Source organism: Eupeodes corollae, chromosome 1, assembly GCF_945859685.1.
Source record: "Eupeodes corollae chromosome 1, idEupCoro1.1, whole genome shotgun sequence".
Classification (NCBI taxonomy): Eukaryota; Metazoa; Arthropoda; class Insecta; order Diptera; family Syrphidae; genus Eupeodes; species Eupeodes corollae.
The window spans coordinates 42,186,865-42,331,043 of record NC_079147.1 but is presented as its reverse complement, the minus strand read 5'-3'; the positions used below and the strand labels follow the sequence as shown (position 1 = coordinate 42,331,043).

Sequence of the window (144,179 nt, the reverse complement as noted above, 5' to 3'; positions counted from 1 at the left end):
TTTTGGACTGTTGTGCTCAGACCTTTGAGAATGAGAACGTACGTAAAAACGCACGCACAGACATCTCTCTAAAAATGTTTTATTTTGACTCTATGGACCTGAAACGTGGAGAAATGTCAAAATTTCCAATTCCACAAATCGTACCCATTATAATAGCTCCCTATTTGAAGTTAATAATCGTGGGAATTTTCTTAATCTATTTTCTTTAGCGTCTTTTAATACTACCACATTTCATTCTATTCTTATTCGCAGTTTATTTACGATTGTTTTAATACTTAATATTAACTTTTCGAGAGTATGTTTTATCATTTTTAAAAAAATTCTTTTATTTACTTATTTCTGATTATTATTTTTTTATTTTCTACGTAGAACAATGAAAAGCTTTCATTAACCAAGTTTAAGGAAATCGACTTATGCAGTGACCATTGGTAAATCAGCTTTAATAAGGTTTCCTGTATTTTTATTTAATTATTGTTTATTTTGACCTAAATTTTATTGATTGCGTTCAGCCAAGTGCTTTTAAAATAAAAATAAAGGCTTATCTTGACCTATATTCAAATTAAAAGAACGTACATACATCAATTTTGTTCGTTTAGAGTTTACGGCTAGTCATCAACTAATCAATTAATAAAAAAAAACATTAATTTCTTTATTTCGTTTTCCTTAAAATAAAAGTCACCTCTAAGTTTTATTAATTTTCATAATGGATATTTGATGTAAACAAATTTTAAGCGTAATAATAAGTATTTTGGAAGATTATATAACTAATCTAAAAAAATATCTGAAAGGTTCCTGAAATACCTTTTTTCTTTTTTATAAAAGGATACTTCTTTATGGGAAAAATTTAATTAAATTAATTTTAGCAATAAAAAAAAGAGTCAATTACAAAATGCGTTGTCGTCATTTGTATAAAGGTAAAAAACTAACAATTAATTAGTTACTAGGGATGAATGTAGTCTTTTGTATCTAGGAAAATTTATAGGTTGGCAAAAAATGTAAGAGTTTATAGTTTTTCCTTAATATTGGTAAAAGAACTATGCATAAAAGTATTTAGTGAACAATAGTAAAAGACTTAGGGGTGATAGGATAGGATGGCTAAAATACAGTCAGAAAGTCAAAGTAAAAAAATTTTCAATTTTGCAAATCCAGCACATTTAGTTAATAATGTTAAGTTAAACTTGGAACCCCTGTTACATTTTTTTTGTGAATTTAGAAGAAAAAGAATCTAAATAAATTTTTGATCAGTAAGGCTATTTTTGGAGCGGTTGATAAGCTGTTCAATTTTTACCAATAAAACCCTGCAAAAATACTATATTGGAAGTTGATTTAAATGTGTGATAATTCGCAAGAACAACAAGAACCAAAAGTAGTCAAACAGATATCGAATGTTGAAGAGTGTTTTTTAAAAGTTAAGTGTTTATTAATAAATATAATAAATAATAAATTATAGTCTAATCTTTTTTTTACAAAACCATGTTGCTGTTCGCAAATGATATTTTTCATAAATATGCTAAACTTTCACAAACAACTTGTTCAAATACTTTAGGAATGCTTGAAAGCTTTTCAATGGGCCTGTAGTTGCTTATATCCGATTTGTTACCTTTCTTGAAAATTGGTGTTAGAAATGACTTCTTCCATATGCTGAGAAATTTGCCTGTTTTTAGAGAAAGTTTGAATAAGAACGTAACAGGTTCAACTAAAGCATTACTACACTTTTTAGTACTATTGGGAGAATACCATCGGGATCGGCTGAGCAGTCATCATTCAACGCGGATATAAGATTAAGGACCGTACTCTGTAGCACAGGTATGTGATTAAAGCTAGTTTGGGAAAAGGAGTGGAGATTATAAAAATATACTTCATCAACTTCTTCAGGGCTATTAACAAAAGACTCACGGAAATTTGTTGCGAAAGCGTTACAGATATCAACAGTTTTATCTAGCGAAAGGTTCTTGTAAGTAAAGTTAACGGGAAAACCATCTGATTTTTTATTTGAGTTTACAAAATTCCAACATTTTTTAGGATTCTCTTTCAAAGAGATGCCCATATCAGTAACATAACAAGCATATACAAAATTAGAAAGAGACTTAAATTGGTTAAAGAGTTCAACATAAAAAGAGAAGTCGATTGGAGACAGAGTTTTGAGATACGTTTTCCATGCCTTATTTCTTTTGTTACGCAGTAAACGCAATTCTTTCGTGTACCAACGATGGCTAAAGTTTTTATGGGTACATTTTTTCAAAATAAAATTTAAGGATCTTATAAAAAGTTGATACTGCTTCGTAAATGTTAAAGAATGCTAGAGTATCGGCAATTTCTTCACACAACTGCTGGGGGGTGATATTTGTCAACATTAGTAATTCCTGATCTAGATTCTAGAAAAAGAGTACTAATAGCGTCAGAAGAAAAGACTAAATCGAGAATTCGATTTTTTGAGTTTTTAATACAGCTTGTTTGCTGTAAGTAAGTAAGAAGCACTTTATCGAGAAGAGATAAATGAGAACTATGAGAACACCTCCACCTAAATCCTTTGAATTACCAACATGACGATCATTTCTGTAAACTTCGAAATCTTGACTGAAAAGTTCTGTGTCGGAGAAGCTTGAATTAAGCCACGTTGTGTGGAAATGATTGGGAGTTAAGAAAAATGTCAGCAGTCTTGCTACGAAGTCACATTACGTTTTGGTAGAAGAGCGCAAGCCTATTGAGTTTTTTGACTTGGTTTTCAAAGGAACACCCTGTTTTTGACTTTGAGTAAATTCTTCGACTAGAGTCGCTGCGGGCCATATATTTGGCTTGCAAATAGAATCAAAGTAAGTGGGATTCGTTATTAATTTAAAAGAGGAAACAAAGCTATTTGGTTTACTGATCTTAGTACACTTTATGGATGAGCTGGATGGTATGCTCTTGGTAGATACTAAGTGGGAGTTATATCTTCTGGCGTTGTAACTGGGTCCAGACGAGATATAAAAATTGGTTTTGGTTTCCAGACAGCTTTGATAGGGATGAAGTTGTTTATTACAGCTCCTGTAACGGAGTCATCAATCTAATATTTTTGCGACTCACCAAAGATTTAGAAAAATTAAATGGCTACCCTACCACTAGGTTTACTGACGGTTCAAAAATGGATTGTGGAGTTGGGTCGGGAATTTTCTCCTATTCCATAAATGTCTCCAAATCGTTTGACTACCTCATATTGCTATCTCATATTGAACTATCCATCCTAAATATAAACCTCCATATTACTCTTATTTGGGTTCCGCTTTCTTTGTAAATGCTCTGCCCTGGCCAGTTCAAGAATGTCAACTTTTTGAAGTTCATTAAAGATCTTCATGAGCTTTTTAAAACGGAAATCAAAGACCTAATTTCCCATTTGAAAGAACCGAAATGGCCCAGCGTAGCTAATTTGTCTCAATAAATCCTTTATGTAATATTATCTTTTACAAAACGTATAGGTCTTACGAAATTATGCTATCAAAACAGCGTTTGGCACGGCTTACTTAGAAGTGTTGATTGTGATTAACCTTTCTACCTACCTTGAAGACATACTTTTAAAGCTGATATTTTAAAATCTATAGGAAAGTTTTTTTTAAAAAAAACACGTACAATTCAAAAAATGCATAAAATCTTTGTTTAAATCGATATCGGTCCATAGAGTTTAAAATTTGTTTCAAGCAAATGTTGACCTTGACCGAGCCTCAAATGGTCCATCCGCTTAGTTTAATTTTGGCATACTCTTTCCAAAATTTCGGCCAGTATATCTCACGAATAAATGCTTCAATGTTGTCTCCCAATGCGTCAATTGAAACGGGCTTGTCAGACATGAGCTTTAACATAGCCCCACAAATAATAGTTTTAGGTCGTTAAATCGCGCGTTCTAGGCGGCCAATTGACCGGTCCCGAACGTGAAATAAAATGTTCACCGAACTCGCCTCACAATAAGTTCATTGTTTCGCGTGCTGTGGCGCCATCTCAAACTCTTTCATTTTGGGCAAAAAACAGTTTTATCATCTCACGGTAGCGCTCACCATTCACAGTTACGTCATTACGATTCGCATCATCTTTAAAGAAGTACGGTCCAATAATGCCACCAACGCCAACCCATAAATCCTATCAAACTGTGACTATTTCTGGATGCATTGGTAGCTCTTTGCAATGCTTCTGGATGATATTCATTCCAAATCGACAACTCTGCTTATTTACGTTCCTATTGAGCCAAAAATGAGCTTCGTCGCTGAACACAATTTTTCGGTAAAAAAGTGGATTTTCGGGCAATTTTCCAAGAGCCCGTTCACCAAAAATTGTACGTCGCAGTAGTTCGTCCGTCTTCAATTCTTGCACCCTGCTGTATTTTTAAAGGCATCGAACCTAAATCCTTCCTCAAAATTTTCCACCTTGTTAAGAAACAAAGGCCCAATTGCTGCAAACGGCGACGAATCGATCGATGGGATATTTTTTTCAGTCTATTGTGGTTAAATGTCCAATTATATAAATATGATGCGAAGCAAAGTCACAACAGCCCGAATAGCCGCTTCAGTGGGTCAATTGAACTGACCATAAAATGGAAGAAGCAAGCGGTGAACTTTCTTAACAGAGCACGCATTCTGATAATAAAATTTAATAATTTGCAAGCTTTGTTCGTTTGTAAGACGATTCATGGTTAAATTATAGAATAAGTTGAATAGTTTGACAGTGAAATAAAACACACAAAAATATTCGTTTGGAGATTTTTTAACCCCCCTAAATTTTCTTTCATTATACATTTTATTAAAGAATACGCATGAGAGCGTTTAGTTGAATCTTAAATTTTTCACACGAAAAACCTTCATGCGAACGAAATGAACATTTTCAACTCCCTTGAAAGTTGAACAAATATTTAAATTAACTTTAAGGAGGAACCAACTTCCCTCCAACAAAAACCATCTGAACACATATCCGTATCCGCTTCCACCTACACACATCTGATGCAACCTACGAGTATAATTTCAAATAAATCCGTTCTTAGTATGCTAATGTTGTTAAGAATAACTCGCCTCCATGCAGCAATAAATAACTTTTTATTGTCTTTTAATGGATTATAAAGGTTCTTAATATGCTTAAATCCAACATTATCATATCAGGTATCACACCTTGCTGTTATAACATTAAGAGGCTTTCCATTCCCATTAGAAACATAAGGAGGTAAATAATGTTTGAAGTTTCCTTTAAGAAAATATGTTAAGTAATATGTGATTTTTCCACAAAAGTAAGTTCGAGTTTTTAAACCATAAAAATAATAATTGTTTTTATTATACACTTTATGTGTTTGCACTTAAGACATTTTGTTTAAACCAAATGAAATCGATATTCAGGGACAGTCTACACCTGGGATCAACCGACATGAACAAATGGCAAACTTCAACTAATAATAAAAAACGTTGCAACCAAATTCGGAGGGTTTGACATACAAGTCGGAATCTAAAAATACAAGTTTTATCCAGCAAAACACCTTTTAAAAAGAAGCTCTGACTAGAACTACATGTTAAACTTCCAGTTATTCAAACACAACTATGTTAGAAGTATACAGGACTTTTAAAAAACCTGATTGGAAAGCTACAGATTTCCAAGTTCCAATGTGTGCGGTGTGCCACTGTGCCTATCTGAAAACGGGTGGTATAGTTTTTTCTTTGAGCTCCTTCAAGCTACAAACCAAAGGACCTGCACTTTATTTATTTTGATAACAGAGTTCCATGTGTTTACAAACGATTTCGCCGTGGAATATTTAAGCTTTTTAGCCTACTGATTGTCGAATTGAGAAGCTTTCAGCGGTTTGTGATGTGAGTGTAAATTTGATTTTCACAGGAATTTTAATAACTTAAAGCCGTTTTGGTATTTAATTTCGAAATATTTTTAATTAATAAAAAATGTTAGGTGTTTTTCTTGTAATTTTGAAATTGAATTGAGCTTTAATTTAAATTATATGTCATGCAATAACATTCATTTTTAAAGAGCCACGATAAAACCATTAACAAAACCAAATGTAAACAGAGCCGCATAGTAAAACTTTCATTGATACGTTATACCATAGTATTGAATCATAATTTTGTTGTTCCCTAAGACCAACAAAATCGAGTGCAAAGACATTGTTTGGTGACGATGCATTATGAGTGGCATAGAATGTATATTATTATATTGCTCCAGAATGCAAAGTTATGAGTAGGGCAACCAAAAATATGTTCGAACATATTTTTTGTTAATATCACTATAAACACGAGACTGAGATAGAAATGCGTTTCATTGAAATCTTCGTCTCTTAAACGTCATCTTTTAGGGCATACTTTTGCATATTTGACTGAAAATGCATATTTTTGCATTAAGCTCTTAAAGTCGCGCTACAGTCTGGAGCGAACCTGGGCCTCAACTAACATGCGTCTCCAGCCAGCTCGGTCCCTAGCTAGCTGTCACCAGTTTCGCACACCAAGTTGGTTGGAGTCTTCACCCACCTGAGTGCGCCACCTGAGTCGCGGTCTTCCTCTACTGCTCCGCCGTCAATCATGATTGGATTTAAAGGATTTCCAGGCTGGAGCGTTACATGACCGAGCCATCTAAGCCGTTGGACTTTAATTCTGCTAACTAGGTCAGTATCGCTGTACAGCCCGCACGTACAGTTCGTCGTTATATCTTCTCCTCCATTCTCCTTCTATGCGTACGGAACCAAAAATCACCCGAAGAATTTTTCTCTCTAATCATCCTAAGACGCTCTCATCTTTCTTTGACAGGGTCCAGGCCTCAGCGCCATAAATGAGAACCGGGATGATGACTGTCTTAGTGATATTGATTTTAGATGCTCGAGAGAGGACTTTACTTCTCAATTACCTTCTAAGTCCAAAGAAGCAGCGACTTGCAAGAATTATTCTTTGCTTGATTTCAGCGCTGGTGTCGTTGTCTGTGTTAATAGCGGTGCCTAGGTAGACAAAGTCCTTAACTACCTTAAAGTTATAGCTGTCCATGGTGACGTTTTGTCCAAGACGTCGTTGTTCAATGTCCTTTTTTGATGACAGCATATACTTGGTCTTGGCCCTCATTGACCACTAAACCCATCTTCTTCGCTTCCATCGCATTGCAATGCTCAAAAACGCCTCACTGACATCACGCTTTGATCTTCCAATTATGTCAATATCATTCTCGTATCCGAGTAATTTGATGGGCCTTTGGAAGATTGTGCCTCTAGTGTTGACGGTTGAGTTTTGCACAATTCTTTCCAGAACGATGTTGAAGAAGTCGAATGACAATGCATGGCCTTGTCTAAAACCTTTTTTGACATCAAATGCATCGGTAAGATCTTTTCCGACCTTGATAGAGCAGCGTGCATTTTCCATCATCATTCTGCACAAACGGATAAGTTTGTGGGATTCCAAAACTAGACACTGCTCGGTAGAGCTCTTCCCTTTAGATGATGTCATACGCGGCTTTAAAATCGATGAAGAGATTCGATTTGAAGTTCCTGGTTTTTTTTCCAAGATCTGCCGTAGTGTGAATATTTGGTCGATGGTACTCAATGTTAAGGAGACTGATGCCTCTGTAGTTGGCGCAATTTAGAGGGTCTCCTTTCTTATGTATCGGGCACACTATGCTGAGATTCCACTCATCAGGCATGCTTTCTTCCGACCAAATTTTGCAGATGAGTTGGTGCATGCTCCCTACCAAGTCATCGCCTGCTGCTTTGAATAGTTCGGCGGTGATGCCGTCAGCTCCAGCAGCTTTGTTTGACTTAAGTTTAGATATAGCTATCTTCACTTCGTCAAGGTCGGGTAGGCGGAATAGTTGATCTGCGTCGCCGAGGTTGAGTGGTTCTATCTCCCTTACAGCGGAATTCGGTTCGTCATCGCCGTTATATAATTTGGAGAAGTGATCTTTAAATATTCTCAGCATCGACTGCGGTTCAACTACGATGTTCCCCTGATCATCTTTACAGGCTTCGGTTCGTGGCTGGTACCCTTGGGAGGTTTTTTTTACCTTTTGGTAAAATTTACGAACCTGATTCCTGTTATGACATCCCTCTATCTCCTCGATCGCGCGCTTCTCATGCTCTCTTTTTTTCCGTCTAAGAAGCCGGTGTTCCTCTCTCCTCTTCTGCTCGTACAGCTCGTGGCAACTGCTACCCTTGTAGCAGTTGCCGTAGTATATATCGCAATCCTTTAGTTTGAGTTTTTTCCCGTTCCATCCCATCGCACTTCTTGGATAGGTATAAAATCTACCTTGCAGCAGTTAAGGATTTCCGCTTGTTGTTCGGCTGCACGTGGTCTGTTAATTGACTTTACTTTCCACGTACAGATCCGAAGTTCGTTGTCCTTATTTTTATTTGGGTGGGTTCCCCCCCCCCCTCGCTCGTTTACTGCCCCAAACAACTTTCCACTGGGGTTGGAAACCAATCTCCAGTTAAAGTGCAAGGCACCCGATGTTCACCGTGGGGAGGTGAGTGTAAGAGTTGGGAGGTGAGTGTAAGAGTTGATAGACAGAGTTGGGCTTTGAGAAAGCACATGTCTACCATTTGAACATAACAGATATTGTTAAAAATTCACAATAAAAGTATTCGTTCTTTTTTGATAAAAATATACCGAGCACAAAATTCCTTCAGAAACAACCTTTCGCTTAAAATATGAACACAACTTGTACAAAAAACAATCGATGCAATCAAAAATAAAATAAAAAATCGATTTTTATGGGTTTCAATGAACGAGACAACAGACGCAGCAAACAGATATTTGCAAATATTATCATTGGAATTTTGGATCCAGGTGAGAGACGATCGCTTAAGAAACATTTGTATTAAATGTATCTCAAACGAAAATGATACATCACTCAACCATCATTTTAATAAAGACTTGATCTAACTTTTTTCATCAGATGTTGCTTTGTTTATTTCAAAAGCGGCACGAGCTATTCAAATTTTCTACCAAAAAAAAAATTGCATGTTACATGCCTCGCACATGGTCTTCACCGAGTATATGAAAAAATTAGAAGTGAATATGCTGACATTGACCGCTTTATAGCTTAAAAGCTTCATCAAGGACTGGAACTTCCTCCACAACAAATCATGGCTCGAAGCAGTGAACTACTACGCCAAGCATTTTTAAAAGATTTTTCAAATTTGTATGTTTTTTTTTGGCATAAAGCTATTGGTTGCTGGTAACATCAATTTCAAAAATTGAGTGACGTGGTTTATCACTCAATACCATGGCACAAATTATAAATATAGAACATGGAATAGAAAAAAAATGCTGGCTTCAAAAAACTTAAACAAATTGCAATAGCTTTGTCAGGAGAAAAATCCATAGCAGTTGAAAAATATACAATTGCTAAAGTTTTAGCATTCAAATACGCTCCGATCACTTCTGTTACTTTGAAGGGAGCTTTTCCATGTATAAAAGTATTTTTCGATCAAACAGACAAAGCTTAATTTTCAAAAATTTGAGTGAAATGTTATTTACTGCAACAAAAATTTGCCATAAATTTTCTTACTGACATTAAAAAATGTCTTTTATTCTAAAATGAATTTGATATGTTAACTTTGTTTTTGTGCGAAGTGGAACTATTCGCCATTAAACAAATTTGTTGAATATTTTATGTAACTTCAAAAAGTTGGATTGAAGCTGAGTTTTGATTTTTCTTTTTTTGATGTTCTCATTAATTAATTTCCTAAAGCAAATAATGCTTCTTATAAACATCTTTTACAGTTATTGAGAATATTTTGAGGGCATATATTTGATTATTTATAACTTGCAAATCTTCGGGTTAAAATCTAGTTATTTCAACTGCGGCTCTCTAGCCACTGCTTGAAGCGAGCTGCTCTTTATAAAGCAATATAAAGCGTGCTACACAATATAGCTTAGGCATAATACCACATATACCAACTGACTAATCTTTAAGGCACCTTATCGATAGAAAGAATGAATGTAAAATTCCTTTTGTTATGCTCCTGGGTTGGATCTTTTAACTGCTGAGGTATTGAGATAAATGCCTTCAATAGAATCCACGACGCTTTAATTTATAGAACTGTAATATCTTTATTTGTTGCCACGGTTTTCATTCATTAAAGTCATTTTTAACAAATTGATTGAAATGCCTGCCTCAGCTTTTTACGGTAGCACGGATTCGAGGGGACCAATTTTCAAAGGCCCTGTAGGGCATTGGTCGATTGTGCTTTATTTGCATAGACCTCCGACTTCGAGAAAACAATATCGGGGTCAATTCGCATGGCCTTCGTGGCCAATTCATATCAAACCTGGAGAGAGAGAAATTAGTTATCATCGTTGTGTAGCGCTCGCTGTTAACGGTGGTCATCTCACTAACGTCGTTATAAAAAAAGGACGGACCAACAGAAAGAAAGGGAGAGAACATGAGAAACCTGCGGTCGAAGACCTTGAGAGGTTCAAAAGCAAAAATTAAGTTCGAAAGTTTTATGAGCATATGAAACGAAATTTACAAGAACATTAACCACGAACCGAAGGCTGCAAAGACGAAAGTGGTAAGATCGTAGAAGGACCATCAGTCTGTATAACGTCATTGACGAACCAAATTTCGCTATTAGGCAGGATGATCCATTCAATATATACGACGAAAGCCAACAATCCCGTATTCTCGACTTAGACGAATTAAAAATTGCTATATCTAAACTGAAGTTTAACAAAGCCGCTGGAGCAGATGGCTTGAATGTTGATGTCTTCAAAGCAGCTGGCGATAAGTTGGTTAGGATCTGTAAAATATGGTCGGAAGAAAGCATGCCCGATGGATGGAACCTTATTGTTGTTTGCCCGATCCTGAAAAAAGAAGACCTTTTAAACTGCACCAATTATAGAGGTCAGTCTACTTAACTTCACCTGCAAAATCTTCTCTGCCGTAATATGTGAATATCTAAAACCCATCGTCAACAACCTGATAGGTTTTTATAAGTGAGGTTTTAGACCGGGAAAGTCCACAAATCAAATCAAATATTTACGTTACGGATCCTAAAAAAACCCAATAACATCGAATCGACAGCCACCATCTTTTCATCGATTGCAAAGCCGCATATGACCGAATCTACAGCTGTATAGAGCCATGTCTCGTTTGTTATCCCTGCTAACTTCGTCCGCTTGTGCAGGATGACCATGGAGAATTCCCGGTGCTCCATAAAGATTGTAAGCAACTAAACAGAACCTTTCGATCTCAGAAAAGGCTTTAGACAAGTTTGGACGAGTTGAGTGGTGGAGAAGACGGAACGACGGGCTCTTAGGCAGAAGGGTTAAAGTCCAACGACTTAGATGGATGGGTCACCTAAAGATCATGGAAAATAATTCGGCTCGAAAAGTCTTCGAATCCACACCCACAGGACAGCGCAGTAGAGGAAGACCGCGAATCAGGTGGCGCGCATAAGTATAAAGTGACCTCATCCAAAGTGGAGTGAGACAACTGAAGACAAATAGCTAGAAGTTGAGACCCTAGTTCACTCCGAGCTGTAGCGTCACCTTGAGTAACTAGGTAAGTAAGTTACAAACATTGCCCCAGAAAAAAATGTTTATTTATATTTTTCCGGGACTACAGGTCATAAAAAAAAAGATGTTTATTTGTAAATCCCTTTCACTTAAAAAACAATTTTACGAAATAATAATTCAAAATAATAAAGGTTCTTAAGACTTTTTTTTATTATTAACAAGTATTTCAGATTCATTTTGTGAGTTTGACGAGAAATAAAAATTGTTCTGAGAATGTTCGGAAGAACAAATACATACAATTTATTGTTACCTTATATTTTTATATTTAATTTTTATTAATACCTATTTAGGCACAAGAAAAAAAGTGCGAGCTAACAATGTCAATGTTAAAATTTGTCTCCCCACAAAAATGAACCTAAAACTTTGTTTCAAAGATGAATTGATTTAAAAGAAATATTTAAAATATTTGTATAAAATAAAGAAACTTACATGACAGTGATTCTTAACATAGCTTTGACTTTGTCAAAACATAAATTCTCCACAAAACTCTTTTTGAGATAGTTCTCTAAATTATGCTAACAAATCATAAGTCAAATAGTGTAAAGTGTTAGCCTGGGGGCGCACAAATGAGAAGCATATTTTAAAAGATCAATACAAATTTTCTTCCTTCTCAAATCGGGTTAAAAAAGCATATTTCCAAAATTCTTCTTCATAGTCATAAATTAATAATATGCCTTTGTGTTTTAAGTATTTTTGATTGAATTTCTTTAAGAGTTAAAAAGAACTGTGGTATAAAATGTAGTGGGTGTTTAAATATTTATGCAAATTCCTTACCACATTTTGAATTCTATTATATTTTTATTTTATACATGCGCGTGCAATTCTCAATGTTGAAAAATAACTTTCTTTTTCTTTAATCAAGTTTTCTTGTGAAATACAAAAGTTTCATTTATCAAAATATGAAAAGGAGAAAGGCACAAGAGCAACTTATAAGCACACAAAAATATCTATAAACATATCGGTACCACAATAAGCTATAAGCTTTTCGGAAAGTCTAAGATATGTACATCATCAGTACATTGACTGATACATTTAAATAAGAAATCTATAGATGTGATAAAAAACAAATAAGTTCAATAAAATTTATTCGTCAAAAAAAGAAACTAAATCACTTACGAACGAACCGATATAATGTTTTGAAATTGAATAAAATCTATATTTATGAACAAATGTACCTTTTTTTATATTTTTATGCATTTATAACTAATTTTCATGCTTAGAGTATATAAGTTGAGAGAAAAAACATAAATCCCTGCCAAGTTCTTGATAAAAAACAATAAAAGGACGTTCAACTTGTTCTTGACATTTTGCTTACACGAAGACCATAAAGACGAAGTTGATTTTCTTCAGCTATCGCCTCAATAATCTAATTTGTTTACCTTCTTTATATTGTTGGGAGAATAAATTTCTCAAAAATAAAAGAAAAACGAAAAAGCTGAACAAAATATGAAATCTGTGCAGGACAAGATATATTCTGATGATGTCCTGTCCAAGATGATGAAAAAAAATAACCTAAGAAGTGGTGATGGGTGCTTGGTCATGGTGTCTTGTTGAAATTTCACTTTCAAGAATTGTGTATAGTTTAGTTGTCCTGTGTCCTTGATGCCTTGTTGAAAAAAATATGATAACTTTTTTGTGTTTTTTTTAGGTTTGAGACTTGTAAATCATTGGTTTATAGAATAAAAAGAACAACAAGAACAGGCGTCAAAAGCAGTTGTGTTTCTTCTTGTTTTTATTATAAGTATAGTTTGATTTATTTATTACAAATTTGTTCTTTTAAAGTTATTTTCACGATGTTGAATTAAGAAGATAGAAAAAAAAGAACAAGCAATCAATAAGTTAATTCAAAGTTCAAGACTTTAAGAGGCAAACATAAGACGTTTATTGAGGTGGTTCGATATTGGCAAATAATAGATTATGGGTTCAATCTCATTGGCTTCTTTCTAAAAATATTTTCTTGGAACAAAAGTTGGTGTTGATTTTCTTAGACGATTATAAAAAAGCGACCCACACTGATAACTTCCTTTCCCGTCTGTCGATTTGTCTTGGTAAAAAGTTTTTGGGTTTTCGTGTTTTTTTTTAAGTTATCAGTTAAATGATTCAAACAAATCTAAAAATTAATAACAATATTTTGCATTTAATAAAAGCAAGCTTTAACGGAAATAACAGGAGGGTTGATATCCAAAAAAGCAGTTTTTTTAAAGTTCAACGTGCTCAGATCTACGTTACAGAAGACATATCCCGGACCAGAAACTGTTTAAACGCAAGCAGAGGAATTAATAATTGTTAATTGGTTGAAAGTGTGTCAAGAAAAAGGATTTCCAAACGAAAGGAGGAACTTTTTTATGCTGTGCAGGAGTTCCTGAAACGAAATGAAAGAAAAACTCCATTTCGAAGCGATTCAATGCTTGGAAGAGGGTGGTTCAGATCCTTTTTAAGACGTCATCCTTCTGCGACCTTCAGAACAGTTGATCCTGTTTCATCGGCTAGCGCAAATGTGTCTGTGACTCATTTATTGCATTGGTTTGACTCTATACAGGACTACCTAATCAAAAACAATTTATTTTTAATGCTTGAAAACCCTAGTAAAGATGAAACAAATTGTCTACTCTGTCCGAGAGCTAAATCTGTTCTATCGGCAAAGGGAGCTAGTTATATTTAAGTAAAGGGTGATTTTTTTGAGGTTAGGATTTTCATGCATTAGTATTTGACAGATCACGCGGGATTTCAGACATGGTGTCAAAGAGAAAGATGCTCAGTATGCTTTGACATTTCATCATGAATAGACTTACTAACGAGCAACGCTTGCAAATCATTGAATTTTATTACCAAAATCAGTGTTCGGTTCGAAATGTGTTTCGCGCTTTACGTCCGATTTATGGTCTACATAATCGACCAAGTGAGCAAACAATTAATGCGATTGTGACCAAGTTTCGCACTCAGTTTACTTTATTGGACATTAAACCAACCACACGAATGCGTACAGTGCGTACAGAAGAGAATAATGCTTCTGTTTCTGAGAGTGTTGCTGAAGACCGTGAAATGTCGATTCGTCACCGTTTGCAGCAATTGGGTTTGTGTTATTCGACCACATGAAAGATTTTAAAAAAAGATCTTGGTGTAAAACCGTATAAAATACAGCTCGTGCAAGAACTGAAGCCGAACGATCTGCCACAACGTCGAATTTTCAGTGAATGGGCCCTAGAAAAGTTGGCAGAAAATCCGCTTTTTTATCGACAAATTTTGTTCAGCGATGAGGCTCATTTCTGGTTGAATGGCTACCTAAATAAGCAAAATTGCCGCATTTGGAGTGAAGAGCAACCCGAAGCCGTTCAAGAACTGCCCATGCATCCCGAAAAATGCACTGTTTGGTGTGGTTTGTACGCTGGTGGAATCATTGGACCGTATTTTTTCAAAGATGCTGTTGGACGCAACGTTACGGTGAATGGCGATCGTTCAATGCTAACAAACTTTTTGTTGCCAAAAATGGAAGAACTGAACTTGGTTGACATGTGGTTTCAACAAGATGGCGCTACATGCCACACAGCTCGCGATTCTATGGCCATTTTGAGGGAAAACTTCGGAGAACAATTCATCTCAAGGAATGGACCGGTAAGTTGGCCACCAATATCATGCGATTTGACGCTTTTAGACTATTTTTTGTGGGGCTACGTCAAGTCCAAAGTCTACACAAATAAGCCAGCAACTATTCCAGCTTTGGAAGACAACATTTCCGAAGAAATTCGGGCTATTCCGGCCGAAATGCTCGAAAAAGTTAGCCAAAATTGGACTTTCCGAATGGACCACCTAAGATGCAGCCGCGGTCAACATTTAAATGAACTTATCTTCAAAAAGTAAATGTCATGGACCAATCTAACGTTTCAAATAAAGAATCGATGAGATTTTGCAAATTTAATGCGTTTTTTTTTTTTAAAAAAAGTTCTCAAGCTCTTAAAAAATCACTGTTTATATATATATAAGTCGAAGAGGTGCGAAGGCAAACTTAACAGTTATGTTTTCTTTCAACGCTTTAGGATCAATGTGTCTTCCGATGATAATTTATCCTTTTAAGAGAATAAAAGATTAAATTCGGCAAACCATTCCCGAAACTTGGGGACACGGCATTAGTGATAACGGTGGGATGACAAAGCAAACCTTTTATGAATATATTTCTAAAGTTAATTCAGGAAAAAGTAGAACTCCCTGTTATATTTTTTGTTGATGGGCACAGTACACATTTAACACTGCAGGTAAGCCAGTTATGTGTCCAACTTGGAATTGTCCTCATTGCACTTTACCTCAACTCAACTCACATCTTACAACCAGCTGATTTTGCAGCCTTTACGCCACTCAAAAATTCATGGTACAATGCAGTGGCCGACTGGCGGAGGAAAAAATCCTGGTGTAAATCTTACCAAACAAATGTTTGCTCCACTGTTAATCAAGAACAGTCTGTACAAGTTCATACGGACGAATTTGAAAGTATTTGCGAAATAATTGGCAAAGAAAAGGTTGTTCAACTCGAAAAATTCAATTTGGATCACGAGAACAGCGAAGATTTTTCAAAGATGCATTCACTTCACACTTTTTTAAAATGAACGTTTTCAAACTAGTCGAAGAAAAAAAAATATTTTTAAATAGCGGAGTACAAACTGATCCTCAAAGCTCGGACTTACCAGAATTGGGGGACATTAGCGCAATCAAAGAATTTTTGATTGCTGAAGACAAAATCGACGTTTTAAATGTTAATGCTTGAAATTCAAAATAAAAGAAAATAATCCTGTTCTTATAGAAATAACCGATTAGACTGGAATGAAACACCATTACGCAAAGATATAAAACCGCAAAAAGCTAATAAGAGTTTTGTTATAACCAACTACACATGGATCGAACTGGAAAAAAGGTGGAAACAGAGGATTGAAAAAGAAAAGGAAGTAAGGAAAGCCCCTATGCCCGAAAAAAAATAAAAAAAAAATGAAAATAAAAAAAATTCCGTAAAAAAACATTTCCCTCAAAAACTGTGACTTCTGGTGCTTTGGCATCTTCCATCTCTTTACCCCCCCTGTTTTTACTTGCGACATATAGGAACTATATGGCAAGTTTTGCATTCGTGCAAAATTTCGAACTCGAGATTTTTATAAAACATGATATTACGATGGTAGAGAAGTCGAAAAAAGTGGTCCCGCGATTCCGTCCGGTCGATTTTGTCTGTCTGTCCACGCTCCTACAGCCTAAACCATTGGGTAGATTGAGTTCAAACTTGGAAGTTAAGGTTTTGAGCAGATTCGCGTTAGGCGTTTTTTTCATTTTTTTTTAAGATCAAAACTAACAGTGGCCACCATACAATTTTTTTGGTCAAAAAACGAAAATTCGAATTTTCTCAAAAACAAACCGATAGATTTTCTTTAAATTTTCTCAAAAATTTTATTTTTTAACTTGGCTTCTTTCAATAAGAACAACAAATTTTTGTATTGCTCAGGAAAGGTACCGGTCATAGAACCGTTATTTTGTTTTTTAATTTTTTCAGAAACTTATAAAGAGATTTTAATAATTTTTTTCTGAATAAGCTCTTATATTGCTTTAATCAAATTTAATTAAATTAATGATTATCAAAAGTGCACTTTTTTATTGTTTGGATTTTTAAAAAAATATTGAATTTTATTTTTTCAAAATTCCATATCTCAAAAACGGGTCAACATTTTTTTACGAAATTCAAATATGTAGCGTATATTTTTAATATCTAAACAACTGCATACCAAAAATATTTTTAGAACAAAATTGAAAAACTTTATACATAAAAAATTAATTTAAAAAAAACCGATCTAACGATTTTCATAAAAAAAATTTGAAAAATCAAATGTTTTTTTATTTATAAAATGGCATTTAAATTTTTAAAGACAAACTTATTTTTCGGGCGAAATTTTGAATCTTAAAACAGTTTTTTTTTAATATTTTAACTGTGCATGAGCCCGAAAGATCGCATTATTTTGACAAAATTGTAATTACATTCCTAGCTTTTATCTAAATAAGTGCATTTGGTACATATTTATGTATTTTTATAACTAAAATTATTGTAAATACCAACGATGGCCGCCCATGTAGCGCAACTGTATCGGATTAGCGAATATGATATATTTAATCAACAATCTACTTTAAAGTGTCTATCGAGTAGTATTATCTTGGTAACTTTGTATATGTGATTTTAAAATAGTATTCTCTACGAATAAGGTTGTTTCACACATGATTTACTTTCCTTCGCCTGTATTAACTTAGTACAAGTTAAAGAAACGGGCCAGAAGGAGTATTTGTATTTTCTATTAGAATCACTTTTTCAACGCATACACATTGTACCTATTTATAAAGGTATTACGTACAACTTCTACAACTACTGCTTACGTGTCACTTCATAACTAAAATCCCAAACGCACAAAAGCCTGACTGTAAACAAAACATGAATAGCAATTTCTTGTACCTGTTCGTATGCTTGTTATTTTTTTAAACTTTAACAAAATAAATGAACTGAACGTATAAACTTCATGTTTGCGCTGAAAACTTGTAGTAAAGAAGGAATGTAGTATATATCTTTTAGCTACCAATAACATTCCTTCATTATCATCATAAACATGTCCTTGTCTATCTATCTGCATAAAGCTAAGCACGCCAATGAACTATTCTTTATTCGTTTTAGACATCTACCTGGTCCCTAACTACACAACCAATAGGCGATCACTTTACAATTTAAACATTCATGGTCTGCCTCTTTTTATCTTCAGATGATTTATTTTCGATCCTGGTTCTTCTAATATGAAATTACAATAAAACTATCAAAAGGAAAAAAGCTTTGAAGGAACAAGTTGAATCTACATGAATCGCATCGTAGCTTTATACATAATAGAAACCATTTTTCATATACAAAGATCGTACCCAAGTAAAAGCAGACTTATGAATTAAAATTAAATAAAAACAAATATCGGTAAAAGATCCTAAACAGCTGACGTAAGCATGCAAAAGTGTCTTTCATCCCCTTATTAGATACAATATTTAGCCATTTTGTTTTAATTTTTCCGTTTTTTATATAAAGTGCATTGATATAAAAAACAAAAACAAATTCATCAACCTTCATATGGAAGCTCTTTATGTGAACACATATACAAGGATAGACTCAAATATTAAGGAAATTGTGTAGACTTTTCGGGTCGAAAATTAATTATATCCCTTATTCTGCTGACTGCTCATAGAAATGGAAATAATATTTTTCTCTCGCTCCCGCTGAATTTCTCCACTTTCGATACTAACGCCACGCCAACGACTCGACATCTGGTACTGGTCGCCCTAAAAGTTTCTTCTCATGAGACTACTATGGTTTTCATATACAAAGATCGTGCGTTTTTTTGACAAATTAAATGCATTTATGTCTTTGAAGACAAACTTATTTTACAGGTATATTTCTAAATCTTATATAAGTACTTTTTTAAAAGACTTTTTGCATACAGAAGCAAGTTCGTGCGACCCAGTCGTGCATTTTATTTTTTTTTAATGTTGATGTCTTTAAATAGTAACATAAGTTTTTAGTTAACTTATTACTTCCGATATGAAGTTATTGTAATCGGTCAAATTTGTCGAACTGATAAAGATAACATTTCTTGTACTTAGGATCTAAATAATTAAATTTATACATTGGTACGTTGATACGATAAGGATACCTTTTTACTTCGACTATATCTCAAATTACATAATTGCTAATTATATTTCTGAATTTCAACACGGGTTTTATAAAGGTCGATCAACGTGCACAAATTTAGTTGAGTTTACCCATTTTTGTTCATCTGTTATGGAATCCTGTGCACAGGTTGATGTGTGCTACACAGATTTTGTAAAAGCGTTTAGCAGAACTAACTTGAATATTTTGTTGGCAAAACTTAAAGCTTATGGTTTTGATGGCTCAGTTTTAAAATGGTTTGAATCTTATTTATTAGGAAGAAAACAGATTGTCTACATAGGCAACTATCGTTCTAAGGAAATCTTAGCTTTGTCGGTTGTACCAGAAGCAAGCCATTTGGGTCCTTCTTTGTTTTTATTGTACATTAATGATCTTGTAAGTGTTTTTCGTAATTGTCATGTTCTTATATTTGCTGATGACATACAAATCTTCAAAGAAATAAAATCTATTAACGATTGTTTTGCCTTCCAAAATGAACTTAATAGATTTCATGATTGATGTATTACTAACGACCTTGTGCTTAATTATGACAAATGTGCTGTAATGACATATAATCGCATTTTGCATCCAATTTTGTCGGATTATTTAATGAATGACATTGAACTATTAAGGGTATTTGGAATAAAAGATCTTGGTGTAGTTTTTGATTCCAAACTTTGTTTTGAGCGCCATGTTGACTGCATAGTTTCAAAAGCTAATTCCCTTTTAGGATTTATTAAAAGAAATTCCTCTGGTTTTAAAGATCCTTATACGGTGAAGTCTCTTTATTGTTCCTTAGTCCGACCGGTCCTTGAGTATTGCAGCATTGTTTGGTTTCCAACTACAGTACAAAAAAGTTAACAGAATTGAAAGAGTGCAGAAATGTTTTTTGAGATTTGCTTTGAGAAATTTTGTTTTACCTGTTAACGTCTCTTTAAACTATACTTCTAAATGTTTGTTGTTGGGTTTTCAAACTCTTGAAAAGCGAAGGAAGGTTTTTAGTGTTATTTTTATACGTGATATTTTATGTTTTTCGATCAAATGTGATAATTTACTCTTTTTAATGAATGTTTATGCAACGTCAAGATCATTAAGATCAAGAGAATTGTTGTATGCGGAGCGCCACTCTACCTTGTATGGTCAGCGGGAGCCTATTTGTCGTAGTATCAATCTGTTTAATATTGCCAATGAAGATGTTGATATATTTTGCATGTCCAGAGAAACTTTAAAAAATGCTCTCAAATATGTTGCTTTTTAACTTAATTATTTATTTCTGCTTATATGTACATACATTATATTTATAATTTATTTTACTTTGTTCTAGTTTTATTTTTTCAAATCTGTTGATATTTTCATATCGCAAATAAATAAATAAATAAAAAACAAAAAAAACCTAAAAGATATCGACCCCAATAATAAACGTTGTTTTATAAATAATATATCATTAAAAGATACATACATTACTCTTAAATAAATGGAATGGGTGGTTTTCACCTCAAAATACACTTAATAGTAAATAATGATACATTTTTTGAGTCTGAAGTTTAAAATGAATAATTAAATAAATCATACAAAATTTACTTGAATCATTTTGATTCAACAACAATATCTGTGATCTCATTCTCTTCTTAAGTGAGTTCAACTGAAGTTATGTACATTCACTTTAAAACTATGTAGATACTTATGGTTGCATATTCTCCATGAATAATTTTAGATGAACCTAGAAAAAAATCACTTTACAAAAAAGAACATACCTTTAATATTTGTTTGTTCTCATATTTTTCAAACAAAACTATTTTAATAAAATTTTATGATAATTTACATAAACAAAAACATATTCGAAACAAGAAAACAAAATGGTTACTATTATAATATTAAACAACATGTGATATGTGAAGCCAAAAGATATGCAGACTCACATAATAACCAAATGTCCATATCAAAGGCAATTTTAATAAATTTTTATCTTCACTGCTGCGAGACATATGAAGAAAAATCTATTTTCATTTTCAAAACCAAGAAAAAGATTATTTAATAATTCGTTCAACTTTGGAGGTACCTATCCAAAGATTAGGTTAGGTAGGTACATAATTTAAAATAAGGACAAACTTTTGTCTATTTTTCTGTGTCCTTTTATAAGGAATATACAAAAAGTTGGTTCAGGTATCAGTTTTGCAATGAATATAAAGTTAACATTAAATTGGTATCATACAGTTGAGACTTTATATTTTTTGAAAAAGTTCTTTTTAATGAGATCTTGTCTGATAACACGACTTTGTAATGAATTTCTACAATCTGTTTAATGTAAGTTGATAAATAATGAATAAATAATGAGCCATTTGTATAAAGAACATGATCGGGTCGCATGGCTTTGCTGTGAAAACTAAGATTTTTCAGGAGTTTTATTCATGGTTATACTGGTTTTCAATTAGGGGTTTCATTTTATGATTAAAAATGTTTCTTAAGAGAAATGATCGATAACTTCAGGAATTATAAAGAACTAGCTGACCAGGCCACGCGTTGCTTCAGCTAACGTTTTTTTTTCAAATTACATTGTTGTAAACTATGCAAAGTGAACAGAGGGATAACATCAGACATTGAAACCACCATTATGTTAAACATATAATACAATTTGTTAAAAAAACATGAAGAGAAAGATGCCTGTGCGTACGTTCTCCATGTTTTTTCGTCGGCCATAGCTCAAGAACCAGTCGTCGCATGGTTAAAATAGTGTCGTATGTTACAATTTGCTACTTTTCAGGAGACGTATTTAAAGTTCAAAAATTATTTCTCGGAAACCATTTTAAAATAAAATGGCTTATGCACAAAACATCTGCCGACCAAAAAACATTAAAATAAATACACGATTCTAATAATGAAATAAATGAGTGTTCATTTTCCCCAAAATGCCGTTGTCATATGTGACCATTTATCCAGAACAGCTTGTTACACATACGACAATAAATAAAAAAAAATGTTTCGTTATTAGTATATAACATACGACAATATAGAAACATTCCAATTATTTATTTAAAAACAGAAACAAACCCAGATTTATTTTTACTTATTTATTTTTCGGTATAAAAATATTTGCTTTTATTTTCAATAAAATTAAAATAGACAAAAGTAAAACTTAAAAATTCAATTCTAAAAAATAAGCAATAAATCCATATTCGATTAATTAAAAAATACTTTTGGTGTCTAAACTTAAATATATCCGTAAGTTTAAAAAAATCACATTAACTAAAACATACAAAATTCGTAAAATAAAAACAAATCACATTATTTAATTCACAGTTCATTTGATTTTTTAATTATTAAGTTAATTAACATTCTAGCAGGAACACAAAGAGACTTTAAAAGATCAAAGTTTTAGTAATTGATTTTTAGAATAGCACGGCCTTTGCTGGAGCTAAACGTAGCTCATTTTGCCATAAATTATCATCGTTTGGCTTTTGAAAACGTCCGGTCCTTTTTGTCAAATCATAATAAGTGTAATTCACTTCTTTAAATGAAGTCTTACATCCTATTTTATAAGTATTCCCTTCGTTGTAAGTAAGAGTTTTGACTTTAAAAAACACTTAAAAGCCAGGTCATATATCAAAACGGCGGTTATTTCATCAAGATTTTGAAAGTCTTTATCGCGCTCAGCCTTGGTGAATCTCTTTTCTTCCAAGTGTTTTTCATAAATCTGAATTTCGGTATCCAACCATGTTTCTTTATTAGCCCTATAAAGACTACACTTGTCGCATAAGTCTTTTTTTGGGGAACGGAAAGAAAGGTAAAATTCTGTGTTGAATATCTTACGATAAACATCGATGGAAACCGGATTGTTTACATTAATTTTGTAGAACTCATACATCCTCTGTAAGTTTAGATGTGCTTCTAAGTATTTTCTGTAACTTGTGGAACGGCAATAATGGGAGTTCACAACTGAGAAGCTCGAAATGTGTTCCTTCACTTCAAGTACACGTTCGTCCTCTGTAGCCCTTCTACCACGCTTATTCTGAGGTTTAGTTGGCTCAATATTTACATACATACATACATTGTTCTTTCTGATATACTCAGTGTGTTTAAAAAATATTTCTTGCATACTTGTATGACCTCATGTTTACTTTAAAATAGAAGTGAAAACTTGCATTTTTTGTGGATTTTCTTCGTGCTTGATATTTTGTCGTCTTTGTTTCACTTCATATTTTCTTATATAATTTGCATTAAATATTTGTTTGTCATCTGACTTCAGACTCCAAAAATACCTATGAAAGACTTCCATCTGCGCATCGGTAATATTTCGGGTACAACACAACTTTAAAGCGCAATTAATATACCTAAATAGTTGTTACAGCCCTAATTTCGAGCAAGAAAAGTCTAATTACCAGGTCACAATCCGAAGATTTCCACAATAATTCTTAGATTCTATAAACTTTAAATGTGACAATTCTGCCTACTTACGTAGCCTTCTAGTTTAAAATGAGTCTCTACACTGAAATCATCACTGATAGAAACCTAGAACTTCTGATGCATTTCAAGGACCCAAGTTTTTTTTGTAAAATACGTGTTAGAATGTTTTTGTGGAATACCTAATTCCATAGATGGACGATTAATGAACAAACCTGCGAGCGTATCCAACACTACAGACAGCAATATTCTCAATTTCTATTAAACGACGCTCACGGTTTTGATTCCTCACATCACTAACTTGTCAAATTTTTGCACTGGTTTTAATATTGCTGGCTCATCCCCAAAGGTGCTTCATGAAGACCTAAAATTACTTAAGTCTTGCGAAAAAAATGTCCCCATTTTCGTAGTGAATTCTAACAAATTCCTTGCTTTCTTAAAACGTTTGTTTTTCATTTTTAGTACTGGTGCAGCTTTGCATGTCAAATGCCAATAGATAACACCTTAAAAAGTGACAGCTTCCCAAATAGCAGACTAATCAAAGTTACACCTAGAATAGCTTTTATTATCGTTCAATAATAATTTAGGACTGTGTAGTTTCATGTCATAAAATAAATTATACATTTATTTTGCATTTCATAACATTGAGAACCTAGTTTCAAAAACTATATTTCCACTCAATATGTTCTATAGAAGATTAAAGTTGAGCGAACAGTCTCTAAAAAAATGTAAAAATTCAAAGAGCGTTTAAATCGTCAGAACTGCATTATTGAGTTTCTTCAAGACAAGTTTTATAAAAAAAACTGGAAGGAGTTTCGAATTTTAAGTTTTAAGTTTTTCTAAAATTTGGTATGTCAATCAACTATCTTTTTTACTGCTATATTGAAATATTAAATCAATCGATTCAACATAATTTCGTACAAAATCAAATAAAGGCTCACAACTAATGTTTTTAGAATTTCTAGAAAAAAAGTGATATACAAAAAAAATTGTGTTGTGCAACAGTATATTGAGAACTACTGCCTAGTGACTTAGAACTCTCAACAATTGCTGTGTGCGAGTACCGTTGTTAGGAATAGAAAGGACTTACAGTTTTAAGTTGAATCCAAATGGCTAATTTAAGAAAGCACTTTTCATGACCAGAATTACTCTTGGATAATTTGTCAATTCATTCATTTTTATTTATTCATTCTTAAACCAATCTCAAAGCAAGTCAAAATTCATAAAACTAGCCTAATTAACCATAACTTACAAGTAACTAACTGGTGCCATACGGACACTCTAGGTTAAACTATAACACTTAATACTAATGCCTTTCGACCCTAAGATCTATTTAACATCAATTCAACTTTGTTTAATTTTGTATTTATTAGAAAATTAAAAAAACTTATGTTAATATACTTTTTTATTTTTACTTCAAAATGCTTAAAATTTAATATAAAACTTTAAACTAACTTAAACTACCTATTCTACCTTTAAACTACTAGAACAACCACAGCAGCAAATCGAACTATCTAAATTTTTTTGTTTTTTCATATTTTGTTGTCCTTTTTTTTCTTATTCCATTTTTTTTTGTGCCAATATGCCTAATCTACTTAAAACTAAATCCTAAAACTATTAAACAAGTATGTAAGCCGGCCAAGGCTTAAAACCATATCCCGACTACCCACTATCAAGTGTCGATTGAAGCCATCAGTTCGGTCCCGTTCGGACACAACCCTACTGAACCGAAGGAGTTCCGCTCCGCCTTGACATCCCCAAAGCACAGAAGTCTCCTATTCACGGTTCGTCGTCTGACGTAGTGGATCAGCTGAGCTGCAATCTATCCTGTATCAGACGGCATGTATCTATAAAGAGGAATGCCTCTGGTGGAATGAAGCCGCTCAAGTGTGCACTCTCAAACTACTCGTTGTTCGGATAGAACGCCCCGAAAATTAAATTGTTGGTCGAAGACATAGCTCTTGCAATGTGACCTCGAACGAGTTTTATCACGAAATTATCAATTCTATCCCGCGTTGTATAGGTCCTCGTCAGAATATTAATGCACGTAAGAACATTAGGCTTTTCGATATAAGCCGGTACAGCGTCGTAAACACTGCCGCTCGAACACCCGAAACTTCTCCATCTGGGAAGGAGCAACTTTAAACCACACAGGACAACTAAAAACGATCATCGGCCGTATGAGGGCCATGTAGCAAATTACCTTCACTCTATGGTCAAACCGACTGCTGTAAAACAGCCGCTTTGTCAGAGAGAAGGCTCCTCTGGCCCTGGTCAAAGCAGCATTTATATGTCTGTCGAAATATAAATGCGATTCTAACCAAATTCCGAGGTACTTTCCTACACTTTTGCTCGTTAATCGCTACCCGTGAAAATCAACCATAACCATAATCTAGCCAAAAAGTCGAAAACAATTCTGTTTCGATTTTTTTTGTCAAGAGAATTCTAATAACCTCAATCTTCCGGGCCGGTCTGTACGCAATTAGATCGTCAGTGTATGCAATTGCCTTAGTCAGACTACCTTTCAGATTGCTGATATAATTGCTGAAGAGTTTCGGCGAATTCACCGCTCCCTGTTGAAGAACAGTTTCAATTTAAAATGTTATGGTAGAAGTTACATTGCCACTTTTGACAACACCCTTTCTGCAACAATGATTTGCTTATGCCAAGCCTGCTCAATTTGAGGTAAGGACGCTCAAACCATACGGTGTTAAAGGCCTTTTCCAAATCAACCAGAACAGCACCTGTGCATTTTTGTTTTGATTTATTCCATTGGATATCAGAAACGAGTTAAGACGCAGCATGAATTGTGTCATGACCCGCCTTAACCCGAACTGTTTATTCGAAATTATTTTGTTGTCCGCAGCCCACTTAGTAAGAGTCCTATTGTCTGTTGATGGTCTTCTCGAAAACTTTGCTGAGAGTCCAACCATCATGCCACGGCCAAGGGTACTAGAAGTAAATACCCGTGATATACTAAAATGATTTAAACATTATCTAGAAGACGAAAGTTTGCATTTTGTAATTTACAGTTTATTGTTTTTTTGGAACTTTCATTACGAATCTACCTTTCTTTGGATTCAGCAAATTATGCGTTTTTCAATAATTCTAATTTGAATGTTTTCTTGAGGAAGTTTGAAATGGCCTACTAAAACAGAAGTCCAAACAAAACAAACTACTAGTTTATAGAATCCCTTTATCCTTATTTTATGACCATAGTATAAATTCTACTAAAAATGAGTGAGGGTAGGGTAGGTTAGGGTATCACTTCTACCCTCAAATCGATTTATTTTATTTGTCTACTTTAGTATATTGAACTTAAATTATTAGATTTTATTATAAAAGTTGCCCATTCATCACTTCATTAAATTGCCGCACTACATTCTGATTTGGGTAAATATATTTAACATAATTACATACCCACATTAATAGTACATCTTTGTGCGTCTATATAAAATTTAGCAAAATGCCAATGAAAATTTATATTTGGAAAACAACAAAAAAAAAACTATAGAAGAAGAGAAGGGTGTCATTGATTAGTGGTATTTTGAAGAACAAAAAAATAAAATTACGATTATTTGGGTACATCTTTTATTCGTTTTCGAATAAATATACTATAAGAATGAATTGACCACACTATGGTGTATATGCAGAAGAAAGTAGCAAGTGTAAGCTATAAACGCATATTTATGTCATCACATCAAATTTTTATTTCGATCAAAATTATCTACTTACTGAATAATTTAAGTGTTCTTTTATTTGTTGACAGCACGTTTATTAAGTAAGGATTTTATTTTGATTAGAATTGTTTATATTTTTAGGGTTAGGTCACTTTATAGAACTATGACAAATTGATGCATTGCGTTCTACTTTAAGATGTTTTTTTATTATATACGAAATCGATTTTAAAACTCATAGGAACTTGGACTTTCACTGACCCGCACGTTACATTCAAAATTCAACATCAATACTTTAAGAGCATGGTCTATAAAGGCCAAAAATGCTTCATGATATAAGGAAAGAATTAATACAAGACCCTCTAAGTATTTATTTATTATTTTCAGAGACTAAAGCAGTTCCTGCATTAACTTGAGTTTATGGTGCAGGAGTGGATAATGGTGAGATTTTAGTCACAGACATTTTATTTGACATTAAATTTCCCAACCCCCTTTTTTGAGTTTATGTTAGAGGTGTTAAAAGCGACGAGACTTTGGTAGAAGGAATAATAGCTGTCATTTAATCTTGAAATTCAAATTCTACGCTCCTGTTTAATTGATAACTTCCCATCCTGTTTAATGTCTTGTTTAAAACTTTAACATAAAAAGAGTCTAGGATGCGACCCACACTGATAAATTCCCATCCAGCCTGTCGATTTGTCTTGCTTAAAATGTTTGAAGGTTTTCGTGTTGGGTTAAAAAAAGTTGTCAGTTGAATTATTCGTAAGAAATTTTAAATTACCAACAATATTTTTCATATAAAGAAATAGTTTAGTTTGAAACTCAAGTTTTGTTAAATAGATTTTTAGTCGAAAACAAGTTTTTTCAGATTTTAAAAATAAATAACTTATTGAAAATGTGTAAAGGATGTGGTATATAAGTTGGAGAGCTATAGAGCACTGTAAACGGTAAAAAAATATTAATATAACAAATCACCAAACAATTTCATTTAATTTATTAAAATTGATTCTTTAAAATTTTATACATGTCGCTAATTATGACAATGCAAAAAACAATATCAATCCCTCAATGCAACAGAGCACACAATATTTGTTGTGATCCCATCTTTCGTCAATACAAACAAACTGGATGGTTTGCCCACTCGAGAGCACGTATAATTGTCCGTGTGAAAAGACATCAAGTGCTCAAATCTAAGCCGCAGAATGTTTGGCCTTGAGGCTTATTGATAGTCATTGCAAGTGATAATCTAATTGGAATTTGAAGTCGCTTGAATTGAATTGGCAAATCTGTGGGTATGATAGAGATTCGCGGTAATAAAATATTTTCACCTCAGAATTTGCCATTTAGAATTTTTGATAACATTTTTCATTAATTTTTTAATTACTAATCGCGGAGATCCAATTTAACTCGTTGGCATCCACTTTTTTTCTGCTAAAATAGCTCTTTCTTCCAGCCACTCATGATTTGTATATTGTTTCTGTACTCGTACATCTAGAAATATCTGGCCAATGAGAGCATCTTGTGAATCAATAATCGCGCAGGAATTGAGTTTTCTATGGGAAGTTAAAAATAGGCTAAGAAGTAACCCATTTGGGCCCGTATGTCAATATCTCTAAAAGTTGGCAAAACATTAATAACATTTTGTATTAAAGCAAAAATTTGTTAGTCATTATATTTGGTTGTTATTAAGATACTTTAATCGAAAATTATTGCCGTTTAGAAAATCTTGTCGACTTTTGTCACAGGCCAAGGCCTATAAGAAGCGGTTTATAAGGCTCCCCGCCCTTGGAGTTATACTAAGGATGTGGCCCTCCAGGTTGGGAGTTGTGCCGTCGTCGGGGTGACTTATTGATTAAGTAAAAAAACCAAAGTTGCGAGGCACCAACAAGCCTCATATATGGACGTATCTACAACCCACACAAACGAATTAAGGACAACAAACTGAGGATCTGTTAGGTCCCTTAAAAAACAACGTGCAGCCGAACATCTAGTGAAAGCCCTAAACTGCTGCAAGGCAGATATTACCGCCATCCAAGAAATATGATGGGATCGACCGGGCAAACGCAAAAAAAGATGTATACTATGGCGACTGCTACCGAGAACAAAGAGGGCGCCTATTTGGGTGTGGATTTGTTGTTCGCACTAGACAAGTCTTGAGTTTCAACAGTGTTAGCGATCGCATCACGACAATCAACATTAAGGCTAAATTCGCCATCATAAGCCTAATATGCGCGCATGCCCCAACAGAGGAGAAAGATGAAGACATCAAAGACATATTCTTCGAGTTAAGATCTCTCTCGAACATCGGAAATCACCATCTATAAGACACTCATCATCCCAGATCTCATCTATGGCGCGAAGCTTGGACCCTGTCAAAGAAAGATGAGAGCGTCTTAGGATGTTCGAGAGAAAAATTCTTCGGGTGATTTTTGGCCCCGTACTCATCGATGGAGAATGGAGGAGAAGATATAACCACGAACTGTACGGGCTGTACAGAGACACTGGCCTAGTTAGCAGAATAAAAGTAGAACGGCTTAGATGGCTAGGTCATGTAGAGCGAATGGACATCAACGCTCCAGCCCGGAAGGTCTTCGAATCCAATACTGAGGGATGGCGCGTAGTAGAGGAAGTCCGTCACTCAGGTGGCGTACGCAGGTGGGAGGTGACCTCAACTAATTTGGTGTGTGAAAATGGAAACAATTAGCTAGGAGCCAAGCTCGCTGGAGACGCATGTTGGTTGAGGCCCAGGTGCCACCATAAGTAAGTAAGAAAGTTGTTATCTTCATATCATCACTTTGACTTCTGGTGTTTTTTTTTTCAATTTGTATAAGATTAGAAGATGAAACAAACTTGTAAAAGTAATTGCACGTGAATTTTCACCTGTAGAATATTTTAGCAAAATAAACAAATTGTATAAATTTATTTTTCAATGACAGTGTTATTTAGCAAATTTCAAATGATAAAAGATTTCTCAATAGAGGGCTACTCAAAATGAAACATCTTGTTGAAAACCCTTTATTAAAAATGGGGTATAAAGGTACAATAATTGATATATTTATATAATTGATTTCTTTCAAATTTCATACAAAATATTATATTCTGTTGAAATTTCAAAAATGCTGTTTCAATCAATTCGATAGACAAATTGCATTTTATTTTTTATGATAATATTTTATCCATCGTTTAAGTTTATAATCGAATAAAGCACCAATAAGAAAATATAACAACCATTTTGGGCTTCGATTCGAATAGATCAAAAATCACACAGCTGAAATATTATTAAGTCCATAAAAATCGTTCTGATTTATGCCGAATGTATCTGGTGGGAGTGTTTTTGTTATACAAAGTTCGATGACTTGTAAATTTTATTTCATTTTTATGATTTCTTTGGATTTATTGATTTTTAGAAATATGTACCATAAAACCATAAACAACCAATAACCATTTTAATAACATAAAATCAGAAAAATTTACATTCAACATTCTTTTATCGTGGGAAAAAATATAAACCTAAGACTTAAACAGGGATGAGTTTATTTTGATTTTTTTTGTTTTTGTGACGAATTAGTCGTCTTTGCATCAAGATATAGAAATGTGTTGAAAAATAAACTTAATATTAAAAATCAAAGTTAGGATTCGAAGAAAGAACTCAAAATTAATTTCAAAACGTTTCCATAAGAGCAACATATAAGCACGTTTTTAAAAACTTCGTTTAGATTCAAATGAAGAGTCATTATTATTTCGAATTTCCTAAAATTAGGTTAGGTTAGATTGATGCGCAGGCGATTGTTGACGTTAACGCCATTCTTTGATTAATGTAGGTTAATTGTTATACACTTATTGGCGAGTGCAACCAGTGGTAGAAGAGCCATCGAGACAGGTTCGTTCGGGAGAAGCGCTCGATGGAACAACCGCCTCGAAATGGAGCTGCAGTGGGACATAGCTGGGATTTTTTTGATTTGTGGAAGTGATCCCATCGCTAACACCACGAAGGTTCAAAAACACAATAATTGTTATTTTAGTGATAGATATCGTTTTTGTGTGTTGTTGTTTTTTTTTTGAAAAATATAACAAAAAATATACTTTTTCAGCCTAGAAATAATTGTTTTTAAATTTGGTTGTTATATAGATATTCCTTTAATTTATCTTGCATTGCAAACGCAAGTTGAGAAGAGTGGTGAGATCCAATTGACCTGCATATCGTAAGTGGTAGTACTTCCCTTCGCCAGAGACCTTCGATAAGGACGTCGTTTTCATCGTTGCGATCGACAAAGTCTGGAGTTAAGTATGCTGAATCGTTTAGCTTGACAAAATTATGTAGCACTACACTGGCCTTTACGATTTAACAACATATTAAGTGTTGCATTTAAAATTCTCCACTTTGCTACTCGTATTCCAAAGACATTCTCAATAACTTTCCGAGCTCGAGAAAGCCTTTTATTTAAATTATGTTTCTCAATCGTGAGTAGTTTTCAAGGGTACGGCCACATCAAATATGGTTTAAAGGGAAAAGCTGAATCGCCTACGATGTATAATGGTTGCAGGTATAGGAATTTGGAAGTCGACTGGATGGAGGGAAGTTTATGCCACCAGTTAAAACCTTTCTAAAAAGATTTGAAACTGCAAACAGCTCCTGGTGGGCACTTAATATTGATGTGTTTGCCATTAAAAGCGCCAACACAATTAGGTAAATTCCACAAAGTTCCGAAGTCATGAGAAATGCGCTTTCAATCACTTTGTGTTGGTGGTGATAAATAAAAGGACATAAGGCAGGGCCAAAGTATACCTGCTGTTTCGTAAATTAGATTGCAACAGTTGAATATCCCAAACGAAAATCCACGCGAGGACTTGCTTTGGTACTCCTTGTGACAAATACCTTAAAGAAAAATGTTGTAAGCAAAGAAATAAAAATTTTTACTTGAACAACTTACAACAGAGTTAAGAAAAGTCATGCACTTGGTTCAATAGGTTTTCTCCAACTAGTCTTCTCTAGATCTGGTTGAATAAGAGCGCGTTAGGAGACATCCTTGTCATTTTAAAGAAGTGCTCTGGGTCTTATTCTTCATTTGGTTAAAGTTCAGAGCATAGAAACCTTCCTCATCTCGCCGCAGATTGAGCTCTCAGACCCACCAACGTCTCTCAGTCTGCTCTTCTTCTTGCTTCAAAAGCTGAACATACCCACGATAGGCTGTATAAGGTACTTCCGATTTCAAAATTCATATTTTTAACTGCACGACAAACCAAAACAAACTTTTGAGAAAAACTAACAACTGCTAATGACAGAAGTGTCATTTCAGAAATGTCATAATAGAAATGTCATTCAAAGAAACTCAAAGTAACTCAGACATAGCCGAAGCTGAAGTGTGTTTGTGATTCAGCCATAAATGACTGGTTCTTGGAATTTCTTCACTTTCTTCAAGACTATTGAAGAAGTATCTGTCAAGAATTTGTTCCTAGCGTGGTACAGTGTAGGGAAGTGGAATAAGAATTAGGCTCTTTGTCAACTTGTTCTTACTCATCATTGCGTGATCTGCACATGTCATCGGTATGAAGGTGCATTTTCTTTTTATGGTAACTCAGCAAGTTGTGACCTGGTTATTATGCTTAAATTTTGTTTTGTGGAAATGTCGAAGGCATTTCCATCTTTCGTTTCTTGGAATATCCAATGACAGCTTTCTCCTTTGCAGGTACACCGTGTTGACCTGGTACCCAGCAGAGACTTATGTTATGCTGTTAACTAAGGACCGTAAGTTTTTGGTGATAAACTTCTATTTGATTTTTGTGGCAGAAATCAATTCTAATTCTGCTTAGTTGTCAATGACTATGATGATATCAGCTTTTCATAGCGCCATCATCGAAATATGAATGAGTTGGCAAAATTGAGTGTCTCAGAAAATATACCTGTTCCTGTATATATGAATATTGATGGCACAGTCATGTGTGGACTCTGAAACATTGTTTATGTATTCGTTCACTTCTGTTGAAGTGAAGACTACACTGTAGTCTGTGCTTACATTGTTTCCTATGTATTCCTGTAGAATCTGCGCGTATTGGGCCCCCATTTAACTATTTATTTAGGATAAATCATATAGATATTTAGCTTGATGTGATAAATTTCAATTTGGTTCCCTCTGCATACAGAACGCCGCTTTTGATTTTCCGATATGGCAAATTACGTCTTGTTCGATTCCGCCTTCGATGGAGACGATACTTCCAAGGTATTTAAATCTCTACACATTTTTCGCCGATTGCAAAGAAATACTCATATGAGAGGATGGTCGGGTTCCGAGGCTGATCATTTTTGTTTTGCTGGAATTACTTTTCAGCCTCACGACTTCTGGTTCTCTTTCCACACTTTTTGTCATTCGATGGGTATCCATGATACTATGAGAGAGTAAGCAAACATCGTCCGTGTCATCCAAGTGCTTTAAATGGGATGTCAAAGTCCATCGGATCCCTCCGCTACCTGACAAAGCTGGCGCAGATACGAACAAAAACAGTATTTGCTACAGAATACAGCCCTCTCTGACACCGCTATGGATTTCAAAATCATCCGACAACCTATCATTGTGCAAAACGTGACACTTTCAATTAGTTTTTTTTGGAATGCATCTCCTTCGCAAAGCTAAGCAGATGTACTTCCTGTTGACATTTTTAAAAGAATTCTTAAAGTCGATAAACAGAAGGTGTAGTGATGCTCGATATTCAACGCTCAATAATGTTTCGCAGGGTTTTGATTTGATCAATACAGTAGAATCCAGCCTGTGTTGCCTCAAGATGTTCCCTGATGCGTTCCAGTATGATTCTTGCTACTATTTTGGCAACGGAAGGTAAAGCGCAAATTCCTCTCCAGTATTTGCACTTTGTAAGATCTCCTTTTTTGAGAGCTTGACGATCATTTGCTTCTTCCACTAATCGAAGAAGCTTTTGGTGGCCTGGGCTTCTTTTATGAGCGGATGAAGAATTCACTTGATAATGTTGGCGCTGTCTGTAAAAGCTCTGCTGGAATTCCATCAAGTCCAACGGAATTGTTGTTTGTAAGTGCTTTAATTCCGGCAACGATCTCATCTTTACTGAGTGATGCGGTGTGGATCTGGGGATTAGTTTGTTCGGGTGCTTTAGAAGGTATCGACTGATCGTTGTTTTTAAACACTCGGTTTAAAACCGAGGTAATGTGTTCTTTCCAACTTCTGACTTGTTCATCCACCGAACCTACCAAAGTACCGTCTTATTCTTTCACCAGGTGTTGCTTTTAACTGTGTGCAAATGTCAGCTCTTTGGTTATTCTGTAAACGGTCCTGCTGTGGCACTTATTTTCTGCTTCTTGCGCCAATGCGTTGATGTAGTTACATTTGTCATGGCGTTGATCCTTGCTTAAGATTCTTCTGAAAGCCAGATGATGTTGCTTCCTTCTTTCCGACCTATTTTATCAGCACCTGTCTCATTTTGTGATTGTTGACGGGTCGTGGGATCTTTTAGTCTAGCAATGTTGAATTTGGGGGCATGTGTTATTTCGTTGGATCTTTGAACTGTAACTGTACGCAATCTTAGGGTAGCTTTCATTAGGTGGTAGCAGGCAAGTCTAATGTCGGCGCCTCTTTTGTGTCGGACATCCAAGAGACTGCTTCTAAAGCGTCGACTAATCGTGAAGTAATCAATTTAGTTTGAAGACACTGGCCTGTCCGTCGACACCCAGCTAATTGTATGACACAGTTTTTGTTAAAACTCCACAAATTCCAGAAACCAATCTTTGTTTGGGCACAATAGCCAAAAGTCGTCAACGAGTTATCATTAATTATCCGAGTCGTATTTTCGGTTTCCATAGCTGGATTAGGATCAGTTACGAAAAGTGCTAATCTCGGTAGCCTATCCAGATGAGTCAGGAAACTTATAGTTTTTGCAATTTTAGCTAACTTATGTGTATAGGGATACACAAATCAATGCCCTGAGGGCCACCAGGAGGAGGTAAAGCAAGAACTTCAACATGGCAAGAAAGTTGCATTACTGGCCTAAATCAAGTTTAAGACAATCACCAACTACCCGATATGCCATGCCGCAGGCCCTTCTCTTTACTAGAGATTGTATAATGTGGTATTTTCCTCAAATTTGTTAAGAGTACATGATTCGTTTTAAGGAATTAATTAGTCATGCCGTGATCAAATGATGGTTAATATTTTTCCTGTCCCTTGTAGTGCTATATCATGTCTGAAACTAAGTAAGATACTTAAATGATTTTAACTTTTCAGAAAGACAACCATTTTGTTTTCAAAATTACCATGCAATTTATTGTTTAGAAATATATTTTATTTTACCCTAGTGTACACCATTTTAGTTGTCCTTAACATTTTCAAGAACAAAAACCTGATGTAATAGAGAGAAATTTAAAAAAGTATTTAATAATTTTTCCGTATACTGTTATTGATAACTTACTTTTATAGGTCCTTAAATTTGTATATTGAAAAAACAATATTATTTTGAAGGGGGACAGTAGGAAATGTGGGTCCTATTCAAGCACCTTTTTTATAATTATTTCCAAAACTATTTTTAACCAACGAAATGTGTAGTGTATGCTCTTGAGGGTTGTTATTATGAAATTAACAACAACAAAATCTATTCGATGAAATCAATTTCCTGTGTTTTACAAAACTTCCTTTTTTATAGTCTCGACCTTGACTACACCTACGTTAGTGAGTAAAAACATTCCTTTACCCACCCTAACCTTTTTGGTTTAAATGCGTAGTCACTCTCAGTGTAAATAGTCCTTTTAAGGGTGAGGAGGCTATGATATATTATATAACCTCTTACAAAACCCACAACTTTGGGTAAAGTTTGTAAAGGCGTGCAAAATGTACTTTTTGTTTCCACAAACCTGAAAAATGTCTGCAAGTCATGACACACGACCATCCAAAAGCAAATATCGTCCTTAAAATATTCATTTTCCTATTTTTATATAAATACATTAGAAGTAGAACTTTTAATCGATTTTATAACTTGCTACTCTTCTATCTACATAATGGCACATAGTAGGTTAGGTATAAGTAATGTTAAACATAGATACTCTTATGAGCAACGTTTTGCAGAACTTGCCACAAAAGCAGCTGCAGTGGCTTTAAGCCAAACCAAAAATATAACAAAATGACGACGACGACGATGTTAAAACATGTTCAAATTAATTGGGTTGGCTGTAGAAAGGATTATGGCTGCACTTGTGCTTATAGAATGATATATGAGCTTAGAGCAGCATTCATTCTTGTTCTTAAAGTTCTTAATATAATGTTTTGGATGCCTGTTGCTTCCTTTTTCCTGGATTTTCTGATGATGATCCTTGAAGTGATTTATGCCTGACTGATGATTGACTTTAAGGCTGTTTAATGGTTTCAATAGGTGAAATATTATTCAATTTTCAGTTTAATGGGGGGGGAGGTACTCTTTTATACAAACTTGACATTGAAGAGATTCGTGTGATAAAGCCTTTTTTTATTAAGAGTCTGCATTAAGCGTTATATATAAATAGATAAATAAAAGAATCCTTTGAACAATTTTATTTCAGTACAGGCGGGAAGCATTTTTGAAACCAGGGGTGGAATCGGCTAAGGTGATTGTTGATAAATGACAATCAAAATTATCGAATTTGATCTGCATAAGGTGATAGTCAAATTGATACCTAAAAAGCTATCACAAAAAAATGTGATAGTCGTTTTCAAACAAATTTGTTTATTCCGAATAGAGCCACCAGACGCTTACACAAACGACTGGAAAATTTTCTTAGTTCACTTTGTTTATTTTAAAAAACACATTCCTGTGACCGACAAGGCTTACGACATTCGAAAAAAAGTAAGAATTTTATTCAAAATCAGCCAATTTGAAACTTTTATTTAGATATTTTATAAGAATCAATTTAAAATTTCACCAAGGCAACAACGAATTTTGACAATTTGGAATCACAAATTGTTCAATCGAATTGAATTGAGTTGAATCATCTTACACAGACGGAATGAAAATGATAGTCAATTTGACTATCAAAAAATTGATAGTCAACAATCACCTTAGCCGATTTCACCCCTGGTTCAATATAGCATTCCTGTGGTACATCACTATTTTACTGGAACCAATTTAAATAATTAGTGAAATATAATTCGGGGTCATGACGAAATCTAGAATGCCAAAAATCACGAATGCCGAAAATCTCGAAAATAAAAAAAAAATTATCTAGGACGCAAAAATCTCGAATCCACAAAAATCCAGAATTAACAGAAATCTCGAAAGACTCTATCTAGAAAAAAATCTCGAAAAAAAAAATAAAAATTCGAGTTTTTTTTTTTTTTGAATTTTTAACAGTTAAAGCTACAGAAGAAGCTGACCCTATTGCACTTTTAATTTTTTCATAAACCTGATTATATAATAGCTGTAACCTGGATAAAATAGTTGAAGCTGCTGGAATTTCATAGTTGGGTTCAACAACAGACATAAAATGTTTAAATCCATCACTTTCCACAAATGAAATCGGCAGCCCATTTGCAGATATAATGAAGGCGGTTGCCTGCGAAATTTGTTCTTGTCGCTTAGCGTTGTAAGCTTCGTCATTTCGGCGTCTTTTTTTTCTTGGAGGATTTGCACTACTGCTGCTCCTGCTATTCATAACTGTGGAACTGTTCGATGAAGAAGGCGTAGAACCCGCATTTTCGGGATCGGGACTAAAATAAGTGCAATCAAACAAAATAAATTTCTTAAAACAATGTCATCATTTTAAAAATTTTGTATTAGGTGTGACAAAAAGCTAAATCGATGTCGGTTGGGTTAAGACAATTGCCGGGAGGGGCAATTTTATTAAAACTTCATATATAAGAGTTTAAAGAAAATACTATATCGATTTTTTTTTATTTTGTATTAGCCTTGGTCTGGCTCGAACTGGTACCTTCCAAGTAACGGTTTGTTTTATCTGGATTTTCTGCGAAACGTCTCTAACGATTTTAATTAGATCAATAAATTTAGAATTATAAGAGTAGTATTGAGTAAACTGCGTTTTTATTTTTTGGCTTAAATGCTCATAACAAAATTTAACAAGGTCTTCATTGAATTTATTCAAATTTTTTTTTAAAACAATTATTCTTGACTATGAATATGAATATGGACTCAAGATATTTTCTGCAAACTTTGTAACTAGAATTTGTTGGTTATTCTTAAAAGGCCAAGTGAAAATCTTTGTTATGTTTAAAAAAATTGCGTTTTAAGTTTTTTGTAACAGATATATTATACATTGGTTCAACGTTTTTTTAAGACAGTAGTTGGTAAGAAAATTTCATTATATTGAAAGAATTTGCAATAAATTGCATTTCAGTTTTCTCGGATAGTAAGAAAACTTTAAAGTGTTGTTGTTATCATGCTCTTGCACCCACGCATTTTATTTCTTTTCTCCACCCAAGCTACACGCTCTATCTTTTTGTTACACTGAATCACCCTGCACATTTTTTTAATCAAGTTGTTTTAATGAATACTTTTTGCAAAATTTAATTCTTAATCAACATTAAAAAAAAAATATACTTATGTATATATAAAAAAAATGGTTTTTCTAGAAATTTTACCGAATTGATTACTATTTTTTATTTAAAATATCAATGCTCTAATGAAATTCAAGTCAAACCTTTCTGGATCATATTTATGAAAATATCTGAGGTGTTTGTTTAGGTATTGATGAAGGGGAGTGGTTGTAAGCAATTGCAGTGCCACAAACATTACAGATAACTTCTGTTTTGTTCTCACTTAATTTGCAGAACCGCCAAACCCAGCTTTTTCTTTTTCCACTCATTTTAGCACTTAAACAAGCAACTAAACTACCAAAGTACCAATAGGCATTGCCTATTAGGCAAAGCATTGCCCTTAATCTTGTAATCAAGTCTAGAAACTAACAGTTAACTGCAATCATTTAAATAAACTTTATTGATCTCAAACTAAAGGTACGAGTACTACTTAAAACAGTAACAGTACTCCCTATTATATCATAATAATGATCATGATTACTCATTGTCATTATGATGATTTATGAATGCATTACGAAACAATATATTTTATAATGTGTTTTACATTCGCATCTAATCTATTTTGTCTCAAAATATTGATTTATTGCGGGGCAGGGATTAATTATTATTGAGAAATCATTTGGATTCTGGATATTTCTTTTTATAGAAAATAATGTTAAGTTGTAGATCTAAGAGAAATGTGAAGGAAATTAGTCAAAACTTATTCACATCAGTATTCTTTCAATAAAATTTAAGTACAACAAGATGCTTATGGATATAAAAATCACATTTCATTGCTTCTCTGCTTCCTCTTCTTGTGAAATATTATTTCATAAGCAATTGTAGCATTTTTGAGTACTGGGTACCCGTAACACGATATTGTCGGGTACCCGCCAGTTGACATATCCCGGGTACCCGCAAGTTTGGGTAATACTTGCATTACCCAGGTACCCAGATTTTTGATGAAATGGGTATTACCCGGGTAAAATCAAGAGCCCTAGTTAAAACTCAATAACACATAAATACAGCAGTTTAACCAATATTTTATTTCCTGAGTAAGAAAAATAGTTGCATTAGTAGCAATGTGCAATTGTATGATTGATAACTTTACTTGTCAATTTTAAGATTGTTAAGGAGAAGTAAGTTATCCAGACTGTATGTTTGAATTTTTGAGACAATGTTTGAAATTCGCGCGAATTTTAAACATTGTCGCAAAAATTCAAACATACATTCTGGATTTTTGCATTCGAAATTTTTTTTTCTAGAATTTGGCATTTCGAGATTTTATTTTCGAGGTTTTTGTTTTCGAGATTTTTTTCATTCTAGATTTTTGTTTTCGAGATTTTCATATTCGAGATTTTTACTTTCTATATAATTAATTTCTAGATATCGTGGTAGACCCATATAATTCGTCTTGGAGACTTGTATTTTTTAACAATATTTTTAACAATAGTGAAAGCACCATCTTCTGGAGCAGAGCAACTGCGTACTCTTAAGTGCCTTGCACATGAGAGCGAACAACGAATGAACGAATGGACGAACACACGTAATTTTACACATTTCAAAAAGTCAATTTCAAACAAAAACACATTTAAATTATAAGAAACCAATTGATACTTATGTTAGGATAATACAATTTGCATTTTGTTCTCTAAAACAAGACAATTTTGTAAAAACAATTTGGTAGTAACGAATTGCCGTTTGGTTGCTACGAACTGTCAAACTCTATTAGCGTTCCACATACCATCCACACTGCAACGAATAAATTGTTCGCGCTCAATTTAACCTCAAATTTATACCACTTTTGCTTTCTTTGTTGAAAAGGGTAATTTAAAACGACAATTCGTCTCTGTCTGCGAATAGAAATAAAGCTCATGTGAAAGAAGAGTCAAAATATGCGAACATCCACAGTTCGCAGTTCGTAGCTCATGTGCAAGTTGCTTTAGTGAGGTTGTCAGGGATGACCTCCACGTAGCAGTTGTGGATGAGCTCTCCACAAACTGCAAAGGTCTGCGGAACGTGTGGAAATCTATCGAGGGCAAGCTCTCTGAGATGGTGTTTTCATACACTTACATCATACAGTGAGGGCCCCTACCATAGTTTTGTCTCTGGCGAGATGCTGAGGGGGTATAAAAAAACACTTAAAAATATATAATTAAGTGTGCGGACAGGTTTTCTATGGATTTCCTTAGTGAAATCCTTGCTAAGGTTAGCAATGACTGGGAGGGCTTGAAGCAGATAATCTGAGAGTTTTCCTTAGGGAGGAAAACTTCGATATTGGCGTTATCCAAGAACCGTGGATAAACGGCCTCAAGGTGCGAGGCCTCCTAGACAACCAATACGACCCCAGAACTTGTATTTTAGCTAAGAAACATTTTAAAGGTTTTGTATGTCCAAATTTTAGCACTCCCGATCTGACAGTTGTCAGATTTGAAGATAAGAAATTCCTGTTGGCCTCTTTTTACTCTGCCCATAACGCAACATCACCTCCGGAGGTTCTTCTTCCTTCTGATCGGAATCGACGCAAATGCTTGGCATACCCTTTGAGGAAGTTCTGTGATCAATGAACGAGGTGAGTCACTTTTTGATTTTATTATTGAAAATAATATGCCCATTTGTACGGAGGCAATACTCCCACTTTCATCTTTCCGAGTTAGGAAAATTATGATAGATGGTAGGATGTGCTTCATGTTACTTTAGCAAACAACTGTAATTTATTATTGGAGAATTGGAGAGTTTCCCCTTTGAATTCATTTTCGCATCACAAGTGGATTCTTTTTCAAATTAATTTCGAGTCGAAAAACCATCCGCCCTACAGAAATCCCAAAAGAACTGACTGGACGAAATTTAGTCAAATTGCGAATTATAAACTAAGCAACTAACCGAATCTCACTGAATCGATAGGAGACCTTGAATCAAAGGTGAAAACCTTTGAAACTTCTATAAGTAAAGCTTTTAGAGTCTCTTGCCAGTTAAATATAGCCGTAAAACCCTTCCTCCTTGGTGGAATGAAGAACTGTCCAGCCTTAGGAAAATACGTTTTACCAACAGTATAAAGACTCTCTTAAAATTTACAAGCAAGCCCTGTCATCAGCCAAAAGACAAGGCTGGAGAGAATACTGTCAATCAATCGAAGACATAAAGGACTCCGCAAGGTTTAGCAAAGTTTTATCGAAGGAACATTGTAATCATTCATTTATAAAAAAGCCTGATGGAACCTGGACAGCCTCTCCAGCCGAATCTCTTGAGCTACTGATGAAAACGCACTTTCCGGGTTGCGAGAGTGATAACCCCGAACCACTTGAAACCACAGAGCTAAACGTAGTTCATGTGGAGCAAGTCGATTCCGTTATAACCAGAGGAAATATCTTGTGGGCCATCAATACTTTTTCTCCATATAAATCCCCAGGCATGGATAGCATACTGCCAGTTATGCTTCAAAAGTTGCATGATGTGGCAGCTTCATGACTGGAACAAATTTTCAAAGGATGCCTCCTTCTCAAACATGTGCCCATGTCGTGGAGACAGGTCCAAGGATTTCAGGTAAATAAGCTTAACATCTTTTGTGCTTAAAACCTTGGAGCGCATTCTTGATTACCATATTAGAGAAATCCTAATTTTACGACCTCTCGAAAGTTCTCAGCATGCTTATCTTAAGGGCAAATCTACGGAGACTGCCCTCCATGAGGTAGTGGGTACTGTAAACCAAACAATCCATTATAAAGAATTTGCTCTTGCCACCTTCCTAGACATAGAAGGTGCTTTTAACAACGTCCTTACAGAATCCATAGAGGAATCGCTCGTTAAGTTAGGTGTAGAAGACTTCATTCGATAATATATTATTTCCATGCTCAGTGGTAGGAAGATTCGAGCCACTCTAGGCAATACAATCGCAACAAAACACGTGAGTAGGGGAACACCCCAGGGTGGTGTCCTTTCGCCTCTTCTATGGCTTTTGGTCATGGATACAATTCTCGTTTAATTAGAGAGATGTGGAGTGAAGGCGGTAGCCTACGCGGATGATTTTAAGGAAAGTACACCTCTGTGATTAGTGATATCACGGTGTAAGCTTTGAAGAAAGTTAGCAACTGGGACACGAGTTGTGGACTAAGTGTTAACCAAAGTCACACTGAACTGTTGCTCCTTACCACCAAAACTAAAGTACCGCCCTTCACAGTACCTCGACTAAACGGTCAAATCCTATCATTGTCTTCCAGTGCAAAACATTTGGGAGTTATACTCGACCCTAAACTAAACTAGAAACTAAATATTGAAGTACGGGTTAAGAAGGCCTGTGTTGCCTTCTACGCCTGCAACAAAACTTTCGGCAAAAAGTGGGGACTTCAGTCGAAAATTAACATATGGTTCGATTGTGTGGTGGCCTACTCTTAGCAAAGCCTATAATATTAATAAGGTAAAGAATGTTCAGAGAACACCTTGCGTGGGCACCACAGGGGCCATGCGTACTTGCCCAACGGACGCATTAAACGTTATTTTGGATCTTCTACCAATCGACCTTTTTATTAAATACATAGTTTCCTGCAGCGCTATTAGGCTGAAGGAATCAAACAGCTGGTTGTCAAAATCTTATGGTCACAGCAACACTACGAAATTGATTCCCTCAGATATTATCACGGTAGACACTGACTACAGCACTTCTACTTCAAGCCTTAGTAATGGTTTTAAAGTTATTTTCCCATCCAGAGAAGATTGAGAGGATGACATCGTGTTTATAGGTTTTGACACAACCATCTTTACTGACGGCTCAAAGATGGAGTGCGGAGTTGGTTCTGGGATCTTTACTGAGTCCCTAAATGTAGCTAAATCCTTTAGGACTCCTAACTTTGCTAGCGTTTTTCAGGCTGAACTGCTGGCAATAAGGGAGGCATGTAAGATAATTAAACAAAGCCCAAACCAAAATCGAAATGCAACTATCTTCACAGACAGTCAGGCAGCTGTCAAAGCCATTAACTCGGCCACATCCTCATCTAAATTGGTCCAGCAATGTCGCGATGAGCTTGTGAGCCTGAATATTAACCTCGGTGTCACCCTGATCTGGGTTTCGGGCCATAGTGGTATCGTGGGAAATGAACGGGCTGACGAGCTAGCCAGGCAAGGATTGGCCCTTCATAGCTCACTTGCGGAAATGGTTAACATTCCTCTTGGTGCTATGAAGGGTAAAATCTTTTCTATCTACCAAACTGAATCAAACCGAAGGTGGAGCAATTTACCCAACTGCATTATATCTAGGAAGATATGGCCCACCTATAACAAAACCCGTACAAACGATCTTCTATGCAGGCCAAGGCAAGACATAGCCAGGATTGTTGCGGTTTGTACCTATAGGAGTTCATGTGGAGAAGTTGCAGTAGTTGTAGTGACCAAAGAGAAAATGAAACAATAATCCATTTCCTCTGCAAATGTCATGCCTTGGCAAACACTAGAATGAAATACTTTGGAAAAGCAGTCTTTCACGAACTTGGTGAGCTATCTGAGACAATGATTAGAGACCTAATCTTTTTTCTCAATGCGACAAAATGGCTCTAACATAATCGCTATAAAGCTTCTCTATAAATCTTTCCCTTTCTATCTCAGGTCAAACGAGTTTTTGGTATCAAATCGGCGCACTACTGCGCTAATTGGATCCCAGGCTAGGTTGCCTTGAGATCGCCATTTCTATCTACCCAACATAGGCTGTATTTAGTACAAGATTACTAAAGAAATCTCTAGAAATTCTTATTAAAACCAATCGAAGGTGATACAAAATAGGCCATAGAATGTTTTTTATATAGCATACGATGCGAAGGGTATTAATAATAGCACAAAAAAATGTTCGACAATATTATAGAATATTTTAATATCTACAAAAAACTTCGGGGACCATATGTCTAACTATTGTAGTTACGTCACTATAACTACTTTTTTCATTTAACAAATTGATAGAAATGGCGATCAAAATCAGACCGTGTTATCCATTCCATTTATATATTTGTATCCAAATAAATAATTTAATATTCAAGACTGTCTCAATACCTGATGATTACTTTTTGAATTATTGAAATCGGAGATTCCATTCAAAAGATATCATGAAATTAAAATTAAAAAAAATGCTGGCCGGCGGCGGCCGCCACGCAGCATCGAGTAACTTTCTCGACGAGAGAGAGGCAGTGCGGGAGAAGGGGGTGCCATTAACTAGGTAGCCGCTCGGCTCATTCACGCTGTCGGCTCCTTACTACTATGTTACTTGCACTAAGCAGATCTTTTCAGATCTGCTTAGTGCAAGAAACATTTTACCCCTTCTGATCGGACTGTAATTTACAAAGCCTTCATCCGGCCAAAACCTGAATATGATTCGCATATCTTTATACTGTACAGGTGCCCAATAAACAAGTTTAAATCTCTTGTATAGAATTAAAAAAGATTTTTAAAAAATATACTACTTCCTTAAGGTGGCGCTACAGTCCGGGGCGGACCTGGGCCTCAACCAACATGCGTCTCCAGCCAGCTCGGTCCGTAGCTAGCTGTCTCCTGTTTCGAACACCAAGTTGGTTGAGGTTCTCTCCCAACTGGGTGCGCCACCTGAGTCGCGGTCTTCCTCTACTGCGCCGCCGCGCCGTCTCTTGGGATTGGATTCGAAGACCTTCCGGGCTGGAGCGTTGATGTCCATCCGCTCTACATGACCTAGCCATCTAAGACGTTGGACTTTATTCTGCTAACTAGGTCAGTGTCGCTGTACAGCCCGTACAGTTCGTCGTTATATCTTCTTCTCCATACTCCATCTATGCGTACGGGACCAAAAATCACCCGAAGAATTTTTCTCTCGAAGCATCCTAAGAAGCTCTCATCTTTCTTTGGCAGAGTCCAGGCGTCAGCGCCATAAATGAGAACCTTTAGATGCTCGATAGAGGATTTTACTTCTCAATTGCCTTCAAAGTCTAAAGTAGCAGCTATTCTCAAGACTTGTTCTTCGTTAAATTTCAGCGCTGGTGTCGTTGTCGGTGTTAATAGCGGTGCCTAGGTAGACAAAGTCCTTAACTACCTCAAAGTTATATTCTCCATCGTCATTCTGCACAAACCGATAAGTTTAACAGGGATGCCAAAACTAGACATTGCTCGGTAGAGCTCTTCACTATGGATGCTGTCATATGCGGCTTTAAAATCCTTAAAGAGATGGTAGGTATCGATTTGAAGCTCCTGAGTTTTTTCCATGATCTGCCGTAGTGTGAATATTTGGTCGATAGTGGACTTTCCTGGTCTGATGCCACACTGATAAGGACCAATCAGATTGTTGACGAATAGCTTCAGACGTTCACATAATACTGCAGAGAGGATGCCTCAATAGTTGGCGCAGTTAAGAGGGTCTCCTTTCTTATGTATCGGGCACACTATGCTGAGATTCCACTCATCGGGCATGCTTTCTTCCGACCACATTTTGCAGATGAGTTGGTGCATGCTCCCTACCAAGTCATTGCCTGCTGCTTTGAATAGTTCGGCAGCGATGCCGTCAGCTCCAGCAGCTTTGTTTGACTTAAGTCAGATATAGCTATCTTCACTTCGTCAAGGTCGGACTTGCGTCGAGTTGAGTGGTTCTATCTCCTTTACAGCGGAATTCGGTTCGTCATCGCCGTTACATAATTTGAAGAAGTGATCTTTCCATACTCTCAGCATCGACTGCGCTTCTATTACTATGTTCCCCTGATCGTCTTTACAGGCTTCGGTTCGTGGCTGGTACCCTTGGGAGGTTTTTTGTACCTTTTGGTAAAATTTACCAACCTCATTCCTGTTGTGACATCCCTCTATCTCCTCGATCGCGCGCTTCTCATGCTCTCTTTTTTTCCATCTAAGAAGCCGGTGTTCCTCTCTCCTCTTCTGCTCGTAGAGCTCGCGAGCAGCTCTAGTCCTTTTGTGCAGCGCCGTTTTGTATGCCTCTTGTTTCGCTGCGTGCGCTTGACGGCATTCGGATATCCTGTATACTATAGAAGTGTAGTGCGTCGATCGCAATGTGGTCAATCTAGTTGACGGTTGATTGATCCGGAGATTTCCATGTCCCCTTGTGGATATTAAGATGCGTGAACTACCAGAACGTCTCGCCCAGCAGCGAAATCTACCAGCCTGAATCCGTTGTCTTAGGTGGTGTCGTGCAGGCTGTATCTCCCGATTGTGCCACCAAGGATGTCTTCTCTTCCTAGCTTGGCGTTAAAATCTCCTAAGATTATTTTAATGTCATAGCCAGGACACTGCTTATAAGTCTTCTCCAAGAGCTCGAAGAATTTGTTTTTGGTGTGTTCATTTTTCTCCTCTGTTGGGGCATGAGCGCATATTAGGCTTATGTTGGCGAATTTAGCCTTGATGCGGATTGTCGTGATGCGCTCGCTCACACTGTTGAGACACAAGACTTTTTGCCTGAGTTTAGTTCCAACAACAGATCAACACCCAAATAGACGCTGTATCGGAAGCAGTCACCGTAGTAGATATCGCAGTCTTTAAGTTTGCGTTTGCCCGGTCCATCCCATCGCACTTCTTGGATGGCTGTAATATCTGCCTTGCAGCATTTTAGGGCTTCCGCTTATTATTCGGCTGCACATGGTCTGTTTAGGGACCTAACATTCTACGCACATATCCGAAGTTCGTTGTCCTTATTTCGTTCGCGTGGGTTGTCAACAGTGAATCCGTCCGTATCGGAGGCTTGTTGGTGCTTCTAAACTTGAAGTATTTTTACGTGGCCAGGAAGTCACCCCGACGGCACAACCCCCAACCTGGAGGGCCAGATCCTTAGTATAACTCCAAAAAAGGGGAGCCGGATAAACCACTCCTTACAGGCCTGGGCTTCGAGTATGTCGAAGAAGCCCTATAAGGTGTTCACTAAGTAGTTCAACCTAAATGGAACTGTAGACGCCACCGTTGATTCCATCTCGAGAATTCGTTCGCTGCAGCCTGGATAAGGAGAGGTGTTTTAGTCGAAACACCTCTACCCCCTCTCTCGTTTGCTGCCCCAACAACTTTCCACTGGGGTTGGAACCCAATCTCCAGTTGAGGTACTAGGCACCCGATGTTCACCGCGGGGAGGTGAGAGTAGGAGTTGATAGACAGAGGTGGGTTTTGAGAAAACCTGTGGACGCTTGTGTCCTCTTGAATGCACATGTCTACCATTTGAACATCAGTATATTAAAAAATATTAAAAAATATAGGCGTTAGAACTATAACTGGATCATTTACATCGCTAAAACTCCACCAATATGTTTCGTTGTACAAACAATCTTCTATCGAATTAGACAGTTGCATTCCACCCCTGAAACTCGCACTTCCAGGAATGCTATCAGTTTACCATTGAGCTCAATTTCAGGCGTACTTTCAAGTATAGAGATTCTTTCTTAAATCGCACTTTAAGAATGTGATGTTCAGAACTTTAAGACCAATATGCAACGGTATCTCCTCTTAAATCCTTTCCGATTTTCATAATGTACGCACTGAGTTTAAATATAAACACATACTCTGTACTAATAACCCCCTGGATGCCTGTAAATTATAAGAAAAAAGAATTGTTTCAAAACCCTATTAATAGGTAATTTATTTATATAAAAATTGCGCTTTTAAATTTAACAAAATTTAACATGGCGCAATATTAATTCTGTTATTTAAAAGTAAATAAAATTAATTAAATGGTAAAAATTATAAAAGGTAGCAAGTCAACACTAAGAAACAAAGGGAATAATATTAATTAAAACAAGCTTACAATATATTAACTTGGTGCTTAAGTGACGAAGTAATCATTTAAGGTCACACATATTATAAGCAATAAAAAGTTAAAAGATCAAAACAAAAAAAAAACTTAAATATAATTAAACTAAATGTCTTAATCTCAATCTCAATATAAATTGAGCTTCCAAACGACCGTAATAAAAATAAGTTTACTATTTTGAGGTTTACAAAAGTATACGACAATATCCTTTTGTACTCTTAAAAGTAGATACCTAACCTTTTTTGATAGACAGACAATATTTTTCTCCTTTTTGTACATTTTGACAAAGACCCAATTGAGAAAATAAAAACATATCAAAATGGTGTCGGTTTCGTTGTAGGTAATAAAGTTTTAAATGGGCAATAAAGTTTAAACGATATATAGAAAGCCCATTTAATATAGTCTCCATAAAATTTCCTATAAGCCTTTTAAATTGCTCTACAGCATGTAGGTATTTTTATAAAAGAGTACTTCTAGATTTGAATGAATCCCACAGGTAGGTAAACAAATTACCGTAGAATATCTGGCAGTATTAGGAGTAGATTTTAATTCAAAATCATATCAAGCTATATACTGTGACTTAATTTTCGGAATAGAAACAATTCACTCACCTCGAAAATATAAAACAATTTTCAAAACAGAGGATGTGAGAGGTTCAGGACTCGACGAGTTGTTAGCACGACTGGATATTAAAGCAGTTACCTACCAATTAACTTTATAACTCCGTCATATAACTGTTGAAAGCATATCGTGATCGTTTCAGAAATTATTTCCATGATGAGATTATATGGGAACGATAACCTGCTACTATGAAGTCTCTGTCAATAACAGCTCGAAATATAGCCCTCATAAAGCTAATTTATTTACCCTCAAACCAAAATCCTTATATCTCGCTATTTGAACTATAAATTCGCGTCGATAAATCGTCTGCCTCAAGGCTCCATAATTTTAATGCCTATCGATTCTTTGATGCCAGCCACTTTTACTCGCTGATGGTGATTGAAATACTTAAAATCTTTAAGTGGGGAAAAAGCAAAACAAACAATGCGAATACCCGCATAAATGGAGTATATGGAAGAATTTTTATTCATTCGGTTTAACATGGAAATTGAATAAAGTTCAAGCAATACATTTGACCTCTGACTTTCATTCGCTTCAACATGCATGCATACCTTTATGATGCTTTTTTGGTTTTGTTTGTTTGAAATAAATTGCCTTCGAAAAGTTACATTTTTTAGGAGTGAGAATAATGTTGCTTGGGCACTTGTACCTTTTTTAACCACGAAGAAAAATATAAGAAACTATTGAACCAAGTTTCTTATATTTTTCTTGCACACTCAAAGGACATCAAAGGAATTTTCAAATAGGATCCTATGTTATTATTAAAACGTAGGCTAAACAAAAGTGATTTTTGTGTGTTTAAAGCAGTTGTGGTTTTGGATTTTAAAACTTTACTAAATTATGTTTGTATTTTGACTTACTATTTATGTGTAAAATGCGTCAATACTTACAGGGGGCTATACTCCCTTTTTACATGTACGAGCTCAGCTAATTTATTATAAAAATAAAATATTAGGAATGATGTTGCATATCAACTTTTACCACAATACGGTCATTGTACCAACTCCATTTTTAATTTCAAGTGGTTAAAACTTTCCGTGAATAAGCACATCATTCACTATTGTTCTCTTTATCGGAGCCCAAACCTGGACAGAGTTTCAACTTCTCAGGAATTTGATGCTCTGTCTGACTCCATACAAAGAATTTTCTCCCTGTATCCTCACACTGAAATCGTTATTACGGGCGATTTCAATGTTCACAATTCTTCGTGGCATCGCCATTCGGGCCAGACAACGGCCGAAGGAATGTGTGCTGAGATTTTTGCTGAGTTTAACCATCTTACTCAGCTTGTCAATGAGCCTACTCGAATATCAGACGTTAACGGCCGAGCAGAAAATACCCTTGACTTGTTTCTCACTTCTGATCCTGATAAGGACACAATCAGTGTATTGACGCCTCTAGGCACAGCGGACCATAGTGTTATATCTGCTAATTTCTCGTGTCAAACAAATCCAGTTAAAGAAAGAGCTCCAAAGAGAACCGTTTGGCAGTACGAGAAAGCCAACTGGGACGGTCTCAATAATTTCTTCAGGATCTTGGTCGCTATGCTTTCTCGGTAGCGACGTAGACTCCAGTGCAGATATGATTTCTAGTATGATTCATTTGGGAATGGAAACGTTTATCCCGAATAGGGTTAAAAGTATTAAACCCAAGGTTAAATCATGGTTCGATTCGAGCTTCAAAGAGGTTATCAAGGAGAAAGAGGTGAGCTTCCGGTGTTTTAAAGCCAACCCAACTGAGGAAAACCGGAAAAAGTTTAAGCAAGCCAGGAAGGCCTGCAACGCCTATATTCGGAGGACCAAATTTTTACATGACCAAAAATTACGGCGAAAAATACTGCAATGTCCCAAAGGCAGTAAGAATTTTTGGTCATTTGTAAAAAACATGAGGAATTCTTCCTCTTCCTCGGTTCCTACGCTTGTTGTCAATGACACTCCTTTAGTTAGCTCTATTGATAAAGCCAACTTATTTGCAAGGCAGTTCGCCGAAAATTCCACCTTACCAGATAGTGTCATGACTCCCCCAGTTCTTGAACGCGTAAATGATTCTATGGGACCAATCTTTTTTCGTACTCGAACTGTGGCGAGAGTTCTTAAAGATCTCAACATTCATAAATCCGCTGGCCCAGATGGTATCCCCGCTATTATTCTGAAGAGGTGTTCTTCCACGCTAGCAAAACCACTGCGTAAGATTTTCCATCTATCCTATTCTTCTGGGCTCGTTCCGAGTAGTTGGAAAACTGCATTTGTTCAGCCAATCCCAAAAAAAGCGAATCTTCTTCCACAAATTACCGACCGATAGCACTAACGTCCCTTCTTTCCAAGATCATGGAAACGCTGATTAATTATCAGCTTAAGAAATATCTTGAGGAACGGAAGCTTCTTAATGACCGGCAATACGGCTTTCGTAGCAATAGGTCCACTGGTGATATCATGGTTCATCTCACCGAACAGTGGAACAGATCTTTACATCGTTTTGGAGAAAGTAAGATTATTGCACTTGATATTTCAAATGCATTTGATAAAGTTTGGCATCCTCTATCTTATTGAAAATGCGTGCTTTCGGTATCGACGAATATCTTCTTCGTTGGATTAGAAATTATCTTTCGAACCGTTCAATACAAGTTGTTTTGGACGGATTCAAGTCTGAAACTCATAAAATAAACGCTGGTGTGCCCCAGGGCTCCGTTTTGTCTCCGACCCTCTTCCTCATTTTTATAAATGATCTCCTGTCTGCTACTTCTGATCCAATACATTGTTTCGCTGACGAAATTCTTAGCTTGTCATATTCGTTTCCAGACTCACAACATCCTCTTCGGATGTGGAACTGCAACGGCAAAATATGATTAGCTCATTAAATTCCGACCTACACAGCATTGTACAATGGGGAATAAAAAATCGTGTGGAATTTAATGCTTCGAAAACTCAATGCTGTCTTGCATCGTTAAAGCGAGTTAAACCGTCTTTGCCACTATCTATGAGTGGCACTTGCATCAACGAAACAGAAAATCTTGACATCCTCGGAATGTGCATCAGCAACCACCTATTGTGGAGCGATCACATACGCGATGTTGCCAAAAATGCCGCAAGATGTCTAGGTTTTTTGAGACGTTGCAAGAAATTTTTTTCTCTGTCTGATCTGGCTACAATCTACAAAACCTATATACGTCCGAAACTTGAATATAACTCTCATTTCTGGGCTGGTGCTCCAGTAACTTATTTAAGCCTCTTGGACAGTATTCAAAAAAGAGCTTTTAAAATGATTGGTGACATTAACATCATCAACTCGTTTACATCACTCGAACATCGACGCAAGGTTTCTTGCCTCACCCTTTTTTACCGTTATTTTAACGGACTATGCTCTAGTGAAATAGCCAGTTGCATTCCTCCCCTTAAACAATTTAACCGTAATACCCGCGCTTCTAGGAATGCCCATCAGTTTACCCTTGAGCCCAACTTCGGACGTACTATGAAGTACAGAGATTCTTTTTTAGCCGTACTACGCGAATGTGGAACGCCTTGCCACGCTCTATCTTTCCAACCAATGTACACCGACACCTCCTATCCAACCCTTCCCTCTTTTCCTAATGCTCACACTGTGTCTTTGGCATATAAAAGGTATAAAAAACCCTTTTAGTGTTTGCTAATTATAAAAAATATAAAAAAAAAAAATTAAAGTAAATAGATACAATTGAATTATCAATGACATTAATAACGATACTTAACACAAATAACAAAGAACCAAAGAATCACCCTTGAGGAACTCTTGAGTTTGCATAAATGAGATCGGAGATTGAGAACCTGAAAAAATCTATATTGGGGATTCTCTGATATGATCTGGGATGGGTAATAACTTTGTCGAAGTTGGTGTTTAATTGCTCTTAAGTTAAAGGTTTATCAGCATAAAGACGGTCTTTTGCGTAACATCACAAAAAAAGGCCAGCTATGTCAAATCGCATGATTTTGGTGGCCAATTGATATTGCCACTACGAGAAATTACGCTGCCAGGAAATGTCTCTTGCAATAAAGCCAAATTCTCTCGAGTTGTGTGGCACCGTCTTGTTAAAACCAAGTCATATTTTTCAATAAAAGGCAAAAAATAGTCGGTTATGATAAGACAATATCCTCCGAGTTGACGGTGACAGTCGAAGAAGTAAGTTCCAATCATACCTCCGGAACAAAGCGTGCACAAAACAGTGACTTTTTGTAGATGTAATGGACGCTCTTCAATTACTTGAGCGTTCTCAGAAACCTCAAATATGACAATTTCGGCGTCCATCACCAGTTGTTCAAGCATCAATTCGACATATCTACGACAAATGAGGGAGTTGGTAGTGCTTAAGCTAAGCATCTCATTCCGCCTCCCTAATCATTGTAGCGTCTTTCAAGCAGAAATTTTAGCGATCAAAGAGGTTCTCTCCTGGCTAAGAGAAAACGTGATATCAACTTCTGATATCCCCATCTTCTCTGACAGTCAGGGTGCTATTAAATCTCTTGATGGTGTCTCAACCAAATCTCAAACGGCCCTCGATTGTCAATCGTCTCTTATGGAGATGGCGCAGCAATTCACCTATGTTGGGTGCCGGGCCACAGAGACATCACGGGAAATTGTAAAGCCGATGAACTCTCTAAAAATGGAACCGTCATGCCTATTTCACCTGAAAGGGAGGAGATAGGTATACCGATAGCTACATGTAAACTTCTGCTAAAATAAACAGCTTTTGCGATAGCAAATATACAAGATGGCACAACTTACCAACATGCGCAGCCACAAAACTTATATGGCCTTCACTGGACCTAAAGCGCTCTAAAGGCTTGTTATCTCAAAGTAGACTTCATATTAGCTCCCTAATAGGTGTCCTTACGGGACACTGTCTTATAGGCAGACACGCAATTTGAGTTGGTGTAGCCTCAAATGACTTCTGTAGGAGCTGTATGGGCGAAGAAGAAGAGGAAACAATCTCTCACCTCCTCTGTACTTGCCTTGCTCTCTTACTCAGACTGGGGGACTACTCTTTTGATAATCCCAGTGAACTAGTCAAATATCTTCTTCGCTTTATAAAAAGCTCAAAATGGTTCGACTAGTAAGAAGTAATTCTCTAGATTCATGTGTTACCACAATGGCCCTTTCTTTAGGCCTATGTGTGTGGATTCTAATCCGCAGCCACGTTAACCTAACTTTACCTAACGACGTTGAGAATGGTCAGCATGAGAACGACGAGGAATCGACACATTCGGGTCCTCGGCAACACTTTCACTTACAGCAGCGATATTTTCAGTGGCACGCTCGAAACGATAATGTCAATTGCTTGCGTTGTTAAACGATTATATAAACCTTAACCTGATTTTAAAGCACAATAAGTTGTGTGGCAAAATCACAATTTTTGTAGTAGGTTTAAACAATTTGTATACATTGTCCGATATTTAAGCGATTCATTGTCGTAAATGTCCGACTTCCAATTGAAAAACAAATTGACAGATCTGGAATTCTATATATACACTTTTGAAACCACAAAATGGATTATATGTTTATAAACGGTGATTTTTTAAGAGCTTGAGAACTTAAAAAAAAAAAAAAACGCATAAAATTTGCTAAATCTCATCGATTCTTTATTTGAAACGTTAGATTGGTCCATTACATTTACTTTTTGAAGATAATTTCATTTAAATGTTGACCGCGGCTGCGTCTTAGGTGGTCCATTCGGAAAGTCCAATTTTGGGTAACTTTTTCGAGCATTTCGGCCGGAATAGCCCGAATTTCTTCGGAAATGTTGTCTTCCAAAGCTGGAATAGTTGCTGGCTTATTTGTGTAGACTTTAGACTTGACGTAGCCCCACAAAAAATAGTCTAAAGGCGTCAAATCGCATGATCTTGGTGGCCAAATTACCGGTCCATTCCTTGAGATGAATTGTTCTCCGAAGTTTTCCCTCAAAATGGCCATAGAATCGCGAGCTGTGTGGCATGTAGCGCCATCTTGTTGAAACCACATGTCAACCAAGTTCAGTTCTTCCATTTTTGGCAACAAAAAGTTTGTTAGCATTGAACGATAGCGATCGCCATTCACCGTAACGTTGCGTCCAACAGCATCTTTGAAAAAATACGGTCCATTGATTCCACCAGCGTACAAACCACACCAAACAGTGCATTTTTCGGGATGCATGGGCAGTTCTTGAACGGCTTCTGGTTGCTCTTCAATCCAAATGCATCAATTTTGCTTATTTACGTAGCCATTCAACCAGAAATGAGCCTTATCGCTGAACAAAATTTGTCGATAAAAAAGCGGATTTTCTGCCAACTTTTCTAGGGCCCATTCACTGAAAATTCGACGTTGTGGCAGATCGTTCGGCTTCAGTTCTTGCACGAGCTGTATTTTATACGGTTTTACACCAAGATCTTTGCGTAAAATCTTCCATGTGGTCGAATAACACAAACCCAATTGCTGCAAACGGCGACGAATCGACATTTCACGGTCTTCAGCAACACTCTCAGAAACAGACGCAATATTCTCTTCTGTACGCACTGTACGCATTCGTGTGGTTGGTTTAATGTCCAATAAAGTAAACTGAGTGCGAAACTTGGTGACAATCGCATTAATTGTTTGCTCACTTGGTCGATTATGTAGACCATAAATCGGACGTAAAGCGCGAAACACATTTCGAACCGAACACTGATTTTGGTAATAAAATTCAATGATTTGCAAGCGTTGCTCGTTAGTTAGTTTATTCATGATGAAATGTCAAAGCATACTGAGCATCTTTCTCTTTGACACCATGTCTGAAATCCCGCGTGATCTGTCAAATGCTAATGCATGAAAATCCTAACCTCAAAAAAATCACCCTTTATCAAACGTGACACGATACTAAACTAGTATGACTTTGAAAAAAAAAAATTAAATCAAAAAAACTGACAAAAAAAATATTTTTCACATTTCACTCTAAAATAATTTGTATGCAAAGAAAAATAACGTTTTTGGCATCTGGTAAGATTTTGAGAATATTTGAAGTTACGGTTTTCTTACAAATAAATAAAAACTAGGAAAAACAATACTTAAAGATGGTAAAAATTGATCTTTGACTTGAACATCATGTCAAGAATTAATAATTGACATTTTTAAAACTTCACATGATAGAGTTTTTACTTCCCATAGGAAGTTATTGTAATCGGTCTGATTGGTCAAATTCAAAATTTTGACATTTCTCGAAGTTAAAAGGTCCCTATAGTCGAAATAAAACATTTTTAGACAGATGTTTGTGCGTGCGTACGTTCGTACGTCCGTACGTTTGCTAAGTTTTTTTCGTCATCCATAGCTCAAGAAGTGCTGATAATAATACAGAAAGATGCAGAAAGGGCTCTCGAGAAAATTAACCCTAAATATCTCACTAACCAAAAACGCTAGAGACTTGAATTAAATTTTACATAATATATTGTAACGTGATACCAAACAAATAAGTTTATTGAACAAATTCCCATTAGCGTTTTTTTTATAAATCAAAAAACCTCAAACAAAATTTTCCCCTCGAAAATTTTACGAATACAAAATGATTTCATTTCCAAAACAATTTTAATTTTGTGCAATGAAAAATAACATTTTTAAAATCTGGTTAAATTTTGAGAAATATTAAATTGAGAATTTTTTTTACGAAAAATAAAAACTTTAAAGAAAATTTAACAAAAGTTTGTAAAAATTAATTTTCGACACAAATATCTTTCCAAAACTTTGGGACATTATCTTAAAACTAATTTCATTTCTTAAAAAATATTGTTGTCAAAATTGATTAACAATTTAAGCAAAATCGAATTGGAAATTTTCTTGAAAAAAATGAAAACCCAAAAAAATAATTAACAAATGAAGGTAAAAAGTGATTTTCGACTTAAATATCTTTTCAAAACTTTGAGGTTTTGGCTTGAATCTAATTTAATCGTATGAGTAATATTGTTTTAAATATATTTGGTAATTTTTTTTGAAAAATCGAATTGAAAGTTTTTCACCAAAAAATAGAAGCCTAAAAGTTCATAAAAATTGATTTCCGACTCAAATATCTTTCCAAAAACTTGAGATTATGGCTTTAAATTTATTTAATCTTATAAGAAATATTGTTTTCAACATTCGGTAAATTTTTGAGAAAAATCGAACCAACAGTTTTCTTACAAAAAATAAAAACTTAAAACAAAACAATACTGGTAAAAATTTACTTTCAAATCAAATATCTTTTCAAAAATTTAAAATACTGTCTTCAAACTTTTTCATTTCGCAGAAAATATTGTTTTCGATATTCAGTAGTTTTTATTGTAAAAATCCAACAGTCCGTTTTTTTCATAAAAAAATAAAATCTACAAAAAATAGTACGCAAATTTGGTTAAAATTGATGTTCGGTTCTTGATATCTCTCAAATTAATTACATTAATCCAATTTATAAACATTTAAGAAATGCTACTAAAAGTGATACAAATTTGTTTTCGATTAGAAATCTATTTAACAAAACTAGATTTTCAAACTAAACTATTTCTTTATATAAAAAATATTGTTGGTAATTTTAAAATTTTTAAGAATAATTCAACTGAAACCTACAAACTTTTAAGCAAGATAAATCGAAAGACGGGATGGAAAGTTATCAGTGTTGGTCGCATCCCAGCCTCTTTTTTGTATATATTTTCGCAATTCCATTTGAAAGAATATGACTTAGCAAGTAATACTTAAAAAGGGTAGACCAAAATTCGATAAAAATGCATTCCAACAAACCTGCGTTAAATGTCAAAAACCCAATTTGAATTTTCCAAACGTCATGTCAGGTAAGGTCGGATTCAAAGGCAATCAAATTCCTTCGTAAGTTTGTTTCTTTTTTTCTAACCAGCATTATTAGAAATAATAAGAACTTAGACAATGGAACATTAAACATAATCACTTTCATTACGAACTATCGATTTTATAGAAACAATTAACAAATGATTAACCAGCCAAATTTCCACAGCCAAAACCTTATCTGCTTTTGTGAGAAGATAAGTAACTCACTGTTGGATGTCTTTCTGATGTTTATCAAGTCTATTATTACTTTAATTTCAAAGACTAAGTCACAAAATACCCATCTTGAAATGAGGAACAATAAAGGACAATTATTTCTTAACGAGTGTGGTTAAAAGAGACACTCTACGAAAATATTTATAATTATAATTGGTCGAAAATTATTTCGTATAATAAAAATGTGGGTTTTGGAGACTATTCTAACAATTAATGTAGCTACGTATCATCCATTGTAGTTATTACCCAAAAGATGTCGTTAAGTCATTCAAATAATCTATCCTTATTGTGGTTTGAAATAACATTTATATTTATATTAATAGAATAAAACGAAATATTCCTAATTAAAGTTAACCATTTGGAAATTATGATTATTATCCTCAATGGGGCAGCAGCCAACTTGTTGTAAAATTATTCTTTGGATTATTTAAATCTCAAATCGTTAAATAAATACAAAAGTGTGATGAACGTTTTCAAGGTCTTTACAGAGTAAGTAAGATGAGGACCTACTTGATGGCACCTTTACATAAAACTCAATGACCCTAGGTAAAAAATCTCTTGGTTTTAGAGTTTGAGCAACATAAATTATGACTTCTTGTAGTCAAATCATTCGAAAGTCTTACACGATTATCATATAATAGATATAAAGGGGTAGGAGTTTATTTTTCATATATCAGTCTCTAGGACATTTCTTGCATACATAACTTCGAAATGGTTGGTGTTAAGAGTGTTAACTCAAAAAACACAAATCTGTTGACATGTTAAAAGATTGAGAAGGGTAGGTCCTTGACTTTTTACTCAGTGATATGCTTATGTCCTATACGTTTTATGTTATGTAAGGCAACATATAAAAAAAAGGAAGAAGGATACTGAAAGGCTTTAAGAGACCCGGAAAAAATCAGACATTTAAGACGATGTTTGTAAAAGGGTTTCCCAAATGATTTAAGTTCATTTTTATGCAGATAAAGTTGTTGTAAGTATTTTATAAAAGAGTTATGAATAAGGAGATAAATCAAACAAGATTAAACATTTTATTAGGGAATGTTCATCATCTAAGCACTTTTCAAATTTTAATATACATTTCAGGAAGCTATTTTCCTTTTACTATGTGATTTATAAAAGATTACTTTTAGAAGTAATAATAAATAAATCATTTTATAAATGCGCTAATAAAAAAAGGAAAAGGTAATTATTTAGGTATTATTTAAATTCTATAATAGCCAGAGAAAGTTACAAAGAACGGGCTTGAGCAATTGACATTGACATTATCAAGAGCTGATGTTTTAAAAAGTTTACATTTAAAACGTAATACCTGTAATAAACGACTATTAACTGTTCTTACCTTAAGCCCTTTAATAAACCTAAATCACTGCTAAGAATAAACAACTTTATAAACCGATCAACGGGGCGTATACTTTTTATTTTCTATTAATGATAAAGTGTTAAGATAGAGATAGAGACAACATTTAACGATGGATGGGGGTAATTTAAATTTTGCCAGAAAAATTTGGGATTTTTTCCTTAAAAAAAAAGCCAGAATTTTGTATGAAGAATTTTCTTTCGTTCTTTCCAAAAAAAATTCTGGCGTAATTTCCGGGAGCCCATACTTTTTGCTGCACGTTATAATAAGTATTTTTATTAAGGTAGGGATATCTAATTTATACAATGTGCTAATTATGGTGATAAATCTATATTAATTCCATAATCATATTGATCATTATTAGAATTTAAAAAAAATTGTTTTTTAATAAAAATATATATAATAACACCATTCAATAAAAAAAACAAATTCACAAAAGTTAATCATATGTACTTTTACCCTATGATTCGAGTAAGTTAGTTTGTTAACACTTGTCACTCATTGAAAAAATGTTTGTACGTAATTTCCCGAGGTACATGAATTACTCAATACTTAACTATTTCTCATTTGTCACTTTTATGATTTTATGTATGTGAACGAGTGCAGTTACTCTGGAGCCTTTTCTTTTAGTAATCACCTTTTTTGTTTGGATAATTTTCTTTTTATGTTTTATTTTCTTTTTATTTTATTTTCTTTTCTTAACTTGTAAAAATTTAAATTAAAGTAATAACAAACATTTTATTTTCTCTTAATTATGAAAGGGCTGACCTCCCTGTATGAAGGTTGATAAGCGGAAAGGCTTAATTTCTGATCAGCGGAAATCAAGATGGCCACCTCTTGGCCTTCTGGGAACTTGCCAAGTTTCTAAATCGAGAATCGATAAATTATAATCGATATCGATGAATGCGTTCAGCTGTTATTTATTTTGGAATTCGATTAGTTTGCGTTCTATTTATTGAATTTCTGTTTGTTTTGTCCCTCTTCCTTCTTTTTTGCAAAGTGGTCCGCACACATTTTGGACCCCACTCCTAGTGATCAGAGGCAAACCACATTCCAAATGCTACTTGATAAAAGTGGCGAACGTTTCATTTTTGTTTCATATAAATTTCCAACATTAAAAATTAAAAAAATGGTATTTTTGATAGGAAACTGAGTAGACAGCTCATCAAAAATTCTAATTGTGTCAAATCAATGACTAATGTCAAATATAAAGCATAGATTAATATTAAATTGTTTTGGTTACTAGTAATTTTCCAGGCAAAAAAAGATTTGACGACCACGTGGAGCTTGTTGAGGCCACGCTATAGAATCTGGGTGATTTTAATGAAGAAGAACAAGGTGAAAGATTCTATCAGGATCGTTTGACAATGGAAGAGCTTTAACAGGGCGGTGTTATTCACATATGATGGCAAACTACTGCTGGAGTTACAACGAGATCTTCCTAAAGTCGTTTATTAAAGGACTCTTATATTGTATTTAACATACATTTAGTTAGCATAATGTTTTATTTTCTGTATATTTATATATCTTCATAAGTAAAGCTCTTAGCAAGCTCTTAGTATTTATATTTTCTATTATAAGGGACATAGAAATATCTCATACATAAAATAAAAGAGACAAGACTTCAGTTGACCAATGTAAGAAATAATTAATAACCTACAATTTGTACAACCCTCATTTATTTTATAAAATGTTTTGAAAATTTGTATGAATTGATTCACTTATTCAGTCCCATTAAATGTTGATAAGTTATCTTAAAAGTATTATTTTATACTTCCAATTGAATTCAGTAAATTTATTAATCAAGGGGTTCTTGTAGCCAAATACATATGGGGATATAGCTCAGTGGTAGAGCATTCGACTGCAGATCGAGAGGTCCCCGGTTCAAACCCGGGTGTCCCCTTTGTAGATTTTTTTTCACTTACCTCTGATAGCTTGCATGAAAATTTTGGTTAAAAACCATTCTAATAATAGAACAAATAAACATATGGAAGGAACTTTATTTTGTGAGATGCTTAGAATGTAAATATAATTTACTACATTTTAAATATAGTGCCAAAAAATATATTTTCAGTGGGACTTATGATTCAAAATCCTTATGATTACTAGGTACCGTAATTGAAAATTCTTTTCATATAAGCAGTGTAGATCCGTGCTGAAAACTGGAGGTTCTTCATATTAACATTTCGAACAAAAAGAAATATTGCAGGAATGTTATTTAAATCCAAAAATATGTTCCACATACGCCTAAGTGAACTCGATAATTAATTTTTTATTTTTATAATACGTGCACCTAAAAAAATATCGACATACAGTGTTGGCCAAATCAAAGCAACTTTAATTGACACGATTATTAAATAATTTGAAAACCAATTTAGAATTAAATTATTGTATATTTTTGTCTTTAAATTTTAAAATAATATTTCCAGTTTCTAATAGGAAATCAAATAAAATTGTTTTTTGTGACTATTCTTCTTTCCTCTTCCAGTTTATGAAATGAAAACAAGCGCACTTTTAAGTGAGATTTTATATATATTTTATTTAACTTATTTCTTAGTTATTAATTCTTATAATAATTTTAATATTAAGATAGGAGTGATTTTGTGTATCGTAGATGTAGTGCCTCTTGACTGGTCTGCTTACACGACGGAAACCATTTTCTAACAGTCTAGTTGGTGTTTGGGATTGTTTTTGGGATTTTAAAATAGTAGACATGTGCATTCAGGAGGAAGCAAGCGTTCACAGGTTTTTCTCAAAACCCACCTTTGTCTATCAACTCCTATCTCACCTCCCCATGGTGAACATCGGGTGCCTAGTACCTCAACTGGAGATTAGGTTCCAACCCCAGTGGAAAGTAGTTGGGGGCAGCAAACGAAAGAGGGGGAGAGGTGTTTCCACTAAGACACCACGGCAGCGGAGGAATTCCCGAGATGGAATCAACAGTGGCGTCTACAGTTTCAGCAACTGAACTACTTAGTGAACACTTTGTAGGGCTTCTACGAATTATTCGGAGCCCAGGCCTATAAGGAGCGGTTTTATCCGGCTCCCCGTCCTTGGGCTAATACTAAGGAACTGGCCTTTCAGGTTGGGGGTTGTGCGTCGGGGTGACTTCCTGGTCACGTCAAAACCTGATAAATGCGAAGCACAAGCCTCGCAAACGGACGGATTTACGAAATTCGGATATACACGTGGAATCTTAGGTTCCTTAACAGACCACGTGCGGCCGAAGAAATAGCTGAGGCCCTAGACCGGTATAAAGCAGACATTACCGCCATCCAGGAAATACAATGGAATGGGCCGGGCCAAAAGATTATGAAAAACTGCGATATTTACTATGGTAACTGCTACCACGAAAACCAACAGCGCTTATTTGGATGCGGCTTCGTCATTGCAGCCAGACTTAGGTAAGAAGTCTTGAGCTATAGGTGCATCAACGAGCGCCTTATGACCATACGCATCAAGGCTAAATTCGGCAATATTAGCCTTATATGCGCGCACGCCCCCACAGAAGAGAAAGATGACAACACCAAAGATATGTTCTTCGAGCTCCTAGACAAAATATATGAGCAGTGTCCTAGCTACGATATTAAAATTGTCCTGGTCGATTTTAATGCCAAGCTAGAAAGGGGAGACATATTTGGAATAATCGAGAAAAAAAAGACTGCACGACAACACATCCAACAACGGATTCAGGCTCATAGATTTTGCTGCGGGCGAAACGTCATGGTAGTTAGTACGCGTTTTGAACACCTCAACATCCACAAAGGAATTTGGATTTCTCTAGATCAATCTACCGTCAACCAGATTAACCATATTGCGATCGACGCCAGACACGCTTCCAGCATCATGGATGTCCGAACTTTCCGAGGAGCTAGCATCAACTCGGACCACTACCTCGTTGTAGCCAAGGTAGCACTTCGGATTTCCAGACCCAAGGCAAAACAAGGAGGTGCTGGGAGAAGGTACAACGTTGAACGGCTACAATCGCAAGAGATCGCCAAATCCTTTTCCGACCGAGTTACAAGTAACCTCTCTCGAAGTTCTTTGCCGCCAACAGAATGTATCGAAAACCAGTGGCAACATTGCCAAGATGCAATCAGAGAAGCCGCCTCTGATGTGCTGGGTTTCAAGAAACCATTAACAAGGAACCCCTGGTTTGATGAGGAATGTCGGGAGGCAAATGCAGCCAAACAACAGACATGCAAAGCGGCACTGCATAAAAGGACGGGAAAAGAAGGCGAGAGGTTTAAAATTAGGAATGAAGTTCGAAAGTATTATGAACAGGTGAAACGAAATTCACAGGTACATAAACCTAGAACCGAAGGCTGCAAAGACGAAGGAACTTTTCTGCAGACTGTATAACGGCGATGACGAACCGAATTCCTATGTCAGGCAGGATGATTCATTCAACATAGGCGACGAAAGCCAACAATCCCTTCCTCGCGACTTAGACGAAGTAAAGATTGCCGTATCTAAGCTGAAGTCTAATAAAGCCACTGGAGCGGATGGCTTGAATGCCGAGCTCTTTAAAGCAGCTGGAGATAAGTTGGTTAGGAGCATGCACCAACTTATTTGTAAGATATGGTCGGAAGAAAGCATGCCCGATGAATAGAACCTCAGTATTGTTTGCCCGATCCTGAAAAAAGGAGACCCTCTTAACTGCACCAACTAAAGAGGAATCAGTCTACTTAACATCGCCTATAAAATCTTCTCTGCCGTAATATGTGAACGTCTAAAGCCCATCGTCAACAGCCTGATAGGTCCTTATCAGTGTGGTTTTAGACCAGGTTGATCAAATATTCACAGTACATACATAGAATGGGGCTTTTGTGAGTATTTAGGCAGAGGCGGCAAAAATAGTTTTATCGGTTAATGAGGGCAAAACAAAGTACATGCTGTCGTCAAGAAAGGACATACAACACCGACGTCTTGGTCAAAACGTCACCACCGACAGACGTAACTTTGAGGTAGTCAAGGATTTCGTCTACCTAGGCTCCGCTGTAAACGCAGCAAACAACACCAGCGCTGAGATCAAACGCAGAATAACTCTTGCTAACCGCTGTTTCATTGGACTAAGAAAGCAATTGAGTGGTAAAGTCCTCTCTCGAGGGATTAAAGTGTTGCTATATAAGACCCTTATCATCCCTTCCTGCTATACGGTGCAGAAGCATGTACTATGACAAAAGCGGATGAAAGCACCTTCGGTCGCTTTGAGAGAAAAGTTCTTCGTGTGATCTACGGTCCCGTATGCATCGAAGGGGGGTGGAGGAGAAGATGAAACGACGAGCTGTACGGGCTGTACAGTGACGTAGACTTGGCCAGAAGGGTAAAAAGAAAGAAGGGTAAAAGTCCAACGACTAACATGGCTGGGTCACGTAGAGCGCATGAAAACCAATGCTCCGGCCCGGAAAGTCTTCGAATCCACACCCACACGACAGCGCAGTAGAGGAAGACCGTGGATCAGGTGGCGCGCACAAGTGGAAGGTGACCTCACCCAACTTGAAGCGCGAAACTGGAGACATCTAGCTAGGGACCGAGCTAGATGGAGAAGTTTGTGGGTGAGGCCCTAATTCACACAGGACTTTAGCGTAAGTAAGAATATTATGCCCCCCGGAAAAATTCCATTTCTTCTGATTATATATATCTGCTAACAGCCCTGAAGGTGTGAATGCTCTTGACTTGTTGGAAAACCATAGGCAGGATCCAAAATGTATTTTTATTATGAAATGATAGTTCCAGCAAAAATGTATATTTGTTCCTGCTCATCGTTGTGGGCAAAGCAACCATAGTCGCTTTTAAATCTCCACACTTGATGTAAGGCTAAAACAAAAGTTTTAACCACCGGGACCGTCGACAGGTTAAACTTTTCTTCATACGAAGATGCATCTAAGTAACATGCTCTCTTGCAAAATTCATCTCAAGCTCCTTGTGTGCTTTTCTCATTTTTTTTGTTTTATTTGTTGGATAGTATCACTATTTTGCATTATCCTTCGAGCCGTTGTTATGCTGGCTGAGACTCAGCTGTTGGCCCTTATTTAAGTCGCTGTTAGAATAGAATTTGATGTAGTTTTTTCTTGTGGTTTTTCCATATTTGTGGGGATCAGAAAGATGATTGCTCACAACTTTTTTCATTCTGTTAAGTTTTCTTGCTGTTTTATATCCTGAAACCCCTTAATCTTTGAAAACATTTAGTTTTGCTCTACCTGTAGCTGTCAAAGTCTTTCCGGAAACAAGTTAATTTCAACCAGAGCACCAATAATAAAAATCTTAAAAAAAAAAAGAAGATGCAGGTATGATATTTTTTTATAAACATACAATTCCTAAAATAGCTTGTTAGTCCCTTTATTTTTTTAGAGGAATTTTTGCAAAAGGGAAAAAATGGGATATTAGCAGCAGCAACTCATATAAAATTTATAAACTGATCGGAGAAATGATAGTCTTCAGGATTTAACATTTAACTTTGTGGATGGACTTGGGTTTCGCCGTCTTATACAAGAACTAGCACGCAAATATAATTTTAGAGGGCGGAACTTTTTTCCTGATTTTATTTGCAATGAACTGTACGGAAAAGTTGCTGCTAATGTCAAAGAATTGCTTGAAAAATATGGCTACATGTCTTTTACTTCTGATATTTGGACAGATCCCGGCTCAAGTGTTTCCTTGCTAAGCTTAACTTGCCACGGAGTATCAAAAAACTTTGAACGTTTGAGCATCGCCATACAGGTGAAATCTTTGCAGACAAATTTAACACAATGCTTACCAAATAGAATATTTTGAAGGAAAAAGTGCATTGTATTATACGAGATGAGGGCTCCAATATGAAAAGAGGTATGCCACTAGCATCATTGACTGATTTAGGTTGCACTCTTCACAAGATGCAAATTGTAATTCGACATGGTTTACAATCGCAAGAAAATATAAAAGACATTAAGCAAAAATTAAAGGAAATTTCAACCCATTTTAACCATTCAAATATTGCTCAAAAACAGCTAGAAAAAATTCAGGACAGACTTAATCAACCACATCTCAAAGTACTCCAGGACTGTGTGACACGCTGGAATATCACATTCTACATGTTTAAGCGTTTTTCCAAGGTAAAAGATGCATTAAGTCTTTATGCTAATGACAACAATATTAAACCAATTTTGCCAGAAGAGTGGAAAATAATTGAAAGCTGCCTTGAACTACTCAAACCTTTTAAAGAAGCTACTCGTGAAATGAGCAGTTCTCAGGAACTAATATCATCTGTGATTCCTATAATTCAAATGCTTAAGAAAAAACTTGATGAATACTTATCAAAACCGTCGGACACTGATGCCATTCGGCTGGCAGCCTTAAATCTGAAAACTTATTTTTCATTTTTTTGTTTTCATCTTTGCAAGACAACAGTTTGTATGCGATTTAAACATACGTAGACTCTCGCTATAAGCATACGTTTTTCAAACCCATCACCGAGGAATAAAAGAATAAAAGATGTAATTCTAAAGATGATAAATGATCCATTAAGCACCAGTTCTCCTACGTTGTCACCAAATGCAAACAACACAAAAAAGAAGAAAATGGATGACTTTACATTCGGGACCAGGAACATCCGAATGTAAAGTCTTCAGAAGCGATAAGGAAATGATGCTAGATTCATCAACTGAAGACGACGGTGAAGGAGAATCTGATAACGCTAGTTCGGAAGCACTTCTCCGAAGGGAGTTAGCATGTTACCGAAATAAAAAAGACTGGAATTGGATAATAATCCACTTGATTGGTGGAAAGTCCATCAAACAGACTTTAAAAGGCTCTCTAAAGTTGCACTGAGGTATTTATCACCTCCACCAGCCAGTGTTCCCAGCGAACAACTTTTTAGTGGAGCTAGATTAATATACGATATTACGATCCACTAAGAAACGGATAGCAGTCTGATATTTAATAAAAGGCTGCAATCTTTCCTTTTATTAAATATAACTCACCCATTTATAAATTTAATTATTAAACGCAAAGATAATAAATAAAATTTTCCTTTATTTACGGACTCACAAAAAATTGTTTTTATTTAATAAATTCTAAAATCTGCATCCGCTCCCGCGATGTCAAAATGTATACATCCACAACAACCCTAGCACGTACCTATTTAAAGATAGTAAATGTTTCTGGATACAACACCTCAAATAGTTAAATAGTCAGTGTATGTCTATTTCAATTAAAATAAAAATTACTGATGAACTTTTTGTTGAAATCTTTTTTAAAAAAATGCATTAAACCAACAACCTTAAAAACTAAAAATGAGTATTAATCATTTGCTTAAAATCTGAAAACTATTCGAAATGAAACATCATTTAGAGCCATCAAAAATTGTCGGTGGCGAAAACTGTAATGTTTTGTAAAGGGTTACTAAAATACCAATCAGCGAAATTAAAATCGATGTTAAGGCAAATTTGATTCGAGCTCTGCTGAATTCCCTAAAAGTGGTGAATATAAAATGTAATAGTATACCCACTAAAGTTCCACACTATATAAAACCTCTATGACCCAATCAAATATTTATCTTCATACCTATACCAACTGTTTTGCATTTGAAAAACCACATAAAACCATGGCCGGGCCGACACACAGATTGGCAGTTCAAACAAATTTTGAAAATACCTTAAATTCCAATCAACTGCACACTTTGCATCAAATAAATCCTGATACACTGGCCAATGTTTTTAGAATGCAAAACCTTAATGGTAATTCCCCTATCCGTAGTTGTTATAAAATAAATTATCCTTTATCCTCTATCCTCGATGAACCAAAAATAAAAATGAAATGAAATCAGAATTTCCCAAAAAAGGAATTTATGATTTTAATCTATCGGTCCATTCGGTAGACCGTAGACCATAGATCGTAGACCATAGACCGAGGACCACGACCACCACCAACCACAAGGGTTGTAGGAGTTCGAATTTATTTTTAAATCTCCTCATCAATTCATGAGGCTATAGGTGAGGTTAGGACTTCAGGGTTAAAGAAATAAATCGAACATCTTATAAGAGTATATGGCAAAAATAAAAATTTATTATTATGAAATCGTATCTTCGTTAGTTTTAAACCTTCACACCAACTTCGCCAGGACTAAAAATCTTGACATTTCTTTCGTTGACTTTGTACAAAATTTCCTTCTGCTGTTCCATCAGCTCATAGCACCCATCGGTTGTCTCCCGGACCACTGACAGCCTCCCGTCGACCTCTCGGAATGCACCACTCTTGAGCTGTTTCACTCGCAAATGGACATCGGCCAGTTTGGCAATATTATTGTCCAACACGGGCTGCACATCACTCGTGCTCAATTTTGTGACAATCGTTAGACCAGGATGCTCCTCGGTCATGGCGTGTAAGTCTTGACACAGCCGCAGCAGGCCCTCGGGGGTGAAACCAAAATTTAGAAGTATCGATAGATTATCAATGATGAATGTGAGCGAAGTGCCAGAATCCTGTGCTGCAGTCAGTTTCTCGCGTAGGAATTCCAGCAATTTGTTTGACATTGAGTCGCCTTCGGTCAGCCACATGGATTTCCATTGTTTAACTTGGATGGATTTCAGGGCGTCGATAATAAAGAACTTTTTGTTCATGAATAAGGTTAAGTTGTAGCCAAGTCGCATGCCTGCATTCAGATAGTGCTGATAGCCATGCTGCAGACCGACTAGCATTGTGGTTACTTGGGGAGCTCGCAGACGTTGACCGAGAATCGAGGTGATGAGGAATCCTCCGTCCATGTTTGACTCTTCGCTTATGTGAATGTAGGGTGGGAGTTTGTTCTCGTTGAGGCCACAGGCAATAAGGAGTGATGCAGCCATTTTGTATGAACAAATTTAAAATGGAAGTGGAGCTGCAAAGAATATAAAAAGAGTGAAAGGAAATTTAGAGTGCATGAATGTAAATATGAAAATATATTTATTTATTTATGTAATATTTTATCTGAACGTGTTTTCTTAAATTTCATATTTTAACAATTTATTCCTGCCAGCTGTCTTTTTGGAGGAAAGACATGAAGGATGTTTTAAGAGTGGGATAAAAAAATCCTAGGTGGATGGAAGGATTACTTTTTTAAACTTTGTTTAACTTTCAGAATTTTCAATTTGAAAATCAGACGTTTTTTCTGTAAATTAAAACTTTTTTCAAGGACAAGAAATATATAAATTAAAAAGTAAAAACAACACCTACTTCTTTTTATTTTTTCCTACAATAATAAGTCGTATATGTAAATTCCATTATCATGTTTTGAGTGCAATTATAAAAGATAAATTAAAAGCAGCTGTTCCCAAGAATTTTGCAAATTTAGGAAGATACCCTGGCTGAGGAGCCTAACAATGAGAATTAAATACTTTTATTTTGGGACGGAACCATAACTCATTAACGCTGATTAATGACAATTTATTAAGATATCATATTTTGTTTTTACTTTTTGATAATATACGTAATAATTTGCATACGCGTGGCGTTTTATTTTGTCATTTAATTTTGATTTATGAAATCTAAAAAGAAATTACAAACAAATTTGTAATTTATTTTGAAAAGCATGTCCCCGTTCTTGGAACTTATGGAAACACTTAAATTAGCACAAAAATTATTCAATTAAATTAAATAAGTCCTACCTCAATTTATTTATTTATTTCTTTATTCATCAAGCAGATTAAAATAATATAATTAACAAATAAAATATAATCTTACAGACTACAGAAACAAGGTTTTAACTTTAGTAATAAAGAAGTGAAATATAAATAAAAATATCAAATTATGTAAGGCTAAAACTTGAACCACCAGTGTAGGAATTAAGAAATAAATATAATAAATATTTTTTTAAAGATTCTCGACGTTGGTAGGAAAAGAAGTCAACATGATTACAAATGATATTAGATTCTCTAATGCATCGAGTTAGAGGCTCATTGAAACCATAGTTTACTCTATGATAGGGTTCATGAAATAGAGTACAAGATCGCGTTTGCCTATACGGAGCATATACATATATCGACTAAGGACAAAAGTGAAGGGCAGTTTATATGAGAAGTAATAATATCACGTATGAAAACCACTGAAAAATACCGACGGCGAATATCAAGTGGTGTTAGACCAAGCAGCTTACATCTGGTTCCATAAGAAGGCATTTCAATGTTCCAATTTAGTCGATGAACTACAATTCGCGAAAACTTTTTCTGAATCCTTTCAATTCTTAAACAATGAGTTTTATAAAAAGGATTCCAAATTACTGAGCAGTATTCTAGGAAAGATCTCACATAAGCATAAAATAATGACCGAAGGGTAAATGGATCTTTAAACTCTTTTGAGTTGCGAACCACAAAACCACAAACCATAGCATATTATTTGCTTTAGCAACAACAAAATCAATATGGGAGTTGAAGTTTAGTTTGTAATCAAATATTACACCTATGTCTTTCTTTTCTTTAAGCTTAGTAAGTTTTGTTTTATTTATTTCGTATTCAAAACAAATTGGACTAAGACTACGAGAGAAAGATAAAGATTGGCATTTAGCAATATTTAAGAAAAGCTGGTTAGCAGTGCACCATACAGATAAGCACTCAAGGTCACTTTGAAGTAAAAGACAATCATCCAAGGATTTGATACAGCGGAAAATTTTGATATCATCCGCAAACATTAGGCAGTGAGAATTGTTGATAACCGTTGGTATGTCATTGATTAATATCAGGAATAGAAGGGGTCCCAAGTGACTTCCTTGAGGAACACCAGAAGTTACATGAATCACTTCAGAAAGTAAATCATTAACGCGGACAAACTATGTTCTACCTATAAGATAGGACGCAAACCATATTAAACTATTAGAATGGAATCCGATAGATTCCATCTTTTTTAATAGTATAAAATGGTTGACCCTTTTGAAAGCCTTCGAAAAGTCAGTAAAGACTACATCAGTTTGAAAACCATTTTCGAGATTTCTAGTAATTTGGTTACAAAAAATAGATAGGTTTGTTGTAGTGGATCTTCCGGCTATAAATCCATGCTGAGATGGCGCAATCGTTTCTTTGAGAATAAAGGTTAGTTTATCAAAAACTATTTTCTCGAAAATTTTGGGAATCGTGAAAATTTACTTATAGAATGATAATTAGAAACATCCTGTTTAGAGCCAGATTTATGGATAGGAATAATATAGGAAATTTTCCAATTGTCAAGAAAAAGGCCCTTGAACAGTAGAGTTAATGGCCCTGAAAGAGCAACAGCACAGTTTTTCAATACAATTGGTGGAATGCCATCAGGTCCCGGTTGACTATCATCATTGAGATTAGAGCTGACTCAACATCTTTGCAGCTTAAGTTTAAGCTGCTTATATTGATGGAATTATCACTTATAACTGATGAATAATTTTGAGGAACATGTTGAGGGGAGTAAACTGATTGAATTTGGTATCCCGTTAGAGCATTTTTTGTTATTTATGTACGACCAAAAATGTTTACTATTTTGTTTCAAGGAAGATTCAGTACGACACAGAGAATCCTTGTACAAAAATTTATGTAAAAAATCGAATTCTTTTTGAAGACGTAGATAGTTACTCCGGAGTGCAATATCATTGACGGAATTTCGATATAATTTATACGATTTATTTTTTTGGTTATTTAAGTTTGATAAACGTTTATTCCACCAATGCGGCTTTGAATTATTAAAGACAACGACTTTAGGTACAAACAAGTTTATTGCTTCTTTAATTGTCCCCAGCAATAAATTATATGCATCCACGAGCTCATAATTATGAACGATATAGTTCCAAGAAAACGAATTTAAATGATTAATTAGTCCTTCAAAATTAGATTTTTTGAAATCATATTTGACTGCTCTTCCCATTACAGGTTTAAAATAGTCATAGAAACTAAGTTTAATACTTAAGGCTAGGTGGTGAATATTATTTTTAAAAATAGGATAGTTACAATTTTTGACATCAGCAACAATTTCACCATCGATAAATTAAAGCAAAATTCAAGTCGACCATTTTTCAAGGAATGACTTAGCTCATATGGTTTTGGCATTACGTTACGATATATTATATACAATTTAATTCAAGTCTGTACCGTTTTTGGTTCGAAAGATTTTGAAGATTAACCGAAATTGTAAAAAAAAACCGCCCACGCAATTTTCTTGAGAGCCCTTTCTGCCTTTTTATTATTTGAAGTCGATATTTCTTCTGGTTATTGAGCTATGGACGACGAAAAAACTTCGCAAACGTACGGACATATGAACGGACGTACACTCGCACGCACAGACATCTTTCTAAAAATATTTTATTTCGACTGTAGGGACCTTGAAACTTCGAGAAATATCAAAATTTTCAATTTGATAAATTGGACCCATTACAATACCTTCCTATGGGATGTTAATAATATATTGTAACGTAGTACCAAGCAAGTATATTTTTTGTAAAAATAAAATTAACGGCTTTTTTTATAAACCAAAAAAACTGTGTCACCAAAATTTATCTAAAAAACAATTTTGTGCAATGAAACATAACGTTTTTAACATCTGCTAAGATTTTAAGAAAAATCGATTTGAGTTTTTTTTATAAAAAATAAAAACTTAAAAGAAAATTTAACAAAAGTTGATAAAAATTGATTTTCGACTCAAATATATTTACAAAAATTAAAAAAAATTGGCTTTAAACTTATTTTATCTTATAGATTGTTTTCGACACTCAGTAAATTTTTTTTAAAAATTCAACAGTCCGTTTTTTTCATAAAAAAATAGATCTACAAAAAATAATACACAAATTTTGTAAAAATTGGTGTTCGGTCTTTGATATCTCTTGAACGATAGAAGATAAATATAGAATATGATAAAAAAATATTGCATTTTTTTCGAAATTCAATATCTTGAAAATGGGTAATAATTTTTTTACGAAATTGAAATGTAAAACATATGTTAATAAGTTCTATATAACTGCGTACCACTTACTTCCTTACTTAAGGTGGCGCTACAGTCCGGGGTGGACCTGGGCCTCAAACATACGTCTCCAACCAGCTCGGCCCTAGCTATCTGTCTCCAGTTTCACACACCAAGTCGGTTGAGGTCTTCACTCACCTGAATGCGGCATCTGAGTCGGGGCCTTATCTACTGCGCCGCCGTCCCTCAGGATTAGATTCGAAGATCTTCCGGGCTGGAGCGTTGATGTCCATTCGCTCTACATTAACCAGCCATCTAAGCCGATGGACTTTAATTCTGCTAACTAGGTCAGTGTCGCTGTACAGCCCGTACAGTTCGTCGTTATATCTTCTCCTCCATTCTCCATGTACGGGACCAAAAATCTCCCGAAGAATTCTTCTCTCGAAGCATCCTAAGACGCTCTCATCTTTCTTTGACAGGGTCCAGGCCTCAGCGCCATAAATGAGAACCGGGATGATGAGTGTCTCATAGATGGTGGTTTTAGATGCTCGATAGAGGACTTTACTTATCAAGACAAGACTTGTTTTTCGTTTGTTTAATAGCGGTGCCTAGGTAGACAAAGTCCTTAACTACCTCAAAGTTATAGCTGTCCATGGTGACGTTTTTCCAAGACGTCGTCGTTCAGTGTCCTTTTTCGATGGCAGCATATACGTGGTCTTGCCCTCATTGACCACTAAACCCATCTTCTTCGCTTCTGTCGCAATGCTCAAAAACGGTCCACTGACATTACGCTTTGATCTTCCAATTATGTCAATATCATCTGAGTATCCGACTAATTGAATGCACCTTTGGAAGATTGTGCCTCTAGTGTTGACCGTTGAGTTTTGCACAATTCTTTCCAAAACGGTGTTGACGAAGTCGCATGACTGCGCATCGCCTTGTCTAAAACCTTTTTTGGCATCAAATGCATCGGTAAGATCTTTTCCAAAACTAGACATTGCTCTGTAGAGCTCTTCAATATGGATGCTGTCATACGCGGCTTTAAAATCGATAAAGAGATGGTGGGTATCGATTTGAAGTTCCTGGGTTTTTTCCTAGATCTGCCGTAGTGTGAAAATTTGGTAGATAGTGGACCTGGTCTGAAACCACACTGATAAGGACCAACCAGGTTGTTGACGAATGGCTTCAGACGTTCACATAATACGGCAGAGAGGGCGTTAAGGAGACTGATGCCTCTGTAGTTGGCGCAATTTAGAGGATCTCCTTTCTTGTGTATCGGGCATACTATGCTGAGATTCCAGTCATCGGGCAAGCTTTCTTCCGACCATATTTTGCCATATATTTTCACTTCGTGAAAGTCGAGTAGGCGGAATTGTTGATCTGCGTCGCCGAGGTTGAGTGGTTCTATCTCCCTTACAGCGGAATTCGGTTCGTCATCGCCGTTATATAATTTGGAGAAGTGATCTTTCCATATTCTCAGCATCAACTGCGGTTCTACTACGATGTTCCCCTGATCGTCTTTACAGGCTTCGGTTCGTGGCTGGTACCCTTGGGAGGTTTTTTTTACCTTTTGGTAAAATTTACGAACCTCATTCCTGTTGTGAAATCCCTCTATCTCCTCGATCGCGCGCTTCTCATGCTCTCTTTTTTTCCATCTAAGAAGCCGGTGTTCCTCTCTCCTCTTCTGCTCGTAGAGCTCGCGAGCAGCTCTAGTCCTTTTGTGCAGCGCCGTTTTGTATGCCTCTTGTTTCCACTTAATTTTTTTTGTTTGACTTTCCATAGGAAGTTATTGTAACAAGTTCGATTTGTCGAATGGGTCGTCCATACATAAAAAACCTTTTGTTTTACAAACAATAACATCGAAAGATGCAGAAATGACTCATTAAAATATTGGTTGACCCAAAATACTCGTAGCTTCCCAACCAATGACTTCAATTAAATTTTGTACTATGTTACGTGACATGATACTTCACAAGTATAGTTTTGGAAAAAAAAATCAATTAACGTCACGGTTTTTTATGTATACAAAATTTGTATTTTTAAAAAAATACCAATGTTTTGTATTTATTAAAAATTTTGTATGGCAAAAATTTGTCACCTCGAATATTTTACGAAATATAAATGATATTACTTTTTTTAGTTTTTAAAAATCTTGACAAAAATGTAAGGTATTGGCTTAAAACTGATTTCGTGTTTTTTTAAAAATATTGTTTTTAACATTCAGAAAATTTTGTACAGATACAAACAAAATTGATGATTGATTCTAGATATCTCGTGCATAAGTGATGGTATTGACTTCAGAACTATTTCATTCATATGCAAATTTTTGTTGTTAACGTTAGATAATGTTTTTAGAAAAATCCAAACTTTAAAAAAATGTGGCCACCAAACTTGCTTTGAAGTCAATATCTCTTCTGATTGACCAGAGACTGCGAGTGCTTTCCAATGTTCATAAAACAATATTCTCTTCTCTATCACGTAACTTGCTATTCGTTTGGTCAACCTTTCTCTGTCCAGTAACATAGTTTTCGCAATAAGTTGAAATGAAGTCGCAATGTTTCTATAAACAGTGGTGAGATTCCTGTTTCAACAAATATCATATGGTTTGGTGAGAATTGTGGAAGCTTGAAAATTCGCTTTAAGAAAAATCGTAGCAGTTTTTCTACTGTATCGTATGATTTGTATCCCCACACTTGAGCTCCATATAGCAATATTGATTTGGAAACTGCCTGGAATAATTGGTATTTGATTCTCATCGTTATATGTTTATCTTTCAGGCAGTTTTTCCATGCGGCACTTACAGCTGATTTAGATGAAGATAGCTTCTCCTGAAAGTGTTGTTCCATGTTCATGTTGCAGCAGATATTTATGCCCAAGTAGTTATATGTCTTTACTGTTTCTAATTCCTTCCCACATCCTTTTTTAAACACGATCGTTTTGGATTTATTTATGTTTACATTCAGCCTCCATTCATCACAGTATTTTTTCAGCTGATTAATCATTCGCTGTAAACGTTCTGTATTGTCCGAAGGGAGCACCAAATCATCTGCATACATCAAAAGTTTAATAAGGATTCCTCCAATTCTTACACCGCCACATAAATAATCGGAAATGTCGTTTAAAACATTATGAATGCTTACGGACTTAAATTGCATCCTTGTTTCACACCTGTAACCGTTTTAAAAAAAATTTGACAGTTGGTTACCGTCCCAAACAGCAGAAGTCGTTTGTTCATACAATTTTTCAACCTTATTAGGGTCTCCTTTTTAACTTCCCATAGGAAGTTATTGTAAAGGGTCGGATTTGTCAAATTGAAAATTTTGACATTTCTCGACGTTTCAAGGTCCCTAGAGTCTAAATAAAAGATTTTAAGAAAGATGTCTGGGTAAATTTTATATAATATATTTTAACGTGATATCAAAGAAATATATTTTTTGAGAAAAATCCATTTAACGTTTTTTTTACAAATCAAAAAAACTGAAAAAATTTGCCACCTCCAAAATTTTACGACTAAAATATGATTTCAACTCCAAAACAATTTTGTGCAACGAAGAATAATGTTTTTGACATCTGATAAACTTTTGAGAAAAATCGAATTGACAGTTTTTTTTATAAAAAATAAAAATCTAAAAAAAAACATTACTAAAAGTTGGTAAAAATTGATTTTCGACTCAAATATCTTTTCAAAAATTTGAAATATTGGCTTCAAACTAATTTTATCTTATAAGAAATATTGTTTTTAACATTTGGTAAAATTTTTTAAAAAAATTCGAATTGACAGTTTTTTTTTACAAAAAATTAAACTCTACAAAAAACAATACTAAAACTTGGTAAAAATTTACTTTCGGTTCAAATAGCTTTTCAAAAATTTGAAATATTGGCTTCAAACTTATTTTATTTCACAGAAAATATTGTTTTCGATATTCAGTAATTTGTATATAAAAATCCAAGAAATCCAAAAAATAGTACGCAATTTGGTAAAAACTGATACGAGTACATATAGATAAACTTTTAAGCAAGACAAATCGACAGACGTGATGGGAAGTTATCAGTGTGGGTCGCATCCCAGCCTCTTTTTTAAGGATTGGGAAGATTACGCTCTGCTGGAAGCTCATAAGGACGTCTCCAGTTTCAAATATTCGGTTTAGTTCGTTGGTAAAAATTTCTAATAAATCATCATTGGCATATTTAAAAAATTCAATAGGAATGCCGTCAGTTCCTGGTGCTGGTCTTGCATACTGAAAACGAGGCTGGAGTAAGGAATCGAGAGAATTCAGCATATTACTGAAATATGTTTTTAGCTCTGCTGCATTGATATTAAGTCCAATTTTTAATTTTCTTCCATTTATTTTATTGAGCATTTTCCACAGAGTTGCCGAGTGCTTGCATTGCCAAATTTCGGTTGCTGTCGTTCGATGAAACTCTGTTTTCTTGATTTGGCAGGTGTTTTTGTAATGTTGTTTTGCATTTAAATACATAAGTTTGTAGTTGAGTTCATCGTACTTACGGTAGAGTTCTAAAAGCGCGAAATATTTAATTCTCTGTTTTTCACATTCATAATCAAACCATGGTTGTTTATAATATAAACATCTATAATCAATATTTCCATTCATGTTCATTATTTCGATCTGTCTACTCATAATTGAGCGATATTTATCTATTTTCTTGTGATTCCATTTGTATTTTGGTAGAGGATTAATCGCAGTATCAGTATTTATCGTTTCATGGGTACTTAATGGAATGGTTGTAACTATAGTTAAATGGTGTGAAAAGTTCTGTGATTGTACCTCGAAATTTTGTATTATTTGGTTCCATTCTCCTCCAATTAGACTAAGGTCGATAACTGAACTGCCTTGGGATCCCACAAATGTAAATTGACCTCTCCCCCTTCCCTGAGCACCTTTCTGGCACGAAGAATATTAACCGTAGAGGTTTTTTCCTGCAATCTTTCCAGAAAACTACTATTTGCCGAGATTTTGGATCTTATTAGAATGATGTTGCTTTCAGTGAGTACGACAAATCGTTTGTATTTGATCTTTTGGCTGAACTGCATTTTGATGTTGCATATGAAATATTAGATTGGCTTCGGTACAGCCTCCATTTTCCCCTCTAAAAACTCACATCTTTCCTCTAGCGCAGTGACTTTTCCGTCAGCGTTTGATTGCAACTTGGAAGTTGTCTTACTTCTACATGTAAATTTTCTAAGTCTGATAGTTTGACTACACATTTTAATGTGTCTCTTATATCCTTAAAATTCTCATTAAGGGCTTCTTGCATTACAGCAAGGATATCATTTGCATTCATTGTGTTGTTGGTTGAACTCTTTTTGATTGTATTCGACTTTGCTGGTGATATTTCGTGTGCTTTTCTTTTGTTTTTGTTCATCGAGAATATTGACGTTTAGGTTAAGTTTTAGTTATGTCTTTTTTTATGTTCTTAGTTAAAACAAATTTAATGCCACTTACGATTTTTTAACAGAAATTTATAAAGCAATTGTTTGTCGTTTTTTGCATGTACTTTTTATAATTTAAATACTGTTATTATCGTTTTTTATTAACTTCTAACTTGGGAAGAAAAATTTAACACCTTTTGTCACTTACCAGGGTTGCCAAACTCACCCACGCCCTCATAGAGGACCAAATCATATACAAATCAAACAAATTACAATTACTTCCTATGGGAAGTTTGAACTTACTTTGGAAATAAGCTGTCCATATTTCTTAACTTTGTTGAAGCATAAAGCAAAAATTCGAGCAAGTAACAGCTGTAAGTGTCAAAATAAAGTGTCAAAATAACCTATGATTAAAACGCAGAATTTACTGTCCTAGTTTTTATGAATTTTATATATGAGTGAAATGAAATGAAATTAAAAATGAAAGCATTAACTTTGTTTTTTGGCTGTTTTGGTAATTTCTAAATGGGAACTTTTGAATACAACACCTAAGAAGCAGCTTTTTGCATATGAAGTCATATTTGTTTATATACATCTATTTTTATATAAATATATAATGATCAACTTTATACAGATGGGGGACAGAAATAATTTTTCGTATTTGTTTTTAATAAGAACAAAAAACCAGATTGGCCCATGGGGGGATCGAACCCACGACCTTCGCGTTATTAGCACGACGCTCTAACCAACTGAGCTAATGGGCCAGTTGGGGGTCGGTGGATATTTTTGAAATTTCCATCGATAATAAAGCTTAATAAAAAAAGTTTATTTAAGAAAGCTTAAATTTGTCAATAAGAATTTCACACAACGAATAACTAATAAATAAATAAGGAAAAAGTGTAACTGTTCTATTCTTCCAGTTTCGATATTTATTGATAGACTGCTTGTAAACATTTTCTGTGTTTTTAATCAACTACGAGTATGATGTTGTCAGCTTGACGTTAACAGTTTGGGCTGTAAAAATTAATGTTAAGTTTAACTAATTTGTTTTTGTTTTTAATTAATTTTGTTTGTCTTAAAAAGCTTTTAGACATTTTCGGTTTTAGACTACATTTGCTAAGTAAAGTCACCATCTTTGTCCACTACGTGGGGATCTCAAAATACGTCTAGGAAAAATAAATTCCAAATTTATTTAAAACTTTAAAAGAACGTTCCACTGCAACGAACCTGAAGTAAAGCATAGCGTTCACCTCACCATAACTCATACCACGAGCTAATGCATTGCTATGGTATTTTGACATTCACTTTTTATGAATTTAAATTCACTCACATCCTGTTATATTATATTCATATATCACTAGACTCAGGTTAACCAATTTTCTTCTAGTCCACTGTTAGAAACAGGGAACGGAATTTCAAGCGATTATTTCTTGGCTGCCACTGACTGCAACTTTAATCAATAAGGAAGTTATTTGGAGTACATTCTAATCTTATTTAAAGGAAAAATCAGTTTATTATAGAGTATGTGTATAGTACTTTTTAGTTTTAGTAATAAAAACCAAAGATTACGAAATATCGGGTAAGAAGAAGCTTAAGAATGTAAATGTCGTGATAACGATTTATAAGACACATCTTCCTCCCCTTATATCGTCCAACTGTTGTTACGTCCCTTTTTTTCAAGGTCTTGAAAACGTTGATCAATTCTGAGCAATATTTTGCAAAACGACATGCAGTATGGCTTATTACACTTGATATTATAATTATAATTTTATTATAAAATAATATTTAATAGAGAAAATGCATTCATTTGGTATTAATTAATTCCTTTCATTATTGGGTTGGAAATTACATTTCAATTCTAGTAGCACTGGAAGGGTTCAAGTCTTATATCCACAAAATAAACGCTGGTGTGCTAGAGGGCTCCGTTTTGTCTCCGACACTCTTCCGTATTTTATCAATGGTCTTTTGTCTGAAACTTGTAATCATGAAGATGACAGAACATTCAGCTTTTCATGTTCTAATAGTAATAGAAGTAAACTACCAACGGCAGAGTATGATAAGCTCATTAAATTCTGATCGTTACTCCACAATTGCCACTTTTTGTAGAGTGATCATATATTTGACATCGCCAAAAATCATGCTTAGTGTTTAGTTTTCCTCCAACGGTGCAAGAAGTTTTGTACCACTTTTGATTTGGCTATATTGACAAGGCTTTTATTCGTCTGAAACTTAAAACCAATTATCTTTCATGGGTTGGTTTGCCAAAATTACTCACTTGAGTCTCTTCGACAGAATTAAAAAAATGATAAATGATTGTTGTCTTATTGAAACATTGGTATCTCTTGACCACCGCCACCGCAAGGATTCTTGTCTATCACCATTTTAAAGCTATTGAAAAAAAAGCAATGCTCTAAGTGAAATGTCAGTTGCATTCCTCCCCTTAAACAAAAAAAATAAAAGAGGATACGCCCCACACTGAAAACTTCCCATCTCGTCTGTCGATTTATCTTGCTTAAAAGGTTTGAAGGTTTTCTAGTTTTGTTAAGAAAATTGTTAGTTGAATAATTCTTAAAAATTTAAAAACTATCAACAATATTTTCCATACAATGAAATAGTTTGATTTCAAAATCTAATTTAGTTAATGCGTTTTTTTTGTCGAAAACCAATTTTTACCAATTTTAGTAGCATTTCTTAAATGCTTATATTTCTTATATTAACAAATACAAATAAGATGAATGAAACTAATTCGAGGTCAATATCTTCTATTGTTCACGAGATATCGAGAACCGAACATCATTTTTTACCAAATTTGCGTGCTATTTTTTGTAGATTTTATTTTCTTATGAAAAACGGACTGTTGGATTTTTGAAAAAAAAATGTTTAGTGTTAAAAACAATATTTTCTGTGAGATAAAATTAGTTTGAAGGTAACAATTGAATATCGATTCAAATATCTTTTCAAAAACTTAAAATTAAGGCTTCGAACATATTTTATCTTATAAGAAATATTGTTTTCAACATTCGATAAAATTTTGAAAAAAATCGAATTGACAGTTTTTTTACAAAAAATAATAACCTAAAAAAAACTAATAAAAGTTGGTAAAAATTTATTTTCGACTCAAATATCTTTTCAAAACTTTAAGATATTGGCTTTAATTTACTTTTACTTACTTACTTACTTAAGGTGGCGCTACAGTCCTGTGTGAACTAGGGCCTCACCCAACAAACTTCTCCATCTAGCTCGGTCCCTAGCTAGATGTCTCCAGTTTCGAGCTCCAAGTTGGGTGAGGTCACCATCCAGTTGTGCGCGCCACCTGATCCGCGGTCTTCCTCTACTGCGCTGTTTGAAACCCAGCACATCAGATGCGGCTTCTCTGATTGCATCTTGGCAATGTTGCCACTGGTTTTCGATACATTGTGTTGGCGGCAGAGAACTTCGAGAGAGGTTACTTGTAACTCGATCAGAAAAGGATTTGGCGATCTCTGGCGATTGTAGCCTTTCGACGTTGTATCTTCTCCCAGCACCTCCCTGTCTTGCCTTGGGTCTGGAAATCCAAAGTGCTACCTTAGCTACAACGAGGTAGTGGTTCGAGTCGATGTTAGCTCCTCGAAAAGTTCGTACATCCATAATACTGGAAGCGTGTCTGGCGTCGATCGCAATATGGTCAATCTAGTTGACGGTAGATTGATCTGGAGAAGTCCAAGTTCCTTTGTGGATGTTGAGGTGTGGAAAAATCAAAAAAGCAAAAAGCAAAATCTATGAGCCTGAATTTATTGTCGGAAGTGTTGTCGTGCAGGCTGTTCTTCCCGATTATTCCAATAAAGATGTCTTCCCTTCCTAGCTTGGCATTAAAATCGCCCAGGACTATTTTAATATCGTAGCTAGGGCACTGCTCATATGTTTTGTCTAAGAGCTCGAAGAACATATCTTTGGTGTTGTCGTCTTTCTCTTCTGTGGGGACGTGCGCGCATATCAGGCTAATGTTGCCAAATTTAGCCTTGATGCGTATGGTCAAGGGGCGCTCATTGATGCACCTATAGCTCAAGACTTCTTGCCTAAGTCTGGCTCCAATGACGAATCCGCATCCAAATAAGCGCTGTTGGTTTTCGTGGTAGCAGTCACCATAGTAAATATCGCAGTTTTTCTTCCTCTTTTTGCCCGGCCCATCCCATCGTATTTCCTGGATGACGGTGATATCTGCTTTATATCGTTCTAGGGCCTCCGCTAATTCTTCGGCACGTGGTCTGTTAAGGGACCTAACATTCCACGTGCATATCCGAAGTTCGTTGTCCTTTATTCGTTTGCGTTGGTTGTCAACAGTAAATCCGTCCGTATCCGAGGCTTGTTGGTGTTTCGCAACTTTGAAAGCTTTTACGTGGCCAGGAAGTCACCCCGACGCACAACCCCCAACCTGGAGGGCCAGATCCTTAGTATAACTCCAAGGATGGGGAGCCGGATAAAACCGCTCCTTACAGGCCTGGGCTCCGAATAAGTCGAAGAAGCCCTATAAGGTGTTCACTAAGTAGTTCAACCTTACTGGAACTGCAGACGCCACCGTTGATTCCATCTGGGGAATTCCTCCGCTGCCGTCTGGATAAGGAGAGGTGCCTCAGTGGAAACACCTCTCCCCACCTCTCTCGTTTGCTGCCCCCAACAACTTTCCACTGGGGTTGGAACCCAATCTCCAGTTGAGGTACTAGGCACCCGATGTTCACCACGTGGAGGTGAAAGTAGGAGTTGATAGACAGAGATTGGTTTTAAGAAAAACCTGTGGATGCTTGTGTCCTCTTGAATGCACATGTCTACCATTTGAACATCTTATTAATTTACTTTTATCTTTCAAAAAATATTGTTGTCAACATTCAGTAAAATTTTGAACAAAATCTAATTGACATTTTTTTTCCAAAAAATTAAAAACCGAAAAAAAAATAACAAAAGTTGGTAAAAATTGAATATCGATTCAAATATCTTTTCAAAAACTTGAAATTTAGACTTCAAACTTATTTTATCTTATAAGAAATATTGTTTTCAACATTCTGAAAGATGTTGAGAAAAATCGAATCAACAGTTTTTTTACAAAAAATAAAAACCTAAAAAAAAATTAATAAAAGTTGGTAAAAATTGCTTTCGACTTAAATATCTGTTCAAAACTTTGAGATATTGGCTTTTAACTACTTTTATCTTTCAAAAATTATTGTTGTTAACATTTAGTAAAATTTGGAAAAAATCGAATTGATAGTTTTTGTACAAAAAATTAAAAACCTAAAAGATAAATTTGTATTCGGCGCACCCTTTTCATGTTATCGGTTCTATTTGTTTAAAAAACCAAGTAAACTCGAACTTATCATTATCAATTACCACTTCCACTACTATGAAGCATAGACAAAATTGTACATTTATGATTAAAAAATATGATTTAAAATCATGAAAATAATATTTTTATTTTTAAAATCATGAAATGAAAATAAAAATAAAAATGAACCAGCATAGTGTTCAAATATGCGTTTCGCCCCGGTGCAATGGTTGGGCTCATCAAAAGATGACCATTGCACTTTGTCTTGACGCATATTTTCTCGAATAAATCGAGATTCCATATAATATGAGGTGCATAGAACTACTGCGAATTATATGGTTGCTACAAGTCAAGTTCATTTATGAAACAATTAGATTATTTGAACATTTTGTTGAAGCCACCAAGTTAATTTAGAAAGACAGATTTGATTAACGATAAGTTAAGTTATTTGAGAAATGTAGCTTCCACAATAGGGCCCTAAGATTCTTCTTTAAAATAACCATTTGAATTAGTGCTCATCAGCAACTGAACCGTCTATGTATTCTTATTTAATTGAATGATAATTAGTTTACCGTTTAAAGAGATTCTTTCCTTAGCCGTACTACGCGAACGGTGAGTAATAATTACTTTGGATTAGTACTTTTAACCCATTTCAATCCCAATTCCCAATTCATTCGAAACTGTTCAGGCATCGTGAACGACTTAAGAAAATATATTAAATAAATATAAAAAAGTTACATGGCCCATGGGGGGATCGAACCCACGACCTTCGCGTTATTAGCACGACGCTCTAACCAACTGAGCTAATGGGCCCGATGAAATTCAAGTGACACAGTAAACACACAAATTCTGAGTAAACTTAATTACTTCACTAAACACTGTTCGACTTCTAATAATAACTTAAATTGTTGCTAGCTAGATATTATCTACATATTAACAAATATAAATAAATTGATTTTCATAATAAATTTCTCACAATACAAAACTTTGGTCAACAGACTGGTAGAAGGTAGAAACTTAAGTAGATACATAAAAACAATTTGTAATTATTTGCTGATAAATTGATTGTATTTATTGACCTCGTGTAGAATGTTTTATATTCTTGTTATCACTTTATCGCTCATTCAATTGACATAGAAGATTTTATCAATAAAAAGAATGATAGTAAATAATTGTAAACTTAAACAACAATAAACAAATACAGAAAACTTACACTGGTTCGAGAAACGTTTCTAGTTATAGAACGTAAATATAATGGAATGGTGCAGTCATAAAGTATTTTAAACGCGGGAAATCTAATTTATTTATTATTTTAGCTTAACTTATAGTCGGACAGAAAAAAAGCTTTTATATAGGTTTGGTCTTCTATCCAGAGGCGTAAGCACAAAACTAGTATAAATAAATATGGAAAACATTAACAACAAATAAAAAGCTCTTTGTTTTATACTTGACGACCTTACATAATATTAAAGAGAGAGTATTTACTTTTTAATTTTACGTCTAATATTGAAATTTTAGTATTGAATAATCTTTGAATTTTCGAATATAAAAAGAATAGGTTTTTCAATTTTTAAGTCAAAGGTATTTTTGTGACTAAAACAAGCTTTAGCTAGAAACTAAAACATGTCTTCTAACGAGGGTGGTTAAATTTAAAGGGCAGATGTTGAATGTGAACCACGCCTAAACTACAAGTTTTTTTCTGCATTTCATTTGACATTTCTCAATTTCAGACTAACTTAATTTGAACCATTGAAAGATACACAATCAAGCAAAAGCGTTAAGGTTATTAAGGCTTATTATAAAAACCATTTCAAGCGTCGTAAATGGACAGAATGGTGGCAAGAAATGGCAACAGTTGTTGATCAATTTACGAAGAAAATCCTCTTTAGTGATAAGGGACATTTTCAACTCAGTGAATTCGTCGATTAATAGTGTTTCCGGATTTGGGCGAATGTAATACAAGAGTGATTTTCTAAAAACCAATGCACCAACAAAGAGTGACTGTTTGGTGCGGGTTATGGGCTGGCGGCATAATCGCACCCTTTTTTGTTCCAAAATGAAGCAATTACTTTGGACGGTGTTGGCTATCCTGAGTTGAAACGAACTTTCTTTGGCCCGACTTAAAAGATATAGATGTGGACGATATGTGGTTTCAACAGGAAGGTGCCACTTGCCACACAGCTAAAAAACAATGGCTCTTTTGGGAGATAAATTCATTGGTTATCTCACGTGGTGATAATGTCAATTGGCCGCCAAGATCATATGTATTGACACCGTTGGAATTCTTTGTTGGGGGTAATTTGAAAGAAAAGGTGTACGTTGATAAGCCAGCAACAATTCAAGAGCTAAAGGATGACATAATTCACATTTAAGGCATAGAACCTTTTTACGAAGTGTGCCACAGAGATCGCTGGCTATTCCGCAGATATTTTGTTCCAACCATATTATATTATTATAAAGAAATGAAAGTGACAATAATTTCCTAAATAACTTCTGTTTTATTTAAAATCAACATAGGCCCTTAAAATGTAACCAACCTTTATAATAGTTATTATTAACTTCCTATAGGAAGTTATTGTAAAGGGTCCGATTTGTAAAATTGAAAATTTTGACATTTCTCGACGTTTTAAGGTCCCTAGAGTCGAAATAAAAGATTTTTAGAAAGATGTCTGTGCGTGCGTGTGTACGTTTGTACGTCCGTACGTTCGCGACGTTTTTTTCGTCGTCCATAGCTCAAGAACCAGAAGAGATATAGATTTCAAATAAATTTTGTTATACAGATAATAAGGTAGAAAGATGCAGAAAGGGCTCTCAAGAAAATTGCGTTTGTGGTTTTTTTACCAAAGCAGTTTTAAAAAAAGGTGAACATTTTGGTTAACCCTAAATATCTTACGAACCAAAAACGATAGAGACTTGAATTAAGTTTTAGATACTATATTGTAACGTGATTTTAAAGAAGTATATTTTTTGAAAAAAATCCAACTAACGGTTTTTTTTATAAATCAAAAAAAAAACTGAAAAAAAAATATTGCCACCTCCAAAATCTTACGACTTAAATGTGATTTCATCTCCAAAACAATTTTGTACAACGAAGAATAATTTTTTTGAAATCTGATAAAATTTTGAGAAAAATCGAATTGACAGTTTTTTACAAAAAATAAAAACCTAAACAAAGATTTAATAAAAGTTGGTGATATGTAATTGATTTTCGACTCAAATATCTTTTTAAAAATTTGAGATAATAGATTTTTACTAATTTTTACTTATAAGAAATATTGTTTTCAACATTGGGACAAATTTTGAGAAAAATCTAATTGACAGTTTTTTACAAAAAATAAAAACCTAAAACAAATTGTATAAAAGTTTGTAAAAATTGATTTTCGACTCAAATATCTTTTCAAAAATTGTAGATATTGGCTTTAAACTAATTTAATCTTTTAAAAAATATTGTTGTTAACATTCAGAAAAATTTTGAAAAAAATCGAATTGACAGTTTTTGTACAAAAAATTAAAAACCTTAAAAAAATTAACAAAAATTGGTAAAAATTGATTTTCGACTCAAATATATTTTCAAAAATTAAAAATATTGGCTTCAAACTTATTTTATTTCACAGAACATATTGTTTTCGATATTCAGTAATTTTTATATTAAAATTCAACAGTCCGTTTTTTCATAAAAAATAAAATCTACAAAAAATAGTACGCAAATTTGATAAAAATTGATACGAGTACATAATGACAAACTTTTAAGCAAGACAAATCGACAGACGGGATGGGAAGTTATAAGTGTGGGTCGCCTCTTTTTATTTATAGCTTAAGCTAGATTTATGTGGCTTAAGCCTGTTTTTTAACCTTAAATTACAAATTTTGTTACCAATGTAAGCTTGAGCTAGAATATTAGAGTTAAGGCTATAAAAATATTAAGATTCCTAGACTATAGAGCTGTGACTATTTTTTATATAAAAATTTCTCTTCAGTCGAGGTACACCAAATCACGGAGTTTATAGAAAACGGTTATAAATTAGAGATGATGGTATTTGTAGTTTCTTTCGATTTTTAAAAGAAAATGCGCAGTGGCTTGCTGGTTACTTTTTAGGGGAACCAATAGCATGTAGAGAAGATGCGAATATCTTTGAAATATCTGAGTGAACCTGGGTTTCAGCTTGGTGTCGACAAGATTTTTGAACTCAAGGCACTTTATTATGCAAACATATTCAAACCAATGGGCACAAGGCCAGTAAGATTATGTTAAGGCTCATAATATTTTCATCGAGTCGTAGGGAAGTCGAAGCAAAAAAGGCAAAATGGGCAAAAGCAAATACACGTTCTCTGGAGCTATCGATTGTATATACATACATTGCCAATTCCAAACTTTTAAGATTTCCTTATTCATGACTCGCAGGTCTTGAAAAGATCAACAATATATTCTTTAAGAAACGAGAACATCCAGGAAAATATTATCATTCTTGTAAATTCTAGATACAGTATTACACTTTGACTTTAAATGTCAAGAACACGTTATTGTAGAGAGATGTTTTGCCCAAATACAGCCGATGTTTTTGGACATGTAATCCATAATTTATTTGCTTTTGCTTTTCAGCAACGAAAATTAAATTTTTAGCTTAAGCTTCTTAACCAAAACATATGCATAAGCAAACGAAATTTAGAAATATTAAGCTTCAGCTAAAGGGTTTTTCAATTGGGGCACGTAGATTTTGTCGACTATTCAACATTTGGTGAACAAACAAGGAACACAAGATTAACCGAAAACATCGCCGCGGTCCGTGAAAGTGTACATAAGAACCCGACAAGAACTCGGCCTTTCACAGACTTCAACTTGGCGAATTTTGCGTCGAGACACCCTTACTAGATGCAACTGACCCAGAAGCTCAAAGTTTATGATCAAAGAACACGCCGTTTGCTCGCTGACTGAACTTCGAATCGTTTCGAAAGAGAAAGAGAGAGATGGCTGAAAGATCATCTTTAGTGACGAGGGATATTTTTGGATAAAAGGTTGTGTTAACAAGCAAAATTGTCGTATATGGGACGACACCATCCCACACGAAGTTCGCAGGGTGATAATGCATCCTTAAACTGTTATAATTTGGTGTGGATTTTGGGTTGGTGGTGAAATTGGTCCGTACTGTTCTGAAAACGACGTTAGTGAGGCGGTTATCGTCAACAGCGAGCGCTACACAACGATGATAACTAATTTCTTATGGCCCACATTGTACAATATGGAGACGACATATGGATCCATCAGGACGGTGTTACGTGCCATACAACAAACGCCACGATTGACATTTTGCATAGGTAAAGTTATATCTCGCAGGGGTGATATGAATTGGCCACCAAGGTCATGCGATTTGACCCCGATAGACTTTTTTCTGTGGCTTTTTTTATAAGTCGCAGGTCTATGCAAACAAACCAGATTCGACCGATGCCGATCTATGCGAAAGAATAATTGAAATTTGGAGCATGTACCAACTTTCCTGTAAGATATGGTCGGAAGAAAGCATGCCCGACCATATGTTACAGTTTGCGCGATAGTGATAAAAGGAGACCCTCTAAACTGCACCAACTATAGAGGAATCAGTCTACTTAACATCGCTTATAAAATCTTCTCTGCCGTAATATGTGAACGTCTAAAGCCCATCGTCACCAGGAAAGTCCACAGTGGATCAAATATTCACATTGCGGCAAATCCTAGAAAAAAAACCAAGAACACCAAATCGACACCCACCATCTTTTCATCGATTTCATATGACAGCATTTACAGGGACGAGCTGTATAGAGCCATGTCAAGTTTTGCCATCCCTGCCAAACTCGTCCGTTTGTGCAGGATGACCATGGAGAATTCACGCTGCTCCATAAAGGTTGGAAACAACTTAACAGAACCTTTCGATGCCAAAATAGGTTTTAGACAAGGTGATCCGCTGTCATGCGATTTTTTTAACATCGTACTTGAAAGAATAGTGCAGAGCTCACACGTCAACTCTAGAGGCTAGCATATGCTGATGACATTGACATATTTGGAACAGCTCAGTGTGATGTCAATGGGGCTTTTGTGAGTATTGAGGCAGCGGCGCAAAAAATGGGTTTAACGGTTAATGAGGGCAAAACAAAGTACATGCTGGTGTCAAGAGAGGACAAGGACACCATCGAAACACGCAACTTTGAGGTAGTCAAGAACTTCGTCTACCTATGCTCCGCTGTAAACGCAGAAAACAACACCAGCGCTGAGATCGAACGCAGAATAACTCTTGCTAACCGCTGTTTCTTTGGACTTAGAAAAAAATTCAGTGGTAAAGTAATCTCTCGAAGGACCAAAGTGTTGGTATATAAGACCCTTATCATCCCCGTCGTACTATACGGTGCAGAAGCATGGACTATGACAAAAACGAATGAAAGCACCTTGGGTCGGTTCGAGAGAAAAGTTCTTCGTACAATCTACGGTCCCGTATGCATCGAAGGGGAGTGGAGCTGTACGGGCTGTACAGCGACGTAGACTTAGCCAGAAGAGTAAAAGTCTAACGACTAAGATGGCTGGGTCACGTAGAGCGCATGGAAACCAATGCTCCGGCCCGGAAAGTCTTCGAATCCGCACCCACAGGACAGCGCAGTAGAGGAAGACCGCGGATTAGGTGGCGCGCACAAGTGGAAGGTGACCTCACTAATGACCGAGTTAGACGGAAAAGTTTATTGGGTGAGGCCCTAGTTCACACAGGACTGTAGAGCCACCTTAAGTAAGTATGTAAGGATCTGTAGCACGGTAAGAAGGCGAGGCAAGCATTTGAATGATGTCATATCCTACACTTAATGACATACATGCGCCTTTGAAATAAATATACAAAGAATTTTCTAGCTAAAGTTGATTAGCATTTTCATTTTTGTATTTACTTTAAAACAAGTTTTGGCTACTAGTAATAGCTATTAACATAGATAGTTTTAAATTGGTTAAAAAAAAGTTTAATTTTTTGTATCTATTGAAAGAAGGTGTGCACGATATACTTTTCATGAAATTTTGTACGACCAATTCGCATGTTTGTGGATGGATGGCCTGTGCTCAAAAAGATAAAGACTTTTAAGTCGATTTAAGTGAATTTAGCTATTTATATTTTTAACATATTCTGTCCACAAAAATAGTTTTTTTAACTACGTTTATAAATCTTTTAAAACAAGAAAGTTATGACTTTTTTAAAATAGCTTGAGTTTAATTCGTAGATTTTTGCAAAAGGTACAACAACTTTAATGATGATGAGGATGGTTCGTCTGATGTATCACATTATTTTATTTATCAGATTCAGAAATGTATTTGGTAAAATATCGTAAGTTGTTTTAATGTTCGATATTAATCAAAATTTTTATACTCTTCCTAATTTTTCTAGAACAAAGATTGTATTTTAAAAATCAGCTTATTAAAAAACTACACAAATGGACTTAGATTTAAGAGAATTTAATTTCTGAAAATACATGTATGTCAGATAACTTCACGACTTTCATCTTTAAGATCATAACTACATTATGCATCAGTGGTATGTACATACATTATCATCCATGTGGCATAAAAACTTTTCTAAAGGTGTTAATTTACAAATAGTTGTAATCATCTCTCCAAAAAATAACACGGTCTTAAAACTTTTCTTGGTCATATTAAATTTTTGTAGTGAATTTTAAGAACTTTACTGCGTTTTTGTAGCTTGTCGGTGGTTTTTTTTAAATGTTAAAATGACTCAAAATAATTTTTTTTTATTGCGAAACTCTTTAAATGATCTGTATTTCTGTCTTTAGATGTTTTTTAAACTTAGTGTTCACAATTTTTTAACTGTTTCTGAATTTCCTATCAATAATTTATCTCTAGCTGATGTTCTACTCTATTAGGTCCAAACAAAATATTATTAAAAACAACTATCATAAAATAAAAAAGTGCGTATACGTCCAAGTGCACCATTTTTTATTTCACCAATACAATCACCTTATAAATTTGCTGAAAGTTGCGAATATTAAATAATATTATCCTTAATTGACAGATATTTAAACGACTCTTTTTTTTATAAAAAACGTTTTATGTGAAAGCATTATTTTATAATTAATAAAGAATTCAACAAGATTAAATAAAGAAACTTATTTGCATACACAACAGTGGTGTCATAAGTGGAATTGAGATAAACAAATATGTCATTGTCAGAAGAAACCCTGCAATCGCTTGCATCAGTCTTCTCGGAAGCAATCAATAAAGCATTTGTGGATGCCACTCAGGCGGCGATATCTATGCCACCAGAAACGGCACAACCTCACATCAACCTTCTCCACAATTACCAACATTTTCTATTGGTGAGTATATATCATCTGAATCAGTCGGAGATTATTTAAGGCGATTCAAATGGGCACTCTAACTTAGCAAGATCCCAGCAACCGATTACCCGCATAATGCACGTGTTCCCATGGGAACAGAGCTGAACAATGCCCTTAAAACGCTTTCAAGTCCAACAAATCCAGAAGTCCTTTCAAATGAACAAATAAAAACAACGTTTGTAAATCATTTTGACACAAATATGCTGAGAGCATCAAATTCAGACATATTGTTCAGCAAGCTAATGAATCAGTTGCCAACTTTACGCTTCTTTCGAGGCAAGGCGCTGTGAATTGTGATTATGCTAATTTTTTGGACAGGATGTTGATAGAACAATTTCTGCATGGACTTTCTTGTCGTGAGATGTGAAACAGCCCGACACATTTGCTATTGCATATGAAGCCGCAAAATCAATTGAAGCAGGTCGCTGGCAGGCGAAGCCACACACAAACTGGGATATGCCCCCACGGTTCAAGCGCGGCTAAAAAAAAGCATTACAATCATTTAAAGAACGTCAAGACCCAAATCAAACTTGTAGTGGATGTGGAGGTAGACACTTTAGGAATCAATGCAAATTTCAAGAAGCAGAGTGCCATGCTTGTGGCAAAAAGGGTCATATTACAAGAATGTGAAAACCGCACAAATTATCGAGGACAACGAGGAACAGCCGAGTGATCCAGATGAAATAGTACAATGTCTCGGAATTATTAACCTGGTTGACTCCATAAAGCCTACTTCCACATCAGACACCCTAAAAATCGAAGTGAAAATTGATGGACGTGACTTCGTGATGGAACTATATACTGGTTCACCATCTGCCATCATTAGTTCACAGATTCTTCCAACTATTAAACCATAGTTTTCGTTGATAAAGTCAGACAGGCAGTTCGCAAGTTACACCCGCTACCGACTTAATTGCATCGGACGTATTCCAGTTACTGTAGCGGTTCGTAGATTAAATCTCTATGTGCCGTTCGTAGATTAAATCTCTATGTGCCTATGCCAAAGATATCGACTTGAAAATTTCCTCAGGATTCTATAAAAAGGTGGAATACTCTAATGGGCATCAACAACACATATAATATCTAGGAAAAATGGACGTGTTCGTATTACTGGGAATTACAAGCCAACACTTAATCCACGAATAATCATTGATGAAAATCCAATTCCAAATCTTGAGGATATATTTAATCAAATGAAAGATGCAAGAGTATTCTGCCACTTGGACGTCACAGTAGCCTAATCACATTTACCCATTGACGAGGAGTTCAACTCGTGCTGTATACGGAGCTGCAAACATTCCGGCAATTTGGCAGCGGCGAATCGAAATGGTGTTCAAGGCATTCGAAATGTAAGAATCTTCTTCGACGACATCCTTATTCATGCCAAAAATTTTGATGAAATGTTGGAAGTTGTCAATCTGGTCTTGGAGAGAGTAAGTGAACATAGACTTCATTTTAATCGAAAGAAATGTGTGTTTGCGAAATCATGCGTAGAATTTCTGGGACATAAAAAAGATGTTAATGGAATCCAAAAGTCAGACAAACACACAGAAGCAGTTAAAAAAGCTCTAAAACCTTCCACCTTCGAAGAACTGCAACTATTTTTGGGTAAGGAAAGTTATTATAGTTTTTTTATCCCAGATCTTTTGACTAGAGATCGCCCATTGAGAAACATGCTGCGGTCTGAATCGTGTAAGTGGACACCAGAAGCACACGAAGCATATATGAACATCAAAAGTATTTTAATATCGCCACAAGTCCTTATGCCTTATGACCCGTCACTTCCGCTTCTATTAGCAACCGATGCGAGTAAAACTGGACTTGGAGCCGTCCTTTCACATCTCTTAAGTAATGGACAGGAAAGGCCAATAGCATATGCGAGCTTCACCTTGAGCGCAACAGAACAGCGATACCCTCAGATCGATAAGGAGGCGATATTGTCTGGGCTGTGCAAAAGTTTTTCATGTACTTATACGCTCGCCATTGGAACCTCATCACCGACCTCAAGCCATTGTATCAAATTATGTACCCAGAAAAATTCTTTACCTGTTCTCTGTATCAGCAAAATGGCAAATTATGCTGAGTTCCTGACCAACTTCAATTATGATGTCAAATTCAAAACAACCAAACAAAACGTGAATTCTGATTACTTCTCACGAGCTTCTTTAGAATAATATGTCAATAAAATTTCCTAATCGCAACAAGTTTTTGATTCTGAAACAGAATATGATCTATTCGATAATTTTTTAGTTCATCAAATTCATCAACTGCCACTTAATGCAAAACGAATTGCTCAAGAAACTAGGAAAGATCTATACATTTGGGCAAAATTTGTTCCATACACGAATCAGGTCAATGTCTAGTCCGATCGGGTTTTAAATCGCCTGAGTTCAGCTATAGGTTAGCTGCAAATTGCCTTGTCTTTGAACACAGAGTGGTAATTCCACCAACTTATAGTTTAAAAGATCTTGCAGATCTTCAATTAGCCCATTTGGGAATGGTGAAGATAAAAGGTTTGGCATGATCATTTGTTTTTTGGCCGGGAATTGACGCAGATATCCAACGTATGGCAAGGAATTGTAGCAACTCTACTAAAAATGCACACTTACCCTCCAAGTTTTGAGAAAACCATTGGGAGTATCCAAAAGGACCGTGGGAACGAGTCCATATAGACTATGCGGGACCATTCGCTGGAATGATGTTACTCATAGTATCTGATGCGTATAGCAAGAGGCTTGAAGTTAAAACAACTAACTCTATGACAGCTGGTACTACTATATCTATTATCGATGAATTATTCGCTGCCTTTGGTGTCCCAGTAATGGTGGTGTCTGATAATGGCACAAATTGTACGTCAGCTGAATTTAAAACGTTTCTACGGACAGTTGGCGTAAAATATCATAAGCTTACAGCACCGTACTATCCATCAACGAATGGACAAGCAGAGCGGAGCGTACAAACAGTAAAAAATGCACTACGAACCATGGAAACTACTAAGACCTTACTTCAGTTAAACCTTAATAAATTCCTTCGGCAATATAGAAAAGCACATCATACCACCACAGGCCAATAACCATCGCAGTTATTTTTGGGTCGTTCAATCCGGCCGACTAGTCTAGATCTTCTCAGACCTGATGATATATTTACGAAAGTAACTGAAAAACAAAACTCGCAATACAGTCTTACACTCCGCATTCTTCAACCAGGGCAATTAGTCTTTTCCCTATTAAATAGCCCTCTTATGGAAAAATGGGTTCCAGGAGTTATCAGGAACCGTTTGGGAGACCTTCATTATGAAATCAAGTACCTTGGCAAACAGTTTAAACGCCATATTGACCAGATCAAAGGTCATAAAGATAATTATTCAAATAATCAAGATTAAACTAATGGAACGCAATATGCAGAGCATATCCAGTCAACGATCGCTCTAGTCAATACATCAGACCACCACAAACTCCTACACCACAACAACAGCTAGGTCATTGCGATGAGGAATGAAATAGAGAGGCAAAAGTTCACCTCTAGCCCTGAAAATCAATGATATTATTTCAATGTGCTGAAGTAGGGTGAAGAATTCCCTTTGTAGTGAACTAGTAGCTTCCTCTATACTTTTTCTCTAGATTTGAAGTGGAGCTTTTCGAGCAGAGTGTTAATAAATGCCTTCCATTCCTGTAAATTATCTAAAGTTAGGTTGAAAGAGAGTTCACAAGAGTCCGCTAAGTTTTTCCATTCCTGAAACCATGAGCTTTGCGACTTTATTGTCGAAACAGCAGTCTTTCTTGCAACTTTATCCACATGGCTATACATTAACTTGGTAATGTAGTTGAAGTGCAGTTTAAGTGATGAGAGATGTAAGGGTGATAGACCGGTTTTAATAAGAAGCATGTAGTTAGGTGCTGTGTCGGGTAGTCGGAACTGCCTCTTTAGAAAGAACCTCATGAGTTTTTCAGTGGTTTCAGACTGATTCCAGCCCCATGATTCCGCAGCATACAGCATTATTGATTCAGACGTTGCGAGAAAAACTTTGTATTTTGCACTAAATGCTAGGTCCTTGTTACCATACATATTTTTCCACACCGTCCCAATCGCATTTTTGGATGAAGAAAGTTTTTTTACTAGGTGTTTTTATAGGTTTAAGTCACAGTGTAATTGGTATTCCCTCACAGTTTTAACTTGTTCCGCTCCATAATACCATTTATCGTTTGCAGCCAATCGCCCTGATCCTCTCCGAAACACCATTGTTTTTGATTTGTCATTAACTGAAGAGATTCAGGATATTCGGCTAACATGACAAGATCGTACATCAGAAATTTAATCCGGAAACCTTGTTTCAATCCTATTAAGGCAAGAAACCAATCAGATAGATTTTGCCCATCCCATACTGCATACGTTGTTTTTTTTATAGATGTCCTCAATAATTTTTCCAAATTTTAGAGACATCCCATCTCTAAACAATTTGAACATCAGAGCCTTTCTGTCTATGGAATCGAATGCGGCACGGAAGTCGATGAAACATGCGTATAGTTTTTTTTGTTTACGGATATAAACCTCTGCAATGTTGGCCAGGCTAAATATGTGATCCACTGTTCAGTATCCCTTTCTAAATCCAATTTGGAATTCACTCAGAATATGGTTACTTTCAATCCATGCTGATGTGAGTTGGCTTTTTAAAATTTCCATGAAGATTTTGAGCGATGCGTTGAGAAAAGCAATACCTCGATAGATGGATGGGTCCGTCTTATCTCCTTTTTTGAATCTGGGCAAAAGTATTGATTTTCTAAAAGCATCCGGTGTTTTGCTGCAGTGAAATTATCATTGTACACTTTTGTGAGAAGTGTAAGAAACTCCAATGCTGCGTATTTCCAGAATTCATTTGGGATCCGGTCAATCCCGGGAGCTTTGTTGTCTTTAATTTTGGCTACAACTGCTTCGACTTCAGAGATCTCTATCTCTCTGTCTAGAATTTGATTTTCGACATTTGGTCTAATTAATAAAAAAATCAACAAGATAAAATAAAGAAACTTATTTGCATACAAATAAATAAATAAATTTATTTCTGTATGTTTACCTTTTCAAGACTACGCACTATGTAGGTTTGTATTATAGTGGTAGTCAATTTTCTCGATATTGTTATTTAACTTTTTTAATTTTAATTTTCAATTTCACATGAATTAAAATATTATACTGTACTTAAAAATGTGTTATAATGTATTTTAAATAAAAATCAATTTTCTGGAGAAAAATATAAAAGGATTAAAATAGAGTTCACTACAAACATTATTTTACATATATATTTGGGGTAAAACCTCAATTGCATACATTCCGCACATCTGGTGCATCATTTATGTGGGTAAGGTAGTTCGACACAAACAAAAAAAAAAGTTAACATTCTTTCGACTTTTAAACCGCAAATAACTTTTTGGTCAGTTGACTTGGATCAAATTAAATGGTTTTACATAAATAACTCGATTAAACATACCAATATAGGTATACAACAGTTATTTCCTTATGATTACGCATATTGTAAGTAATTACCTGATTTAACATTAATAAAATTCGTATTTAAACCATATCACTATTTATTTAGTCAAATATGTGCAGGTGCACAAATTTCAATATAATAAATATTAAAGGATTGCAATTAGCATATTTGATGATGAAATATTTTATGTTCAGACATATTTTGCAATGGAATTGATGAGGCTTGACATTCTGAGGACATTAACATCTTGTTGTGTTTAACCATTGACAGAATTGGTGAGGATTGATTTGTACATACAACAAAGGTACTTTTTCCTCCCACTAATGGATGGAAATGGTCGGAAAATATTAAGGTAGAGCAATTTAATTTTATTTGGGAAATTAATTGTAACACCATTGATTGATAGTTTATAAGTACTGAGCTGATTTTATCATTTTAACACACAAAAATGAAACACGAAGAATGAATTGGTATTGATTTAAATTAAGCTCTGGTCATTATTTATTATTTTATTCCTGATCAATAAATACGGATAAGGGACACACAGTACAAGTTCAATAAAACGGAAGCTAAACTCATGCCTCTGCATTTAAGATAAATTGATTTCAGTCAATGCGTTGTTAATAGATTTATCGTATACAAAAAAAATTACACATTTACGATAAAAATACTATACAATAATTAAGAACTGGTAATTTATTAATAGTTCTTTTAGCGAAAAAGTTAGTACTTTGATCATGTTTGAATTTACTGCTAAAGAGTCCCTGAATTTGCAGTTCAATCTTAGAGTATTGTTGCATGACCACACTTCTGGAGGAGAATTCAAAATCTTCCAAGATTACCGAGTGTTTCGCTTCGACGACAGCTGATAAACGAGTGTGTTTCGGCCGAGGAAACAAGAAAAAGACGGACCTGGTTCCAACAAGACGTTGTAATGTGTCATACCGCCCAGCCACAGACACCATGGACTGTTTATACAAAATGTTCGGCAACCAAATAATTTTGCTTAGCGTATAAATTGATTTCTCATGACTTCTCTATTGCAAAATTCAAAAAGGATGAAAAGAAATGCAAATGGTGAGAATAAATAATAATTTGCGTTTATATTTCACTCTGTTCTGTCAATTCCTCTGAGAAAATTCTCAGAAGCCTTTGAAATATAAACTAACTTAATTAATAATATACATAAATTATCGAGTTTTAAATATTTTAAAAATATAGTTTCAAAAATAAACCGACAATTATTAGGTTGAGTTTAAAATTGTTCTAATAACTTTGTCAAGGAATTGGCCGCTATATGTATGAGCAATTTCGAAAAAAAATTTATTTTTTTTTTATTAATTTCTTCCAAATTGTGGGTGTTGTATCCTCAAATTTTGTGGCAACTCCCGCCGTCTTTTCGTGGTGACTTATCTCTTTTAAAAAAGAATATTTTTTTTATTTTTGTCATTAGCTTGTTTCGAAACTACAAACAAATAATCTTTAGAAGTTCTAAAAGTTTCACGCTTATTAACTTCCCATAGGAAGTTATTGTAATGGGTCTGATTTGTCAAATTGAAAATTTTGACATTGGTAAAAATTGATTTTCGGCTCAAATATCTTTTCAAAACTTTGAAATATTGGCTTTAATTTACTTTTATCTTTCAAAAAATATTGTTGTGAACAATTAGCAAAATTTTGAAAAAAATCAAATCGACAGTTTTTGTACAAAAAAAATTAAAAACCGAAAAAAAAATTACAAAAGTTGGTAAAAAATGATTTTCGACACAAATATCTTTTCAAAAATTGTAGACATTGGCTTTAAACTACTTTTATCTTTCAAGAAATATTGTTTTCAACATTCAATAAAATTTTGAAAAAAATCGAATTGACAGTTTTTGTACAAAAAATTAAAAACCTAAAAATATTTTAACCAAAGTTGGTAAAAATTGATTTTCGACTCAAATATCTTTTCAAAAATTTGAAATATTGGCTTCAAACTAATTTTATCTTACAAGAAATATTGTTTTCAACATTCGATAAAATTTTGAAAAAAATCGAATAGACAGTTTTTGTCTTGCTTAAAAGTTTGTAGGTTTTCGTGTTTTGTTAAAAAAACTTTTCAGTTGAATTATTCTTAAAAATTTAAAAATTACCAATAATATTTTAGTTTGATTTCGAAACAACTGACTTAGATTTTTATAAAAAAAATTACTGAATGTCGAAAACAATATTTTCTGTGAGATAAAATAAGTTTTAAGCCAACATTTTTAAGATATTTGAATCGAAAGCAAATTTTTACCAAGTCTTAGTATTGTTTTTTTTTTAAGGTTTTTATTTTTTGTAGGAAAACTGTGAATTTGATTTTTTTCAAAATTTTATCGAATATTAAAAACAATATTCCTTATAAGATACAATTTGTTTGAAGCCAATTTCTCAAGTTGTTGGAAAAGATATTCAAGTCGAAAATCAATTTTTACCAACTTTTGTTAATTTTTTCGTTAGATTTTTAATTTTTTGTAAGAAAACTGTCGAAAAATTCAATTTTTTAAAGATGGAATTAGTTTAAACCTAAGTCTTGAAAAGATATTTGAGTTGAAAATCAATTTTTACTAACTTTTATTAACATTTTTTAGGTTTTTTATTTTTTTGTAAAAAAAACTTTCAATTAGATTTTTCTCAAAATTTAACCAGATGTTGAAAACGTTATTCTTCGTTAAACAAAATTGTTTTGGAGAAAACATTTTTTGTTCGTAAGTTTTTCGAGGTGACAAATATTTGTCTACCAGTTTTTTGATTTATAAAAAAAAGCATAGTATATATACCAGGGTTGTTGCGGATGTACAAATTTTGACATCCGCGGAAGCAGATGCGGATGCGGATTTTTTTAGACTGATTTAAGAATGGCTATGGCATCAGTGTCCGACGGTTTTGATAACTATTCATCAAGTTTTTTCTTAAGCAGTTGAATGATAGGAATCACAGCTGATATAAGTGCCTGAGAACTGCTCATTTCACGAGTAGCTTTTATTTTTTATGAAAAAAAACGGATTGTTAGATTTTTATATAAAAATTACCGAATATCGAAAACAATATTTTCTGTCAAATAAATTAAGTTTGAAGCCAATATTTCAAATTTTTGAAAAGATATTTGAGTCGAAAATCAATTTTTAGCAAATTTTATACATTTTTTTTTAGGTTTTTAACTTCCCATAGGAAGTTATTGTAATGGGTCCGAATTGTCAAATTGAAAATTTTGACATTTCTCGACGTTTCAAGGTCCCTAGAGTCGAAAAAAAAGATTATTAGAAAAATGTCTGTGCGTGCGTGTGAATGTACGTCCGTAAGTTCGCAACGTTTTTTTCGTCGTCCATAGCTCAAGAACCAGAAGAGATATCGATTTCAAATAAATTTTGTTATACAGATAATAAGGCAGAAAGATGCAGAAAGGGCTCTCAAGAAAATTGCGTGGGTGGTTTTTTTGCCATAGCAGTTTGAAAAAAAGGTGAAAATTTTGGTTAACCCTAAATATCTTACGAACGCTAGAGACTTGAATTAAATTTTATATAATATATTGTAACGTGATACCAAACTAGCATACTTTTTGAAAAAAATCAGTATAACGGTTTTTTTATAAATCAATAAAACTGAAAAAAAATTTGTCACCTCTAAAATTTTACGACTGTAATATGATTTCATCTCTAAAACAATTTTGTGCAACGAAAAATAATGTTTTTGACATCCGATAAAATTTTGAGAAAAATCTAATTGACGGTTTATTTTTTAAAAAAAATAAAAATTTTTACGAACTTTAAGTAATATTTTTTTTAGATTTTTATTTTTTATAAAAAAAACTGTCAATTCGATTTTTCTCAAAATTTTATCAGATGTCAAAAACATTATTCTTCGTTGCATAAAATTGTTTTAGAGATGAAATCATATTTTAGTCGTAAAATTTTGGTGGTTACAAATTTTGTTTTCAGTTTTTTTGATTTATAAAAAAAAACCGTAAAATGGATTTTTTTCAAAACATATATTTCTTTGATATCACGTTACAATATATTATATAAAATTTAATTCAAGTCTTTAACGTTGCGAACTTACGGACGTACGAACGTACATTCACACGCACGCACAGACATCTAAAAATCTTTTGTTTCGACTCTAGGGACCTTGAAACGTCGAGAAATGTCAAAATTTTCAATTTGACAAATCGGACCCATTACAATAACTTCCTATGGGAAATTAAAAATATTAGACAAGAATCACAAATTTCAGATGTCACATGTAGTCTTATAAACCTTCATTCTTCTTCTTCTTAACTTAAGCTTTCAATCCAATGGCTTTAAATTATTATTGTACAGAAATTAGAAATGTAAACAATATGACTCCTATCAGCTGACTTCCAATCAATTTATAATGATTCCAACCACAATAAAATTAAGTAAAAAAAACTGTCTACAAGTCGCAAATAAAGCTTTCAATATAATAGATCGTCTAGCTCTAGGTCACCGGCCTGTGCAAAAAAAATAAAAAAGCTTACGCTTTTTCTGGAATTATTCGAAAATTAATAGTTGCTTTCGCCTAAACATTAAAAACAGCGAGTTTTTTGTTTCAGTTATTATTAATCGGAGAGTGGGTTATAAGTATTTGAAAACGTTGTGCCGACGATAATTACGTAAACGTGCGTTTCTCTATTTATTGCTCACTTTTAAAGCAGGAAGCGGGTGCTTTTGTTTACACAAACCATATTTTTGTTATTCGGTTATAAAAACAAACTGCAAAACTAATTTACCCCAAAATTCCAGGTAAAAAATTAATTAATAATCCAAAAAAGAATTAATAAAAACATAATCAAAGTATAAACCATTAAAAAAAAACAATAACTATTCCAATTTGTCCCTGACAAAAAAAAGTGTCAAAGGATTTTAGTTTATTATTATTAACATATTATGTGGATATGTACTTCGAGCGGCGATGTGGATGTGGAAGGCCAGGGTTTGTGTGGCCACATTTAAAATTGTCAGGACAAAACTATTTATATTTTATAATCAAATAGCTATAGACTTAATATGTTTTGCGGTTTATAATCATATTTATTTAAGGTGCGGTGTTTTGAACGATGTTTTTGTTGCTTAAATTGTTATTGCTAAATGAACATATGTGTGACTATCTTTTTATCATGACACAAATTTACTTTAATTGAGGGTTGAATCAAATGCATTTTGAAAACTACATGTGGTGTTCGTTTAGTTTTGATTTATTTAAATAATATCTTGTTATAGTAAACAGCATATGAGATGTGTGGTTTTTGAATGCGATGTGAGAGCAAATTCCAAAACGAGTGAAAGTAATTTGCATTTATTTTACTCAACCTTGTTTTGGAATTTATATTTAAAATTTTGCGTGAAAGTTTTATAGTGATTTATATAAAAAAAAAAAAATCAAGATGTTTTGATACGAGTATAAATGGTGTTTCATGGTCAAGAACGTCAATTGAGTGATGATATTGCATAATATTCTGACATTCATTGATCTGTTTCGTATGATTGTTTCATTTAAATTGAATTAAATAAAAATTAAACAACACTTCATTCAATCCAAATCCCATAGAAGAGAATTATTTAAATTGGCAAACACTTTAATTCAACCAATAACTTTTCAAATACTTGGATATCGTTAACGTCAGTAATAATAAGAAATCATAATTAAAATTGTTTCAATATTTCTAATTTTGGAAAACTAAAAAAGCTCACTATATTTAAAATAATATTATGGTGGGAAAAAGAAAGTCCAATAAATGACAGCTCAGTATTGTTTACTTGCTTGTAGATATGATCTTAACTTGACCAGGGACTCTGTCAACATCTGACTTTTAGACATTGAACTTGACATTGAATGCATCAACTTAGTTTGTTTCAAGGCGGTTGAGTTTTTTTTGTAAATGTTTGCAAACCTGTATCTGAAAGTTTGGTGTTAATTATACGAAAAAGATAATAAAAGATATCATTTGTTAATTATTAAATAAAATCACATGTCATGGTGGTGATGGAATGGTTTTTTTTAAATGTGTCTCAAACGAAAAAATGTATCGATATTTTGTTTGTATATTTTTGGAAATCTACATCTTCAGACATTATGTTAGATAGACGAATTGATATATTTCAATTTAGGCTTTTTGCCAATAATTACCCAGCGATTTCGTAAGAAATTATATTTTTGATGGATAGATATTTGCTTTTGCATAGTTTTTTTTTACTTTCAAATATCGCGAATTCCTGAATATAAGAAATAACTTTCGAACCTCATCGTTAGAACGGTTGTTTTCGAAAAAATAATATTTCATATAATAAAGTGTTCAACAAACTTGTCCATCTAGCTCGGTCCCTAACTAGATGTCTCTAGTTTCGCGCTCCAAGTTGGTTGAGGTCACCTTCCACTTGTGCGCGCCACCTGATCCGCGGTCTTCCTCTACTGCGCTGTCCTGTGGGTGCGGATTCAAAGACTTTCCGGCCGGAGCATTGGTTTCCATGCGCTCTACGTAACCCAGCCATCTTAGTCGTTGGACTTTTACCCTTCTGGCCAAGTCTACGTTACTGTACAGCCCGTACAGCTCGTCGTTCCATCTTCTCCTCCAGTCCCCTTCGATGCATACGGGACAGTAGATCACACGAAGGACTTTTCTCACGAAGCGACCCAAGGTGCTTTTATCCGCTTTTGTCATAGTCCATGCTTCTGCACCGTATAGCAGGACGGGGATGATAAGGGTCTTATATAGCGACACTTTGGTCCCTCGAGAGAGGACTTTACCACTCAAGACGGTTAGCAAGAGTTCTTCTGCGTTTGATCTCAGCATATGCTAGTAATTGGACAGACTTTTGAAAGATAGTGCCTCTAGTGTTGACGTATGAGCTCTGCACTATTCTGTCAAGCATGATGTTAAAAAATCGCATGACAGCGCATCACCTTGTCTTAAACCTTTTTTAACATCGAAACGTTAAGTTGTTTCCAACCTCTATGAAGCATCGTGAATTCTCCATGGTCATCCTGCACAAACGGACGAGTTTGGCAGGGATGCCAAAACTATACATGGCTCTAAACAGCTCGTCCCTGTAGATGCTCTCATATGCGGCCTTGAAATCGATGAAAAGATGGTGGGTGTCGATTTGGTGTTCTTGGGTTTTTTTCCAGGATCTGCCACAATGTGAATATTTGATCAACTGTGGACTTTCCTGGTCTAAAACCACACTGATAAGGACCTATCAGGTCGTTGACATATTACGGCAGAGAAGATTTTATAGGCGATGTTAAGTAGACTGATTCCTCCATATTTCGTGCAGTTTTTCTCTTTTTTTCAGGATCGGGCAAACAATACTGTGGTTCCATTCATCGGGCATGCTTTCTTCCCATCATATCTTACAGGAAAGTTGGTGCATGCTTTAAAGAGCTCGGCATTCAAGCCATCTGCTCCAGCGGCTTTAAAAGACTTCAGCTTAGATATGGCAAACTTTACTTCGTCTAAGTCGGGAGAACGGGATTGTTGGCTTTCGTCGTCTATGTTGAATGGATCATCCTTCCTGACAGCGCAATTCCGTTCGTCGTCGTTATACAGTCTGCAGAAGTGGTCCTTCCATATCCTCAGCAGTGACTGCGGTTCCACTATGATGTTTCCACTTTCGTCTTTGCAGCATCGGTTCTAGGTTTATGTACCTGTGAACTTTGTTGCACCTGCTCATAAAACTTCATTCCTGCTTTAAAACCTCTCAACATCTTCGACCGCCCTCTCTTTTTGCTTCTGAGAAGTCGGCGTTCCTCTCGTGCTCATAAAGCTCATGAGCAGCTCTCGTCCTTTTATGTGTGCCTGTTGTTTGGCTGCATTTGCCTGCATTCATACATACATTCCTCATCAAACCAGGGGTTTCTTGTTGGTAGCTGTTTGAAACCCAGCACATCAGAGGCATCTTGGTTTGCATCTTGGCAATGTTGCCACTGGTTTTCGATACCTTGTGTTGGCGGCAGAGAACTTCGAGAGAGGTTACTTGTAACTCGGTCGGAAAAGGATTTGGCGGTCTGGAAATCCGAAGTGCTACCTTGGCTACAACGAGGTAGTGGTCCGAGTCGATGTTAGCTCCTCGGAAAGTTCGTACATCCATGATGCTGGAAGCGTGTCTGGCGTCCATCGCAATAGGATCAATATGGTTGACGGTAGATTGATCTTGAGAAATCCAAGTTCCTTTGTGGATGTTGAGGTGTGGAAAACGCGTACTGGCTACCATGACGTTTCGCCCCGCAGCAAAATCTATATTTGCTTAAATCCGTTTTAGGATGTATTGTCATGCAGGCTCTTCTTCCCGATTATTCAAAATATGTCTTCCCTTCCTAGCTTCGCCCAGGACTATTTTAATATCGTTAATAGGACACTGCTCATAGGTTTTGTCGAAGAGCTCGAAGAACATATATTTGGTGTTGTCATCTTTCTTTTCTGTGGGGGCGTGCACGCATATCAGGCTAATGTTGCCGAATTTAGCCTTGATGCGTATGGTCATGAGGCGCTCATTGACGCACCTATAGCTCAAGACTTCTTGCCTAAGTCTGGCTCCAAAAACGAAGCCGAATCCAAATAAGCGCTGTTGGTTTTCGTGGTAGCAGTCACCATAGAAAATATCGAAGTTTTTCATCCTATTTTAGGCCGTTCCATCCCATCGTATTTCCTGGATGGCGGTGATGTCTGCTTTATAGCGGTCTAGGGCCTCCGCTAATTCTTCGGCTCTACGTGGTCTATTTAGGGACCTAACATTCCACGTGCATATCCGAAGTTCGTTGTCCTTAATTCGTTTGCGTTGGTTGTCAACAGTAAATCCGTCCGTATCCGAGGCATTTTGGTGCTTCGCAACATTGAAAGCTTTTACGTGGCCAGGAAGTCACCCCGACGGCACAACCCCCAACCTGGAGGGCCAGATCCTAAGTATAGCTCCAAGGCCTAGGCTCCGAATAAGTCGAAGAAGCCCTATAAGGTGTTCACTAAGTAGTTCAATCTTACTGGAACTGTAGACGCCACCGTTGATTCCATCTCGGGAATTCCTTCGCTGCCGTCTGGATAAGGAGAGGTGCCTTAGTGGAAATACCTCTCCCCCTCTCTTGTTTGCTAGCCCCAACAACTTTCCACTGGGGTTGGAACCCAATCTCAGTTGAGGTACTAAGCAACCGATGTTCACCACGGGGAGGTGAGAGTAGGAGTTGATAGAGAGAGGTTGTTTTGAGAAAAACCTGTGGACGCTTGTGTCCTCTTGAATGCACATGTCTACCATTTGAACATCATTATTAATATAAGTTAGTTATTAAATAATTAATAGTGTTTTGTTGGAAATCTATCAATAGAATAGTAGGATTTTACACGAATAACAAAAATTATATCTGTAGTATGAATAACACCGCTAAAAGTTAGGGTAGAATCTTACTACGTATGGGTTTTCGACATTTATACGAGTGTCGAATGGATCTTGTGTGATTGCGTTCTCAAATGTTGGTACGATTGCATTTGTATCTCGATGGCTGTGTTCGTTGAGAAGTTGTGCATTTGGACTAATGTGATTTGCATTGGGGAAAAAAATCAATGTGTTACTGTTGATATTATTTAGTTTTGTTAATGAAAATGGACTAACTGTGCTTATTTTGCAAGAGAAAACAATAAAAAAGATAATTAAGTTTTGCTTTGTTTCCACTAAAGGTTTATCTCAGTTTAAATCAATTACATCTATTTGGTATTTCCACCGAACAAGAAGATTTAAAATGATTAAGTTTGACAGAACCTTCTAAAATGCAAAAGGTGTTCCGATGTTTCTTATTAAGTGCAACTGAGATAGTTTGATTCGTGTTAAATAATGAAGAACAGAATAGTTCAGCATTGTACTCCATGTGCAAACCATTATCTGTAAAACCGACTTCTCCACACAGTTTTTTTTCACACATTTTGACTTGACTCCGATCCCAGACCGGAAGAGTCGAATTAAGCCCATTTCAACTTGATTCAGGTATATAAACAATTGATGCGAGCTTCAAGCTCGCTTCAACACCACATGTTAATGTAGTAGTCTACGAACAAACCCCTTCTTGAAGTTTTTATTTTATGCTAAAGCAACAATTGTTAAATGAACTTTTTTATAGAATCTCAATTTCCAGATATTTTCTTACCATTTCTGCTTCAAAATTGTCCATTTTATTAGTTTTTGTTAGTTTTTTTGCTTAAGTTACTTATAACTTTTGATTTTCACAAAACTTTATTCCATTTGTGTTTCTTTAAATTATTACTCTGACAAGTCTTCTTTCAGTTGTACCAGTTTTTAAATGCTAAAACCTGGCTACTGCCGATGGGTTTTCTTGGGAATTTTCTACTATACTATTTATAGAATGCCAAAAAATCAAATAAATAATTTTGAACTATTATTACTTTCAAGGCATTGTCTAAATATTAGTTGGTTTTGTTCCCTACATTATTAAAACGTGTTGAAAAACTAGTGTCTCGAGTAAAACAATCGCCCTTAGTCAATCTTGAATTTCTTTAATTATTTGAAGCTATAACTCACTCATCAATATGTTTTACTATTTCGTTTTAATTAGTCTTAGTTTTTAAAATTTCACTGGAATCGATTTTGTGATGCTTACCTTAGTACAAGGACGATGCTAAGATCGTTTATAATTAGCAAAAACTTGTCAGGGTTTGGCAGCGAGGTTTCGTTGCAATTCTTGGATGAAAAGGCAAATAAAAGTACAAAATTCCCCGAATTGAGTGATCTGCCATCCGTAGAGCTTGAAAAAAACATACAGCTGATCGACAAGAGCTGGCTCAAACTGCTTGAAGCACTCTTTTTTTTTTTTTTTTTTTTTTTTTTTTTTTTTACACTTCAGAATTTCAGAAAGTAGTAAGCTTATAGCAAGCGACAAACTACGATCAGAGGCTCATCATAAGTGCATGTGTTAGTTGTTAGTAAAAAATAATACAAATATAGCCTAACACACGCACAAAATACAAAACAAAATTAGCATTTAACTATTACAGAACAAAAATTACGATAGTGGAGCACTGGTTCTAAACAATGATTTTAATCCCACCTTATTTAAATTTAAATCTATCGATGAACAGTTTAAGTTATATAAAATGCTCATTCGACTTAAAGCTTCATTCTTGCCATAGTTAGTTCTATGGAAGTCAATATGTATAAAATCAAACGTGCGCAGGTGATGAGTTCCACCCCGGTAATTCAAATGTACACAAGATAGCAAATAAGGTGCATCAATTTCACCATTAATGAGTTGATGAAAAAATACTAAGTCATTATTAACACGCCTTTGATGGAGAGATTGCATTTGAAGAAGTAGAATACGATGTTCATAGGGAGGCAGATCATAGGGATCTTCCCAAGGAAGACCTTTTAGAGCAAAGCGAATGAAATTATGTTGAATTGATTCAATACGTTTTCTATGAATTTCGTAATAGGGAGTCCATACCTGCGAAGCATATTCAAGATGAGGACGAACATGGCAATTATACAAAGAAAGGGTAACATAGGGATCATTGAACTCCTTTGCCCAGCGTTTTATAAAACCAAGCATAGAACTTGCCTTATTAACAATAACATTGATGTGATGTGTAAACTCTAAGTTGGAACAGAAATGTACACCTAAATCTTTAAATGTGGAGACACGACAGAGTTTTTGCTGTGATATACAGTAGTCAAATACGTTACTGATTAGTTTTTTAGTGAAAGTTATAGTCTGGCATTTTAAAGGGTTGAGTAAGAGGCTATTTTTCCCACACCAAAATGTGAAACTATCAATGTCGGCTTGTAAAAGAATACGATCATGGTTTGACTTTATTATTTTGAAAATCTTCATATCGTCAGCAAAAATAAGAAGTTCACTTGAGCGTAGACATGACGATACGTCGTTAATAGACAATATGAACAGAAAAGGGCCAAGATGGCTTCCCTGGGGAACACCAGATTGAGCAACGAAAGGTTCAGAATGACAATTTCTAAATTTTACCTCGTAGGATCTGTTTTCAAGGTATGACTTAATCCAAGCTAAGAAAAATGGTGGAAAACCAAGAGCCTTAAGTTTAAATAAAATAATTTCGTGGCTTAGTTGGTCAAAAGCTTTAGAAAAGTCAGTGTATACACAGTCAACTTCATAACCTTGTTCTAAAGCGTTTGAACATATGTTTGAGAATGTGAGGAGATTAGTAACGGTTGATCTTTTTTTCACAAAACCATGTTGCTGTTCGCAAATGATATTTTTACTAAAATATGCTACGCTTTCACAAACAACTTGTTCAAATACTTTAGGAATGCAAGAAAGCTTTGCAATGGGCCTGTAGTTGCTTATATCCGACTTGTTACCTTTCTTAAAAATTGGTGTAAGAAATGACTTCTTCCATATACTGGGAAATTTGCCTGTTTTTAGGGAAAGTTTGAATAAAAACGTAAGGGGTTCAACTAAAACATTACTACACTTTTTTAGTACTATCGGGGGAATACCATCAGGACCGGCTGAGCAGTCATCATTCAACGTAGATAAAAGATCAAGGACCGTACTCTGTAGTACAGGTATGTGGCTACAGCTAGTTTGCGAAAAAGTGTGATTATTATGAAAATATACTTTATCAACTTCTTGAGGGCTATTAACAAATGACTCACGGAAATTCGTCGCGAAAGCGTTACAGATATCAAAAGTTTTATCTAACGAAAGGTTCTTGTAATTGAAGATAACTGGAAAGCCATCTGATTTTTTCTTTGAGTTTACAAAATTCCAAAATTTTTTAGGATTCTCTTTCAAAGAGGTGCCCATATCAGTAACATAACAAGCATATAAATAATTAGAAAGAGATTTAAATTGGTTAAAGAGTTCAACATAAAAAGAGAAGTTGACTGGAGACAGAGTTTTGAGATACGTTTTCCATGCCTTATTTCTTTTGTTACGCAGTAAACGCAATTCTTTCGTGTACCAAGGATGGCTAAAGTTTGTATTTCTTGATTTCTTTATCGGTACATTTTTTTCAAAACAACAATTAAGGATCCTATAAAAAGTTGAAACTGCTTCGTCAATGTTAGAAAATGCTAGTGTATCAGCAATTCCAGAAATGGTTAAATCTTCAGACAACTGCTGGAAATTGGCTCTTCTGAAATCAAAATTATATAAGCAATCAAAAGAATTACTGTGATTAGTAAGGTGATTACTTAAGTCAAAAAAAATGTCCAAAGGGGGGTGATATTTGTCAATATTAGTAATTCCTGATCTAGACTCTAGAACAAGAGTACTAATAGCGTCAGAAGAAAAGACTAAATCGAGAATTCGATTTTTTGAGTTTTTAATACAGCTTGTTTGCTGTAAGTCAGTAAGAAGGACTTTATCGAGAAGAGATAGTTCCATTTGTGAAGAAGAAGGAGAGGCTTCAAGGCAGGATTCGTCTTCGGATGGAATCCAGTCAATGTGTGGTAAATTAAAATCACCTAAAAGTAAGATATTGGTGTCAGAGCTAGACAAATTTATAAGATAGTCTAATGCCAAGGAGAGATCGTTATAAACAGACTCCAAACTTTTTGGAGGAATGTAAACGTTTAAAATGAAAAAAGTCTTAGTCTGTACCATTATCTTTACACATACCAGTTCAATTGATAATACAAATGGAAAAGATACAGAAGAAGAAAAATATGTATTTTTTACCGCTATGAGAACACCTCCACCTAAATCCTTTGCATTACCAACATGACGATCTTTTCTGTAAACTTCGAACTCTTGACTAAAAAGTTCTGTGTCGGAGAAGCTTGAATTAAGCCACGTTTCTGTCAAAACGAATACGTCGTGTGGAAATGATTGGGAGTTAAGAAAAATGTCAGTAGTCTTGCTACGAAGTCCCCTTACGTTTTGGTAGAAGAGCGTAAGCCTGTTAAGTTTTTTGATTTGTTTTTCAAAGAAACACCCTGTTTTTGAATTTGAGTAAATTCTTTGACTAAAGTCTCTTCGGGCCATATATTTGGGTTGCAAATAGAGTCAAAGTAAGTGGGATTCGTTATTAATTTAAAAGAGGAAACAAAGCTTTTTGGTTTACTGATCTTAGTACACCTGATAGATGAGCTGGAAGGTATGCTCTTGGTAGATACTAAGTGGGAAGTTATATCTTCTGGCGTAGTAACTGGGTCCAGACGAGATATAAAAATTATTTTTGGTTTGGAGACAGCTTTGATAGGGATGACGTTATTTATTACAGTTCCTGTAACGGTGTCACTATTGGAAGCTAAATCTGAGGCAACAATTTGAGGTATATTGGGAGTTCTGGTGGGATCTGTAAGTTTTGGAGTGATGTTGACATTTGTTCTTTTTGATGGTGGGGTAGAATTTCTAGCAGGTTCAGAGTTTTCTCGGCTTCTTTTCTTAGACTTTTTCTTTTGTTTCTCAGGTACACTTTCTGCGTTATTAACACCAGAACCTGATTGGGCGAGAATATCTTCACATGTAGAAGAGAAAGTTGTGGGAATAGGCTGTGCCAAATCATTAGTCGAAGTAGAACTATCGACCATGATATTGGTTACAGAGTATGCATTTAATTTGCAAACTGCAGTGTTGAAAGACTTCAGTAGCTCTTCAAAATCTTTAGAAAGTTTTAAAATGTCAGCCTTAAAAGAAGACATTTTAAAAGCTAGTTGAGATACAGAGAGCTTACGGCAGTCGTGACAGTACCAGTAAGCAAATTTAGAATTGGCTATTTTTTCAATGAAAGCGTTGGTTGAACCAACGCATTTTGCATGGTAAAGATTACCACAGGGTCCGAAACAGGCAAATAGAGGATTATTATTAGCACCCTCTTGGCAGTTTTTATTGTAGCAATCCATATTTCCTAAGGAGTGTTAAAATAAATAATAATACAAAAAAAATAAATAGATACAATGGTATTTAAATTAAAAATAATAAAAAAAAATACCACGGGAAGCGGGACTCGTACCTACGTGCTTCAACAGAAGTCTCAATTAAACCAGGCTTTTACTTACTGGCCTACGGAAGGACATTAAAATCGGTTGACAAAAATATAATAATATTAAACTAATAAGGTGGAATCAATCTAGTCAAACAAAGAAAGTAGGGGAAAATCAAATATAAAATAATTGAAAACAAAAAGCACTCACACATGGACAAGGGAACACTTTGGAAAAAACAAAAATACTGAACACCTTACCGGGGAGAACTTTAGTTTAAAACAAAATAACACAAAATTCAAGAAAATTGAAATTGATTAAAATGCTAATATAACACAATATTTGATAAAATTATTGAATAAAACAAAATTAAGTTCACTTATTCAGTGAAATTTAACACCACTATAAATATCAAAACACGATTTATATAAGAAAAAAAAAGGAAAATATAGAGCCTATAAAAACACGACTAATAATAAGAACCAGTGCAACCACTCTCTCAATATTTACTGGAGCCCGTACCATTCGATCACCTCCTCGCGCAGTTCCAGACCTCTAACAACCGATTCAGTGAAAGCTACTCACCCACTTAATTATAGTATTAGACTTTGAAACATGACCCTGGCGGTCAATTATTAATATTTCGGAATCCTCTCTGTATTTCAAAGACTGAACGGCCCGTTTTAATGAAAGTGTTGTAAACAAACACACGATGCCCAAACGACCACGACTGCAAGAGTCGATAGTACTTACTCATAACAATACAGTTTCCTCCACCTCGCCGTTTAAATCTTTCATACCTCGCTGCGGGACCCTGTATTATACGTTCCTTAGGGAGTGAGGAAGACGAATTTTGATTGAAAAACCTTTTTTAAGACTTGCTTGATACGAGTTACAATAACTCAACGTAAATGTATTTACCTAAAAATATCTTAATCGCATGGTACAATATACAATGGCTGCGTTCAATATCAGACAGATAGGGTATCCTTTTGTTAGTGTGCATAATGTCAGTGGAGCGTTTTTGAGCATTGCAATGCGATGGAAGAGAAGAAAATGGGTTTAGTGGTCAATGAAGGCAAGACCAAGTATATGCTGTTATCAAAAAAGGGCATTGAACAACGACGTCTTGGCCAAAACATCACCATGGGCAGCTATAACTTTGAGATAGTTAAGGACTTTGTCTACCTAGGTACCGCTATTAACACAGACAACGACACCAGCGCAAATCGGCAGAATTAAAGTAAAACGGCTTAGATGGCTAGGTCATGTAGAGCGAATGGACATCAACGCTCAAGCCCGGAAGGTCTTCGAATCCAATCCCAAAGGACGGCGGCGCAGTAGAGGAAGACTGCGACTCAGGTGCCGCCCTCAGGTGTGTGAAGACCTCAACATTTCATTTCTTTTAAAATTGGTTTTCTGTTGAATACAAAAGATCTTAAAAAATTAAATAAATCTACTTTTGAAGTGAATTTGCTTTAGATGCTCTAGAACTGAGATTCAAACACGAATTTCAATAATACAAATGTCCCAAATAAATCAAGTGACACTTTTGTTAAACTAATGGCTAAGTGAAAAACATAATAAACGTTTCATATCTATTGATATAAAAGCTTTGAAACGTGTAATTTGTGAGTACTACAAAACTTTTTTTCCCAACTTATTTCTTTACTTACCTTACTTTGTTTTAATTTAATTTTTTTAAAGAAATTATGTACTTAAATTAAATGCAACTATTTCCTTAAATTCAAGAACCAAACCTTTTTGTCTCTACAATTTCTTGAGTTTTGTTGACGCCTAATACGAGTAAGCAAATTGATAACGATAGTAATAAGTGACTACGTCAAAAAAGGCTGAAATTTTGACATATCAAATCCTCTCTCTAATTTTCTGGATTTTTAAATTTTTGCAGCGTTCTTCGCATTGATAGAAATGAAAACAAGAAAAGTGTTTTTTGTTCTTGGAGAAAAGCAACGTTTCAAAACAATTTCCTACATTTCTGGGTGAGATGCACCAAAAACCTCTAAGCTATTGTATTTTAGCTCTTAAATATGGCATATTTAGAAAACTGTTCGAATCTTGGAATGCTTTCATATGAGTTATCCAAATTAAATAGTTAGACCATACCTTGCTGGACAACAGTGTACTAAATAATTTAATAATTAAAGGTGTCATTTTAAAAAAAATAAAGAACATTTTTAAGCATTGAATAACAACTTATCTAAGTGTGTGACACTGCACCCCCCACCCCCTGATGAAAAGTCTGGATCCGCCCTTGCACGTAGCGCAGTCCTGTTGAAACCAAATTTTGCCAATATCCTTCTCCTTTTGTAAACAAAAATTCGTTCAACTTGGCCCGATAACGATCGCCATTGACTGTTACGGCCACTCCTTGACCCAATTTTACCTCTGGACGTTTTGGGTAAATGGAAGCGTACGGGTTTTCTGTGCCCCAAATATGACAATTTTGCTTGTTTACATACCCGGCAAGATCAAAATGAGCTTCATCTGAAAAGATGATGAAGCGTATACACAACCATATTCGTTCAGCGGAAAGATAAAACTAATTATCTGTGAAATCAGACATGAGCGGACCCTATGTGTGCAAACTTCTGCGTTCAATTTGCCCGTTACGTTCTTCATTTCCTTGCTAATTAAACCAAATTCCAACAGTGTCCATTTTTGTTATAATTTCCAATTTTTTTTTTTTTTTAAACTGTCAAACGACTCGACCCTCGTTCGAAAGTAGACATTTTTTTGAAAACAAGTTGGTATAACTGGCCTTCGATTGTACTTTCATACGTAGTACGGTTTGAAAGTAGAATCGAAAATGAGTTTCAATTTTCGAATAGAATCAAAAGTAGAATCTAGTTACATAGTAGGGTCCCAGACAAAATATTTATTTAAAACAAAAAACACTGTTGTTAATATTAAAATAAATTATTTATACGGCGCTTTAGTTTTCACTGTCTTTATTTTTTGGACCAGAGTTGCCAACTTCCTTTTGTTTGTTTTTTTTTTTTTCATGTGTAACTAAGAGAGAAGAAAGCGATTTACACAAATATGATATCATCTGTCTCCTTGAGAGACAAGAATTTTCCGATGGTCGAATTGCGTAGACGCGGGTTCTTCCGCCATTGTTTATGGGCTACCTGTGATATTTGCTCAGGTATCTTGCCGCGGTTGGCTAATATGAAAGTCAACCAAGTGTTCGGATTGCGACTATTAGGTATCTGGCCGGATTCATAATCATATGTTTCTGGTGCGTCATCCTCTTTACTATTGAATTCACCTTCATATGCAAATTGTAGACTAAGTTTGCAAAACTTTTTAAACACATATGCGATAATCATAGCATTAGGTAATATATTGGTAATATCTGGAGAGCCAACCATATTAGCATTACAGGATCGTTCATTCCCGCAAGTTGCACCAATAGCATGAATGAAGAAGTTTAAATCAGGATTCATTGAGGTGGAATAAGGAGATATTTCCGAAAGTCCTAGCTCCATGAAATACATAGCGTAAGACCTTGGATTATCTAGCTCTTGGTCCTCTTTGATTACCTGCAGAAGTTGATCTGCGCATTTTGGAGTCCAAACCCAGGGAGCGAATTCAGAAAAACTTAATCCCAGGCTGCTTACACAACTTTGTAATGCAAGCAACAAAGAACAATCCTTGAAGCGGCTTACAATTGTCCCTACTCTCGCTTTTGCATATTTACAATATGGGAACACTTTGAGATACATGTCAATCACAGCCATCATTTGTTTAAATGGTCTGTGATTTAACCAATCTAATTGACTCATTAAGAATAAATCTATCGGACGTTCTTCTCTTGTTATACCTTTTAAGAGGTTCTTTACAGTCTTCACGATAGATTTTCGGTATTTTAAACGAGACACTCCGGATATCCTGTATGCAGCACATATGATTACTATGTTGGCCAGCCTATCTTCGTCTGTTTCCTCTAATTCTCCTGCTTGTAAATCCAAAGTATTGTTATTTTTTTGCTCAAACGTAACAAGATCAGATAGGGTAATCTCGGCCCCTGCAGCTCCAATCTTACGATCGAATGAGATCCATTCAGAGCCTAGTTTCTGTTTGACCTCAGAGAAACAATGGTACAAGTAAAGAACGGCGATCTCCGGAGGAAACGATCCTGCATCAATACCAAATGCAACTGTTTTAGCAACAATCTTCCAATTCGGATTTTGAGGGCACTCAATAGTGATCGGAGGTTTTGCCCCAGGATGCTTATCAAACCATTCTCTCGGATAAGATACGTTCTTTGTTATGGCCACCTCCCAATCTTTTTCTATTTTGTTAGTATCTAATTGAGCTAGTTTTAATCTTGGTGTAGACATCCTGAAAAATGAATCAATAAAGTTGAATGAAAAAGTGCCTACAATTCTTGCCGAATATGATTAAGATAAGTGTTCATAAAAATAGAAATATATGTTTCCTCGCTCTAAAATTGCTATAGTTATTATTTATTTGCACATATCTATCAAATAAAAAAACCGCGAGTCGAAATTCATGCTGCGGTACTGGAAAGTTGAGTCCATTATTATTATTTTTATCATATAAAATCTTATCAAGTTGATGGTCTGTGACAGAGCTGTAAAAGAATGCAATCATTTGGCATTTTACCGCGAAAAGTCCCATTCATTTAACTGAATTTTGGGAATGCATTAACATTGCTTAATGCAATACTTTAACTTCGAAAACAAATTCCCAGTTAATTTTGAAGTCTTTTGTAAAAAAATCATTTAGAGCAGTTAAAAGACTTGTAGTCAAAAGAATGCATTACTTTTTACTGCTTGCATTCTTGTAAGTCTTTTAAAAGTCTTTTACATTCTTTGCATTCATTAAGTCTTTTGATTGCATTCAATGTAGTGCAGTCATTTGAATGTTTTGAAGTCTTTTTACTGCTTGAAGTCTTTCTACTGCTTGAAGTCTAAAGACTACTTTTTATGAATGTATTGTGCAGAAGGTGTGATCATAGGCTAAAACATGTAAGGTGGCTTCTAAAAAAAGACGTTTGTGTAGGTGTTCTTAGTTCGGGCAGGAGAAACACTTTAAAAAAAAAAACTAAATCAAATATAAACTAAATTATTATTAAAAACAACGTGCAACATTAGCCTTCCTTTGTTGTATATTTTTTTTAAATTTTGATAGACTTTGTATTTGTGAGGCTAACTACGAGTACAATATGAATTTAATAATCAAAAGAGCAAAGTAAATGCTAGTCGTAAGGAACCTGATGATAAACTATATAGATAGACTTAAAGCACTCAAAAGACTTCAAGCAATAAAAAGATTTCAAGCAGTAAAAAGACTTCAAAGCATTCAAATGACTGCATTACATTGAATGCAATCAAAAGACTTAATGAATGCAAAGAATGTAAAAGAGTTTTAAAAGACTTACAAGAATGCGAGCAGTAAAAAGTAATGCATTCTTTTGACTTTAAGTCTTTTAACTGCTCTAAATGATTTTTGTACAAAAGACTTCAAAATTTACTGTGATTTTTTTTTCGAAGTTAAGTACTGACATGAAGTCAAATTATTCAAAATGTAAGTCTTTTCAATCATTTAACTGCAATACAAAAATGATTGCATTTTTTACAGCTCTGGTCTGTGATGATCGGAGGTCGTGCGATCTACTGACGCTTGCGGTTGGCCGACTTGGAGAGGTCTGGGCTGATGTTAAGCTGAAGGTTGTCGCAAAGGAAGACATTCTTTGCAGACCAAGGGCTCGCATCACGGTTCCGGCCATATTCAAGGAAGCTGACCACGTCCTGAAAGTAATCAGGCTCTCCAATACAACCCTTCCTACTCACAACTGGAAGGTTGAGAAACTAGACTAGGTTGTTATCATCAATGCAGAGTCCCTTTCTCCTCTGGCGCAATCTAAAGGTGTGATCAGGTTCGGGTTTGATGAAATACCGCTGAGGGTCTACAAAAAGGATGGGGCCGAAGCACAAACTCTTCCCTCTTCCCCATCCATACAAGCGGAAACGGCTGCTGAGAAATTGGTGCATCGGTCACATTTCCTTCATTGGAAGACGATGCATCCCTGGTATCCCCAGTAGCAGTGGAAAATCCTACCACCGACCAAGGCTTTTTCGCAATGGAGGCCGAGGTCTACGACAGCGGAGATGAGGACATTCTTTTAGAATCGTCCTCTGATATAGATGACTCCGACATCACTGTGTTGGAGGCTGATCGGGAGTACGGTAGCGAAAATGCTGCGGTTACTCCAGATTAACCTCCATAAAGGCTTCGGCCTTCCTTTTTCTTCGCTTATCTAGCAGCGATGAAGATATTGTCCTGATTCAAGAACCCTGGATTGTTAAATCCATTTTTCGAAGAATCAGGACGCCCAAATACTACGTGCTTTATTTATTCTCTAATTTCAGCGATCGAGATATCACCGCCGCAAGTCTGGAAACAGTCAGAGGAACATTCGGCCATGACCACCTTGGCCCTCTCCCCGGTGGAACCCTGGAGAGATTAACAGCTGAAGCGCAAAGGCTCAACATCGGCCTCATCATCAGAAGTGATGCTAACGCCCACCATACAGTGTGGGGTAGCACGGATATAAACGACAGGGGTGAATCTCTTTTCGAATATATTCTAAACACAAACCTACTCATAAGTAACGTTGGTAGAGAGCCAACCTTTATTACTAAAAATTGACAAGAAGTTTTAGATATTATAACTATTGTCTCCGACTTCATTAATAATAATATTTTGAACTGGAAGGTATCTAAAGACCACTCCTTTTCTGATCGTAGATACATTCAATTTTACTTTATAAATGAACCACCTTGCCAACCGATCTTTCGAAATCCAAAAAGAACAAATTGGCCAATATACAAGAGAACGTTAAATAGTTTAGTAAAACCTGAACTCTTTCAAACCCCCTCCAACACTGAAGATCTTGACGACAAAGTCAATAATCTAACATTAGCCCTAAATATAGCTCTAGATACTGCATGTCCTCTTATACAAGTAAGAGGTAAAAAGAAACCACACTGGTGGAACTCAGGGCTAGATCCACTTCGAAAAGAATGCAGAAAACTCTGGAACAGAGCGAAAGCTTCTAGAGACATGTCTGACTGGGATTCATATAAAGAATCACTGAAAAAAAAGAACTGAGGAAAACCAAACGATCGTCATGCAGAAAATTCTATAGCAACGTGGAAGATTGCTCTGAAGCATCCAAGTTGCGAAAAATCCTCTCCAAAAATCCAATCATGCCAAGCCGCTTAAAAAAGGCCCCTGGACCAATTCAAGCGAAGAATCGCTCAACTGGCTACTAGACGTCCACTTTCCTGGTAGCTCTAATATTATTAATAACATTGTACCAAAAACAATTGTGACAATACATTATATCCCCCACAAGGTCTAGTCACTGGGGAAAAACTCAAATGGGCTTTTAACACCTTTAAGCCATATAAATCTGCAGGTCCAGATGATATAATTCCAGCTGAACTGCAAGAAAATGCAAGTTTTCTAATACCCATCCTAGAAAACATCTTCAAGGGATGCCTTAAATTGGCATGTATCCCGATGTCTTGGAGACAAGTTAAAGTCGTTTTATTGCAAAAGCTGGAAACCCAGCCACGTTAAGCCTAAAGACCTTCTCCTTCTCAAAACTTTTGAACGTTTGATCAATATCTACTTAGGGGCAAGTATTGATTAGTCCCTCCTTTCAAAGAATCAAAACGCCTACAACAAAGAGAAATCAGTTGAAACCGTACGTACAATCGAATATTCCCTCCATCATAAAGAGTGCACATTAGTTGCCTTCTTAGATATAGAGGGTGCATTTAACAATGTCGACACATCTGCAATTGCACGTGTATTGACAATTCTGAAGGTAGATAAGTCGATCAGCGAATTGATTAATCAGATGCTGATAAGCAGGATTATCAATTCAAAACTGGGCGATTTAACTGCACAAAGGGTGTCAGCAGAGGTACGCCACAAGGTGGTGTCCTATCCCCTCTCCTTTGGAGCTTAGTAATAAATGAATTACTAATTACTCTAGAAAGAGAGTGATATAGTGTTTGCTTATGCGGACGATGTTGCTATTGCAGTAACGGGTAAACATCCCGATATACTAAAAAAACTCTTACAAAACGCTTTAAATAAGCTCATCAGATGGGCAAATCGGTGTGGAGTAGGCGTTAACCCACAAAAAAACCGACCTTGTCCTCTTCACAAGGAAAAACAAAGTCCCACCCATTGACCCTCCCCTCATAAACGGTGTACCACTTAAATTCTCTGAACAACCAAAATACTTGGGTCTCATTTTGGATAAGAAATTAAATTGGAAACCTAATAATTGGAAATAAATGGAATTACACACTGGCTATATATATGTCGGTCATAAGGCCTATCCTTACTTATGGAGTAGCGGTATAGTGGACGGCGCTAAATATAGCGACAAATCGCGATAAACTCAGCAAAGTCCAACGAACAACCTGCTTGTGTATGGGAGGAGCACTTCGCTCTACCCCCTCCGCCTCACTTGAAGTTCTGTTCCATCTTATACCGCTGGACATTTTCAGCAAGCAAACGGCAGCTAATACAGCCATACGGCTTCAAGCCTCCTCTCTGTGGATCAATAATGGAATTGGCCACAGCACTATTTTGAACTCGTTCAGAACTATAAACAGTAATATTGACTACACCATACCCCATCCTCAGGTCTTCTTGGGAGAATACATCATTTTGAACGATGATCCTATAAACTTTTATACAGACGGATCAAAAACGGAGGATGGGGTTGGTGGAGGCGTATACTCAGATAGACTAAACTTAAGTCTCTCCTTTCCTCTACCCGATCATTGTAGCGTGTTCCAAGCTGAAATCCTGGCTATAAAAGAAGTCCTATCATGGATTAGAGAAAGCTTTATATCAACTAATGATATACGCATCTTCTCGGATAGCCAAGCTGCGTTAAAGTCCCTAGACTCTGTCTCCACTAACTCACTAACAGCCCTAAATTGTCGATAATCTCTTACGGAGATCGCTACACAGTTCAACATTCACCTTTTCTGGGTGCCGGGCCATAGAGACATTCCAGGAAATTGCAAAGCTGACGAACTGGCAAAAAGCGGAACAACTTTACCTCTGGTGGCTCACAAAGCTAGCTAAACTAATTTGGTCTAATCTTAGCGCCAGGCGCTCAAAACAATTAATCTCTCTGAGTAGATTGCACATTAGCTACGTTATTGGTGTTCTGACTGGGCACTGCTTGATAGAAAGGCATGCTGTTCGACTTGGAGCCCCAGCAAATGATTTTTGTAGGAGTTGTATGGACGAGGAGGAGGAGGAGACAATCTCTCGTCTTCTGTGCACATGCCCTGCTTATCACAAAGACGTAGAATCCACCTTGGAGATTACTACTTCAACGATACCAGCGATCTAAAAAATTCTGACATTATTTGCCTCCTACGCTTCATTTGGAGCTCCAATTGGTTCGACGAGTTAAGCTGATCAACTGATCCATGTGGTATCACAACGGACCATACTTTGGTCTAAGCGTGTTGGACTTCCCAACCAACAGCCACTTTAACCTAACCTAACCTAACCATCATATAAAATTACTCAAAGTTTAAATTAAAAACGGTTATTTACATATGTATGTATATGTTTCATTCGTTCAACAGCTTTGGAATGCCAAATTTCAAAACTTCAATTCTTAAAAGTTTTTTCGACGAAAATGCTTGTGACACAAGAAAATCATATTTCCTACTGTTTTTAGTATTGTTGTTTCTATTACTACAACGGCAACACTTGTTGTTTACCAAATTCTCAAAAATGAAACAATGAACTTGAATTGTGCTCCTTTTGTTTTGGTTGTATTTATCAAAACACAATTAATTAGATTAAAAGATTAAGATCGCAAAGGCTTCAAGATTGAAGATAAAGTGATAAATAGTAAATTTAATTAAATAGTTAATAAATTTAGATTGAATAAAATTCAAGAAACAGCGAGATTTATAGCTGTACATCAAATTCTATAAGAAACAGTTACCTACATATGTACATTTTCTTCATGTTCACGTTATTTTGTCTCACACTAGATTTATATTAATTTATAATTTTCATTTCAAATACTCACTTTCTTTGGACAATAGAAGAGAAGTTATTAATATTCAAATTAAAGTCTGCGAACGAAAACTTAAATCGGGAAAATATAAAAAATTTAACACCAAAAACCACGACAAATGCACAAAAACACTTTTGTTTTTCTAATTGAGAACTGTCAATGTCAAATATTGGCAGGTAATGTGACAACAATTCATCATCACCTTCTTCAGTCCGTGCTAGATCCGTGAAAAGTTGAGTTAGGCACCTATTACACTTGTAATTGAATGCATATAGTTACAAATTAATAAGGCTATTCACGTGAAACAATGGATAAGTTTACAATTTTGTTTGCAATCTATGAACTTTCAAATTTTGTATGGGAAATAATTTAGATACACAATTTGGTTAAAATTTTGCAACTATTTTTAAGCATCTAAATTTTTCTATTAAACTTAACCAAACGTCATTGTGACATTTAAGCCTGAAAAATACACAAACCATCATTTGTAAACTACTTTGAATAAAATGGTCAAAACCCATATTCAAAATATGTCCCAATGTTAACTTATTACATTATCTTTTCATATAAGACAATTTTTAACTTCCCACTGTAAGTTATTGTAAACTATCCGATTTATTGAATTGGAAATGTTGACATTTCTTGACGTCTGTGTGTTCATGTCGTCCATATCTCAAGAATCAGTAAAGATATCGACTTGAAATAAATTTTATCTCAAAGATAATAACATCGAAGGATGCACTAAATACTTGCAACAAAATTGAGTTGTTGGATTGTTTTATCATATTTTTTTTTTAAAAGAGAAGATTTTGATTGAATCTTAATATCTCACAAACCACTTTCGCCAGCGACTTGAATGAAATTTAATATAATACGGAATTACCATTTTGCGATTTTAAAAGGAAACGTAAGTAAAAAACATATTTAATATTTTTGTTCATGATATTTCTTTTAAACTTCCCATAGGAAGTTATTGTAATGGATCCGATTCGTCAAATTCAAAATTCGAAATAAAACATTTTTAGAAAGATGTCTGTCCGTGCATGTGTACGTACATTCGTACGTCCGTACGTTCGCGACGTTTTCGATATCGATTTCAAATAAATTTTGTTATACAGATAATGAGGAAGAAAGACGCAGAAAAGGCTCTCAAGAAAATTGTATATAATATATTGTACCGTGATATCAAAGAAGTATATTTTTTGAAAAAAAAAAATCCATTTAACGGTTTTTTTTATAAATCAAAAAACTGAAAAAAAAAACTGTCACCTCAAAAATTTTGCGACTTAAATATGATTTCATCTTCAAAACAATTTTGTGCAACGAAGAATAATGTTTATGACATCTGATAAAATTTTGAGAAAAATCGAATTGACATTATTTTTTATAAAAAATAGAAATCTAAAAAAAACATTACTCAAAGTTGGTAAAAATTGAATATTGATTCAAATATCTTTTCAAAAACTTAAAATTTAGGTTTCAAACTTATTTTATCTTATAAAAAATATTGTTTTCAACATTCTGAAAAATTTTGAGAGAAATCGAATTGACAGTTTTTTTTAAAAAAATTTAAAAACCGGAAAAAAAATTAACAGAAGTTGGTAAGAAATGATTTTCGAAATATTTTACAGAAAATATTATTTTGGTATTCAGTAATTTTTATATAAAAATCCAAGACTCCGTTTTTTCATAAAAAATAAAATCTACAAAAAATAGTACGCAAATTTGGTAAAAAATGATCCATATAGACAAACTTTTAAGCAATACAAATCGACAGATGGGATGGGAAGTTATCAGTGTGGGTCGCATCCCAGTCTCTTTTTTATTATAAATTTTGAAATTTGAAATTACGTGTGAATCATAACATCAAATAAACAACTAACACGCGAATCGTCGCAAGCATCGATTCTTTTGAGGTAATTTTCAAACACTTTTTGACACTAAGTGGGCGGTATCACAGTTATGACTTACTTATGCTTGTTTTAAAGTTTTTAAGAGTTAAAAGTTTATCTGCTTGAACACGGTCCTTCAAGTAGCTCCACAAACAAAAGTCCAGCGTTATGAAATCGCATGGTGTTGGTTTCCAGTTGATATCGCCACGACGAAAAATTCGGCGGGCAGGAATACAGAGCCATATTCACCACACCGTCTGTTTTAGTTTATCGTATGACTATAACGCTCCGAATTGACGGTGAAAGCCATTCTATCGTCGTTTTCAAAAAAGTAAGGTGCAATCACATCTGCGGAATGTGATTGCCTCTCTTTTATTACTTGAGTATTTTCAGAATGTGCTTCGTTGCTAAACAAAAAATTGTTCGAAACATCTCCGACATTATGAATGGTCAGCTGGCTTCAGTTGTTTAGTGAGCTAGACTTTATATAAGTGTAGGTTCAAAGGCAAATTACGCCATAGTGTGCTACGACAGTCATAATTCCAAAACAAATTTTTGAGTAATTATTTATTAATGACTTTTTAAAAAAGGTACAAACGTTGGTTCATGTTTTAAAACTAAATCAAATACATATTCTACTAAAAGAGCTACAAAGAAAACCACAAAAAACATAAAGTTCAGTTCGTGTTCGAAAAAAACCTAATGCTTATAAACTAATTTCAAAATAGTACATATCACAAAATAAAAAAAATACTTCAGCTTGTTAAAACAAAATATTAACGACCCTTGGTCGTTAGATTTTACAGACAATCTACTTAGATTCCAGTGAAGGAAATGAAGCTAAATTTATTTAAAGGCACAATTCTCGTCCAATTTGACGATCTTACTTACTTAAGGTGGCACTACAGTCCGGGGTGGACCTGGGCCTCAACCAACATGCGTCTCCAGCCAGCTCGGTCCCTAGCTAGCTGTCTCCAGTTTCGCACGCCAAGTTGTTTGAGGTCCTCTCCCACCTGGGTGCGCCACCTGAGTCGCGGTCTTCCTCTACTGCGCCGTCCCTCGGGATTGGATTCGAAGACCTTCCGGGCTGGAGTGTTGATGTCCATCCGCTCTACATGACCTAGCCATCTAAGCCGTTGGACTTTAATTCTGCTAACTATGTCAGTGTCGCTGTACAGCCGGTACAGTTCGTCGATAAATCTTCTCATCCATTCTCCATCTATGCGTACGGGACCAAAAAGCACCCGAAGAATTTTTCTCTCGAAACATCCTAAGACGCTCTCATCTTTCTTTAACAGGGTCCAGGCCTCAGCGCCATAAATGAGAACCGGGATGATGAGTGTCTTATAGATGGTGGTTTTAAATGCTCGAGGGAGGACTTTACTTCTCAAAGTCCAAAAAAGCAGCGATTTGCAAGAGTTATTCTTCGTTTGATTTCAGCGCTGGTGTCGTTGTCTTTGTTAATAGTGGTGTCTTGATAGAAAAAGTCCTTAACTACCTCAAAGTTGACGTTCTGTTCAAGACGTCGGTCGTTGTTCAGTGTCCTTTTTTGATGACAGCATATTTTTGGTCTTGCCCTCATTGACCACTAAACCCATCTTCTTCGCTTCCGTCGCAATGCTCAAAAACGCTCCACTGACATCACGCTTTGATCTTCCAATTATGTCAATATCATTTGCGTATCCGAGTAATTGGATGGACCTTTGGAAAATTGTGCCTCTAGTATTTTCGGTTGAGTTTTGAACAATTCTTTCCAGAACGATGTTGTGCATTCTCCATCGTCATTCTGCACAAACGGATAAGTTTGACAGGGATGCCAAAACTAGACATTGCTCGGTAGAGCTCTTCCCTATAGATGCTGTCATATACGCGGCTTTAAAATCGATAAAGAGATGGTGGGTATCGATTTGAAGCTCCTGGGTTTTTTCCAAGATCTGCCGTAGTGTGAATATTTGGTCGATAGTGGACTTTCCTGGTCTGAAGCCACACTGATAAGGACCAATCAGGTTGTTGGCGAATGGCTTCAGACGTTCACATAATACGGCAGAGAGAATCTTTTACACAATGTTAAGGAGACTGATGCCTCTGTAGTTGGCGCAGTTTAGAGGGTCTCCTTTCTTATGTATCGGGCACACTATGCTGAGATTCCACTCATCGTGCATGCTTTCTTCCGACCATATTTTGCAGATGAGTTGGTGCATGCTCCCTACCAAGTCATCGCCTGCTGCTTTGAATAGTTCGGCGGTGATGCCGTCAGCTCCAGCAGCTTTGTTTGACTTAAGTTTAGATATAGCTATCTTCACTTCGTCAAGGTCGGGTAGGCGGAATTGTTGATCTGCGTGGCCGAGGTTGAGTGTTTCTATCTCCCTTACAGCGGAATTCGGTTCGTCATCGCCGTTATATAATTTGGAGAAGTGATCTTTCCATATTCTCAGCATCGACTGTGGTTGGGAGGTTTTTTTTACCTTTTGGTAAAATTTACGAACCTCATTCCTGTTGTGACATCCCTCTATCTCCTCGATTGCGCGCTTCTCATGCTCTCTTTTTTTCCGTCTAAGAAGCCGGTGTTCCTCTCTCCTCTTCTGCTCGTAGAGCTCGCGAGCAGCTCTAGTCCTTTTGTGCAGCGCCGTTTTGTATGCCTCTTGTTTCGCTGCGTGCGCTTGCCAGCATTCGTCGTCAAACCAGGGGTTTTGCTGTGGTGGCTGTGTGAAACCTAGTACTTCAGAGGCGGCATCTCTGATGGCTGCAAGGCAATGTTGCCACTGGTTTTCAATGATTAATGCAGGCAGCATAGGACTCCTCAAGAGGTTATAAGAGACTTGATCGGAAAAGGACATGGCAGTGTCTTGCGATTATAGCCGTCTAACGTCGAATCTTCTCAGAGTACTTCCTTTTTTTGGCTTGGATCGGGATATCCGTAGACGTACCTAGCTAGAACGAGGTAGTGGTCCGAGTCAATGTTGGCCCCTTGGAAAGTTCGAACATTCTGTATACTGGAGAAGTGTCGTGCGTCGATCGTAATGTGGTCAATCTGGTTGATGGTTGATTGATCAGGAGATTTCCATATCTCCTTGTGGATATTAAGATGCGTGAACTGCGTACTAGCCACCAGAACGTCTCGCCCCGTAGCGAAATCGATCAGCCTGAATCCGTTATCGGAGGTTGTGACGTGCAGGCTGTATCTCCCGATTTTGCCACCAAAGATGTCTTCTCTTCCTAGCTTGGCATTAAAATCTCCTAAGACAATTTTAATGTCGTAGCCAGGGCACTGCTCATAAGTGTTGTCCAAGAGCTCTGTTGGGGCATGCGCGCATATTACGCTTGTGTTGGCGAATTTAGCCTTGATGCGGATTGTCGTTATGTCCTCGCTCACAATGTTGAAACTCAAGAATTTTTGCTTACTCTAGTTCCAACAACAAATCCACACCCCAATAGACGCTGTCTTTGTTCTCGGTAGCAGTCCGGCGACCGCAGTCTTTTAGTTTTCGTTTGCCCGGTCCATCCCATCGCACTTCTAGGATGGCGGTTTAGTGCTTCCGCTACTTGTTCGGCTTCACGTGGTCTGTTAAGGGACTTAACATTCCACGTACAGATCCGAAGTTCGTTGTCCTTATTTCGTTTGCGTGGGTTGTCAACAGTGAATCCGTCCGTATCCAAGGATTGTTGGTGCTTCGCAACTAAAGGTATTTTTTACGTGGCCAGGAAGTCACCCCGACGGCACAACAGAAATAGCATTTTAAACATCTGTTTAAATTGAAAGAAAATTACGCTTTTTAAACTTTAATCGTCTAATACAAAATTTGAATTAATATTATATCGATTAAAATAAAAATAAAAAGTTCCAACAAAAAAATAACAGAAAGTAAATATCTTAATATTAAAAGAAGATACTGGCTTCCATGTTGTTTCATGTCATACAAAAAAATTTTGTTGATCTTTTGTGATATATAAAAATAGTGTTTTTCCTTTAAAAAAATAAACATCTCCCAATAGAACAACTTACATTTAAATGTTATTCAATTTCTCCATATAATTAATACAATTAGAAATTTTTAGGGCGTACCAAGAAATCAAAAAAATTGAAAAAGATCGAATCTCTTGTTGTTTGTTTCATTCGAGTTGTCAAAACAATGTAATAAAAGCAAGCTTTTCCAAAACATTATTATTATAAATGATTTTGCTATTTACCTTTTTACTTTTTTAGGACATCTCTTATATCTTATTCTCTAACATTCTTTTCCAACAAAGAGATAATTTTCAAACTAAAATTATCTGTGATCGATAATATGTCATTTTTTTCAATTTAAATATAAGATCTACGAAAGTGTAACCATTTCCACAATTATACAAAAATGAATTTCAATTGTTTAAATACAAGTTCAAGTACAATAATATGTTCTTCTGCTCTTAATGAATGGCTCCGCAAAAAACGGACTTTGCTGGTTATAAATAATTGTCCATCTATTGAAAAGCACTAGCAACTAAATTTAAAAGTGTTTGCCGGTAGATGGCTTAACAAAAACAAATCAACAGAGAGCAATATTTTGACAATTCTTAAGTCAGCTGGTTTTTGATTACATTTCAATTGACGTCATTGAACTGGTCATAGACGTCATGGTCGTCAATGGGCAATCCTACGCTTACCCTACCCTATTCAAAAGAATAAATACTTAAATATCAGAACTACCTCAACCTCAACCTCTGAACCTTATTCCTCATCCTTTCCCATTTCCATTCGTCTTCGGTCGTCCGGTTGTGATTCTGGTTCGTATTTTAGTTTTGTTTAGCATCACGCATTGATTGCTGGTTTTTCTTGTTGTTATCGTCGTCGTGGTCGAGGTGTATATTCCCAACCACCCTCACATTTACCTTCACGCTATAAGTATTCAAAAGAAGAGCCTTAATCTCTGATTTCGTACCTCTTTTCTTACTTTGTACATTCTATATTTTTACTTGCTTTAAAATTCGCATTCCAATTTTGTATAAGTTGCTCAAAATATTTCAAACTAAATAAATTCCAAGTGGTTGCACAAAATCTTCCGTCCGACTAGTCCGTTTTGTTTATGAAGAAACTCCAAAAGCTCAAACTAAAGGTAAGTTTTAAAGTTTTATTCCTGGCCATTTATTGGAAAACACACAAAAATCCTTATTTTCATCAATGATTATGTCATAGAGGAGAATTTTCCATGTCCACTATTGATTTCTACTTTAAAGGAAAAAGAATTGATGCAAAATTTCATGCTGATTCAGCAAAATTCAGTTTCAGTGCATTGAAATAGAAAAGAACACAAATGAGTACATTGTCGACCTTGTTGATTCCATGGATGGTGAGGAGAGAGGAACGAGTTTGTTTATACAACAGTCCCATTGTCTAGTTGTAGTAAGCAAGCAAAATACAATACAACTCGTTACTATGGACATCTGTTGATGACGACTTTCAACACGACTTTTGTATGTCATTTTTGTAGATAATTTGTGTTTTGTGGCGCCTTTTGGGATCTCATTCTTGAGGTTGGAGGACATTGCCACCCCATTGGAATTAGTTGTTTATTAAGGGATTAGTCTATGCTTTTTTCTGTTTAATTGGCAAGCGTGTTACTGTTCTGCGTCAGTGGGTGATGGTTCACTCGATACAAATAAGTTAAGAGAAGTCAGTTAACGTACTAGTATCGTGTTGAAGAAAATTGAAAATACAAATTTGTTTAAATTTGTAAGCTTACTTACTTTACTTTAGTTGAAGCTACAGCGCATTGTGCTTCTCACGGCCTCAAGTAATAACTTTCGCCAGCTTACTCGATGTCTAGCTTGCTGCCTCCAGTTTTGAATACCAAGTTGACCTGCGTCGGCCTCAACTTGATCACTCCATCGGAGATGAGGCCTGCCTCTGCTTCTTGTTCCCTCAGGATTGGCGTTAAATACCTTCCGGGCTGGAGCTTCGATGTTCATTCGCTCGACATGCCCTAGCCATCTTAAGGGTTGAACACGCAGTTTTTTACCAGTGGCAAGTCGCTGTACAGCTCGTATAACTCCTGATTAACATATTATTATTATTATTCCAAGCTTTATTCACTCATTAATACTTTAAATTTACAATAATTTTATAATTACCATTTGATTGAATATATTTACATTACATTTAAACAAGTATGTGTACGTAAAATTAATTAAATTACAAGAAACAAATAATTCAATGAAGGTTTAAAACTAATTTAAATATATACATTATTTGAAAAAGAGAGGTATAATTTTAGGTTATCTGAGCATAAGCCTCCCCCAGACTTCTCCATCTTCTTCTATTTAGTGCTTCTCTCCAATAAAGTGGGCATATTTTTCGGATGTCATCCTTCCAGCGTTTATGTTGTCCACCTACGCTTCTTTTGCTTTCTAAGGGTATCCATTCGGTTACTAATTTTGTCCATCGATTATCAGGTGTACGTATTACATGTCCTGCCCATTCCCATTTGAGTTTCTTAAGCCTGTGTCTAACGTCTTCAAAATTAGTTTGACTTCTTATATTCTGATGGTTAATTTGCTGGGCAATATGAACGTTCAAAATAGCTCTCTCCATTGCTCTCTGACATGATTGGAGTTTCATTTCAGTGTTTTTCGTGACTTGCCAAGTTTGGCACCCATAGGTGAGGACTGGAATAACTGTTGTGTCAAACACATATTTCCTTGTTTTATTCGAAATATTCAATGTAAGAAGATGCTTAACGTTCCAGAACTGCCTCCAAGCGTTCGTCATTCGCTGCTCTATATCCTTTTTTTCTTTGTCTTTGAATGAGATAATCTGACCAAGGTATGTGTAGTCTTCAACGTATTCTAGTATATTGTTATTAAAACTAACTGGATCATAAGCACCATTTGTCATAATTTTAGTTTTCTGTTGATTTGTTGACAACCCAATATTTTCGCATTCCGAGCATAGTTCGTTTAGCATCGTTTGAAGTTCTTCACTGCTGTTTGCGATAATTATAATGTCATCGGCAAATCGGAGGTTTGAGAGACATTTGCCATTTATCTTCAATCCTTTGTCTTCCCAGTCTAGCTTTCTAAATACTCCTTCTAAGACTGCGGAAAACAGTGCTGGTGAAATTGGATCTCCTTGCCTAACACCTCGCGATATTTTAAAATCTGATCCGATGCATTCCGTTTTTATGTGGGATGTGCTCCTGTCATACATTTTCTTTAGGATTCGAACTATTTTTTCGTCTACACCTTGATTGAGAAGCGCCTTCCAAATAAATCTTTGCTCTACTGTGTCAAACGCTTTTGCAAAATCGATGAAGGCAAAGTATATTGTGATGTTATGTTCTTTGCATTTTTCTATTAATTGATTAACGGTTTGTAGATGGTCTATTGTTGAAAAACCTGATCTAAAACCGGCTTGTTCAAAAGGTTGATTTAAATTAAGAGTGGTTTTCATTCTCTCAAATAAACACTTCGCAAAAACCTTGTATATCGATGATATTATGCTTATCGGGCGATAATTGTTGATATCTTCCCTGTTCCCTTTTTTATGTATGAGAATTATTTCCGATTTCGTCCATTGGTCTGGGACTTCTTCGGTAACCAAAACCTAATTGAAAATAGTAGTCAACCAGTTGGCCAATGAAAAGTTGCCGAAATCTATAGGTATTCAGCTAATATCCCATCGTTTCCTTTGCTTTTTTTATTCTTTAAACCATTTATTGCTCGCTCTATTTCACTTTTAAGAAATGGTGGAAAATCTGCTTCCTGGTTTTGTCGCTCTAGAAATATATCATCAGTGTCTACTATGCGTGTTTTGTATAGATTAATGTAGAAGTTTGTAGCTATTTGGTTAATATTCTTCCTTTCGTGAATTCTTTTATCATTATCCGCCATTGCTGTTATCCACTCTTTATAATCTTGGATTGCACACTTTGCCTTTTTTATTGATCTCGTTTCTTCGATTACTGTCTTTAAGAGGTTGTCATTGAATTTTTGGATGTCTTCTTGACAACGTTTTTTGATGTTCTTCCTTATATTTTTCAAATCTTGTTTTTCTTGGGCATTTAGATTGGTCTTTTTTCTAATACTATCACGAAGTGCTATCATATTTAGAGTTTCACTCGATAGTTTTTGCTGTTTTTGAGATACAGCAGTGAGAATATACCTGTCTGCAGATTCTTTTATAGTTTTTTCCATTTTGTTATATGCTATTTGAGTAGGTTCATTTAACCTTGATATGATGTTATATCGTTGTTGAAGATCAGCATTATAACTTTTGATTATATCTGTACTTATCGATTTTGTTAATACTTTTCTTGTAGTTTTATGAAGTTGCCTAGTTTTATGGTTGATTAACAACTCCGCGCGTACTATCCGATGATCTGATTCGAATTGAAAGTTATTAAGTACGGACACATCTTTAAGGATTGATCTTTTATTGCAAAGAATAAAATCTATTTGGTTTTTGTACTTTTGGCCTGGTGAATTCCAGGTCCATTGATTTTGCGGTTTCTTTTTAAATAACGAGTTTCCAACTATAAGTTTTTGTTGCCAAATATATTGGATAAGACGTCTACCTCTTTCATTTCGATTACCGTAGCCATATTCTCCCATAATGGTTTCTTCGCCATTTTTCCTAAAACCTAATTTGGCATTGAAATCACCGATTATCAGTAAAATCTCTGTTTTAAAGTGTGCTGTTGCTATTTCCAGTGTCTTGTAAAAGCGATTCATCTCGTCATCAGTTGCTTTCTCAGTTGGTGCATAGACTTGTATGATGGATATGTTACAATTCTCTACTTTGACTTTCATTCCTATTATCCTATCGTTAAATCCTTTAATTTCTTGAATATTCTTTTTTAACTCTTTGTTTATAAGGAAACCGACGCCATAAAGGCCTTGTTTAGTTCCGAAGTAAGCAAATATATTTCCGTTGTTGAGTTCTTGTATGCTTTCGCCTTGTCGTCTTACTTCTGCTAAACCGATTATATCCCAGTGTATCTTATTAAACGCGTTTTCTAGTTCAACAAATTTTTCTTTTGATTGGAGAGTTAGTGTGTTTAGAGTTGCTACGTATAAGGGTTTCGTACCTGTATTGCTTTTATTAGTATAGTAGTTTTTGTTTGTATGTTTTTTGTTTAGTGAGATGCTTTCCGCAAATTTATAAAAGGGGGGTGTTGGCCGAAATCCTCCACGGTGGCCGACCGGGTTGGAGGTTTATTCTTCAGTTTATCCATTATAAAATTGTCTTCGTTATTAATAATTGGCTCGCTGGGGTTGACTTTTAGCATTTGTTGTGGTGGATTGTTCGTTAGTTGTTATTGATTTGTTGTTTTTTCGAAGTTATCTACAGCAAATTGGTTACCATTTTTAGCGTCGGCACTTTGACCCATAGTGACGGTTTTCTTGAGGACATATTTCATCAGGGGGGATGATGACGACGATGGTGATGACGATGAGAAAGTTTTATTTTTTGTTTGTGGTCTACTGTTCTTTTTGGACGAGCTCCTCGCTATATCTGAATCTTTTTCAAAGTCATCATCAGAAAGCTTTCTTTTGTTTTGCTTAGGGTGAGTCTTTATATTGATAATTTCTTCTGCTGTTAATGTTTTACCATCGACAATCAGCCTGTTGTTTTTGACTTTTACTTCTGCGTTGCCATTCATGTTTCTTAAGGTATTCGCTTTTTCAAGTAATTTTTTCCGCTTTTCTAATACATCTTTCGGTAAGTCATCATAAAGAATTAAGTTTGTATTATTTTTTGTGTTATATGCTTTTAGTTTTATTTTATCATCCATGATCAGGCATTTTGTTCTATATGCCAAGAATCCAATTTTGATAGGTCGAGTTTTATTTTTGTTTTGAACTCCAAGACGATAGACAAAGTCAAGATCTTTCAATGAAACTTCAATTTTGAAGACTTCACTTAAAATTTGTAGCACTATTTGCTCGAGTTCAGTTGTTGATTTTTCAATTTCTTCAAAATTGAGAAGAATAACGTTCTTTCTTCGTAGTTGGCATTTTAAAATACTAATTAACATATATCGTTCGCAGAAAGTTCCTCTCGAAGATACCAAGAGATCCTTCATTCGCCTGGGAGAGGGTCCATGCTTCTGCACCATACAGCAAGACTGGGATGATTAAAGTTTTGTACAGCGTCTCGTTGGTACTTCGCGATAGGGCCTTATTCTTTAACTACTTACTTAGGCCAAAGAAACAGCGATTAGCAAGAATAATTCCAGGTTTGATCACAGCGCTGGTGTCATTTACAGAATAAATAGCAGAGCCCAGATGAACAAATTCGTTTACACCTCGAAGTTGTAGCTTTCAATTGTCACATTTTGACCAAGTCTACGGTGTGAATCGACACTATTTGATGACAGTAAATACTTCGTTTTGTCCTCGTTAATCAAGACTTCTTTTTTCGCCTTAAACTCGATATTAGAGAAAGCACCCGTCACTGCTCGTTTGGTTCTTCCCATAATGTCATCTGCATATCCAAGATATTGTGTGGATTGATCTTTGAAAGATGGTGCCACTTGTATTGGCGTTGGTGTTACGCACCACTCTTTCAAGAACAATATTGAAGCAGCTACATGACAGTTCATCGCTTTTTCGGAGTCCTCTGGTGTTTTCAAAGGTTTCGGTCGCATTTTCTAGCGTCATCCTGATAAGTCGTATCAGTTTATTAGGGGTACCAATAAAGCTCAACATAGCACGGTTTAGTTCGCTCCTGTCTACAACGTCATAAGCTGCTTTGAAATCGATGAAAAGATGGTGTTTCGATGTTATGTTCTTGGGTCTTTTCCAGGATTTGGCGTAGAGTGAAAATTTGGTCGGTGGTAAATTTTCCAGGCCTGAAGCCACACTGGTAAGGGCCAATTAGTTCGTTAGTAAATGGCTTCAGGCGTTCACATAATACGCTTGACAAGATCTTGTATGCCATGTTTAAAAGGCTAATACCTCTATAGTTGGCGCAGAGAAGGCTGGCGCCTTTTTTACGGATCCGGCAGATGGTTCTTAAGTTCCACTCGTCGGACATGCTTTCTTCCCACCAAATTTTAGTAACTAGCTGGTGCATTCTCCTTACCAGATCTGCTCCAGCGTACTTAAAAAGCTCCACCTACATGCCGTCGTCACCGGCCGCTTTGTTCGACTTCAGCCTAGTGATGGCCAGTTTGATCTCACTCTGGTCGGGTGGGTGGAACTCTAGATTGTCAACCAAATGGATTTGCTCGCTGGTGGAATCGTTGACTTCATCACCATTAAGCAGCTGGTTGAAATGATCTCTCCAGATTTTAAGCATTGACTGCGTCTCAACTACGGTATTCCCCTCCTTATCTTGTCAGGCTCCAGAGCGGCTAATGAATCCCGTTGTTTTCTTTTTGACTCTTCTATAAAAACTCCGCACCTGTTTCCTGTTAAAACATTCCTGGATCTTCTGGACTTCACGCCGCTCATGGGCTTTTTTTCTTTCTTCTGAGCAAGCGGTTTTCATCCCTTCTAGCTTGGTTGGCCTGAGCACATTCAAAGTTAAACCAGTTCCTTGGTGGCGGCTGTGAGAAACCTAGCGCCTCTTCTGCAGCATTCCTGATGGATTGTTTGCAAAGCTGCCAGTGGGTCTCTGGGCACATCTCGTCCGTTGTAGGGTTTTTCGCGAGCTCTAGGGGGACTATATCCTCCTGCTGCAGTCTTCCAACGTTAAATCTTCTCCTCGAGGTTGTAGTTCGCCTAAGGGCTTCCATGGATATTTGTTCGCGCAGTTAAGCGCCAACAAGGTAGTGGTCGTAATCTATGTTGGCTGATCTGAATGTTCGAACGCCAAGTATGCTAGAGGAGTGTCTTCCGTCAATAGGAACATGATCTATTTGGTTGCATGTCCGATCATCGGGCGAGGGAATCTGGTGCTACTCAACACCATGTTTTTCTCGGCTAGGAAGTCGATAAGTCTGAGTCCGTTTCCAGATGTGATGTCGTGTAGGCTATGTCTTCCGATTGACCTTCCAAAGATGCCTTCTTTACCAATTTTGGAGTTAAGATCCCACCAGAATTTTAACATCGTTATTGGGACATTGCTCATATGTTTTGGCAAGGAACTCGTAGAATTCTTCTTTGGTATTGTCATCCTTTTCTTCCGTCGGGGCATGCGCGCTGATAAGGCTCAGGTGGTGGAATTTGGCCTTAATGCGGATTGTCGTCACTTTTTCGCTTACTTTACGAAAGCTTAAAACTCTTAAATTTATAAGCATTATTTTTAAAAAGTCTCATATTTGTTTGTACCTATCCCGACGTGTGAGCTCTGTACTATTCTTTCAAGCACGATGTTAAAAAAATCGCATGGCAGCGTATCACCTTGTCTAAAAGCTTTTTTTGACATCGAAAGCTACTTAACAGAACCTTTCCAACCTTTATGGAGAAGCGTGAATTCTCCATGGTCATCCTGCACAAAGGGAAGAGTTTGGCAGGGATGCCAAAACTAGACATGGCTCTATACAGCTCGTTCCCTGTAGATGCTGTCATATGCGGCCTTGAAATCGATGAAAAGATGGTGGGTGTCGATTTGGTGTTCTTGGGTTTTTTCAGGATCTGCCGTAATGTGAATATTTGATCAACTGCGGACTTTCCTGGTCTAAAACCACACTGATAAGGACCTATCAGGTTGTTGACGTTGGGCTTTAGACGTTCACATATTACGGCAGAGAAGATTTTGTAAGCGATGTTAAGTAGATTGATTCCTCTATAGTTGGTGCAGTTTAGAGGGTGTTCTTTTTTCAGAAACGGGCAAACAAGTTCCATTCATGGGGCATGCTTTCATCCGACCATATCTTAGAGATAAGTTGGTGCATGCTCCTAAACAACTTATTTCTAACTGCTTTAAAGAGCTCGGCATCCGCTCCAGCGGCTTTGTTAGACTTCAGCTTAGATATGGCAATCTTTACTTCGTCTAAGTCGGGAAGACGAGATTGTTGACTTTCGTCGTATATGTTGAATGGATCATCCCGCCTGACAGGAATTGTGTTCGTCGTCGCCGTTATACAGTTTGCTAAAGTGGTTCCTTGTTGGTGGCTGCTTGAAACCCAGCACATCAGAGGCGGGATCTCTGATTGCATCTTGGCAATGTTGCCACTGGTTTTCGATACATTGTGTTGGCAGCAGAGAACTTCGAAAGAGGTTACTTGTAACTTAGTCGGAAAAGGATTTGGCTACCTTGGGTACAACGAGGTAGTTCGGAAATCCATGATGCTGGAAGCGTGCCTAGCGTCGATTGCAATATGATCAATCTGGTTGACTGTAGATTGTTCGGGAGAACTTCAAGTTCCTTTGTGGATGTTGAGGTGCTCAAAACGCGTACTAACTACCATGACGTTTCGCCCCGGCGCGAAATCTATGGTCCTGAATCCGTTGTCTGAAGTGTGTTCGTGCAGGCTATTTTTCCCGATTATTCCACCAAAGATGTCTTCCCTTCCTAGCTTGGCATTAAAATCGCCCATGAAAATTTAATATCGTAGCTAGGACACTGCTCATATGTTTTGTCTAAAAGCTCGAAGAACTTATCCTTCATGTTGTCATCCTTCTGTTCTGTGGAGGAGTGTGTGCATATAAGGCCAATGTTGCCGAATTTAGCCTTGTAGCAGATGGTCATGAGGTGCTTGTTGATGCCTAAGTCTGGCTCCAATGACAGCCGCATCCAAAAAAGCACTGTTAGTTTTCTCGGTAGCGCAGTTTTCCATCCTTTTTTTTTGGCCTGCCCATCCCATCGTATTTCATTACACAACAGTGATTTTTTCGGGTTGCAATGGAGACACAAACACTCCTCAAACGTTTATTCTGTTCGTTTCAGGAGTAATATCAGAAATGAACCTCATCGCTGAAGATCATTTGACGATAAAAATCTTCTTCAGCTTTGCGTACAGACAGCGAATCGCTAATTTAAGAAATACATTTCAACCTGAATCTCTTAACCCTCTTAAAAACATTAAATACAAATCATCATAGGGTTGTTTCTTTAAAGCTTCAGAACATACACAATAATTGGCTTTGCTTTGAGAATTCTTTAATTTATCTTACGATGCTTCAAATGTTGTTGGTTTATCAATATAAACTCATGGCTTATCAGAGTCCCATAAAAATAAATCGAGAAGTTAACAGGACCTCTTCAAGAAACAAAATTGTCCGCAAACGTCATTGATTAGCTGATTAATTTTTGGAAACAAAAACCCAGTTAGCTTAACTGGACAGTGCTCGAATTCTACCGGAATGGCAATTCCTTTCTCATTTTGTAACTTTTTTCGGACCGATAATGCCGCCAAAGTGCAAACCGCACCAAATAATTTTCACAATTTGAAACCTTTGTTTTGACATTCTCAACTGCCAAACCATAGAAAAAAACACCCTATAGTATCAAGTTTTGTAATAAAGTCCTTACAACTTTAGCTTATTAAGTTAAATCTTCATTTACTTCATTCTAGCACTAATTAAAGCTCTAATTCAGCAAAATGGCCGATAAAAATGTACTTGCACCACGTATGGGACGTTGGTATTTCGGTGGTGTAGCCAGCGCTGGCGCTGCCTGCTGTACTCATCCTTTGGATTTAATTAAAGTTAATTTACAAACTCAACAGGGAAAACTATCCGTCGTACCGCTTACAATTAAAATTATTCGAGATCAAGGTAAGTTTAAAGAAAAATTTGTCTTCAAATTCAAACACGAATTTATTTAAAATTTTATACACATAGGTATCACTGCCCTCTACAGTGGCCTCTCGGCTTCAATCCTCCGCCAACTTACCTATTCTTTGACTCGTTTCGGAATCTATGAAGTCGGCAAGCAAAAGATTGAAACAAACACTTTCATGGGTAAAATAACTCTTGCCAGTTTGTCTGGAGCAATTGGTGGATTGGTAGGAACTCCAGCGGATATGGTTAACGTGAGGATGCAGAATGATGTTAAACTGCCCAAAGAATCTAGAAGAAAGTAAGAATAGTTAAGATTCCATTAAACTTGTCCTAAAAGTCTTGTTCTTGTCTTCTTTTTTGCATAGTTACAAAAATGCATTCGATGGTTTGATTCGTGTGTACAAATCTGAGGGATTCAAACAACTCTTCTCAGGAGGAACTACAGCTGTTAGTCGAGGTACTCTAATGACTGTTGGACAAATAGCATTTTATGATCAGGTGAGTTCACTAGATACATATAAAAAAAACTTCATTTACTATAACTTTCCAATCTTAGATCAAATCACTCCTTCTTGATTCAGGATTATTTGGGGATAATCTGCGTACTCATTTCCTTGCTTCACTTGGAGCTGGAGCCATTGCCACAACACTCACACAGCCCTTGGATGTACTTAAGACCCGAACCATGAATGCCAAACCGGGTGAATTCACAGGATTATGGCACATAGTCAAATTCACAGCCCGTTTGGGTCCATTGGGTTTCTTCAAGGGCTACATTCCAGCGTTTGTTCGATTAGGTCCACACACTATTATTACATTTGTGTTCCTTGAACAACTCAGACTCAATTTTGGAGTGATTCCCACACCAACAAAAAATGACTAAATCTCAAAATGCATTTACTTATATATATATATAAACAAAACGAATGGTTTAACAAAAAAGAAACAGCGAAAGAGCCTATTTAGGAACATTTTAAAATATATTATTGCATCTTTTAGTTTATATATAAATGTGTACGCAACAAACTTTAGAAAAAAGAAAGAAATAACAATTTTATTTAACGAAATGAAAATACCAAGTCTTCGGTTTTTGAAGCTTGCCAGAAAGTCACAGAGTAACAATTTTATTTTGCATTTTATTGTAAAGCAATGTATTTATTTGAAATAAGCTTTTATTTTGTCTATTAATTAAAAAACAATATTTTTGTTCAATTTTAGCTTAGATAGAAAACAAAACGAAAAGAATATTTATAAGGAAATTAAGTGTGTAACAGTTGAAACATTCCTGCTTGAAGCGAAATTCTGTTTTAATAAATGTTTAGCGCATATTTTTGTTAGAGCACAACTTTAAACAAAACAAAAATATGTATTTATTTTCTTTAAAAAACTTTATTATATTATTGTAAATCTGTATATTTGAATTACATATAAATGTATTTTTGTTATGTTGTTAATAATAATCAGCTAGCTTTTGTTGTTGATTTTTTTGATTGATTCTTTGTTACATAATTATTTTTTATTATTAATATTATTTTTTTGTTTCTTAAAAAAAGCTCTCTTTCATTAAAATTGGTATATTGTAAAATTGTATGAATTGAATAAAATTAAATTAATAAAGAGTTATCGATTTTTTAAATATATTGTTTTACAGCCCTATCAAAGCTATGAACTACCAACAAGATACTTTATAGATATCAACCAATTGAATGATTTAGAATTATGATTGGGCAGATTCAGACAACATAAGGGATTTAAAGGTAAAGTACGTGCCTAGTATTTGATTGGCAAGCTATCAAGATATACATACATATATACTATGTTAAAAATTTTGTATCAAAGATAAAATCATTAAATTTAAAAACTATTTTGTTCAGAATAAGCTTGTATGGATTGAAGGAATTAAAACTAATATTAAGGGTCGTGCAAGTGGAGGTTCTTTGTATGGCAATAAAACATCTTTAACTAATACGTACGATTTCGAAGAAATAGAAGAAACGATTGCTGTAAAACTCATTCATCAAAATAATATGTATAGTTTACCATGCTACATTAATTGGAACAAGTGGGATCATGATTTTGAGAAGTTACATCACACTATGCAATTCTTAGCGAGTAAAAGCGTCTTATTGATCGGGGACTGGAATGCTAGAGCTAGCAACGCACAAATCACTACATGTCAACACATCTCCGGCGATTACTCATGTAAACAGGAAATCGAAATACAGAATATGTAATAAAAACCGCTCTGATATGTTAGAGTTACTACAAATGTATGACCTAGTAGTGCTTAATGGATGTACTGAAGGAGATGAACAGGGTTGCTATACCTTCATAAGTTAGGTTAAGTTAACGTGGCTGCGGATTAAAAGTCCCCCAGATGAAGTTTGAGTCTGAGTGAAAGAGCAGTGCAAGTGCATAGGAGATGAGAGATTGTTTCCTCTTCTTCTTCGTCCATACAGCTCCTACAGAAGTCATTTGAGGCTACGCCAAGTCGTATTGCGTGTCTGCCTATAAGACAGTGTCCCGTAAGGACACCTATTAGGGAGCTAATATGAAATCTGCTTTTAGATAACAAGTCTTTAGAGCGCTTTAGGTCCAGTGAAGGCCATATGAGTTTTGTGGCTGCGCATGTTCGTAAGTTGTGCCACCTAGAATTTGCTATCGCAAGAGCTGTTTCTTTTAGTATAAGTTTACATGTAGCTATCGGTATACCTATCTTCTCCCTTTCAGGTGAAATAGGTATGACGGTTCCATTTTTAGCGAGTTCATCGGCTCTACAAATACTTGTGATGTCTCTGTGGCCCGGCACCCACCAGAGGTGAATGTCAAGTGATTTGATAGCAGCTTGACTATCAGAGAAGATGCGGATATCAGAAGCTGAAACCACGTTTTCTCTTAGCCAGGAGAGAACCTCTTTGATCGCTAAAATTTCCGCTTGAAAGACGCTACAATGATTAGGGAGGCGGAATGAGATGCTTAGATTCAGCTTTTCTGAGTACACACCACTACCAACTCACTCATTTGTCTTGGATCCATCTGTATAAAAATGAATACTTTTGTTATCCAGGAGTTTTTTGTCTTTCCATTCATCTCTGGATGGAATGGATACCTGGAAGTTTTTTCCAAATAGGGGTTTAGGAATAGTGTAGTCTATGTACTTCGGTATAGAACCAAAGAGGTTCAAAATGATGGAGTGCCCAACATTGTTGTTGGTCCATTTAGATGAGGCGTCGAGTCTTATCGCTGTACTCGCTGCCACTTGTTTACTGAAGATGTCGAGGGGTGTCAGATGGAGGAGAGTGTCTAACGCTGTTGAGGGTGTGGTTCTCAATGTCCCGCTTATGCAGAGACATGCATTGCGCTGGACTCTGCTGAGTTTGTCGCAGTATGTGACTTTCTCCAGTGCAGTCCACCATACTGCAACCCCGTACATAAGTATTGGTCGGATGAACGATGTGTATAGCCAGTAGGTTATGCGAGGTTGAAAACCCCATTTGCTTTCTATAGCTTTCTTGCAAAGGAAAAGAGCTACTGTAGCTTTTTTAACTCTTTCCTGTATATTGGATTTCCAACTTAATTGTTGTCCAATATCAGACCAAGGTATTTGGCTTCATTGGTAAAAATTAGTGGTATACCTTCTATTGATGGTACAATTACTGGGATCTTGTATTTCCGTGTGAAAAGGACGAGGTCAGTTTTTTGAGGATAAATACTAAGTCCGCAGTGATCAGCCCATCCAGTGATCATATTGAGTGCATTTTGAAGGAGGTATCTCAGTGTATTAGGATGTTCCCCTGTGACGGCGATAGCAACATCATCGACATACGCAACCACTCTGTAGACTTTCCTCTATGTTCCACAGGAGAGGGGACAGAACACCACCTTGCGGAGTGCTTCTACTGACAGACCTTTTTGTGCAAAAATCCCACAACTTAAAGTTGATGATCCTGCCTTTTAGCATTAGATTAATCAACTCACAGATTGAGTATTCGACGTTTAAGGTCGTCATAGCAAAAGTGATAGCGGATGTGTCAACGTTGTTGAAAGCGCCCTCAATATCCAAGAAGGCCACCATAGTGTATTCCTTTTTCTCTAGGGAGTATTCGATAGTTCTTAAAAGAGTGTGCAAGGCTGTTTCTACCGATTTCCCTTTGCAGTAAGCATGCTGAGACATTGATAGTCTCTTCTCAATGTTGTTACGTATATGAATATCGATCAATCGTTCCAGAGTTTTTAGAATGAAAGATGATAGGCTAATAGGTCTTAGGTCCTTAGGGTTGACATGCGAGCATTTGCCCGCCTTGGGAATGAAAACTACCTTTACATCCCTCCATCGCTGAGGTATACAGACCAGATTTATACAACTTTTGAAGACCATCTCAATGATGGGCAAAGTTATATCAATGGTATATTGTAGCTCAGCTGGTACGATTTGACCTGGACCTGGAGATTTGTAAGGTTTGAAACTATTCAGAGCCCATGTCAATTTTTCTTTTGTAACCAGACCTTGAGGAAAAATCAAGTTAATACCCGACCCAGGACTGTTTGTTGTATTAACGGATTGGGAGCTATCCGGGAAGTGGGTGTCTAATAGCAGGTTTAGCGTTTCTTCGCAAGAGTTAATCCATGTACCAT

At 35.5% G+C, this 144,179-nt stretch overlaps 4 protein-coding genes and 3 non-coding genes across 10 annotated transcripts; 2 read left to right on the top strand and 5 right to left on the bottom strand.

Annotated features, from left to right (window-relative positions):
• The first annotated feature begins 61,369 nt into the window (after window positions 1–61,369).
• Window positions 61,370–61,441, top strand: Trnac-gca (transfer RNA cysteine (anticodon GCA)). Its single transcript has one exon. It is a non-coding gene; the product is annotated as a tRNA-Cys (tRNA).
• A 7,120-nt stretch (window positions 61,442–68,561) lies between these two features.
• Window positions 68,562–123,173, bottom strand: LOC129943422 (uncharacterized). 3 transcript variants are annotated; one of them, XM_056052856.1, is made up of 2 exons: window positions 123,016–123,173; window positions 68,562–69,394 (listed from the first exon to the last, which is right to left on the bottom strand). In XM_056052856.1, exon 2 carries the CDS (start codon window positions 69,360–69,362, stop codon window positions 68,613–68,615), a length of 750 nt encoding a protein of 249 aa, XP_055908831.1. In that variant the 5' UTR covers window positions 69,363–69,394; window positions 123,016–123,173; the 3' UTR covers window positions 68,562–68,612. The 3 variants fall into 3 exon arrangements, with proteins under 3 accessions (XP_055908831.1, XP_055908832.1, XP_055908833.1); XM_056052857.1 differs by lacking the exon at window positions 123,016–123,173 and adding an exon at window positions 85,306–85,468; XM_056052858.1 differs by lacking the exon at window positions 123,016–123,173 and adding an exon at window positions 69,609–69,737.
• On the bottom strand, window positions 79,490–79,563 carry Trnai-aau (transfer RNA isoleucine (anticodon AAU)). Its single transcript has one exon. It is a non-coding gene; the product is annotated as a tRNA-Ile (tRNA).
• Trnai-aau (transfer RNA isoleucine (anticodon AAU)) lies at window positions 84,832–84,905 on the bottom strand. Its single transcript has one exon. It is a non-coding gene; the product is annotated as a tRNA-Ile (tRNA).
• LOC129943421 (mitochondrial dicarboxylate carrier) lies at window positions 102,489–140,467 on the top strand. 2 transcript variants are annotated; one of them, XM_056052855.1, is made up of 5 exons: window positions 102,489–102,716; window positions 139,337–139,538; window positions 139,605–139,842; window positions 139,910–140,042; window positions 140,101–140,467. In XM_056052855.1, exons 2-5 carry the CDS (start codon window positions 139,364–139,366, stop codon window positions 140,425–140,427), a joined length of 873 nt encoding a protein of 290 aa, XP_055908830.1. In that variant the 5' UTR covers window positions 102,489–102,716; window positions 139,337–139,363; the 3' UTR covers window positions 140,428–140,467. The 2 variants fall into 2 exon arrangements, with proteins under 2 accessions (XP_055908830.1, XP_055908829.1); XM_056052854.1 differs by lacking the exon at window positions 102,489–102,716 and adding an exon at window positions 129,521–129,988.
• On the bottom strand, window positions 115,928–117,241 carry LOC129954268 (uncharacterized). Its single transcript, XM_056068094.1, has one exon. The coding sequence runs from the start codon at window positions 117,239–117,241 to the stop codon at window positions 115,928–115,930; it is 1,314 nt and encodes a 437-aa protein (XP_055924069.1).
• Window positions 132,525–133,679, bottom strand: LOC129954267 (uncharacterized). The gene has a single exon (XM_056068080.1). It carries the CDS (start codon window positions 133,677–133,679, stop codon window positions 132,525–132,527), a length of 1,155 nt encoding a protein of 384 aa, XP_055924055.1.
• Window positions 140,468–144,179: the final 3,712 nt, after the last annotated feature.

Excerpts from the sequence above, each read along its gene's own strand:
- LOC129954268 (XM_056068094.1), bottom strand. The coding sequence starts at position 117,241 with ATGTCTACACCAAGATTAAAACTAGCTCAATTAGATACTAACAAAATA.
- LOC129943421 (XM_056052855.1), top strand. The coding sequence starts at position 139,364 with ATGGCCGATAAAAATGTACTTGCACCACGTATGGGACGTTGGTATTTC. Across the intron at positions 139,539-139,604 it reads TAAAATTATTCGAGATCAAG|GTATCACTGCCCTCTACAGT; the intron begins GTAAGTTTAAAG and ends TTATACACATAG. Across the intron at positions 139,843-139,909 it reads CCCAAAGAATCTAGAAGAAA|TTACAAAAATGCATTCGATG; the intron begins GTAAGAATAGTT and ends TTTTTTGCATAG.
- LOC129954267 (XM_056068080.1), bottom strand. The coding sequence starts at position 133,679 with ATGAAAGTCAAAGTAGAGAATTGTAACATATCCATCATACAAGTCTAT.
- LOC129943422 (XM_056052856.1), bottom strand. The coding sequence starts at position 69,362 with ATGGCTGCATCACTCCTTATTGCCTGTGGCCTCAACGAGAACAAACTC.